Below are 144,179 nucleotides of genomic sequence, written 5' to 3'. Positions count from 1 at the left end.
GACCAGGCCTGTGGCAGTTAAATGACTTGTTAAATTAAATCTGTCAGCACTTAGCTACAAACACATAGGTAGGTGTTATTCAGGAGCCAGCAATCGGCAGTTACAATGTGTTTTTAAGACTGTTTTTGTACTTTTTTACTCTATGGACACAGATTCACACCGTAAAATGCAAGTTTACACAAGGGATCAGATGCTTACACTCAGATCAGTGGGTCTGCAAGCTGCCACTGTACTGTTTCTACCTGGAGAAGTGCGGCGCCTTTATCGTGGCTGCAGAGCAGGAGCTAAGATGAAAGCTCAAAGGTAAGAGGAGTGTTGGACGTACAAGCCCTTTATTTCTTTGTGGTGTCAGAGAATGTGAAGTCACTTGGCAACATCCAGATGTGCAGGCTAAATTAACCTGTGACGTCATCTGGACCTGGCACTCTGGAGCCTTCCTGCTCATCACTGAAGATTTCACTCATGTGACACTGGACGGTCACTCCTCTGCCTCCACTGGGCAGATCTGATCATAACTTACAATACAAAGCCACTGTGGCGAGACAACCCTCCACCACCCGCTCTTTCAGAATGTGGTCTCCTGAAGCTGAGGCTCTGAGAGGCTGTTTGGAGTCCACTGAATGGGCAGTATTACAGGAAAGCTGGGGTGAAGATATTGAGGGGCTCAGAGGCTCATGGATTGTATTTTAGAATACATTAACTTCTCTCCAGATGGAGTTGTACCCACAAAAACAGTACAGTGTTGCTTCCCCAGCAAAATGTCTTGGATCACAAGTGATGTCAGAGGGATTTTGAATGCCAAGAAAAGGGCGTTTAGAGACTGTGACCAGGTGAAGCTGAAGTAGGTACAGCAGGAACTGAAGGTTAGTCTCGCTTGAGAATCCTACAGTAGGATTCTGGAGCAGGAGTTGGAGCAAAAAAACATCAGGGAGGTGTGGGATGGTATGAAGATACACACACACACACACACATTTCCTGCAGACTGATCATAACCTTAACCATAGGCTCTATTTGCCATAACCTAATCCTAACCTTAATCTCTTAAACCGATATCTGAACTTTAAACCATGTTGTTGATCTAAAAATAAAGGATTTACGTCATGGGACCTGATTTAATCCTCCTAAGAGAGAAAATATCTGCAAGTCCCAATAAAAAAGAAATATTTGGCTTTTGTCTGCTCTAATCTGTGCCACATGCAGACCATTGTTTTATATGTCGGACATTGTAAATGTTTATATTGATCTAAAATGACCAGTGCGTTGACATGATGTCACTGTACACATGGTTTCACTGCTTTTTCATCAGTGTGCTCTGGAGAACTCTGCTGTGCCCTCAGGTCCTGCACATGTTTCATGTGTTTCACTGAAAAAGCATTTTAGAGTTTCCAGAGCAGCTTCTGAACTATTTGTGAAAACAAAATCAGAATCACATCCAGGCACAGGGACAAGAAAAATATTTACAATTTCATTTAGATAAAACAACGTTCTTTTAATTATGTAATTTGCTCATATTTTAGTAGCAGGTGTGTTTCTGATTTTAGAATCATTAGGGGAAAAAAATACATTAAAATAATAAAAATAAATATGTATATATTCAGTTAAAACCCTAATCTTAATTAAGCCCTTCCACAAGTACACACTGAGTGAGTGTAGTTATTATAGCGTCACCAAATAAACTTAGTTTAATAAATACCAAATAAAAAATGCAATAAGCAGTGTGAGGCATAAATGAAGTAGGCCTAAATGAGGCAAAACAGAAGAGCCCTCGTCTTCGATAGTTTCTCCTGCTGAGCCTCGGGGGCCGGGCATTATCACACATCCACATGTTTTTTGTGGCTCGTGGGGCCCTGTGAGTGTTGGAGATTAAGCCCATTCTATCCCATAATAATCGCATTAGGGCTTTGGACACAAAGGGTAATGCACATCACTGTACTGACTTTAAATACTGCACTCAAGATTTAGTACTTCAAAGTACACAGAGTGGGGGTCAGGGGTCCAGTGCATTCAGGGTAAAGTATTATGTTATAATATTGTTTTTGTATCCAGTGTAAAAGCAGGACGAGGTTACTTTGGTTTACCAGTTTCTAGGACTAAAGTTCATATCTGAAAGGACTCTCTTTGGTCTGAGTTCTTGTCCCAGCTCCTGCAGCCTGCAGAGTTTAACCAGTGCTAGTGCAGCCTCTGCAGCTCAGTTGGTGAATTCTGGATTCCATATACAGAGAATGAGGAAACATGTATGTGTCATTTATATCCAGGTTAAAGCTCTGTCAGCTCAGGAGCACATCTTACATCCCACACCTGTAAGTTAAAGATCTTTTGACTCTAAATGGTATTCTCTCCTCACATATTTGCTCTAATCTTCCATAGGCCTAATGAGATGAGCAGCTGTGGGTGTGTGCGGTGTTCTGGGGTCAGGCGTGGGCCATGTTCACAGGTTTAAGTCAAGCAGAAGACACAGGGGCGAGTCATTCATCAGAGCACATTACCATTACAGAGACAGCAAACCGTTTTACATTTACAGTGTTTTTATTTTGAAAAATGTGTCTGCATTATTTCTGAACCCTGTGTTTGATTTGAAATAAGAAGCGTTAGACAGAGCAGATGGTGGAGGTGCAAACAGACATTCTGTGAGCACTCAGCCCTGAAACACTGATAATGCAGGATTACTCAAACATGCAGGAATCAATAGAAATACAAGTCAGAGTAAACTATGGTCAGGGGAAACCATTCACTGATTCAAATATGTCTCATATATGTCATGATCAGGCCTTAATAGTTGTTCTTTGGTGTTACTTAACACTGTCAAGTCAAAGTGTGTGTATATGTGTGTACGTGTGTATATATAACCAGTGTTGGGAAGGTGACTTTTAAAATATATTCCCCTACAGATTATAGATTACATACCCTAAAATGTAGTTTGTAACGTAATCCATTAAATTACTTAAAGTGAGTAATGTAATCTGAATACTTTGGATTACTTGATTTGCTGTAGAGAAGCAAAGACGAGGAAATCTTCACATAAGATGTTTTGTCTGCTAAAAGAAAATAAAAAGCCCAAACTTTACTTAACCGTATTAAAAAATATTATTGATAGAAGACGAGGAGACACGGTCCACGCGGCATGGTTTCGTCCTAATAAATCCTGTTTTAGACCTGGTTTTAGTCCTGGTTTAGATCTAGTTTAGACCTGGTTTCGACCTGGTTTAGTCCTGGTTTAGACCTGGTTTAGATCTAGTTTAGACCTGGTTTCGACCTGGTTTAGACCTGGTTTTAGTACTGGTTTAGACCTGGTTTAGACCTGGTTTAGACCTGGTTTAGACCTGGTTTAGATCTAGTTTAGACCTGGTTTTAGACCTGGTTTAGACCTGGGTTCAGTCCTGGGTCAATCCTGAATTAGTCCTGGTTTAGACTTGGTTAAAAACAAAAAAAGGAAAAAAAAGGATATAGTCCAAAATGTGAAAACAGGAAAATACGACCCTGTAATCCCATTTATTTCAACAAAGTAACTGTAATCCAGTTACCACTCATGGAAACAGTAACTGTAACTGAATACAGTTACTCATAATTTGTACTCTGATTACGTAACTCCGGTACATGTAATCTGTTACTCCCCAACACTGTGTATAACATAGATTTTTTTAATGACAGTTATTTTCTAATATAACTTGTGTAATGCTTTAATAAATAAATACTATTATTTTGTGTTGCAAATTACAATGAATACAATAAATCTAGTTTAAAATTGTAACATTTTTGTTGTACCAATGAGGCCCAGAGGAACAGTTCTTGTACCAGTGGGGCAGAGGAGCAGTTCTTTCATGTAAAATTATTTCTGTCTGGAGATTAAAAGAAAAACATCCTGAACTTGAGAAGAATCACGTCTTCATGGTCCCCTATGTCACATCATGTCACATCATGTCACATCACGTCACATTATGTCACATATCCAAATATCACATTTTTGCGGCCTTCTTATCCATGGGCACAGTCTCACACAAACTGGGTTAATTTTATTCCTATCGATTACAGTGAAGTCTCAATTCGATTTCATCTAACATATTTTCAGATAAGAAATGTCTGCTTCCTGCTAATGTGCTCTAATTTCAGCGTGGTATATGTGAGAAGAAATGTCTTTGGAAACGTAAAGGTGTAAACTTTTCTCGTCGATGGTAGAAACTCTTCAGATTTATTCAGTTGTCAGTGTTGGGGAGTAACAGATTGATTATGTAATCCCGGTACATTTAGAGTACAAATTATGAGTAACTGTATTTAATTACAGTTACTGTTTCAATGAGTGGTAATTAGATTACAGTTACTTTATTGAAATAAATGGATTACAGGGCAGTATTTTCCTGTTTTCACATTTTGGGCTAAACCAGGATTAAACCAGGACTAAAACCAAGACTAAACAATATGACACTAACAGTAGGTGGACACAATTTCAGGCAGCAGTGATCTCATATAGAAATCATTTCTCTATTAATAATATTTTTATATGCTTAAGTAAAGACTGGGCTTTTTATTTTCTTTTAGCAGATAAAACAAAACATCTTATGTTCAGATTTCCTGGTCTTTGCTTCTCTGCAACAAACAGTTGCTTATTCATGGAGACTTGGGCTCAACAGACAATTTGAAGACAACAAACAAGAATTTTCAGGATGTGGTTGTTACATTCATGTCGTTTTAAAAAGCATAACAATATCAAGTAATCCAAAGTATTCAGATTACGTTACTCACTTTAAGTAATGTAATGGATTATGTTACAAACTACATTTTGGGGTATGTAATCTGTAATCTGCAGGGGAATACATTTTAAAAGTCACCTTCCCAACACTGTCAGTTGTCTTCATTGCTTAAATGTATCTCAAAATCATGCAAACTGCAGCTGTAAATGTACTGCCTGTTTTTTCTAGTCCCTATAGCTGCACTAGTGGTACAACAGTAAAATAGGTTTAATAAATATGACTTTCATTTACGGACAACATTACTGCACATTGTATCTGAAGTATTATGAAATCTACAAAATGATTTACACATGTACAGTATAAAGGCTGTCCAGAGAGTGCGCTTTTATAGAGACATTTGCGTTTGGACAGGACCAAGAGAAAGATTACTGGAGCGTACGAGCCATCAGGGACTAAACACAGAAGTGAAGATACGAGGACAAATAAACACACTGATAATCCAATTTCCCACAAATCCACTTTTTATGGGACCTGATTTCATAACAGATGAATGTGTCATGGATTAAATATAGAAAGTGAACCATTGCCATTAGAGCAGTTACACGTAGAAACATCGTATTTAGCATTTACTCATTTCAGTAAAATATAATTAACATTTTTATTTAAGGTCTGGTTAAACTATAGCCCAGTTTCTTCTGTTTTTTTTTTTTTTTTTTTTATGAAATCTATACTTCAGGACATGTTAGAATGTAGTTTCCTCCTCAAAAACAGACCTGGAGTTGTGTTTTGTTTCATTCACACATGTTTGAGTAACTCTTTATTATTAGTCTGTCTACATTGCTCCACCTTGTGATGTCATTTAGTGGTAGTTTTCAGTTTAACAGATCCGTTTATGTTAGTCAGTGTTGGGAAGGTGACTTTTAAAATGTATTCCCCTTCAGATTACAGATTACATACCCCAAAATGTAGTTTGTAACATAATCCATTAAATTACTTAAAGTGAGTAACGTAATCTGAATACTTTGGATTACTTGGTTTGCTGTAGAGAAGCAAAGACGAGGAAATCTTCACGTAAGATGTTTTGTTTGCTAAAAGTCAACGAAAAGCTCAGACTTTACTTAACTGTAGTAAAAATATTATTGATAGAAGAGGAGGAGACACGGTCCGGGCAGCATGATTTAGTCCTGTTAAATCCTGTTTTAAACCTGGTTTAGACCTGGTTTAGACCTGGTTTAGACCTGGTTTTAGACCTGGTTTTAAACCTGGTTTAGACCTGGTTTAGAACTGGTTTGGACCTGGGTTTGGACCTGGGTTTGGACCTGGTTTGGACCTGGTTTTTAGACCTGGTTTAGACCTGGTTTAGTGTCCGGCAATGAGTGGAATTACCAAACAAAACAAAACAAAAAAAAAAAAGGGAATAACCCAAAATGTGAAAACAGGAAAATCCCGCCGTGTAATCCATTTATTTCAACCAAGTAACTGTGATCTAATTACCACTCACTGAAACAGTAACTGTAACCCAATACAGTTACTCATAATTTGTACTCTGATTACATAACTCCGGTACATGTAATCTGTTACTCCCAACACTGATGTTAGTTCCGTAGAGACTAGCAATTCCCGGTCTGAAATCATCAAAATCTCGTCGGTGTAAATGTATAGAGTATGGTGAAAAAACACAGTGGAGCACTTCCTGTGTTACCACATGACATCACAAGGTGGAACTGAATGTATTCAGTTTGAGAGAAGAACTCAGCAGGATTTGTGTGTTAAACATGTGTGAAACAAAGCTCCAGGTCTGTTTGTGAGGAGGAAGCTACATTAGAACAGAGATCAGAAAATATAGGCTCTTTAATATAAACTCATCTTTAGCCTTTCCAATTTCTGCCACCAAAATATTCTTATTTTTATTCCAAAATATGACAATAAACTGTCCTCAGAGATACTAAATGAAAACACACACAAACATTTATGATCCATTGTCCCATTTTTCTATAGCACTCTTCCACCTTCAAGGCACTCACCCATTCACACACCAGTGTACACACACACACTGGGGGCCAGGTGGGTTAAGTGTCTTGCCCAAGGACACAGCAACAGCATTCATCTGTGGGAGCTGGAATCAAACCAGTCAACCTACCGGGTTGGGCCAGTGGATCTGACCGCTCAACCAATATACATACACACATACACACTCACGCACACACACACACGCACGCACACACACGCACGCACACACACACACACACATGCATGCACACACGCACACGCACGCAGACACGGACACACACACACACACACACACACACACACACATGCATGCACACACGCACGCACACACACACACACACACACGCACACACACACATGCATGCACACACGCACACGCACGCAGACACGGACACATACTCACACACAAACACACACATACACACACACACACACACCCATACACATACACAAGCACATATGCACGCACACACACACACATACACAAGCACACACACAGGCACACACACACGCACACACACACACACACACATACACACAGATACACTCACACACACACCGCATTCAAACAGGACTCTGTTAGAGCTATAAGATTGTATTAAATCAGGGGTCTCCAACCTTTTTCCTCCAGTGAACTACTTTTACAAAACACAAATCCCAGAGAGCTACTAGTTTTACCAGTCACTCAAATGTTTGTATATATACAAGCCACAGCGAGCAGTACAGAAGTGTAGTTAAAAGCCTATAGGCGAGTTTCATTGTTGACAAAAGCGCGCATTGCATGCTGGGAATTATTTTGGTCGGCGGCATTAAACAGTAATTCAACATGACGGACGGAGCGAGAAAGCGCGTAAAGGGTATTGATCCCGGTTATTTATCCACTCTAACGGCAGAGGACCCAAGACCATTTGACCAGAAATTGGTCATAAGCATCAATGGAGCCAAATCACCCTTTTCAACCCCGACAAAAGGTGGACCAAACCAAATTTCTGGTCAGAATCGCCAACTACCTGGACAAATATTCACTTCTACAATATCCACAGTGACTTGGTGGAAACTCCTGGGCCATTCAGAGCAGAAAAGATGAAAACCCCCAAGAGTCTCGATGTGTTGTTGAACTTGTTGGAGTCCACGGTTTGTTAGGATCTTCTACGTTTGCTCTGCGGATGTTTGAAAGTCATTTAATTCACCGTTAGCGGTTCTTTTCACTCAGAATACGAAAAAGACATTTTCCTTCTTCCGTGCTTCTATTTGTGCATCTGATAATGCAGCAGGAATTTACCATTATTGGGGAGAAATACGCGAGGTTACGCACTGTGTTTGACCGCTATCCTGTTTCTTGCCTCTGACCAAAATATTTCCCAGCATGCAACGCGGGCTTTTAATAACAATGACGTCAGCTGAAACTCGCCTATAAATCATAAACCATTATCCATTTGTTAGGGTACACAGTTAGGCTTCAAAATGAAACATGTACAATGGTAATAGACATTTACATTTTACTTATTCAGCACAAGACGTGTCATTCCAAATTCCATTGGTGAGTTACTTGGAAGGGGGTGGAGAGCTGCTGGTAGCTCCCGAGCTACAGGTTGGAGATCCCTGCATTAAATTGTGATAATTAACGACCCACTGCCACTCACCAAACTGTTTTAATAATAAGGTGGAAGAAAAAGCACAAATAATACTCTATATATGGCCACGGCTTGTACGATTATGTTATTAAAGATCTCTAAATATCCTCCTGTGTACTTTCCTTATATGTAGGTAGACAGCTCCAACTTTGCATTTGAAGGGATTCTTATAATTAATGTATGGCCCAAAAGATTTAAGTGCACTCCTTTATTTCTACAACGATTCATCCTGAGCGTTTTCCACATACTCAACCACATTGTTCCACGTTATTTAAAGAAACCGTCTGCCATTTATTTGTCCAAGTGCCGAGAGCTGACAAGTGTGCTTAATTCTTCACACCGTCTTCAGACTTTCCACACTCCCTCAAAAGAATGGAAGAGTTCTTATTAGAGGCACACTGTATCTCATTCTTACTTTAAAAGGTGAAAAACAGAACTAATCCTTTTTAAAGAGGTGCATTTGAATTCATGTTGTTATTGTTTTGAAAATCGAATATTTGCTGAAAACAAAATATTAAAATGTTTTATAAGTTCCACTTTCGTTTGTGACAGTCTTCCCTCCTTTTGCTCTCCATGTTAAGTCACTCCCCCTTCAGAGTGCTCTCACAAGACACTCACTCACACAGCAAACTACTGCACATCGCATCAGGTTTGTCAAGTTGCTGTGTACAGTTTTGTATCATGCTTTTGTATATTTATGGAGAATTGTCGTGTGGGAGCGTGGGGGACGTGGGGGACGTGGGCTTGTGGGCGGAGCCTGGGACAGAATCTTACAGCTAACCTTAAGGAGAGTTTGAGTTAGCCTGATTCATCAGCCGGTTTAACTTCATGGAAACTGTGTGACCTCGCAGCATTAGGATTCGTTCGCTTGATGGTAGGCGGGTACTTATTCAAAATATCGCTGTTATTTGGTCGTGACGTATGTAATGCACCAAATCCTGTAGGAAGAAGAGCAATAGCATCCTTCCCCTTGATAAAATTCAACAAACATTCTCTTTGTTCAGGCTTTACCCTCACACTCTCCTCGGGGTCAAATTTTTTTCCCTTCCCACTCTTTTGGGAATGTATTTTCTAGCCAGGCAAGAAAAAATGTTTTTCTTCTGGTGTACATGACCCCGAGGAGAGCGTGAGGGTTAAATCCTCGATCTCGGGAATCGTTGTCAACACAGAATGTCTGTCTTCGTCTACATCCATCTCAACGCTTTGTTTACTGTTGTGCTGTTCCACAAAAGGGACCCAGACAGACACTTGGCTTCCCCGCTCACAGCTGATTAACCAATGCGCTGTCTACAACTTCCGGGGTTCTTGCAAACCGTCTAATGTATTCTGATTCCTGACCTAGTCGCTGGAGAGAAATGAAATTGAGCAGAGGTAGGTGGCACCAGCCTATGATGTTTGCTTTGATTAGGACCCAGGGGAGATCGCTAGATTACTCAGACATGCATGGAAGACACCTAAAACCCTCTTCGGAGATGTTTTTGATGAGGGAAAAACATTGGAACACGGGAGAAAGCATAAAACTGCGTCATAAGTGCATAATACCAATTGCAGAGGTGAAAAGTTATTCCCCACTTACCTTATGTATTCTGAACATGATCATTATTCAGTGCAAAGAGTTCAAACAAACTTTTGTCATGGTGTGCACTACCTGATTTTCGGAGACTAAATGCTTTCTCATCAGATGCAGACAGCACACAGCACACTTATTCGATCTGCTAATAAAACATACCTACACTGAGGCAAGACACATTGTGCTCAAACCCTTCAGGGCTGCATTGTCAGCTTAGTATGCTGATTATTTTGTGTTGTTGTAATGGTTTGGTGTTTGCAGATTCCCTCACGGGCGTAGAATAAAAGAAGTGACAATCACGTTCGTGTGAAAATTCCCAGAGGAGAAAAGGGTCTTGTGACATTTCCGAGTTCAAAACGGCATGAAGGAAACAGCATGGGTCAGTGCTGGAGCGAGGTATAATGGAAAACATGCCCATTGCACAATACAATCAACTCAAAGGTAATTGACCCATTACTGTGTCAATTTGAATCAGAATTAAATCTATTGATCAAGATTTGTTTTCAAGTTGTGAAGACTGAGTTTCCGTGCAAAGAGATCTTCATTTGGTTATCATTAAAGAGCCTGTATTACGCTATTTTCTGATTTCAGTTATAATGTCGTTTTCTCATCCAAAACATACCTGGAGCTGTGTTTTGTTTCATTCACACATGTTTAACACACAGACCCTGCACACTGTTCCTTCAAACAGAAAACACTCTGCTCCACCTTGTGATGTCATGTGGTAATACAGGAAGTGCTCCACTGTGTTTTTAAACTCCACACACCTTCACTAGAATCATTTGGATGATTTCAGACCTGGAATTACCGATCTCTGCAGAGCTAAAAGTAAAAGGAGCTGTTTGTGATGAGGTAACAACATTCTAACATGACTGAAAGTTCATGTGTAATCTCAGACCCTCAAATCAAACTCGTCCCCACAACAAACTGACCACAATTTAATGCTGTGCTTGATAAAATATACAGTTAGATGCAAAACATTTTCACATGTACATTTTCTCCCAACTGCTTGTCTCCAGGCTGATGTCTTGAGTGTTCCAGACTCTTCTTCTGTACACGGCACATAACCCATATGGAGAAAAACTGGAAAAAAATATAAGAATTTACCAGTGTCTTTGTAGTAAATCTTTATATAATGTTAATATGTGTCATGTGTGTTTTACCCCTGAAAGTGTCCCCCTTTTGTATTTTTCTCATACAACTTTTATTATGAAAAACTAGAAATGATAAAGTGAACATTTTGCATGACATTTACAGGTAATGTGCATGATAAACTACATTTTCTTTGTATGTTCCATGTAATGTTTGTATTCTTTAATTATATGTTGCAGAAAAAACAATCAGAGTCTGAAGGGGGATTTGAAGTTGAGGCATGTGAAAAAAACATAAGGGTATAGCTGCTTTTTGGAATATTACAAGTCAACATAGAACTTTGTAATAATTAGGATTTTGCAGAGTAAATATATTTTTACAGCCTGATGTATGTTCACTGTGAGATCAGTGGAAGATGTTTTTTAAGGTTGTAATGCAAGATTTACATTACTGTGTTTACCCCCATACTGCCTAACATACACACACACACACACACACACACTGTGGTCATTTTCTTTCTCACTCTCTCTCACACACAACACAGCAATCAAGTTAAGGAAACAATCATCATTTCACTTGTTTTTCTATGAAATAAATGACCTTTGTCCAACACTTGTGAGGAGATTGTGTGTGGGATTAGTGTCATATTCAGCTCTTGCAGGTTACAAAGTTTTATATGTTTCATGCTGCACATATTTACCAAAGATCTTGTAAGTGTTTTCACTGTCATATACAAATCTTTTAGGATTCATATGAAACATGTTAAAATGGTGTATGATTTATCTCTACCTTTTCCATATGGGACACTACACACTCATGTTGGCTTTCCATACGTTAACACTCATTTGCACACTCTGACCACCGGGGGCGCACTGAGACAAATGGAAGGATAAACAGCCCAAATCCAAAGTAAGTCCCTGGGGTCAGGTTGTGAACAGGTGGGGCCCTTCAGAGCCTTCAGTCTACTCACTGCTTGTGTCCACAGCACTACAGCCTTTGTTTAGATGACTCCAGAGTTATTACACTGTGCGTTCATTTCCAAGAATCCTTCTTTATTTCACGTGAGCGTGGGCCTATACATTTGTTTGAATATACATTTCTTCATCATACCAAAATAAGCAGCTAGAGCAGGCTGGTTATTTGATCAGCAAACTGTGCACATGCGTGAAGCCATAATTGTTCTCTGTGACTAATTATGATCTGTAACTTTTTTGGGGGTTGGTCATTCCACAGTTGCACAGTATTGTAATAAAACTGTAGTAAAAACTACTTTGAAAAACATGCTTTCTTACAGTGAGTAGGATCACCTCTCCACAGATCTCACCTGTAACTTGGCCTGGTGGTGTCACCTGCATGTCCCCAAGGAGTACATATGTTATACTGTAGAACATTCCAGGCAAAATTCCATGGAGATCAACAGGTGAGTATATGGTACAGAGGAGGACAGTGAGTATATTTTGTTCCTGTAATTGAGTTTATTTTGGACATGTTTGTACTTTTTGTGTAAATTCCAGCACTGTTGCATTGTTCAAGTTAAAACTGTGTCTGAGGCTCTTCATTTGAACGTCCTGCTGTTTGAAAATGCTGCTTTAAATCTTTTATGTAGAGGCTTTTCGCAGGAGACAGAGTCTGAGTGAACGAGAGCTGCTGTGAGTCTAATGTGGATCACTGTGAGGGGCCAGTGTGAAGCAGGGGCCCATCCAAACACTGTGTATAATGAAGCAGGCTGCAACCAAACACTGAGTGTGTACACATGCACATCAGTATCCCGGTTATGATCCATATCCCGGTTCTGTCAGTATTCGGGTTAGCGTGTTTACATGCGCACTGAGAAACTGGGACACTCATATCCGCGTGTACATGATCAAATGGAGTATCCCGGTTTCTTGATATAATCTTACAAAATGCGCAATTGCAAAAATTTACTTAAATCAATTTCATAAACCAGGAAAAATACAAACCGTGAGCTCCTTTAGCATAAGAAGCTAAGGAGCTACGAGATCTCCCACAATCCACTGCACACATCAAACCAACAGATTCTTCATGAAAATCTTCTGCATAAATAAACTCAACTTTACAACATATAAACCAGAACCACTGTAGAGCCACATCAGTCTGTTTGATCAGATCATTCAGCTCTGATCACATTTGTTTACGTTTTACAGAAACGAAACTTAAAACCGCATCGCTAATTAGCATAAACTGTTAGCGGTGATAAAAACAGCTGCTCCTTGTGCCGCTGATGCGATTCAGCTTCTTTTGGACTAAATGACACGACTCAGTGGATTATGTGTGTTCTTTAAGTGACAGAAGAGGTGCTGATGATGGTGAGTCTGTTCTGTGTGTGTGTTGTGTAGGAGATAGTTCATGTTTTAACTTTTCAGTGATCACACGAGTGCAGGTCAGACGAGTGCAGGTTTAGCGCAGCATTTATGTTGGTCAATTTATTTATGTCGCTACTGTTTTGGTGAAAATACTGGAAAGTGTCTTTTGGACTCATGCACAGTCAACTTTATGTTGCAGTAACCAGGATACTGTGTTTACATACCACAAGTATCCCGGTTACTATCGGAATAAACCAGCTACAGTAACCCGGTTTCTAATAACCAGGTTACTGTCATAACCGGAATACTGAAACCGGGGTACTTTGTATACATGCACCATCATGAAACCGGGATACTCAAAAAACCCGATCATAACCGAGTTATTGATGTGCATTTATACACACTCAGTGTGTATAATGAAGCAGGCTGCATCCAAACACTGTGTATGCTGAAGCTGTGTAATGTGTAATTGATTGGATTGAGTTTCCATCTTGCTCCACTGTTTGTGAATCCCATTGTTGATTTACTCCCCAACTTGATATTTGACAGACTTTGAGATGAAGTAATGAAATGCACCAAACTATTTATGCACATGTCCTCTCTACTAAATTATGTATAAAATAAATAATACAACTTATTTCAAAATGGAATCTTGCCTCAGTGTTATCAAGAACGGCCTGTGTGACCTTTTGAGTTATTTTCTGGGCGTTGATTGGTTAATAATTGGTTAATAATTGAGCTATTTTATTTACTTTCTAGACCATCATCACTCCATCTTTCCAAATGAGTCAAAGAAATAATGGAAATAATAAATAATAAAGTAAAAGTGGTGGAGCCTAGACAGAGAGCAGACTATTTCTGTCCAAACCATAGCTCAAAACCAGGATAGGAGTCGGTAGGAGCAGCAGGTAGATTAATTGCCTGTTCTGAGCTACATGACTGTATATAAAGTACACAATAGTCTAATTTGATCCTGGCAAAGAGTTCAAATGATGACTTTACCACGAAGCAAAGTTTCAGAAGCCCACGTGAGTCCACTTCCCAGACCTGTGTTACACTGAACTTGTTTATTTTATGTCCACAGCTACTGGTCTTTTCTCATTGGCTCGTTGAACACTACAGTCCCTCGGAGTGGACACTCTGTGTGATTCTGTGCTTTTCAGCTCTCCTGATTGAGCTGCACTTTTTCCCAGACGTGATGACGATGAGAAACAAAGCTAATCTTTTCCAGATGTTTGAAATCTGTGACCCTCATTTACAACATGAGGCGCTTTCCTTCTATAGAAGAGACCCAAACAAAAGCCAGTATGTGATTACAGCGCCATAGGTTTAGACAGCTGAGAAAGAACTGTACAGTCCTCAAACCCACACACACATTCATCTGTGTAACTGCCCAGCAATGTGATAACAAGACTATTGTATTTTAGAACTGTCTATTGTTATTTTAAAAGTATATATTTTTCATTTAAAGGAACTGTATGCAGTTTTAAAAATCACAAAATCACAACTGACGATGTTGCTTTAACCCGCACAGAGGACACATGCATGCTTTTTTCATTCTCAATATATGGGCAGCATGTACAGTGCTGCTGCTGTAGAGACATAGCCTTATTCATCAGCCAGTTTCGCTTCGTGGAAACTGTCTGACCTCACAGCATTAGAATTAATTCGCTCGACAGTAGGTGGGTCCTTTTTATCATTTAACCAATCGCTGCTATTTGGTTGTGGCGCTTCCCCTTGATAAAATTCACAAAACATTTTCTTTGTTCCAGCTTTAAGTCTTCAATCAATGCCAACACAGAATGCCCATCTGCTATTTGGTCATGATGTATGTAATGCGCTGCTAACGGAGTTGACTGGTATATTAAGCTTTTCCCAAATCCCGTAGGAAGAAGGACAATAATGTTTTTCCCCTTAATAAAATTCACCAAATATTCTTTTTGTTCTGGCTTTAAATCCTCAATGTCGGGAATTGTTGCCAACACAGAATGTATGGTTCTTTGCTGGTGCCCGAACTCACATTTCCAGGGTTTTTGCAAACAGTCTAGTGTATTTTGAACCATCTAGTGTATTCTGATTCCTGACCTAGTCTCTGGAGAGAAATGAAATTGAGCAGAGGCACTAGGTGGCACCAGCCTTACGAGTAGAGACATGCTTCATGAGTCAGTTTTGCTTGACAAATAAAATGATCTGCCAATGGCACAATACTTTTTGTACTTAAAATGCAAAAATATATCTTGCTACACGTAAAATATGATAAACGTAAAGTTTTTGCACTTTGAATTTGAAACAAACTCCAATGTTGCTTGAATTAAGAAATGCAAGATACTTTGACCTGTCAAGTTGAATTGACACAAATAAAGCAAAATGTTTCAAAGTCATTTTAATTTAGCTAGATATGTTTTTTTTTTGTTTTTGTTTTTTTTTTGCAGTTCATTCAGATCAGAGAGACACGTTTTAGCTTGAGCATTGAAACTGGCGACCCACAGTTTAGAGTCATGTGAGATTCTGCTTTCTGATTGGATTATTATATTATACATTAAATTATTACATCACCAACTTAAACCTATTTTAATTAAGAATTCGTTGGCATTCAAATTGTTATCAGTAAATGCTTGATTTGATTTGAACACGTCTCATATCTGGGGACACAGGTCATGTTTATGGAATTTAAAATCTACGTTGATGTCTTATCTTTAAATACACATGAGCAAGAAGACGCTGACTCTTGAATGTTATCGTTATTATTATTATTATTGAGTTTATTATATTGACAGTATTGCATGGATAAGTATTTGCTGGAGCTTTACTTGAGGTTGCGCATGGCTTGTTTGGACAGTTTGGATTAAAAGTGATCTAATCTTGAAACCAAAATGTAGCCTTAATATAAAGGTTTAAGCAGCACAAAACATGAAGTGAAGTATTTAAAGCGTCAGTGTGTACGATTTCCCTACAGATACAAATGTTCAAATCAAATACAGCTTTTACTGGGAAATGTAATGCTCATTTATTCTTCAAAACAGTGGACACAAAGAGCCAAGTCATTTATGTTATAAACTGGTATTTTAGCTCAAATGATCCAGTTTCAGTGTTAATATCCAGTTGGAAATAAACAGAGCTGGATCTTCCTGTACACAGACTCAGCAAAAAGTGGAGTGTTAAATTTCAATCTCGCAGAATCAATCATTGAACATTTTCTCAAGGTTTATACGAGTCCAATCTGTTCTAGAGTTAATTGAACATTTTTGGAAATGTTAAGTAAGTCAAGTAAGACTGGACCAAAGTTCCTGTTTAACCTCAAATCCAGAGTTATATTAACATTTTGAGAGTAAACGGATAACACTTTGTAGGGTTATCCTGATTTAGCTAAACAACAAACATAGGTGTTTTATTTTAACACTTTATTTTAGTTATTTTAACCCTCTCAGGCTCAAATTAAATTTTAGTAACAGGAAAAAATCTGATATTTGGGGGAAATGATCATATGGGGTAGTAATATACAATCCTGACTTTTTTTTTTTTTGAGAGACCTTCACATCCAATGAGTTCTGAGATGTTTCAGATTTGCAACATTGGTCTGGTGTGGTAAATTAACACTGAAGACTGAAAATGATATGAACACTAACTTTATGTGTATTAGGGATGGGCATTCGATGAAATTTTCTTAATTCATCGTCGGAAGAATTAACGATCGATTATCGATTAATCATTAACGTTTTTATATTAAAATGATCATCATTATTATTACTATCTGCACTACTAATCTGCATAAATAAATTTAACTTTACGACATATAAACCGTAACCACTCTAGAGCCACATCAGCCCATTTGACATTATAATGTGTTTAATTCAGTTTTGTTCAACTCTCACAGAAACAAAACTTAAAACCACATCACTAATTTGCATAAACTAAGTGAAGATAAAACTACAGCTCTTGTGTCGTGGATGCAGTCAATTTCTGTTGGATTAAAAGACATGACTCAGTGGAATACAGGTTAGTGTGACCAGATTTGAATACAGGTTAGTGTGACCAGATTTGCGTTTGTCAAAACCAGAACACCGTACGGGGGGAGGGAGGTGGGGACTCGTCATCGACTCTCACCTGGCAAAACTTTTTCCCACTGGACACCGAAACATATGTGCTGCTTTGTACACTGTGCACATGGACTCACACTTGTCCCGAAAAGCAGAAAGCGTGGAATTTCTTGTACAAATCATCATTGCCCTTCAGTACGTTGCTGCTTGCTCTTTCTGAGTGCAAAGAGACACATGTACAGACCCCTGTTTGGTCACGCTATGCACAGCAACCTACATTCGGTTTGTCGATTAAAATTAACGTAATCGATGAAATTCTAAATGATCAATTATCGATTAATCGACTAATCATGCCCATCCCTAATGTGTATACCACTTTTCATAACAATGAAAACATAAAGCACAGTGCAACAGCTTTACAGTGGCAGAACAACATCAGTTTTCATGTGGTTCTCCAAGAAACAATTTTTATCCTTTGTAAAGCACAAAAGTACTTTGCACTTCTGGCCGTTTGTGTGTAGCCATTCTTGCACAGTCTGCATCGTCCACGTTTATCAGCATGGATGGGAAAAAGGCTCCTGAGTAAAAAAGGCTCATCAAATATGGATTTGGTGTAAGTAGGTAATTGGCATTTAGCTGTTCTGCAACGCCTGCCTGGAGAGGGCTAAGATGAATTTATTCAAACTGGTCTTCTCTGGCGGGAGTGTGAAGTGGTGGGTGGGAGAAGCCAATTAACACTAAGGGAAGTTAAATTAACTTCAACCATATCAACTCTGGCAAATAACCCCAACTCCCCCAACCCCCATTTAACCTTCAAATAGTTAAAATTACACTTAACAATAACAACAAAATGTAGCCCTCCAGATTTTGCTGTGTACAGAATACTCCCAAGTCCTGATCTACACGTAGTTACGGGGCTAGCGGTTTGCTCCTCAGCGTAAATATAATTTTCTGATTGGTTAAATGTGTTTGTACAATAAGGGACGCTGCTCTTGACCCCTCCTTCCTCTTCCTCCTCCTTCTTCCTCTTCCTCCTCCTCCCTCCTCCTCTTTATGTTCTAATGTTGAAAACTGAAAACACTCTGTTCTACCTTGTGATGTCATGTGGCAGAGGCGGGGACTTCCAGGTCGGGACTTGGACTCGAGTCAGACTTGAGTCACTATTTTTAGGACTTGAGACTTGACTTGATAAAATGGACTAACCCATATGGAAAAGGTAGAGACAAATCATTCATTCACCATTTTAACATGTTTCATATGAATCCTAAAAGATTTGTATTTGACAGTGAAAACACTTACAAGATCTTTGGTAAATATGTGCAGCATGAAACATATAAAACTTTGTAACCTGCAAGAGCTGAATATGACACTAATCCCACACACAATCTCCTCACAAGTGTTGGACAAAGGTCATTTATTTCATAGAAAAACAAGTGAAATGATGATGGTTTCTTTGAACTTGATTACTGTGTTGTGTGTGAGAGTGAGAAAGAAAATTATCACAGTGTGTGTGTGTGTGTGTGTGTCTGTGTGGGTGTGTGTGTGGGGATGTGTGTGTGCAGAGGTGCATGTGTGTGTGCGTGTGGGGGTGTGTCTGTGTGTGGTGTGTGTGTGCATGTGTTTGTGTGTTTGCAACATATAATTAAAGAATACAAACATTACATGGAACATACAAAGACAATGTAGTTTATACCTGTAAATGTCATGCAAAATGTTCACTTTATCTTTACTAGTTTTTCATAATATACTTGTATGAGAAAAATACAAAAGGGGGGACACTTTCAGGAGGAAACCACACATGACACATATTAACCTAATTTACTACAAAGACACTGGTAAATTTGGGCAAGTTATTTAAAACTTAATGCATTATTTATTACTTATTACTGTCATTTCAAAGTAATTCGTTACATTACAATATTACTGCATTTAAAATGTAAGGCATTACATTACTATTGCATTACTTTAAGTTACTCTCACCAAAGATAACTGCGAAAAAGCTGAACTTTTGAGCCGTATATGGACTGAACCAGGACTAAACAAGTCTAAACCAGACTAAAACCAGAGCTGAACCAGGACTAAACCAGGACTATAACAGACTAACCTCAGACTGATTCCAGGACTGAAGAGGAGGACTAAACCAGAACTGAACTAGGACTAAACAGGACTCACTGTCAGGATGGGCTCGAAGGTGACGCAGGAGAAAGGAGCGGCTTTGCTCCGCACCTCATGGAGGTAAGAGCGGCTGTTGCCCGATCGCTCTTTATGGACAGACACCCTGCTGCTCACTCACGGTCCTGATTTCAGCAACTATTTGCGGGTACAAGACCCGGTGCAAAACTCTGCTACAGCGCGTAACTTCTACCTTCCTTCAACGTGTCCAGAAGTCCAACTTTTTGTGCGATGGTTTGCATCGTCCTCTGTCTTTTGGGTGTGAGCGCAGGAGACTTTGTCGGTGCAGAACATTTCGTCGATGTGTGGATTTTGTCGGAGAGAAAACTTGCAGACATACAGCACTTCAGAATCACACTGCTAGAGATTGAACATTTATTTAAATTTGGCAGCTGAACACATTCTGTACTGTACTGTACAGTAGACAGGAGTCCTCAGCCGATCAGGACACAGCGGGAGGAACGCAATACGTGTTCATACACTAAAACAAAAGGCATGCAAAATTGCACAAACATTTTTTTCTAAAAATCAGCGAACAGCGAGACTGCGAAAAGTGAATCGCGTTAGAGCGAGGGACGACTGTAAGCCAGGTCTAAACAGAAGTGACCCAGCTCTAAACCAGGTCTAAACAGCGTAGAGTTCTGGGTCGGTCCTTTCACCCGCGGTTAACTGAAGGTCTATCCGGCCGCGTCTCCGGCGTTTCACCACTGCTGATTTCACGGTGATTTTAGCGAATTTCTATGAAGAAAAACCCACCACTTCAATCCAGGTTAAAAAAGCATTGTAACGCGTTACTCACATTTGTACCGAGTCAAATATTACAATTTTTCCCCTGTAATGCACATTACTGATTACAGCAAAAATCAACGCATTACTGTAATACATTACTTTTATAATACATTACTCCAACACTGCTGGTAAATTCTTTTTTTTTTTTTCCTTTTTTTTTCCATATGGGAAGACTCGATTAGACTTGAGAAGACTTGATGCTTCCCCTAAAAGCATGGTTTTAGAAAATACTTTTCTCTTTACAGTTGACAAATGTGGTGCTGAATTTTACAGGAACAAACTGGAACATCCTACTTCTGTTTGGTACTTTGGATGGAACTGAAGTACTGTGATGTGGTATCCTCAAATGTACTACAGTAATATACAGTACAATACAGAAAAACAGAGGGAACTACAGAAAACATGATCCTTCCATTTCAGTGCAGACTACAAGACAAAATAACTGCATTTTTAAATCTGAATTCTTTCTATTCTAACCATAATGATTCACGCCAAAATCTTGTCAAGACATTTAAAAAGAAGAAAATACTCATCTATAAATATACCATGACTTTTTAAGTACAATTTAGTTTAAAATTCATATAAATTTTCATAAAAATCTAAGCTATATTTGGTACTTTGGTTTAAAGACTTGAAATGACTTGAAGTTCAAAACAGACGACTTGGACTTGACTTGGACTTATGACCCAGTGACTCGAGACTCGACTTGAATTTGCCTGGATTTCACTTGGGACCTGACTCGGGCTTGAGATCAAAAACTTGAGACTTACATGAGACTTACTCACGTGGTAATAGAGACTCTACTGTGTTTTTAAACTCCGTGCACCTTCACTAGAATCATTTAGATGATTTCAGACCTGGAATTACAGATCTCTACTCAATTAAAGGTAAAAAGTAGCTGTTAACTTGAAAACTGCCACTGCATTTTGAGCTTTGGAGATGTAGACGGACTAATAATAAAGAGTTACTCAAACATGTGTGAATGAAACAAAACACAAATCCAGGTTTGTTTTTGATGTACAATGTTCCCTCGTTTATCGTGGGGGTTACGTTCTAAAAATAACCCGTGATAAGTGAAATCCAGGAAGTAGTCAACTTTATATTTTACAATTATTAAATCTGTTTTAAGTCTGTAAAACCCCTCAGCACACACTGTATACACTTTTCTCACACAGGACAGTTACAAACCTTTTTACATCTTTCTTAAAACTTATTGCTGCTGTCGTCCTTTTGTTATTTTCCTCCTTCTTTATGTAACGAACCGAACATTCATTTATTCCACAATGGAGCCTACAGCTCAGAGTCCTACACGGGTCCATTTTTGAGACCCGCACCCGCGCAGTACAACACAGCATCCATCCGTTAACCCGAGAATATATCAAACTTTTGAGCTGCCAATGTCACTGACTGAACCAAGACTAAACCAGGACTGAAGAGGAGGACTAATCCAGGACTGAACTAGGACTAAAACAGGACTCAATCAGGACTAAACCAGAACTGAAACAGAACTCACTGTCGGGACGGGCTCGTAGGTGACCGCAGGAGAAAAGACCGACGCAGAGCTCCTCACCTCACTGAGGTAAATGCGCCAATTGCCCGATTGCGCAGCACTTCAGAATCACACTGCTAGAGATCGAACGTGTAAGGCAGCTGACATTCTGTACTGTACAGGAGTCACGGTTGATTGACAATGGTCTGTCCTGTTACCTGCCATTAAGCCAATCCTGCCTCACCTCCTGCCTCCTCCCCCTTATTTAAGGAAATTGCCTGCACCTGATTGGGGCTGCTGGCCTTGGTGGCCAATCTGCCTGTTTGTGTTTGTGTTCTTGTGTGTAGTTCTGTAGTTATGTTCTGTTTTGTGCCTTCTTTTATTTGGTCACTCGATTCTGTTTGTGGGTTTACATCAGTGGTGCTCAATACGTCGATCTCGATCTACCAGTCGATTGCCAAGGTCATGTGGGTAGATCACCGTGTCTCGTCTCGGACTCACGTTTGGACTCGGTCTTGTCTCTCACTCAACAAGTGTGATCATATTTCATTACGGCCGCTGCTGTTGGTAATAAACTTGTAGCGGGTGCAGGAGCATGTGGGGCGTCTCAGTGCAGCCTGTGCGCTCATTCTCATCTACATAACAGACCTACTGCCACATTTGGCTGAAGTTTGTCTAACAAAAGTGCACAAATGCATCTGTGTTTGTCACGATGTGCGTTTGGTTTGGTAAATGTGCAGAGGCTGGTAAATATCACTGCAAAACCAGAAAAGAATGTAACTCCAGTTTGGAACTTTAAAAAACAGGTTTAAAAATCTTCCTTCACTTTTTCCACAGTTTTGTGTAAAGTGCCAGAGGAAGTTCTCTTAAAGAAGAGGTTCTCAAACTGTGGGTGAGGGTCCAAAAAAGGAGCACAGAGTGTTTCAGTGCAGTTTGTTTGGCTTTGTATTAGGTAGATCATTCTGACTTGGTCATTTTGTAAGTAGCTCGCATGCTGAAAAAGTGTGAACACCCCCGGTTTACATGGTTTCATTTGGGGGAAATTGTGTTTTAGTTTGTGCGTTTGCCTTAGTTTAACCTCTCGTTTTGTGTAAGCCTGCGTGACCCTTTTGTGGCACAAAACCCAGTTTATTCTGTTGTTCCATTTCTTAGTTTAGGTTATTTTCTGTATGTTTTAGTCTTTTGTTAATTTACCTTTTTCATTCCTGTTAATTAAACATTATTTAATTTATTCCATTTTTCCATCTTGGTTATTTTTGTTACTTCCCTCACCCCCAAACAAGCTGGGTTGTAACAAGTCCCTCCAAAATTGCATTAAAAAAAAATCAGCGAGACAGTGAAAGGTGAACAGTGATATAGCGATGGACGACTGTAATAGCAACATTTTGACATGGCTTAAAGCTCACAAGAGTCAAATGTGCATAATCCAGGGCCTCTTTGCTTGCCAACATTAATACATGATCTTATACGTAACGTGGGTTTTAAATAGAGTGGATCCATCCAGAAATCTTATTAGAAATCTTGGCATGTTTCTTTCATCACTCGGAGCAGCCGTCAAATTGAAATAGCAGCTCTGTAACACGTGCTCAGACAGTGTTTACATGTTACACGAGGACTGAACCCGAGCGGCTTTTCCACACTCACTGAATGAAAGATCCTGTTCAAACTGAGAGCATGAGTCTGTGTGCGCTACAAAAACAAACCCGCTGCACACCGACTTTTCACAGCCCAAAACCTCTCCTGGCTCTCCCTCCACAAACCCAGCTCTACTTTGGCAGTATGTTACCGTGACGACAGAAGCAGATATTTACTGGTGTGACAAGAATTTAAGTCTCCCTTTTTGTCATGATGAAATATAAGAGATTTTCCACAATGTGCAGCTCGTAATAACAGACTAACGATGAGGGGGGTGTGCGTACAGTGATATATGCGTTTCTGTTCAGGGAGTATTGACAGTGAGGGGTCATATAGGTCAAATAAATAAAGTTATATTCAAATGTATGTTTTTTTTCTTACATGATTAAGGAAGACTACACTTACGTAATATGGCTTTGAGAGCTTTAAACCATCTTGGAAGATTACAGGTTTGGAAAAATGTGGTGACAAATCTAAATACAAAGTCAACATCAGTGGTGGAAGAAGTACTTGATTTTGATACTTAACTGAAACTAGGGGTGTCAAATTATCACGTTAATTGCGATTAATTAATTACAGTCATATTTAGCGCGTTATGTTTTTTAATCGTGTTAATCTCATTTTTAATCTCTAACTTTACTGTTTCTGTGTGCGAGTTGCTTTATTATAAAATCTGTTTTTATGTGTTGTTAGGACACAGTCCCGCACTGTGCAGTCCTGCTCCGCTCGCTCCCGCAAAGAATTGTAATTTTCATTCCCGTTTTCGCCGCATCTGTGATAAACCTGTATGATCTCTGAAAACATCGTGACACAGACACAGAACAGACTCACCTTCAGTATCAACATCCCTCTGTCACAGAAAGAACATCTATATAGGCGAGTTTCAGCTGACGTCATTGTTATTAAAAGCCCGCGTTGCATGCTGGGAAATATTTTGGTCGGAGGCAAGAAACACGGTAGCGGTCAAACACAGTGCGTAACCTCGCATATTTATCCACGATAATGGTAAATTCCTGCTGCATTATCGGATGCACAAATAGAACTCTTTTCTGCTGTGAATGGCCCAGGAGTTTCCACCAAGTCATTGTGGATATCACCCAAGTGAATATTTGTCCAGGTAGTTGGCGATTCTGACCAGAAATTTGGTTTGGTCCACCTTTTGTCGGGGTTGAAAAGGGTGATTTGGCTCCATCGATGCTTATGACCAATTTCTGGTCAAATGGTCTTGGGTCCTCTGCCGTTAGAGTGGATAAAATAACCGGGATCAATACCCTTTACGTGTTTTCTCGCTCCGTCCGTCATGTTGAATTAGTGTTTCTTGCCGCCAACCAAAATAATTCCCAGCATGCAATGCACGCTTTTGTCAACAATGAAACTCGCCTGTTCCACTGAGTCGTGTCCTTTAGTAGAAGCTGAGCCGCATCTGCGCACCAGAGAATTTATTTTATTTTTTTCCCTTTGCTTAGTTTATGCAAATTAGCCATGTGGTTTTAAGTTTGTTTTCTGTGAGACTTGCACAAAACTGCATTAAACACATGATAACATCAAATGGTCTGATGTGGCTCTAAAGTGTTTATGTTTATATGTTGTAAAGTTTATTTATGCAGATTAGTAATAATAATAATGATAGTTATATAAAATGTTAATGATAGTATGAAAATAATGTAATAATGAATTCAAATGAAAATACCTCAAAAGTTGAAGCTTTTCTCAGCAATTTTTAGGTGAGATTAAAAAAGAGATTAATTAGATTAATTAATTACAGATCATAATTAATTCATCTCTCAATTTTTTTAATCGCATGACAGCACTAAGTGAAAGTACAGATACCAGAGCAAAAACATATTTATTTATTTTGTAAATGTGGATCACCAGAGAACTATGAAAATCCTCCGCAGAGAGCAGTGAGAAAACACAATATTAACACACCAGTGAAACCGAACAGAAAACTCAGGCAATTACTCGTCCACCCAAAAGATAAAATAGAACCGGAGCATAAATGTAACGTCATACACGAAATACCCTGAATGTCCTGCACTAAAACACACATCGGGGAAACAAGGAGGGCATCCAGCACACAAAAAAAGGAACAAAGAACAGAATGCGAGAAGGAAACAGCAAAGGCGAAACACGAGCAACAAAACAGAAAACAGAACAGGAACAACTCAAATCGGGAATTTCTGACCGCTGTAAAAGAGAGAAGCACAAGAGAGCAAACATCACTGGGACAGAGGAAAACAAACATCATTGCTGGATTAAAGAACCAATCGACATACAGAAACATGCCCAAAGGACGATAAACCAGGACGAGGGGCTTTTTTACTCTCACACACCTGGGATACTGTCCTGAGGAAGTGGGACTGCAGGTGGCGCTGTCGTCCTGCCTCCACCGGTAGGAAGACAGCACCAAAACCTGTTTAAATCAACTGAGAGAAACGTCACAGCAACATCACGTGACCACTCTGAGGAAGAGAGCTAGTGAGCAGTGGAAACTGTCATGTATGAAAAACAAACCCTAGCTCTGATAAAAGAACCTAATAACATAAACTATGAAAATCTGTACAACATTTGTTCATTGTTTCTCAAAATAAAAGCCAACTGAGCTTGGATGAATGTTTCTTTATGATTTTGGACTGTTCATATTTGAAAGACTGGATTTTCATTGAAGCCAGGTTGTTCTTTTTGACTGGTTGTTGGCGTGTGAAAAAACAAACAAAGCAAAAAAGACATTTAAAAGGAGTTCAAAAGCTATAGAGACATTATTTATTATAAATGTTATTATTTTATATTATGCTTGTTCTGCAAAACTATTATTAAACATTTATTTGAATAAGAAAAGTTTTAACATTACATATCTTGAAATCTTTAGTTTGGCCCACAAATGTTGGCCCTCTGTGAATTTGAGTTTGACACGTCTGCTTTAAAGGCCTTCTGTTACACAACATGGACTCTTGTGAGCTTTAAGTCATGTTAGAATGTTTGTACCTCCTCAAAAACATAGGCTACCAGGAATTGTGTTTTGTTTCATTCCCACATGTTTGAGTAACTCTTGATTATTAATCTGTCCACATCTGCAGATCTCACAAAGCTCTGTTCCACCTTGTGATGTCATGTATTGGTAGTTTTCAAGTGAACAGCTCTTTTTGCTTTTAGTTCAGTACAGAGATTCCAGGGTTGAAATGATCCAAAATCTTATGAAGGTGTATGGCATTTAAGAATACTGTGGAGCTCTTCCTGTATTACTACATGACATCACAAGGTGTCTTATCACAAGGCTGTAATATTGTGAAAAATTCCATAGGACACATTTTAACTTCTTGGGTTCTTTTTAAAGACAATGCAGTAGAGTGTGTTTACCTTGCTCTTCAGAACTGTCCCCGGTGTTGTTGGTGACGTGTCGTATATCAGCTGTCGTTACTTCCTGTGGGCGTGGTCAGCTGTTGTTACTTCCTGTGGGCGTGGTCAGCCTGATGGACCTGCAGGTCGCTCAGACTGACCACGCCTCCCGTCGCCCGGTGTTCTGTGGAGGAGGGTGTCCCAGGTGTGTGAAAGGAGGAACGCTCCGTCATCACGGTTAATTCTGTCCGTGCCTCGTTTCCTGATTTCACTGTCCTCCTTGATCCAGCGTTTGAATTTGTTGTTTTCTGATCCAATGACCTGAGCCCCGTCCCGATCCAGAATGTGGTTTTTCCTTTTACAGTGTCTGATATGGTGGATTTTAGGTTTTCCTGTTCTGCTTTATCTTTTTGTGTTCTGGTGAAACATGTCAACAAGGTAAACACACTTTACTGCATTGTCTTTAAAAAGAACCCAAGAAGTTAAAGTATATAAGAAGACAAAATGAACATCTTTGGCTCCATAGGACACATTTAAGGATCTGCTTATTTCCATTATATTACACTTTATTAAACTCCTGTTTCACAATGGGAAATACAGTAATAGTAACACCTGAATTAGTTTAAAACATAATTTGAAGGCACATAATATACATGTGTGTGTGCACAGTGTGACTTGTATACGGTGACCAGATTTTCTAAAATCAAAACTAGGACAAGGAGTGGGTGGTAATAGGAATGGGCATTTGATTATATTTTCTTAATCAATCATGGGGAGAATGAACAAATTAATTCTCGATTAACGAGTATTATCGGTTTTTGATTAATCATTAACATTAAACATATTACACATTAACATTAACATCAACTTTACAACATATAAACCATAATGACTCTAGAGCCACATCAGCAACACATCTGTTTGACATTATAATGTGTTTAATTCAGCTTTGTCACATTTGTTTATGTTTTACACAAACAAAACTTAAAACCACATGACTCATTTGCATAAACTATAAAGCGCTGAAAAACAAAACAAAAAAAAACAGCTCTGATGTGCACTGATGCAGTTGAGCTTCTGTCGGACTAAAAGACATGACTCAGTGGAATATGGGTGTTCTCTCTGTGACAGACGATGTTGATGATGATGATGATGGTGAGTGTGTTCTGTGTGTGTGTCGCGTTGGAGATGGTTCATGTTTTCAGAGATCAGACGGAGGGAATGAAATATGCAGCACTTTTTGGGCAATAAATCCAAACAGTGATAACTCTTGGTTCTCACTTCCATATCCTTAACAAACTGGTTTGAATATTTGCTTCATATAGTTTTCTACCATATGGTACAAGATTAGGTTGAAAAACCTCTTACTTTTTGACTCATGAGATTTTTTATTAAGAAAGGTCATGGTAACGGAGGGAAAAGTAACAGAGGGAAAATTGTTCAAGCAAGTAGAAGGTGCATGATTTTGTATAATTTGTCAGCCTTTTTCTTCTGAAACTTTAATATTACTTCAAAATGAAAGGAAACTATTTCTATAAAATATGTCAGTCCTTCCAAGCAAATTTTTATCATTTTAAATACATTTTTTTTTTTCTTTTAATCCTGTCCCTTCATCAACAGTTCAAAGATGGAATAACACAAGATATGATGAAATACATCCATTTATTGACATGATTTTCAGGTCTTTGAAATTTGGGGAATAATTTTTGTTCCATGTTTCATACATGGTCTGTTTAAAACATATGGAACTTTAGAACCAAAAATGGTACAGAAAAAAGGTCAACAGTTTCATAAACTAGAGTACATATGTATCTGTTTTTGAATTTTTGGCCTTTCTGTATACTTCTGCTTGACTGGGCCCAATAATAAAATTGTGAACTGAGTGCATAATGAAAGAAAGCTGTTGTGCTCTCAGCCCATTCATGACTAACATGTCAGTCAATATAGTTGTATTTTCTTTGTGTTTTTGTCATTTTTAAGCAGCTTTTCTGTATTTTATCTAAACAAATGACAATTTATGCCTCTCTTTACTGTTGGCAGGGATCATGTCTTGTATAAAACTGGGACAAATAAATGTTTTTGTTTAAATTGGCTGGGACAGGGGGCACAGGGCTCAAAACTGGGGCTGTCTCGGGTAAACAGGGACGTCTGGTCATCCTAAACTTTTGTGAATGCCGATCTTGTAATGAAATGATAGTGAGTTTGTTCTTTCAACATCTGTGAGCCTCTGGGAGCTGCCCTTTGTCCATGTTTAATCCATTCTTTATCTCTTTGTTTACATGAAGAAGCATTTGGCCCAGTGGCTCACAGGACCCCCAACCCTAACGCTAATGATAACGCTAAGTCATTCAGGACTAAAATAGCACTACAGAAAACGGCTGTAAGATTAGAGGCTATAATTCAAAGTCTTTACCTCCAGGAGCTCTCTAGGCAACACATGTACACTAAACAGTACGAGACACAGCCATATGAAAGTCGTTATCTCCTACAGTCACATGAGCGGGTGAACAAAGAGCAGTGACTGGAGTAAAATGTCAACTATTGATGGAGACGGAACAATAAATAATATAAATAAGTATGCAGGTGAAGTATGGAGACCAGTGGATCTTAAACTTCTGTCATCAAGTTCCATCCAACTTAATATTTGGCTTTCCAAGTATTAGAACTAAAACTTTAAGTTACTGTATTTTTCAGACTATAAGTCACACTTTTTTATGGTTTGGGTGTTTCCTGCGACTTATAATCTAGTGAAACTTATATGTAAAAATTTTCATACTGACAGCTGCAAGAGGCTCTAGTCTTGTGTGTCAGTATCTCTTACTACTATTGTGTACCACTGTCACTTCACTCTACTGCACATGTCTCCTGCAGAAAGAGCCTCTGTTCTGTCTGTATCATGTCAGTCGATCGCACCATTACTTCTGCACCACTGAACATTTAACATTTAAACAAACTTATAAAGACGACTGAGAAGACTGAACACAAATGCCGCCAAAAAAGAAAATCATATTTTGCAGATTACAAACTGCAAGTTGTGAAATCTGCAGCTAAAAATGGTAATCGTGCAGCAGAAAGAAAGTTTGGAGTGAGAGAGAAACTTGTGACACCGGGAGGATGCACCATGAAACTTTCCTGAAGTCACTGGATGGATGGACAAAGCCTGGACGTCACTGACACTGAAACCATCCTGTCGGGATTTAGAAAGACTGGAACTGATTCTAAATTCTAACTGGCACTGATGCTGAGTCTGATGACAGCTACACAGAAGAGGAAGCGGCGCTCTGTTTACCTCCGAAGGTCACTGAGTTGCTCAGAAGTGACACCGAGGAAGAAGAATTCAATGGATTTAGTGATTTGGAGTGAGATAATAATAAATAATATAACTTACCTTTCAAGATGAAATGTCAGTTCTGGTCTCTGATTTTATAAAATACATTTCTTTCAAAAAGTGTGACTTATAGTCTGGTGCAACTTATAGTCAGAAAAATATGATAGTCTTAAAATAGTCTACAATGAGACTACACTGGGTATAAATTGAGACTAAACCCTGGATAAGATAGTCCTAGATGATGACTCTAGAGTCTAGAAGTCAAAGGAGGTCAAAAACATGAATAGATTTGGCTCTAAATAAAACAAATAGTCAAACTGCAGAGACAATATAGATTTATGACTTTATCCTAGTACGCCAACAGAAGTCTTCATCAAGCCTTTGTCGTTGTTTAATAAGATGTGTCAGTTGGATTTCCCTTATAACACAGGTGGGTTTCAATCCCAGCATTCACTACAACTGTGCCCTTGAGCAAGGCACTTCAAGTGATTTGCCTGCGTGGGTGTGTGATTGGTGGAAATTAACTGCTTTAATTGTGTTTCCTTCAGAACTTTAGCAGTAATGAGGCCCACAGTGACAAAAACTTTCAGGCCTTTGAGCTCCTTTAAATATGCATGGATTTTTGTGAAACTTTGCAAATCTCCCTTTTTATTAAAAGCTAAATATCTAAGGCAGGGGTGTTCAAACTTTTTTCATCAAGGGCCACAAATCTAAACACAGATGAAACCGAGGGCCGTAGTCTGGAGCTCAACACAGTGAATAATTGAAATATGTGCATGTTTAACACGTTAGAATGAGCCTTTATTCATGCTAAGATCCTTAAACCCACACACTAAATATTAAATATTAGCTTTGTCAAAGTAGATTTTCAATAATTTGCAGTAAAAAAGGTCATTTTTAATTGATGCAAGGTAATTTCGGCCAATTCACCTGGAAGTCTGAGGGCCAAGAATAATTTGCCGTAACAGGCCGTAGTTTGGACATGCCTTATCTAAGGGGTCAGAGAGAGAATTTTCTTAAACTTTTATTTATATATTTTTTTTTCATTGTATAAGGACCACCCTAATGTACAGAGAGCTACATCAATGACACTAATAGATTACCCAAAGCACCCATCATTCACCAACATTTGCTATTTCTGGTACAGTGATACCTGTTCACTGTTCACTTGGCTTCTTGTGGTCGTGTATATTCAGTGCAATATTTTCTCCTAATCACTTCCAGCTCTGCTCCATACATACAGCACAGTGACAGATTGAGGTCGTGTTTGGAGCAGTGTGCGATTTCAGAGTTTCCAATACCATATTTGCAATCCATCTTTTTACGCTGCTTTCAGTGCCAATAAATTAAACATGGGGCTTGCAATACACACAACATGCAGCAGGTGGTGGGTCTGTGCGCGGCTAATGGCTAATCCTCCCCCGCCGACACATGTTTAAATCCACATATGCTGGGAAACAGACTGATTGCGTGAATGTTTCGAGTTACACGAAGGCAAAAATAACTATTCCTAGAAATAAAGGAAACTTGGGGTCACGATATTCCGCGGAGGGAGATTTACTGTATAGCGGTCAGATGTACGACTATCTTTGAACGCATCCTCGTACAGTGACTGCGGCTGTGTCTCATCAGGGCTCTGGACAGGGCAGATGGGAAGAAAACATCTGGCAAACATTGTGTTATTTCATCACGCACATTATCAAGCCAAATATTTGTAACAGCCTCACACTTTTAAGGCCAAACAATGCAAGTTATGAAACATTCTTTGAGATGATAAACTTTTAAGTATGTGTTTTGGGAAAAATATATTATTGGTTAGTTGTCAGTTAACAAATTCAGCATAATAAAAAATCATTTTATTTTACAGTTTTTAGATCTAAACCATGCTCGCAGACAGTGTACAGTGAGTCTGTGGTTGCCTTAGCTGTGTTTGGCTCTTGTGGCCAAATATAGCCAAATATATATTTGGAGATTTTGAGTAACTGATCCAGCTTGTGCAGTTCAGAGAATAGAATTTAAGGATTGTGTGGTTTGAACTGTTCATTTTCCCTTCATCCATAGTGACCCTGTTTGGTGTTTACTCTGAAATGCTGCAGATATTTTACACCAATGCAAAGGACTTTCTACACCAAATATGGCAGAAGACGTTCTGCTCTCATAAAATGACACAGCAAACAGAGAGAGGCTTAGGAGAGGACTTCCTGTTGTGTTCCACAATTTAACTGGCGCCCCCTGGAGGCTGCTGTGATGCTGCACACAGAGGAGGGACACTTTTGTCCTCAGGGCTGTTTCTCCCCTCACACTGCTCTGACAGTGGATCTGATGACTCGACCTGAAGAGCTGCACTGACACTTTTGTGTGGAGCTTTTCTATTATTACTGCAATTTACTGTTCACTGTGCTAAAACTGTTCCTAAGAGACAAATAAAGCACTATTGACTGGCGATTGTGTACTTGTATACTTGTGTACTTGCGTACTTGTGTACTTGTGTACTGTACTTTTGAGCTGCAGTCTGCTCCTTAGTTTAGTTCATTTGCTTATTTGTCAGAGACACTGCACACACAAACATTGACCTGCACAAAGAGGTCATATATTTGTGCCAGGTAACAGCAAAATTGCTCATTTCTATTTTTCATTCCCTGTACAGGCGATGTCATAAATGGGGCACGTGATAATCCTCTCATGATCTCCTCTTCAGAGTCACGTGATGTCACTGTGATGTGTCTGCTCAGCATAATAAAAGGCAATGGAAGTGACACAGTCCAAAATTCATTTATGGAAAGCTCATAGTCTTGGAAAGCTCAAGACGTCATTATTTTTTCAAACATACATAAATTCATTCTGATCATAAACACATGTTCCCCCAGATCCACGCTCATGAATAATAAGTACAAATACATCCCAAAAGACTTACATTTCTCTGCTCAAAAACTCACAGAACGTTCACAGAGTCCAGCCTGATCCTGTCTGAGGACAGAATTGGGAGACAAACCCACAGATTGAATCAGGACTTTATCTCCAGCTCAGGAAAGGCCAGACTCTTGGCAGAGTCCTCCTCAGAGCGAAGCCTCAGCACTCTCAATGAGATAACACAAGATAACAGCACAAATGAGCTTCAAATGAGAGCTTTGTGCTCACGGGTTATTTGAAGTTAACAGCCACATTTCTCAGAAAGCTACACGATTGTACAAGATAGAGTGAGTGAGGGCTTATACTTCAGTCCGAATGTGGACTTTGTTTGGGCCTGTTCCAGTCCTGGTTCAGTCCAGGTCTTAAAGATGCACTGTGGAGCTTTCTGTTGGAGGGTCCATCCAATAAGGTATCCATACTTTGCAGATGATGTTATCAACATTCCCCTTTTTAACAATGTTTGGTAATGTGCGCTTCTCCATGGTATATTTATATATATATTCTGCTGCCAAGAGTACTTTTCAATATATTTTACAAAATTATTTTGTTACAGCTACAGTTCATTTACCCTTTATTTTTTATATCGTATTGAATTGATTTTAAATATATTGTATTGAACCAAAAGTGCGCTGTATCGAGATATGTATCGTATCATGGCCTATGTATCGAGGTGTGTATCGTATTGGCAACTTCTGAATGATATTCAGCCCTAATTGTTGCCATGTTAGTCTATAGTGTTACCTTTCTGGGTCCATCCTGTGCGAGTCTCCAAAGGTATGCTATTTCTTTTATCTGGAGATGTTTCACAGTATGGCATTACTCGTCTATTTCTATCAAAACCAGGTGACGCCAGCAGACTGGTCACAGGTCAGATCTGTGGAGAGGCAACATGGAAATGTGTTCTCTGCATTCAAACAGTCTTATCTATCTGGAGTTAAACCCGTCAGGAGAAGTGGGGAGCCGCAGAACCCAGGGGCCCATCGCACATCCTGAGGCTTGGTCAGGACTGCCTGTGGAGAATTAGCTCATTGTGTATATTTAGGTTGACATTGGAAACCTAAAGGAAGTTTACTCAAACACAGGGAGAACATGCAAACTCCACACACTAAAGTGATTTTATACATGTAAAGTAACATTAAAAGGAAATATGACAAATGTGGTTCTTTTGCATTTTCCACTTTTTAACTTTAGGTCAAGGACAAACCTCTCCTTTTAAAGCGACAGTCCGGAATTTTAGACATAGGACCTCATTTCCTAGTGAGCCAGAGTGTTGGAGACGTGTGGAGACACTTTTTGAAATCTTCCATCCAGTCCTTGTATTTGCAGAGGTCACTGGTGCTAGACTAGTGCATGTCAATGACCATAGTTCTCCTGCCACTAAAACACCCACTCCACAAAACACCCGAAACTAATCTTTTATTACACCAGACTCTCCATGTGAATGTCTGTGTTGATAGAATAACTGTAGAAGTAAATCTAACCTTGCATTTGAAGGATTTCTGTCGGAGCAGCAGCAGTGAGTTGTACTTGTTGATAGAAAGCTCGGCAGCAGCGGACTGATATCACCTATAGCAGGGGTCAGCAACCCGCGGCTCCAGAGTCGCATGCGGCTCTTTAGCACTCCCCTAGTGGCTCCCTGGAGCTTTTTCAAAAATGAGTGAAAATGGAAAAGGAATGATTTTTTTGGTTGTTGTTTTAATCTGGTTTCTTTAGGGGTAAAACCCTCGTTCATCTCTGGTCATGGATCTGATCCATCAGCTGTGTGCAAATGCAAACACATGAAAAGTGTTTCAGCAGAACAAATAGATGAGCTGAAGCAGGGGGTGGTGTCCGGTGCCTCCACCTGAGAAATGCTTTCCCCGAAACCCCCCCCCCCCAAAAAAAACATGTGCACAGACGGACGCTCAGAACAACATATAACGAACCAAACAGGATTCATGCTTCTGTCCGGACGCTTTGTACCCCCTCGAAACCAGCCGCGGTCGAGCGCGGAGGACCGGAGCAGCCCGCCCAGACCTGTGGTCCACGGCGCATTCTCGCTTTTCCCGCACGGAACCAGTGCACAGATGACTGCACTGAAGCACTCGGCACCAGTTCTTTGCGTGCTGGTCTTGCTTGCCCCCGTCTGGAACCAGCACATGGACGACGAAGCCTCCGGACAATCTGACCAACACTGGACCCCCAGACCTGTCTCAAGGAACTGCGCTGACTGCTCCTGTGTGTTTGGCGCTGCTGCCCGAGCTCAGAGCTTCTGCTCCGGGCTGATGTGCGGTGAGTTGCGTACAAAGTTCTACATGCTGCTGTTTTATGAATGCTCCTAAGCATGATCAGAAGAAATGCAATTGCTGCTATGAATACTCCTTTAGTCTTCTCCTAAAACTCCGTTTATCTCAGTTTACACGCAAACGTGAAACTGCAGTTTTCCAAAATCTCCACTCTAGCCAGAGTTTTTAGAAAGATTCATTTTCAGAGGCGAATTCGCCGTTTGCGTGTAAACGATGTGAACAAACGAAGGGAAATGTCTCAGTTTTTAAAAATACCCATGTACGTGTAAACTGGGCCTAAATGACAAAGGAATAAACACTAACCACCTGATTTCAGTGGCTACAGACGGCGCACCGAGTATGAGAGGGTCACAAAAGGGGTTTGTGTAATCATTAATGCTCATTTTGTATTTGTAGCCTACTTAGTCATTTTAGTAGTAATCTTATATAGCTAATATACTGACAGCCTATGTTGCCTTCATATTAGGCTTATATAAGGTTTTAAATTTTTTGCGGCTCCAGGCAGGTATGGTTTTTGTTTTTTTTGGGCCAATATGGCTCTTTGAACATTTTGGGTTGCCGACCCCTGACCTATAGCACCTATCTTACTGGCAAAGTCAAATTCTGTTGCTGCTAAGAAAATAGTCCCTCAACATGCAGTGAGTCACGTGATGCAAGATTAGTTTTATTTCAAACATTATTCTATCATTATTCAAATCAGAGCCTCTTCTTCATCTCTAATGAGCTAAAGGAGCTGTCAACTTGAACACGGCCTCTTCATGACATCACAAGGTGGAACAGAGCATGAAGTTGAACTTTGGAGATGTAGACAGATTCATAATGAATGGCTACTCAAACATGTGCGAATGAAACAAAACACAACTCCAGGTCTGTTTTTGAGGAGGAAACAACATTCTAACATGTCTTGGGTCCGCCACCTGCTTGTTTTCGTGGAGATGTTATTTCTATGTCAAAATGTATCCACAGGCATTAAACATATGTATCTGTATGGAAACAAGCAAGTGGCACCTCAATATCAAGTTCCAGGTGTGGGGTCTCATGTATAAAACCGTACGTGGCTCTGACTGAAAGAGTATGTGCATGGAGGAAAGTCTTTACAAACCTGTACATTCATAAAAGCCTCTGTCTCCCTAAACATGAGCTGATGATGACACAGAGATCTCAGGGGCTCAGGGGGAGACACTGCAGCAGATGTTTCACTTCACATGCATCATGTGCACACAGCTTAGGGGTATGATGAACGTTCCCTCATCAGATGCATGTTTGAGTAATTTAGTGATCTCTCCTGGACCCTATTGAAACCCTCCTTACTGTTAGCAGTAAGATTCTGTCCAAAGCTCGGCCCACAAGCCTACATCATCCATGCTCCTACATGACAGTTCTCCATAATTATACAAAACATGACACAAAACTGTACACAACAACATGACAAACCTGTTTGGATGTGTAATAGCAAGATACACACTGACTGTGTGGTGATAGAGCTCTGAAGGGGTGGTGAATTTGCGCGGGGAGGAGAGGGAGGGGAGATTAGAGCATCAAAAACAAAATTGTTAATAATGCAATACAAAGGTCATTCTATTATCTAAATAATTGCGTCCTTTGTGATTTGATAATTGTTCCAAATTGTGATTTCAAATTGTTGTTGGTGGCCGAGGGAAAACTTCATTGGAGGAGAGTCACTGCTGATGAAGAAGAGACAAAACCCCAGAACAAAGTGTGACTCACGATGCTGAAGATCAGGGTGTTTGTGGACTAAAACAACCAGGTAACTTATGCCTGTACTCATGGAGAGTCTTGACTGTATGAAACCTGTGCTCTTACTGGTTTTCATCACAAATTTTTGCAAATGCAAAATGGACAACATGGAGCTTTGAGCCATGTTATAATTGTGTAAGCGACAGCACACAGTGCCCGTTTGAGGGAACGTCAGCTCCCATGGTAACGTGTGAAGCAAAAAGTGCAGCAAAAAGTGTGTGCCTAATTCCTCATTGTCCAGGTTCCATCGGAAAAGAAAATTGAATTCTGTCAACTTTTGTCAACTGGAAGAAAGTTTAATGAAAAAGTGAACAGAATTCAATTTTCTTTTGTAACCCTGGTAATGCCATACTTTCCACGTCAACTCAAAGAGGCAATTTGAGCCAAAAATGATCGGAACATTTTTGGTTAAGATCTGTAAAAGACATTTCATGGAGTTTGGCGCTGTGGAGAGGGAGACACTTACCTGACAAGTTGAGAATGATATCTCTGTAGTTTTTACACAGATGGACCCTCCACCGAGCCTTCACTCAGATCCAAACATGACTGTGCAATCACAACTGTTTATTTTAGTGGCACATCTGAAACAAAGGAGCTCATTGGTCACCAATCATTTTGACCAAAATCATATTTCTCATACCTCAGATAAACAGAGTTTACCTTTCTGCAAAAATCTGCCATAAGCAGACATATTTGTTTTGATATGGACAGCCCATGTGGGTCTGATTGGCTAATCCACCTGTCAATCACACTCATGTGAGCTCTGAATGCAGTATCCCACACAAAACACACACAAATGAAACACCACAGGCACACACTGAAGAAACAACATGATGAAAAATAAATAAATGAAACATTCTTGCACATAGTCCCTTTAAAACCCAGCTGGTTGTAGCTGTCACATTTGATTTGTTTAAAAAAGTATTTATGTTTGTGCTGGGACCTAGTGTCTGTGTTTTTCACTTCCTCCTCTGACTCCTGCCTCCTGGAGCCCACAAATACAGAAGTCATTATTAGTTGCTACCATCTCGCACTAGGTGTGTTATATACAGTATAATTGAGTGTGTCCAGTACAGTAGAGCCCTGTACAAACATGCCCTCTCACACAGACCCCCAGACAGTCACTGGTGGCTGGTTATATGTCCACAGCCCCACACACTGTGGAAACATCAGCCTTTAGATTGAAGTCATTTCTTTGCTTTAACTCTTCACTCACTCTGGTTTTCTATGAAAATGACTCATGTACTAGTGACTATTGACACACACTCAGTGTTGGAGAAGAGGGCTGGAGGTGCATGGCCTACACAAAGTCATGAGTTACTCCCTAATCGCATCACATTTTGGGAGGAGGAAGAGCGTGGAATACATGGAACTAAAACGTAATGAGCCTGTATGACTAAACCAGGCTCAAGAGAAACTACTCTGGAACAAATAAGGATATTTCAGCAAATGATGAGCAAAATTTTCTCTATAGCAACTATGGGCTACAGGTGGATACAGGTTCAATTTTTCAGTGTTGAGAAAATTGGGATTGAAGTGGGAGTGAACATGTAACTAAAGCAGAACTAGACCAGGACTAAACCAGGACCAAAACAGGACCAACCCAAATCTACATTAGGACATAAACTGAGCCCAACCCAGGACATGTGAGGACACCTTTTATACATACTGTAGTATATAGTGTAATAGCTTTTGGTATTCAGCAATTCTCTTTTTTGTCTTAGAATAACAAAAAAGCAATAAACTAGAAGCAGGACTAAATTAAGACATGAACAGTCACTGATCCTGTCCTTTACATTTGAATGAGTTTATCTGGGCAACTGAGATATTATGAGTTTACCTGACAATTGTTAAATACATTTCCTGTGTATGTAATATACAAGGAGCAGGAGGGATGGCACTGTCAGGCAAATTATGAACCCCTTTTGAATCAATACAGTTTATTTAAGTCACAAACATTTTAAACAGGATGTCAACGATGTCCCATATTTGGGCCAGCTGCTGTTTTTCAGCACATTAATGTCGTCATCGGAGACATCGTTTGTGGCAAAGTTCATTAAAACAAGTGAGTTAAGGCCACTGTGTATATTTTTAGCTTCAGATAAGACGGGCTCTTAGGAAGTGGATGTAGAAATATCCCTTTCCTCTGATTGTCTCGGATTGTGTTCCCTCTGACCCCGAAATGCATACAAGCTTATATACCAGGACAAAGAGGCTTCAGACTCTTAAAGGTGGACTATGGAACATTTGTCATTGGTCTGCCACTTTCCCTATATCGAGATGTTATTGTTTTGCCTGGAATATTCCACAGTACAGCATTAAAACTGTATACTTCCATCCAGACCTTCAGATAACACCACCAGACCCCTGCACAGATCTGTGGAGGGGCGAGCCCGTTTAAAGTGTGCAGGAATGTTTTTCAAGGTATTTTGGGGCAGTATGTACAAATGCAAGATTGTTAAGTTTAATGCCATACTGTGGAACATTCCAAACAAAGCACTAACATCTTCATGACCACAAGCGGGGTGCAGATCTTCCAACAATAAAGTGACATAACGCACAAAGGGCCAATATTACACTACTTTTAAAATCTGTTTTCTAATGTAGTTTCTTCATCACAAACAGACGTGGAGTTGTGTTTTGTTTCATTCACACATGCTTAACACACAAACCCTGCACATTTAGGCTGAGTTCTTCTCTGAAACAGAAAACACTCAGTTCCACCTTGTGATGTCATGTGGTAATACAGGAAGTGCTCCACTGTGTTTAAAAACACTCCATACATCTTCACTAGAATCATTTGGATGATTTCAACCAGAGAATTGTGAATCTTTACTCAATCAAAGGTAAAAAGACCCGTTAACTGAAAAAGTACCAATACGTGACATCACAAGGTTGGAAAAGAGCATTTTGAGCTATGGAGATGTAGACTAATAATAAAGGGTTACTTAAAGGGATAGTTCAGGATTATAAATCTTTTATCAATGTCTGTATGTCATCCCCGTGAGCAGTGTCGTGCATCCACACTGACTTACCACACAAAGGGATAGTTTGGGATTTTTGACATAAATCTGTATGTCATCCCGTGACAGTGTCGTGCATCAACACTGACTTACCCCCGACAGCGTCCGGTGAGCCGAGATACTGGTCGTTTTCAGTGCTGACGAAAGTAGTCCGGCAAGTTGGCTGGGGACAGTAAAATAAAGTGTTTTTCTTCTCAAAACAATATGTGTTCAAAAGAGTGATACATTTGCATCACAAAACCATCAACCTCAAAAAAGTCAGTAAACTACGGAACCGCACCACTTGATAATTGTCGAAGAATTACGATGACCGTAGTACAGAGCCTCACAGAGTAAAAACCTGGCGTTCGTGTTTACCAGGAATTCGCAACCTTAAATACTCCAAGAGCCATTTGGAGCGTCTCCCACAGAAAAGAAAACACCTGGAGATGCAAAACCCTTTTGACTCTAAAATGAGGAGAACAGTGCAAATATTTATTTATTTTTTTAACCTCGCTCTGTATAAAAGACTAAAGTGTGTTGCATTTATGAAATCATTGAAATGCTCCAGAGAATATTTGTCCATTCATATATACGGACTGTGTGTATGATCTGCAAACTTATAATCTCTGAAAAATTTCACATGAACCATCTCCAACGTGATAGAAACACAGAAGAGACTCACCATCAGGAGCACATCCTCTGTCACAGAAAGAGCACTGTCAGCTTCTCCTGGAGGTGGCCTGAAAAGAGTATTAAAAGACAGTCTCGGAGAGTTAAAGTAGTTCACAGACATGTCTCTTTATTTATGCTCACACAGGTACAGGTCTCTGATTCAAGTAGATTCACACAGCATCTCTCCATGTCACCCCCCTTAGTGCAGCAGAGTAGGTAGCTTTATACTCGACCATCTCCTCAAAATATTGACTGACTGTATAGTCCATCATAACATGTCCCAACTTCATTGACGCTTTAAAGTTCAGACATTGACATCTCTTTATGACACATGTAAAGGAACATTGAACCCTTTCTATATTGCATGGTGAATTAACATGAATGAAACATTAAAAACATGGAGAATGATTCCCACCACACTCATATTCCACTGAGTCGTGTCCTTTAGTCCGACAGAAGCTGAACAGCATCAGCAGCACAAGGAGCGGAGCTGTTTTTTCAGTGCATATAGTCAGTGTTGGGGAGTAACAGATTACATGTACTGGAGTTATGTAATCAGAGTACAAATTATGAGTAACCTGTATTCAGGTTACAGTTACTGTTTCAGTGAGTGGTAATTGAATTACAGTTACTTTGTTAAAATAAATGGATTACACTGTGGTATTTTCCTGTTTTCCTGTTTTCACATTTTGGGCTACATCCCTCTTTTTTCTTTTTTTCCACTCATTGCCAGAAACTAAACCAGGTCTAAACTAGATCTAAACTAGACCTAAACCAGGTCTAAACCAGGACTAAACCAGGACTGAACCAGGACTAAACCAGGACTAAACCAGGACTAAAACAGAATTTAAGAGGGTTTAATAGGACTAAAGCAGGACTAAAGCAGGACTAAACCAGGTCTAAACCAGGTCTAAAACCAGGTCTAAACCAGTACTAAACCAGGACTAAAACAGGATTTAACAGGTCTAAACAGGATAACAGGACAAAACAGGATTTAACAGGACTAACAGGACTAAACCATGACTAAACCAGGACTAAAACAGGATTTAACAGGACTGAACCAGGACTAAACCATGACTAAACCAGGACTAAAACAGGATTTAACAGGGTTTAACAGGAGTAAAGCAGGACTAAACCAGAACTAAACTAGAACTAAACCAGAACTAAACCAGGACTAAATCATGCGGCGTGGACATGTCTACTCCTCTTCTATCAATAATATTTTTAATTTGGTTCAGTAAAGTCTGGGCTTTTTATTTTCTTTTAACAGACAAAACATCTTATTGATTGATTGCATTTATATAGCGCCTTTCAAGATCCCCAAAGCACTTTACAGTTCATTGTTCAGTCACTCCACACTCAGTGGTGGTAAGATACTATTGTAGCCACAGCTGCCCTGGGGCAGACTGATGGAAGATAGGCTGCCAATCTGTGCCATCGGCCCCTCCGACCACCACCATCACTCACACACACACATCACTTTCATACCAGGCGAAGGTGGGTGAAGTGTCTTGCCTAAGGACACAACGACAGTTTTTGCCACTGGCGCCCTACTGTGGCACCTGGAATTCCTAGCGGTCTCCCATCCAAGTACTACCCAGGCCCAGCCCGCTGAGCTTCTGAGATCTGACGGGATCAGGCTTTGACAAGCCGGTATGGCCATTTTATGTTACGATATCCTCGTCTTTGCTTCTCTACAGAAAACCAAGTAATCCAAAGTATTCAGATTACATTACTCACCTTAAGTAAATTAATGGATTACATTACAAACTACATTTTGGTGTGTGTAATCTGTAATCTGTAGAGGGATACATTTTAAAAGTAACCTTCCCATCACTGCTTATAGTTTATGCAAATGAGTCATGTGGTTTTAAGTTCCGTTTCTGTAAAATGTAAAGAAATGTGCACAAAGCTGCATTAAACACATTATTACTCAATGTATATTTAAATGTGGATATTTGAGTCCATTTGAGATCGTGGACGCCTGGGCTAAGGGATCAGAGTCAAGCGTCGTCCATTTGTACCGCTTAATGCGCCTTATAATCCGATACGCTTTAAGATTGAAAATAGATGACAGAATTCAACATTATTGATATTGCACCTTATAATCCAAAAAATACAGTATACAGGACCTTTAAGTTCTGGTTCACTTCCGGTTCAGTTCTGGATGAGTCTTTGTTTAGGTTCAGATCACATTTGCTCTTGGTAATCACTGTTTGTCTTGGATTATTTACTAAATGGCCCATTCTGTATTGATCCCATGGGTTTAGTCCAGTTTTAGACCTGCGTTTGTCTTGATTTGGGCTCATTTTGCTGTAATAAAGATGGCGCTTTGGAAGATAATACAGAGGTTGTTGTGAAAGTTTGAGAATTGCTGCCCACCCTCGAGACACAAGACGCTCTGGGAAGATATGAGCCTGACCAATACATTAATGTCACTTAATTGAACTTTAATATGATCACGGGAAGTCAGGCACGCACTCCCTCCCTGCAGATACTACACAGACCACAGCCAACGTGAGAATTTGTAAAAGATCCTAAAAATAAACATTTGAGCGGGTAATTTTTCTCTCTGGGACAAACCAAAGCAGACTTATTTTTGGTCCAATATTGTGGATCATGACTTGAATAAAATGTCCTCCCTTGAGTCTTGTTTTTAATATAAACACATTTCACAACTTTACAGGGACCACGCTCTGCTCTGTCCGGACTGTTCAGTTACAGACGTGATTATTCAGATCACTAAAAATAAATACTAAAAATAATCACCACAATTTTAGAAACCGAAAAATGTCATTTTGATTCTGTCAATAGGTCACAAATGTTCATGTAAATGTAAATGTGAAGCAATTTTTATCCCATAAACCAGTTTGATTTAATGAAATCATATTCTGTTTCACTTTCTTGGTCAGCAGAGTAAGCAATGTTAAAAGGACAGTCCGGAATTTTAGACATAGGGCGTCATTTTCTGGTGATCCAGAGTGTTGGAGACGTGTGGAGACACTTTTTGAAATATTCCATCCAGTCCTTGTATTTGCAGAGGTCACTGGTGCTAGACTAGTGCATGTCAATGGTCATAGTTCTCCTGCCACTAAAAACAGTCTTACCCACTCCACAAAACACCCGAAACAAATCTATTATTACACCAGACTGTCCATGTGAATGTCTGTGTCGATAGAATAATTGTAGAAGTAAAAGTAACCTTGCATTTGAAGGATTTCTGTCAGAGCAGCAGCAGTGAAAGCTCGGCAGCGGTGGACTGATATCACCGAGCACCTGTCATACCGGCAAAGTTAAATTCCACTGCTCAGAAAGAACAAAAATGTGGCTGTTTGCTGCAGGTGTTCCAATCAATAGGAGCAAGTAGAGGGTGCTCTTGGAAAAAGGATCAAAACTCAAACACAACAGATTCCAGACACTCCAAACAAGTAGAAAAAGTTAACACATTGCACGAGGAAAAATATAGTTAAAAGGCCTTTATTTGAATGGCCAAAGCCAACATGTTTTGACCTTAACTGGTCTTCATCAGGGCTTAATTAAAACAGAGCATGGGCGTGGCCTTCAAGTAGAACACATCAACCAATAGCAGGCTGGAGTCGATTGGAGGCAGACAAAACAGGTGCATGGTACAGGCAAAAAATAAATAAATACATACATACATACATACATACATACATACATACATTAAAAAAATAATTAAATAAATAATTACATAAACAAAAAACATTATCATTACCAATGAATGTGGAGTGGGTAAGAGTGGGTTTTTAGTGGCAGTGTAACTATGGTCATTGACATGCACTAGTCTAGCACCAGTGACCTCTGCAAATACAAGGACTGGATGGAAGATTTCAAAAAAGTGTCTCCACACGTCTCCAACACTCTGGCTCACTAGGAAATGAGGCCCTTTGTCCAAAATTCCAGACAGTCCCTTTAAGGAAATCTGACGGGTTAGAGTCATTTCTACATCGCTAACGTCATTATATTTAAGATTTTCGAAGAAATCTTGTCTGTTTATAATTTGACTTGGTGGATGGCACATGACGTATGTTGATACTTTGGCTTTAAGGTTCTGCCAATACCAATACCAGGACAGAGACTGAAAATGTTATTTATTTCCTTTAAACACAAATGATGAATGGTAAAAATGACCCAAATGTGCTTTGTAACAGTTATTTACAGAACAGCTTTGAAAAAACTCAAGTTCAATATTATGTGTAGAATCCCTCAATGGTCCAGGTAAAATCCAAGGAAAAGGAGGAATTCAATTTGTCAACTGGACAAATGTTTTATTTAGGTTGAAAACGTTTCTCAGCTCATTCAAGCTGTTTCTTCAGTTGTGGTCAGACGCTGGTGGACATTGCCTTGTATCTGTCTGCAGGGAGGAGCTAACTACACTGAAACTAACACACACACTTTGTTACAGTTTCTGTTTGTTAGCTCAGCCTATTCAGCTGCCCTGAGTGAGGGGACATATTAGCAGAATCATTCAGGCTCATAATGAACGTTTTCACACCTCTGGCCCTGACCTGGCTCTCCCTGTTGTTCTCTTTCCTTCAGGTTTGAGGATGGAGTTGTGAAGAGGAGACAGATGATGTCTGCAGCTCCATTTCTGTTCAAGGAATAGTTGTGTTTCCTATCAAAAATAGCCCTTTTGACTCCCCTCTTAAACCAGCTCTTTTCTCTGGCTAAGATCTGTACCTCACTGTCCTCAAAGGAGTGGACCTCAGTCTGCCGTACATCTCCATCTAAAAACCATGGGGCACTCCTTTGAGGACAGTAACGTACAGATCTTAGCCAGAGAAAAGAATTGGTTTGAGAGGGGAGTTAAAGAGGCTATTTTTGTTAGTTTTTTCTTGAACAAAAATGGAGGCCTCAGACATCATCTGTCTCCCATCTACAACTCCATCCTTAAACCTGAAACAAAGAGAACAACAGGGATAGCACCAGGTCACACCAGGTGTAAAAAAACCCATTATGAGCCTGAATGATTCTGCTAATATGTCCCCTCACTCAGGGCAGATGATTAGGCTGAGCTACAAACAGAAACTGTAAACAAGTGTGTCTGTTAGTTTCAGAGTAGTTTCAGTGTAGTTAGCTCTTCCCTACAGGCAGATATAAGGAAGTGTCCACCGGTGTCTCACCAGAAATGAAGAAGAAGCTTAGATGAGCTGAAAAATGTTTACAACCTAAATAAACGTTTGTCCAATTGACAAATTTAATTTCTCCTTTGTCAAAATTCAGTATTACTTTGATTTGGGCCAACATTGTCCACTAAATCGTCTTATTACACCAATTTATTGACCAAAATTGGAAAATCGACAGTACCGATATCTTGAGACTGATATTTTCACTATCTCCACACCCCTGCTAATGACCATAATTTTACCAAAGGTCAAACTGTAACTTACACAGTAGTTATGATTAGACAAACACAAATGGATGAATGGAGAGAATTTGGGTTTTTGTGACATTGAGCATTCTGCTACTTCATGTTTTTTGTACTTTTCTTTTTTCACAAACTGCCACTTAACTGATGTAAAAGTGATTTAGCGCAGCTCCTACTGCACCAAACCACACAGAAACGATTACTAAAGGGTAGAAGTATGACTCGGCTACATGTTCTGTCCTTTTAGGTTCTAGCTTACTACAGTACTAAAGTACTACAGAGAAGACCTTAGGATGGATCATGAAGGACAAACATGACCACGGCTGAATCGAATCACCCTGAAAAGTATCACCAGAACAAAACCAAACAGTGTGGACAGAGCTCCTTGTACTGCTATTGTGTGTAAACGAACAACATCATTGTCTGACTCATACTGGTGTGGAGGTGATAAGAGCGGGCGAGGGCACAGGATGCAAACAAGATTAGAAGTTATAGAAAATGACTCTCAATACTGAATGCCAGTCTGAACTTTGAGCAGGAGCTGCTAAAGGAGATTTCAACAGTACAACTGTGGACCTTTCCTAGATAGTTTTAGAATGATCTCTTTTTTTTTTTTAGTGTTTGTGCAGTTCTACTGTTTCATGCTTTTGTTTATAAAACATAAAATGGTCGTCCTGGAGCATGGGTGACGCAGGCTTGTGGGCTGAGCTCTGGTCAGAACACTAGTGCTAACCACTGCTGGAAGAAGCACTCACTTTGTTACTTAAGTAAGAGTACAGATATTAGAGCGAAGAAATATATAGAGTAAAAGTATCACATGCAAAAAGTACCAGTTTAAAAATGTACTTAAAGAGTAAAAAGTAAAAGTAATTTGTGATTTTAATAAAGATTTGTCATGAATTTTGTTCAACAGAAATAATCAAATTGATAGTTTTTTAATTGCTGTTTTTATTTATATATTTTTGTTTGCTCAAACTGTTAATGTGTTCAAAACAAACTGGTCTCAGTCTATATTCTATGTATTAAGGACTTTTCAGTCCTGTTCAAAAATGCAGTGGAGTAGAAAGTACAGATAAATGCCCTCAAATATGATGAAATTAAAACAAAAAGTATCCACTTTAAAATGTGAACAGTAAAGTACAGGTACTTAAAATGTATAGTAAGTACAGTATAGTACAGTACAGTACTTAGCTACTTTTACTTTGCTACATTCCACTACTGCTGCTGCTGACCAAAAGGAGGGTTTGAAAAGGGCGAGAGAGAGAACACTAGATTAATATTCCAACATGTGTGGATGACATCTAAAACCTCTTCAGGCATGCTTTTTGATGAGGGAACAAAGGATGGTGAATGAAGCTCCAAAAAATTGATTTAGCAGAATAGCCCCTCACCTTTATCTTTTTCAGTAGTTTGCATCAGTATGATCCAAAAGCTCATGTCGTGTCACCCTTCTAAAAATAACTGACCCACTGACACAGAGGTCTTTTTAATCATATTTTATAGCTCATGTATTTTATGAGTTAAGTCTGCAGCCGTGCTCCGCTCATTTATTTGTGTTTGCTGCTCGTCTGTGGCTTCACAGAAAGGAAGTTCCAGGTAATTTGAAATGTACTGGGGCTGATGTGGATTCAGCTGAAGTCTGGTTTTATGAAAGCACAAATCAAAGCTGGAAAATGATTTGTTTTAATAATCATAATAATAATCATACACTTTATTTATATAGCGCTTTTCTAAACACTCTAAGACTCTGCACAAAGAATACAATAAAAAACAAGGTAATCAGACAAAATACAGGCATAAATTATTAAAACAGGTCAAACATTCAGAGTGGTTCTAAATAGTTGGGGTGAAGAGTTCAGTGCAGTCTCTGAATGGGTATTTTAGTCTTTTGAGAATTTATTTATTTATTTATGTAAAACAAGGACAGTGCACAAAAACATTAAACACAGAGAGAAGATGTTCTGTGCCAGAATTTAGCTCCTTTAGTTCCTTTCCATATGCAGTCCTCAGACAGGCACAAAATACATTAAAGAAACTATTTACATTAGAGCAAGAACATTTCATCATTAGTTTCATCATTGTGTGAGGGGAGGATGGAGCGTGAAATTGACAGGTGGATTGGTGCAGAGTCGGCAGTGATGCAGTCGCTGTATCAGACAGTTTTGGTGAAGAGGAGATGATTTACCTTCAATCTAAGTTCCTCCCCTCAACTATGGTCATGAGCTCTGGGTAATGACTGAAAGGACGAGATCGTGGATATAAGCGGCTGAAACGAGCATCCTCTGCAGAGTGTCTGGACGCTTCCTTAGAAATAGGGTGAGGAGCTCAGTCACACAGGAAGAGCTCAGACTAGAGCCGCTGCTCCTCCACGTGGAGAGGAGCAGCTCAGGAGACTCGGGCATCTGTTCTAGACATGTTCCACCGGAAGGAGACCCCGGGGAAGACCCAGGACACACTGGAGGGAGTATCTCTCTGGGCTGGCCTGGGAATGCCTTGGGGTCCCTCTGGAGGAGCTGTAGGAAGTGTCTGGAGTGAAAAAAGCCCCAGCCCTTGATAAAGCAGAAGAAAATGGATGAATGGATGACATTTTACCATTAACCGTGTCCAATTCATCATGAAACATTTAAAACAATCAAAATTCATTCTGCAATACAAGATTGCAACATTCAGATTCATCATTATCCTTTAAAATGTACATTTACCAAATTCATCAGTATTATCATCAGCATTATTATCATAAAATACAAATCATCAACAACATGACCATCAAGACAAATGTCATTAGTCAAACACAACACATTTACGTCTACACAATACATCTACAGAACAATCAGGCACAATGTAAAAACGTTTAAAGAGCCTAATGTTGACGCACTGCTGCTCTGAAGACATCATTTTAGCCCATGAGACAAAGTGTGGGAGTTAGTTCCAGTTTTAAGTTTATCTGGAAGCGTGTTCCAGTTTTTTGCTGCTGTCTATGAGAAAGCCGAGTGTCCCATGATGAGAATTTACAGATGAGCAAGAAATTCTGGTCATTTGCTCTGATCTGAACTGGAAGAAGCCTCTTAAAAGAAGGAGAGCAGCTCTGTGGAGAATTCTATGGAGCAGCCAAATCACAAAATCAAAGTCAAAGTCAAAGTTTAACAGGTCGTATCTGTTCAGAATGTTACAATAATGATGAGTTAATGTTTTTTAATTAAAATTTTTGAGGGCTTGTTTAAACAGAGCCTCAACTGATTTTTTTTTTTTTTTTTTTCTGAGACCAACAGATTAAGCAATAATGTAAATGAGAAAAAATCACGGCATGAAGAAAAGCCTTTGATGCCTGAGTGTTTAGGGAGTTTTGAATATGTCTGACTTTACTTAGATGTTTAATTTTATCAAAGGATAGGGCCGAATCCAAATAATTAACATCAATACATTTTGTACTTTTGCATAGATGTTTACAGAAATAAGTGTAATACAGGAAATGAATAGTGAATAAGTAATTATTTGAAATATGAGTCTGTTTTCAACTTTTATTCTGAGACATATAACTGGATTGAGTGAATGAAAGACGAACAGATTTTGAGCTTTTATTCACATGTTTGTGCTAATCAAATGTCCCCTTGAATGCAGACTTTCTGGATATCCTGACTGCCACAGTGGGCTTCCTGAATATGGACGCTCGCTTTCTTCACACAATAAAGTAGGCTTGGTTGGCTCTATTACCGGTAATTGTATCTCAAATCAAATATCAAATAATCAAATAAGCTGGCACTGGCATTTCCAAACCCCAAAGACATAGAATGAACTTCTCATTTGGATGGAAATGGACATTTGGATTCATGTTATAAACCAATAAACAGAAGTCAACACAAGTTTTAAAATGTTCCCACTGGCACAATAAATAGTTTTTTGCTTGGCTGTTATGTTTTACTTGCTTTTATTTATGGCTAATTTGCAAGAAAAGCCGTTCCAGCATCATACATAGGAAATTGTCTCTTTGTGTTCAGCAGTGTCTCATATAGTGATGTTTATTTATTTTCACAGATGCAGGGGCAGGATGTATAGGATTAGAGTGAGTTTAGTTTAGGTTCATGTCAGGGTTATTCATGTTATTTTTAATTGTTAAGGTTGAGTTATGGCCACAGGAAAAGACAAATTCATCCCATGTTTTTGTTTTGACTTGTGGAAGGGCTAAAAACCACCATTAACAAAAACACTTCTGTTAATGCAGCCACAGCATGTACACACTGCAACACGACTAATTGGTTTGGGTACAATGTATGCAGCAAATAGCATGTCTCTAGAGTCCCCCTTGACTCTGTATTTGCACATAGCTCTATGGAAATGCCACAGCACAGTAATTGCCTGTTGTCATCTCAGTACAGACCAGAAGGGAACCGCTTTTCACAATAGAGACAAACCATGCCCAAGCCATTAGCCTGTAATTGCATGTGTGAAGGCTGTTGTAAAGACACGAGCACTGCCCTACACGTGCATTCTCTGAAGCCATAGGCTGCAGGCTGGTGATGGAGGAGGTGTGTGTTTGGAAGGAGGCTCTAAGGACAGGGGATCCTCTGAGACAGTGAACTGTTTGCTACTTTCCTGTGAATGTTGGTTATCTGTTACCAGTGTTGGGAAGTTACTTTAACCAAGTAGTGTTTGCTTGTTACTCATTACTTCTTTAAAAAGTAATCCCTTATTTTACTTAGTTACCCCCTATGGAAAGTAACTTTTTGCATTACTCGTTACTTCATCATCACATCATGACGTGATGTGTTATTTCTTTGCCTTCACTATTCCTCAGTATGGAATTAAACATCTGTCTCCATGATGACGGGATTTTAGGATTTTAGCATATATTACTTACTGAGAGCAGGGTCACTTAATGCACAGATCTGACCTGTAAATTCACCTAGTAGCATCACTTACTTGACTCTAGCATTTCCACGGAGATGAGCAGATGACATTTCACCAGAAATGTTTTGCCTTGCACCTTTATTAAGCAATACAACACGTGTAAATAGGGACGTGTGCTGGACCCCGGACCCTCCACCAAAAAGACACATAGTGTCAATGAATGTTGTAAAGAATAAAATTGTATAAAATAGGTAAATACTGACATTAGAATTTTCATTTCCATTAAACACTGCTGTAAAACAGGATCAGATCGTCTATTTACCATAAGGTGACCGTGTCTAGGTCACACAAAAAGTACCGAGCTGAGATCAGTGTTTTGACAAAGGAAATATCGCCATCGCGTGGTAGTTTTGAGTTATTACACGTCCAGCTTTCTCAACCATTTCTTGTAAACCAACCTTGTGACCACCTACAAGGCTTTCTATTGGCCAAAACACACATCATTCACCCAGATACGCATTCTGATTGGCTGTTGAAAACACCAACAACCAGCAAGTCTTTGTGAAGGATTTAGAGCGCTTAGCTTTAGCTATGTGAATGTGTATGGCGTGAATTGGACAATCAACAGGTTAGTGATTGAGTTTACGCATTCTGCCAGAATATTGCAAGAAGATACACATACATGCGCAGATGTTAATACACAAATTGCGCTTTATGTGTTCGGGTTTCGAGTAGCATAAGCTCTTCATCTTTGCTAATTAGCGTCCACGTACAGATGACAGTTTTTTCACTGAATGGCTGACGAATGAAGAGTCGTGCATCTGGTTTCTGTCACGTCTCTTCTCAGTCGTGTCTATATAAGCTCACAGTCTAGCTAAAATAATTTAAATGTGGCGGTTTGTGTGATTTTGTAATGACGCCGTGGGAGGCGCAGCGTGGAGCCAACTCTACGTCCTGTTACTAGGCAACCGCACATAGCGCGTGATATTCCTGCGCTTTTCCTCCGGAGCTCGTTCACTTGATTTCATCTCCAGGTGATTATTGTACTTTCAAATGCACATTGGCATTTGTCTTAATCGCAGCTCACGACAGAAACTGTTGATGGGAAATAAATGAGCATCTTAAGGTAACGTTATATTGCGCCCAGCCAACAAATACCCATAGAAAGAGCAAAATGTGTTCGGATCATGCTGCTAATGTGATCTGCGACTGTTTACATGGGACAGGTTTGAGAAAATGAGATGCTATTTTGTGTCTTCTTGGGCTATCTACCTGCTAACACAAATCGAAACCTAAAAAGGACATCACATGCTCTGGTTTACCGAGTCTCCACTGCCCTCAAATGACGTTTTAACCAGATCAAAGGTGACCTTAGCTTCACTAATAAGAGTCTTCATACCATGTTTTCGATTTCAATATGGATGTAAGATCATTCTGAACGCAAACCATGCTTTCTCCTTGTCACGGTTTTATGCCCTGTTTACTAATCCGATGTTCACGTCTTCTCTTAGGTAAATATCTGAATGGCAGGTAGTGACGCTGCGAAGGCGATGTTGTGCTCTCGAGTACAATGAAGAAAATATTCAACTTTGCCAAGAAGAAGAAGTCATCAACAGGGACCCCCGACAATGGCAGCGTGCTCTCTGTCGGATACGAACTGAAAGACAAGGACCTGGGGAAAGTGCACAAGGCGGCATCTGTGGGAGACTTGGCCAAATTAAAACAACTAGCGACCAAACAAAAAAATGACCTTAATCAGCTGGATAAGGAAAACAGGTACTGAGTGTAGAAGCAGAATTATGAGCTGATCAAATGTTTCCTACAGTATAGTGCCAGTCAAATACAGTGTGAGGGAGCTTATCTGTATGTGTAGAACACTGGGCTGCGCCAACTGCTAAGTGTGAAAACTACCAAGTCAACATTTGACACCTGTCCTGTCCTTATGTTGCATGGTCAGATCCAGTTACTGCTCACAGTAGACCATTGTCTTAAGCAAATGGTATGAATACAGAACACAGAAGATGTGTGGTAATAACACTGTAATAATAATAATAATACAACTAGTCTTGTAGTTCTCTCTTAAATGTATTCAAATAAATATGCATCAGATCTGAAAAAAACAAAGGTTTATGATAAATACATGTAATGACTGTAAATCTACTATAAAAGTACTATTTTGTCGAATATGTTTCACAGCTCATCCAGAACTGAAAAAGCAGCAGTATTCAATCAAAAAACTTTTGTCCTGTTGACAGAATTGAATTTCTCTTTGCCATGGCTCCTACCTGGACAACTCTCATGAATGTCATTTGCTTAGTGTTTTTTTCTCTCTCCTTTCAGAACTGCACTTCATATTGCCTGTGCTGCTGGACATGTTGAAGTGGTACAGTTCCTTGTTGAAAGTAAAGCCAAGCTTAACCTATGTGACAATCAAATTAGATCCGCCTTAATGAAGGTAATCCCCTATATATATATACTGTACTCATCATTATGCGCACATACTTTCATATTCATCATGTAAAAACCTTGTTTCTGATTGTTACATAAACACAATGTAGTTTCTTGATTGTTCTTTTCATATTTTTTCTTCCCTTTGTTTTTTGTTGTTGTTGTTCTTAGGCAGTGCAGGGGCAGCATGAGAGCTGTATAAACATCCTCCTGGAGAATCATGCTGACCCAAACCTGGTAGACATCAATGGTAACACAGCACTGCATCTGGCAGCCAGCATCCCCTCTGTGTCCACTGCAGGACTGCTCCTGGAGCATGAAGCCAACATAAATGCCCCAAACAAGGTACTGTTCTTTTAAACTGTGATACTGAAGTTAGAACCGGGAGGGTTCAATGTAAAGCTTGACCACACTTTTCAGGAGGGCCTCACACCTTTGACTGTGGCTGTCCGAGAAGATCATAATGAGATGGCAGAGTTTCTTCTAAAAGAAGGCGCAGATGTCAACGCTACTGATGACAATAAAAGGTCAGTAGCCGTTTGTTTATTCACTCATTTTATTGCTCCATTCACAAAATTATATTTAATTTAAAATGAATGTGCAGGTCACCATTGATGATGGCTGCTGGAAATGGCCAGTATGACATGCTTCAGCTGCTTTTACGTTACGAATGCAGATATCACACAAAAGGATGACAGAGGATGGTCTGCTGATGACTACGCTATAAATAATGGTCACCATGCGTAAGACCTTCTATCTAATTCTTTCCTCCCATTCCCATTTTTAATGATGATATAACTTTAACATAACATATTTTATGTTTTGGTAGTTGTTCTCATCTCATCGATAATCATGCTACTCAAAAAAGTGATGGGACGTCTTTATTACATCAAGACCAAGGCAAAAGTAAGAAAAAATTGTCTGGAGCCTCCCAACGTGCCGAGGCGAGCTTCTCTCTGGGTGGACCAGCCATCGACAAAGACGGTAAAGATCATTGAGAAATTATCAAAATGAAACCATGTGGATGAGGCTCAGGTAGTGATGTTTTTTATTGACATTATCTACTGTATTTATTCCTCATGCAATACCACTGACTGGATCTAGAACAAGGAGAAAATCAAGCAGGGGGAGGTATTGCTTTGCTTAGCTATAGTTTAGTAACACAATGTTAAATGCAATTTCTTGCCGTGGCTAATGATTTCCCCAAATGTGAGTGCCATGATGAAGCTGTGTGAATACTGATGTGTTGGGTTTGAGTATTGCGGCTGTGTCAGTCTGCCAGAGCTTTTCAGAATGATAGTGTAGAAAGATTTAATGGAAATTATTTGGACTAATGGTTTTTGCTTTTGCAGATTTTGAGGACATCTCCCAATCAGAGTCTGTGAGTCGGTGAGTAGTAAATTATAATAGTCGAGAGATTCTTAATGGGGGTCATCATGGCTGCCATAATTATGCATATTTCTACATTTTCTTTGTAGATTTATATTTCACTCCATAGACCATATAGCAGTTCTTTATGCAATCAGTGTATTTTTCTCTTATCCATTGATTGAACATGCTTTACTTTCTTTAGTGTTTCCAAAAGTGGTGCTGATGATTGGCCCTCTTCAGATAATGATGACGAATCTCCCATGATTCAAAAGGTCTGTTTTGATCATTGGGTATTGGGCTGTGTACTACAGTTTTATATCTGCCTTAACCGCATCTTTGTTTTTGTATATTTTCTTCAGAAACCCAAGAAATTCAACCTAAGACAAATGTTTGCATCCAAAGCAGGAGGAGGTACTTGACACATCACATCATTTAATATACTAAAGCAAGTATGCAGTGTTGGATTATGGTAGAAACAAAAACAGATCACACACACATTGTTATCATTATACACAAAGTAGGACAAATACTGTATACAAATAAATGTGTGGAACTGCACAGAATACCAGGTGCTTTTTTTAGCTGTGTTTGAAAGAGTTTGTAAGAGATCAACAGGGTAGTAAGGAACTTCCAACACAGTGAAGACATTGCATGTCCTTTTAGTCTTTTTACCATAGTCCAATGTAACACTGACTTTTGTCAAATCCTGGTAGGACCTGTATCATAGACTGTAGAATTGGTGATTCTTGAGATTGGGAAAGCGAGTCCTCTCTGAAACACAGCAGTTTGTAAAAAACGTAATCACAATATCATAATTGGCATACTTACAAAGTTAAATCTGAGGGATGTTCTTCGGGAAGGCTCAGAGAGTGCATCTGCTCAAAAAACTTTGAAAAAACTTACGTGAATAAAATTGCATTTGATTGAATTAAAAGACTTTAAATACTCAAAAATGCATTAGGTGAACTTGTGAAATCTCAGTGTGAGATTAAAGAAAATGTTTTACTATATATGTATGGCATATTGTACTTGGGCTGCAAAATGTATCACAGTCAAATTGTAATTCCTTTGTTATACAGTATTTACGTATCAAATCACAAATACTGCCATTATTTGGGGGATTAAAGTTCCACAAAATAACCTCTTGTATGGAATTATATTGTGTTAATTTAGCTAGCAGTTTAAATTTAAATTTTCTCTCAAATGTTACTGTGAATTTTACACATGCACTGTGTACTGAATCTGGTTGCGAAATCATAAATTGCAGATCTAACACATTTTGCAATTAAGGCAAAATTGTGCAGTTCAAATTTACAGTTGTGTACAAATGTAAAATTTAAACTTGTAAAATGAATACTACAGTAATTTCCTTATGGAATAGTGTATAAATGGTGCCGCATATGTTTGTGTACTTTACTTTTTCTAGTTTTGTAGTAGTTCTGTAATTCCCTTTTTGTCCCTGTAGCCTCGGCGCAGCTTGACACTTCTCTTAGTGGTGTAGAGTCTGAGCCCGAGCCTGAGCTAGTCCCCCAGACCGCTCCACCTCTCCCCAAGGCCTTACCCTCCACCAGCGCCCCATCCAACCCAGTAGACCCCCACCCAGAGACGCTCCCTTTCAAGCCCCCACGGATGAGCTCCACCCCTCTGTCCAGCTACAACAAGGTAACATGTGTTTTCTTTCTAAAGCTTGTCTTCTATCTTTTTCCGAAGCGTTTAAACTAACAGGAAGTAGAGCTAAAAAGGAGAAAGGTGCCATGTCTGAGCAACCTTCGTGCAGTAAAGCAGCAATGGAGGACAGCTCAGATGAGGAAGAGGAGGAGAACGAGGATGACGATGAAGAAAGTGACGAGGATGAGGAGAGCGAGGAAGACGAGAGCGAGGAAGACGAGAGCGAGGAGGAGAGAGAGGAAGCGGCGTCTACTTCCAGAAATATCCAACATCTTTTTCAGTTCGATTCTCCTAAATCTGTACATACCGCAGACAATCAAAATGAAACTACAAACACTAGCCAAACTTCGAAGGGCAAAAATGAAACTACAGAAACTACTGCTAACATTCAAAGTGAAGAGTTTGACCAACCACATGAGAGTGAGGAAGATGACGAAGATCAGTCTAGTGCAAACAATGACCTTTTAATTGGTTCAGACAGCCAAAATAAAACTGAAATAATAAAAAATCCGGAAAATAGTCCAACTTCAAGTAGTCAAGTAAAAGATAAATCTACTGAAAATATTACCAACTTACAAAATAAAGAGTTTGATTTACTAAAAGACGTGTCGAACTCTCCACAACCAGTCAGACTAGACGTGAAAGAAGACTGCATTGTATCGGCTATTAGGGTAGAGTCTAAGTTTTCCGATGAAGAGGACAGCGTTGGGGCTAAAGCTTGCGTTGAAAATCCACCGAAAAGTGCAGTTAGGCCAGGGAACGAAGAGTCTGATTGGGACAGTCTTTCTGAGGATGAGGATGCCATACCAAGAAAACGCAAGTCCTCATGGGGTTCATCAATAGACAGCGAACCAGAATTACCCGCTGACAAACAACCAAACGATACACAAGAGAGAAGTCATTTAAAAGAGATTACACCACCAGTAGAAGGAGAAGCAACAATGTCAAAAGATGTAGCGGTAGAATTAGCAGCATCTCCCAAGAGCGCAACGAAGCCAGCTGAGTCAGAGTCCGATTGGGATTCGCTCTCAGAAGATGCATCCTCTAAAGATAATTCTGAGAAAAATCACGCAAGTATTCATCAAGAGTGTAGCAGCCAAAATAAAGACATGAGTAAAGATGAAGTAAAAGCAGAAACGTCTTCACAAATGGTTGAGTTGGATTCAAATAAAAAGAACGATTGTGATAGTGAAAGTAGTTGGAGTGATCATGAAGAAAACTTACCAGACACAAACAAGGTCCATCCCACAAATATTGAAACCAGCGAAGATTCAGACAGCCACGATGAAAAAATGGAGTATGATTTTGCGACGGCAACGGCCAAAAGACCAGATGAGGGAGATACACGAGATGCAGCCAGATTGCTTTCCTATGTTCCTTTAGAGGGAGGCGTGGATAATGCTGTTTCAAGCCTCAAATCTGAAGAAAAAGACTGTGACCTGTTTTCTGATGAAGCCCTACCACAAACAGATGTAGATGATGTGGATGTTGATTCACTTGATGGCAGTTTCAATCATGACCACACTAAAGAGAAGAAAACTAAACAATTCAGTCCTAAGGTAACTTTTAATATAGATTAGGGAGTCCAAGTCAAGTTATTGTAGTTATTAGTTCCTGTTTGCTGCCGTTTACTGTTCTGCAGTAGTGTAGTTGGAGTTGTGTTTTGTTTCATTCACTCAATTCTTCAAACACTCTGTTCTACCTTGTGAGGTCAATGGCAATACAGGAAGTGCTCCTGTTGTGTTTTCAAACTTTCACTAGAATCATTTGGACAATTTCAGTGCTGGAATTGCCAGTCTCTACTGAACAAAAAGTAAAAGGACGTGTTAACTTGAAAACTGCCACTTCATGACATCTAAAGGTGAAACAGCATTTTGAGCTTTAGAGATGAAGACAGACAAAAAGGGTTACTCAAACGTGTCAATGAAACAAAACCTAACTCTTTGTATGTTTATGATGAATTAATATTTTAACATGGTTTAAATATGTGTCTTGAACATAATCTGTTACATGAATTTGTGAAATAGCTATAAATGGTAAAAAATCTTAAAACTCCTTTGTTACTTGGTATTTTTGATGTTAATTTGATGGACTGAACTTAAACTAATAAAAGCACAAATCTACCTGCAGAAAGAAATCTCAACTGATGATGACAGTCAAACTGAAGACTTGGAGGAACAGGGTGAAGAGGAGGAGTCTGAGGAAGAGGAGGAGGAGCCTGAGGAGAGTGACCACTCCCACGACGCAGCTTCCACCATCCCTGAGACGGACACCTCCAAAGACAAAAAGAGAGGTATTCATTTACATTACAACTAGTGTACCTGCACTTAACTTTTGAAGGGTTTCCCATATTCTAGTATATATCAACAAACTGAACTTTATGTGTGAAAACTGTAAAACTGAATCTAAAAGAAATAGTTTCCACAGGATAGAATTATATTTTTCTTAATAATTAAATATATACATTAATTATATTTATATTATTTTATAATATATTATATTATTTAATATTATTTATTTATGTTTTAGTTTTTAAGATCTTGAATGTATTGAATTGTAAGAGTTTTATTGCTCAGTCTGTTGGTCTTCATGGAGATGGTTATATAAATGCCATACCATGGAATCTTCACGGCAAAGCAATAACATCTCTATGAAGGCGAGCAGATGGCAGACTGTCAAGGAAAAATGTCACTTGTGCCTTTTACATGATGTGTTTTGCCATTCACTCACCATAAAAAAAAGAATACTTAATGGATTAGAACTGGGGACTAAGGAACTTGACAGTTATACCTAAATACAGGGAACTTAATAATGTTGACTTACTGTTTTATTAGAAAGAGTTATGAGGTGCTAGTAACAGTAACATGTAAATATTATAGGCAGTTATCATTTAATCTAATGTATCTTGTATTTTTTGTTTTAGATTTCATGTCTGAGTTGGGTCTTAAAAAAGATGAACCAGTGCAGGACTCTTTGGACTCTGAGGTACAGTCTTACACTTTACATTCTTGAAATTTGTCAAATGAATTCTTAAGTTGAATGTTTCCTTTTCTCTGTAGTCTGACTTGGATGATGTCAATTTACTCCATGAAAAGAAAGAAAACAAAACCGTAAATCAAGAGGAAGCACCCACAGGCAAAGAAAATGAAGACGAAAGTGAGTCATTTATACATCTCTCTGTCTATACTTGTTTTAGACTAATTCAGCCATTTCAGGCCCCATTTCATGCTGCAGTTTCCTGTGACCTGCAGACAACTTTGTGGAACATTTGAAACATTTGTTACAACAACTTTATTCTATTTTAAGCCTCTGTTTCCTTCTGTATTGTCAGAAGAAGAATTAACTTTACATAACGTTGCATCTCTCTTGTAGACTTTTTTTATATCCCTTCATTTTTAAGAAGGGAGGGGAGCGGGAGGATGGCTTTACTAGACTCTCGGAGGAGTGTAGACAGGCCCAGAGGCAGCCAGGGAGAGGGTACGAGTGCTTGTTCTACCTCATGAATCAAAGGAACAGCATGCTCCCATTATTCTCAGCTTTGTTTGTCCCATTGTCGTCACGAGAACACTATGCATGGCATGCCCGGTGTAATGCGTACAACATATTTACTGTCATGGCAACCATCGTGCAAACATGCATTAGAGCAGAGGGGTCATAGATTTTGCTTGGATAAAATAGGACCGTCTTAAAGGTACACTATGTTACTTATCTGGTGGAGGGTCTGTGTCCTGGTTATGTCAATGGAAATGTTACTGCTTTGACTCCACAACATGGAATTAAACTTAAACATCTCCACTGAGACGAGCTGGGGACGCCACAAGCCCGTGTTGTGTGTGGGGAGGCAAAATACCTCAAATACCTACAGTTGAATAAATGCAAGATTGACAAGTTTAATGCCATACTGTGGATTATTCTTGGCATATCATTAACATGGATTAACATGGATTATGGAGACAACCCGAGGGCAGACTATCCATCAGTTCCATAGTGTGCCAGTATTTGTGATACTGACATAATAATCTTGAACATCTCACTGTGTGTCAGTGAAAGCTGATTTCATTCTACTTTAGACCATACAAGCTTGACCACGCTCTAACCACACTGTCACAGTGCTTATTAACCATGGAACGCACTGCATGTGAATGTTGTTGGCAGCATTTTGGGCCCAGTCATCTGCAAGTGGACGACAGAAAGCAGTGTATATAAATGTATGCAAAAATAATCTTTGTCTTCTCTTGTAGTTAACAGCAGTGAAGTAACTCATGATCAAGACAAAGAGGATCAAGGGGAAAGTTTACCTAAAGAGGCAAGTTATTGTTTCAAATAAAAAAAATGTACAAAAGATTCAAGAAAATCTAAGATTTGCATTATTTTAGACCGAAAAGGCAAAATGGGAACCACTTTTAAACAAACTGGATGGCGTTCCAGACCAAAAGACAGGTTTTTTTTCAGCATCCTTTTTCATTTAGTCTTCCATTTATACATTTATTTTTATACATATTGGCTATCTTTCTTTTTCAGACTTAATGGAAGAACTGGGATTAGGAGACGCAGATGATCTTGCAGGTGAAAATAACACGAAAGTACAATAAATAAACTGCATCTACATTCAGCTAATCAAGGCATTATGGTACCATTTTATTATAACTGCTCCTTATTAGCCTTAAAGAGCCCATATTACGCAATTTTCAAATCTGTATTAATTCCTCATCACAAACATATCTGGATTTGTTTTGCTTCATTCACACATGTTTAACACACAAGCTATAGGCTGACTTCTCACACATCTTCACTAGAATCATTTGGATGATTTCAGCTCTGGAATTACCAATCTCTATTGAACTAAAGGTAAAAGGTTAACTTGAAAACGACCACTATATGACATCACAAGGAGCTTTTGAGATGTAGACAGACTAATAATAAAGAGTTGTAACAAAACACAACTCCGGGTCTGTTTTTGAGGAGGGAACAACATTCTAACAGCTCACAAGAGGCAGCTCTGTGTAATATGGTTCCTTTAATAAAGCAGTAAAAAGATGATGTAGCTTGTTTACTGCTTAATTAATACCCTAATTTAATAATAATAATAATAATAAATTAGTTGTTACTAAGGCTGAATCATTCTTACTTGCTTATTATGAATATTTTCTTATAATGAAGTAATTTTTTTTATGCTTTATAATAGGTACACTTTAATTAACATTGGTAAAGTGTTAACCGTGTTACTATATATAGGTATATAGGACAAAGGTAAAGTTGTAATATTTTTCTGATCTTCAGATGCCTCCGACTGGGACTCGGCCAGCACCACCAGTAAACACACTCTTCCTGGAGGGCGCAGGATGCCTTCTCCTGGTATCGAGGAGTTCCCAGAATCCCCTGAACCTCCAAAGACGGCGGAGGTCCCTAAAGCTGCTCCACCAGTCACTCCTCAGAGAAGCTTCAACTCCAGATCAGCTAGCACGGCCTCTCCAAGCGCCCCCCACCCACTGCCACGGGCCAGGAAGATCACCCCCTCCAAATCTGACAGCCAAGATGGTGAAGTCCAGTTTTTTTTTGTATTTTGAACCAGAAATAAACAAAGATGTACTATTTTGTATTGAAAATGACTGTCGAGTATTGGAATTGAGTTTGAATTATTGTATCACCAAAAAAATTGTAACCCAGTGATATTAAAATTTCCAAGTTTTTTCCATGGTTTGAATTGGCAATCAAAAGCTGCAATTATATGGACTCACCTCTCCGATAACTTTTACAAACAACAAAATATCATCTGTAATCACCCAGTCATCCAGGTTGATCCCATCGCACATGAAGGTTAAATTATGTCAACTGGATGAAGACGCCACTTGGGTGAAATGTGTCCTGTTGACATAATTTAACCTTCTTCTGCCTTGTTTTATTAAGTAACACAAACTAATCCTGATGTTTAGGCCTGCAGCCTTCTGAAAACTTCTAATACTTAAGCTGTTCATTCAGTCTCAATTTAAATCTTCTTTCTTTACTGTAGGCTCTGCGTATGCAGATGGAAAAACTTGAATCACATTCATTCATTCTTATTTGTTTTTTGTTTTTTTGTTTGTCTTCAGAGTCAGACTGGGACTCCGACCGGCAAAGTGACAATCACATGATGGAGACAGTTTATCAGGAGGCCTTAGATCAAGCAGGTGAAATTGCTTCTAATTAAATAAATACAGTTACCAGTAGGTTGAATTTATATAATGTTCTTTAACACTACCTTTTTGAATCAGATTCCCCAGAGCCAAATGCAGCAAGAACTGAGTGTCCTGAAGAGACTGTGGAGCAGGAGGAGGAGGAGCCTGTGGTGAGGGGGAAATATATTTGATTATAATATTGTTCTAGTAACACTATTTTAGGGTACGCTTATTAACATCTAACTACCTGCTAATTAGCATAGTTGTAGATGGTTAATTTGTCACTGTATTTTCTGGACTATAAGTCTCATCAGCCAAAAAATGCGCAATGAAGAAGAAAAAAAAACATATAAGTCACACCGGACTATAAGTCGCACTTTTTGGGGAAATGTATTTGGTAAAATCAGAGACGAGGAATGGACATTTCATCTTGAAAGGCAAGTTCTAGTAATAACAATAGAAGAGAGAACAACAGGCTGAATAGGCGTTAATATGTTAATGTTACATATTAACAGTTATTTAGATCATTATAGCATAAACAACAGAACATAAGTTTACCAAACTCACGATCTCACTCCAAATCACTAAATCCATTGAATTCTTCATCCTCGATGTCACTTCTGCATGACCTCCAGAGACAAACCATAGATCCATGATGTAAACAGAGCGCCGCTTCTTCTTCTGTGTCGCTGTCGTCAGACTCAGCATCAGTTCCAGTTAGAATTATTCCGGCCTTTCTGAATCCCGACAGTTTGGTTTTGATCATCATTGAAGTTCAGGCTTTGTCGATTCATCCACTGACTTCCAGGAAAGTTTAATGGCGCACCGGCTGGTTGCAGTGCTCACAAGTTTCTCGCTCACTCCAAACTTTCTTTCTGCTGCTCGATGACTGTTTTCGGCTACATATTTCACTATTTGCAGTGAGACAGTGGCTATTTCTACAGGAGGCAGGCGCAGTAGAGTTTGAAGTGACAGTGGTACAGGAGTAAAAGTAGTACTAGATACTGACACACAAGCCTAGAGCGCCCTCTCGTGGCTGTTGGTCTGGAAATTTTAATATATAAGTCACACTGGAGTATAAGTCGCAGGACCACCCAAACCATGAAAAAAGGGCGACTTATAGTCCGAAAAATATGGTAATTAGTATTTATTCAACCCTTATTAATGTCTAGTCCCCAGTAACCTTATTCTGCTATTACTTAGACATTTACAAACACTTTCCTATTAATACACTCCTTATTACTGATTATTAGTTTGATACTAGGCCATTTTTGTCCATGAATTAGGATTCTAATAAGCTTTTGGCAATAAGCGTGTTGTTAAGCGCTAATAGCACAAGAAATGTAGTTTTTACTTATTTGCACTTAATACATTTAGCTCATTCTTATGTAATAAAACACTGTATTAGGTGTTAATAGAGTCTAACTAACCATGAATTAAGTCATTAAGGTCTGAATATGCTCCTCATTCTAAAGTGATGTTTTGATCATAACTAAGAAATTATGAATTTAACACAAATTGAAATAAATATGGTCCCTCTTCTAAACTGGTCTCTACTTCATGCTTAATTGTAACATGCATATTAATATTTCATATATGAATAGGTAGTTGTAAATAAAATAAATATGAATAATTACATTGTTTTCAAGTATATTCTTGTCTAGGTCACCTTTACCTCTAACAAATGAATTATAATATGCCTATTTGAATATATTTATTTGTTCTAAATAAGATAAATGTTTTAAATGAAATAAATTATACTTTAATAAAAGCATAATACATGGATTAAGGGTGAAGAAGAGAGCGCTTTAGAATAGGGACCATATTTATTTCAATTTGTGTTAAACTCGTCATTTCTTAGTTACGATCAAAACATCACTTTAGAATGAGGAACATATTCAGAGCTTAATGACTTAACACATGGTTAGTTGGACTCTATTAACACCTAATAGAGAGTGTTTTGTTACATAAGAGTAAGCTAAATTTATTAAGTGCAAATAAGTAAAAACTACATGTCTTTTGCTACTAGTTCTTAACAACACACTTATTACCAAATCAACAACAACACGCTTATTACCGAATCCTAATTCATGGACAAAAATGGCCTAGTATCATATTAATAAGCAGTAACAAGGAGTGTATTAATAGACATTTATAAACACTTTCCTAACTAATAGCAGAATAAGCTTATGGGAATTAGACATTAATAAGGGCTGAATAAATACCAATTAATTAATATTTGTAGTACATATTCATAATTATTAATTATTGTAATATTTTACTGACATACATACGTTCATTTCTGGGCATTGCATCTTGCACGGTTAAGTATTTTAAACTCAACCTCTTTGCCCTTAGTCCACCCTACTAATGTGACATCTTTGCTAAGGAATCTAACTTTAAACAATAGGCAGACTTTTTTGTCCAAATCTGAATTAAATTAACTTAACTGAAATAACTGCACTGGTGTTAACATACATTAACATGCATGCCTGTTACGTTTTCATTTACCCTCAGCTTGTGCATATTTTTGTCTGTTTTTGTTCGCCCCATCCCCACCAAGGAAAGAGACGCTGGTGCAGTAGCTGTAGGAGAGCTAGATGTAGACCCCCCGCACCCCTCCTCCGCCCAGCCCGGCTTCGACAGCGACGACAATTATACTTTGAGTGACCAAGATTATTACGAAGACCGCGAAGAAACTACTGACTCCGCACCTTGGGAAAAGCGCTATGAAAAACTCTGGGTAGATGTTGAAAAAAGAGAAGTTAAAACCACATATAAAAGTGTCACGGCAGAATTAAAGGCAAGATTTGGAGAGCTTTTTAAATCTAGACGTAGTGGAACAGACGATGACGAGGAGGAAGAAGAAGAAGAAGAAGAAGAAAAGGAGAAGTATGAACCAGCACCAGAGACATCCAGTGACGAAGATGAGGGAGATGTTGTAGTTAGGCCCATAGCAAGAGCACGACAAACTAGTCGACTTTTAACTATACCAGAGCAAAGAGAGTCAGGCTTAGAGGACTCAGAATCGGCTGATAACTCAGTGTGTGAACAAGTCTCGAACAACTCCAGGTATGAGCAAGGTGACCCAGAAGAGGATGATGAGAAAGGGGAGGCCAGTTCACCATCGCCGCGACCTAGAAAAATCACAACTGCTAGTGAAGGTAGCAGCTTTGCACAACTAGTCCCCCAGGATTTCACAGAAGAGAATCAGGCCAGGACAGCTTCACCATCTCCTACAGAAGATGGTGCTGTTTCTCCAGAAGATTATAGGCCTTCATCACCACCACTATTACAAGACAATGCCCCAAAAGCAGATTTAAATGTGAACGACGAAGCTGAAATATAAAACGAGATGAAGAGTTTGAAGATGTGTCCAAACAAAGCAGTAGTAGTAGTAGTTGTAATAGCAGAATCACGGAGAACAGAGTAGTTTCTCCACCCCATTTAGAAGCAACAGTTGCAACTACTTCTGTTGCAAATGAACAAGAGGAATATCAGACTTCATTAACAAGCTTAAAAGAAGCTATTAAACTGGATCACTCACCTGACATGGACACTTTTAGCCAAGATGAAGATGTTAGTTCAGAAGGTGCAGAATCCTCAAAGAACAACTTACCACCTCCTCTTGAAGTTACTGACAATAGTGATTTTATAAAAGCCGCTAAACTAGACTTAAATTTGGACAAACCACCTACACTTGATGATCTAGAAACATCTGAGAAAAAAGAAAAAGAGCTTGAGATGTTATCCAATGAAAATCCGTTAAAAATGTCACCGCCTTCAATAGAAGCTTCAAATGCGACTTTGACAACTGAACCTGACTTGGAACTGGAGCCCAACTTGTTAAAAGACTGTTTGAAATCATTTGATGAAGCTGATGACACTAATGTGAATTTGGAGGAAGAAAACTCGGACTTTGTCGAGCCCCAAGCCCCTCTCACCCAGAGCCGAGGGTCTGTGTCCCGGACAGCGGTGTCTGACGAAGAGCTGGAGGAGGACATGGAGAGGTTTAAACAGGAGGTAGGGATGCTCAAGGTTGTCTTCAGGGATTTGGAGAGAGAAAAGGCCCAACTTCAAAAAGAGGTAGAGGATGGTCCGACAACTTCTCGTGTAGTCCTTCTTTATAGAGTTCCCTTTCTGTCACTTTACTAGAGTTAGCAAGTCCGTCTCTTGAGATGTTTGTTGTGCTGTTTTGTGTGCTTTGACCATAGGGCTGCTCCATATTGTATAGCTCATGATATACAATGTATATCTTGATATACCGTTGTTTGGTTTGCGGCCAAAATTAAAATAGAATTAGGTTATAATGAACATTGCATCTGATTTTCATGTAGTGTAATGCATTTAATTGCTATTGTTAATGCTTTTTCAAGCTGTTGTGTTGGAAATGGGTTTCATAAGCTCCAGCTCTGTGAAGCATGAAATAATGAATGTATTTTAGTATTATGTATGTATTTAAAGTAAGTTAGCACCATTATCTTTTCAGCTGTGATAGGATTTTTGTTGCATGAAGTGTAGCATTTTGCATGTAACTTTGTGTGAACACTTCAGCCTTCTTTTTTTTTTTTTTATAAAAGAAGTGCCTTGGCTTTAGTTATTCTCATTAATTCTTTGTGTTATTTCATTGGTTTGTTGTGTTTTAATTCTAAGATGTGCGTTTAAAGAAATTTATTGTTCTTGTTGGAGCTGTAGTTGACATTGAAAAAGGCTTTTTTTTCTTTTTTAAACAGCCTAACTACCCTGTGTAAATGACTAATACAGCTATAGATGTTGCAGTGCACATATCTTGCTTCTGTTTAATTAACTCAAAATACTTCACCCCATGAAGTAACCGCTGGAAGGTGTTAGGTCTCCATCGGCACGAGCCATACTAAATTATGAATGACAAAGTGTACAACTACATGCTCCAAAACGCATCTTAAGAAGCCGGCCTGGGCTTTTCCATGTGGAGATTAATTTCTTCATCGGGATCATGAAACACCTGCTCTTCTTATTGCAGGCACGCAAAAACATCACCATAGAGACGGCAGCGGAGGAGCAGCGTCTGTCCACATCCCAAGAGCAAAGTCCCACTCAAAATGTGGGATCTGGGAAACCTGAGCCTGGAAGAGGATTCAGGGAAGAGTTGACAGAGCAGACACCTCCACAAGAACACAAGCCTGTGGCCAGTAAACGGTAGGCATTTGACTTTGGCTTTATTTTGTTCACTTTCAACTTTTCTGCCTGCAACTTGCTCTGTAACACATTTCCTCAATGGGATTATAGTCAGCTCTTTACTGCTGTTTATTCAGAACCAAATGTATTTTTTCTCTGATATAAGCAGTACAGATAGATCTCCTGTTATTGTTTAGCTCATCATCAGTTCCAAAGAGCTATTGTCTACGGGCCCAACAACAGTATGTATTGATCTGATGGAGGTTAGAACCATCAACTTTTGGGTTGGGTGAGCATTAACCACAGAGGCAACATTTTAAACTCCCATCAACTAATGACTCGGGGCCCCTCTTCAGACCATATGACTCTTTTTGCTGTTACATGTTAAGTAAAGTCACTTACCATCAGGTTTATTCTTCCTCTTAGCACCAACGGAGCCCCAGCCCAGTCCTTCTGTCCCCAGATGCACCGCAGCAGGAGACAGCACCCTCAGGACGCTCAGGAGCCCAGAGCACAGGGCTTTAGACATGTTAATGGAAACCCTCTCTCTGTGTTTGACGATAGCTCTTTAAGTGACGTGTCCGAGGATGAAGGAAGGTATAAATGCAGTATACGCCGCTCCTTACCTCTACTGCTACTAACCCTTAAATGTTATGATTCAAAACATTATAGTATGGCATGAAATTTCTTTTTTTTAAATTTTGAATCAGAACTAAATTAATTACATCCAATGGGAGGCTACAGGGGTGCACATTTCTCTTCTGTCCAGCATGTTAGTTGCTGCATGGTTCATACTAAACTTTGGTAAGACTTTAAAAGGATCACACACGGTTAAGCACTAGTTAAACTTTTAAACTATAAAAGCTTTGCTATATATGGGTATAAAATTATGAACACTGTGTGATGCCTTTGTGAAATGTAAATATATCGAATAAATAATCTCTGTTGAATCAGGTCTTGCTTATAGTTACAGTGCATTTTATTTTTAGACTTCAAGAGCTTAATTGTGTGTGATAATTATAAAGTGCTACCTAGAATTTTCCAAACTAAATATACTGCATTATACCAATATGACACTTCAAACTTACCTGGTTTAAAATTATTTACGGTCTATAACTGCATTTTCTGTTTTTTCTCTTCCATTTAAACCAGAATGCCAAAACAAGTTCAGAAAAATGAGGTAAAACATTATTATTGCTTTCGATGTATTTAGAATACAGTTTTGATGTTATCTGTGTGGTGTTTTCAGCATTCTGAGGAGGTGGAGATGGCGGAGGACTTTGATGATCTGACTCAGTCCTCGGACACGGCCACGGACGACCTGGACTCTCCGTCAGCAGGATACAGACACGCCGCTCTGCTGGTGGACAAGCTCGACTCCACCTCTCTGGGTAACACATTTGTCCTTAAACATTTAAAGCAGCACAACCCTAATTTTACTCATACATAAAACACTGTTGCCACTTCATATCTTACCGTGACACTTCACTTTATACCTGACCACCAAGTAAGAATGACGACATTGATTTTGACAGTGAACTTAACCACTACACTCATGCTTTTACCTGCATTCATATTTGTTAACTTGTATTTTTAGCGTACCTTGAATTTTTCTGAATTTACAGTCCTTGCTCTTTGTAGTTTAGCAGTTTAGCATATTATTTAGCTTCATTTAGTTAAGTTTTAGTGTGTTTTTAGTGATTAGTTTGATAAATATAGTGTTGAATTGTCCTCTTTAAAGTAAGTAAGACATTTAATGATTATGACTCCATCTTAAAAGAGCAATATTACTATGGAGAAAAAGAAGGTTTTGGATTGCCCAACAAAAAATGTTAAATACAACCATATACAACCTGTTTGTATGTTTTATCTTGTAGACTCCAGAAACATGGTGAAGCTACAGAACATTTTCCACGAGTACGAGCGCACCATTCAGAAGCTGAAGAGCCGCCACAGTTACCTGTCCGACAAAGTGAACCAGCTGGAGATGGAGAGAGTGGACATGAAAAACTCACTGGAGGAAATCAAAGAAGTCAAGTCCACCCTGGAGCGCAACCAGCTCGAACTACAGACCGAAGTCACTAACCTCAAGTAAGACATGCCTACTACAGTTAAACCATTATTTGGAGGATAACTGTTTAGTTTGTTTGCTAAAAACAAACAATAACCCACCAGTCAGCACAATTAGTTGATTGTTTTTCGTGATAAAACGTCTTTGTATGTCTGTAGTCTGGATAACAGTTAACATTGATCAGAATTGTTAATTTTGTCCATTATTTCTATAGTTCATAGAAATCTTTATTATGTTTAGTCATTGCATCCCAAAATATAACCCATTTTCATAATATTGGTTAATTTTACAGTTTCATTTATTTTGTATTATGTAGTATTGAAACATGACTGCTGTAAATTCCCTGTGTAACTGCTAGGTCAGTAATGGTTTAGTTAGTTCAGGTGTTCCTAGGGGTCCTTGGCAGCAACATGATAACTCTTTTACTGGTACCATGATAACACTGTTACTTCTGGCCTTACTGCTGTAGCTTCAGATCATTACTTTAACCTTTAACCTATCTAAGTCTGTGTCTATGAGAGAGGTGGGTTTGTAAATATTCATTTACTTGTTTCTTCAATTGTTATTTAATATTTTGATGCTAATTAACTTGATTAACGTGATACATTTACATATTTTGTGTGATTGCTGATGTAAACTCAGTAAACAGTTATTCATAGGCTGATTTATGTGTGTGTAATTTCTGTTAGTATTATGATTTAAATGTGCGTAGAGATAACCTGATGAAATGATAGACAAATGAAAAGATACAAGAAAGGGCATTAAAGCTCCACAAATACATACAGTTGTTTTAATTTACTCTCTGACCGGAGTATTGTTTAGATGAAGTGTTCGAGTACACAATCTACTGTCCTAAATATTTACAATAATGACAATAGTCTAGTTCACAGGTGTCAAACATAAGGCCCGGGGGCCAGATCCAGCCCTCCGAGACCTTTAATGTGGCCCTTGGGTGATTTTCTACAAAAATATTTTAATTATATTTTCTTTTAAAATATTGGTAATTTTCTGCGGTGCTTAACATCACAACGTCTCCAGTGTCTCTGTACGTGGCCCCTCCCACCAGAGCAGCACAAATGAAGACTTGTCTCTTTCCAAAAGCTCTTAAAGGACGATCGTTTTGACTGTTGACCGTGACACCCTCATCAGAAAAATGTCCAACATGACAAAACCGAGTGCAGGATTTTCCACGAAAAACTGACTTATTCCTGTTTGCATACAAGTTAATGTTAAAACATTGTGTTGAAATTGACTTTTTCTTAAAGTTTCAGGTTGTTCATAATATTATAATATTATAATAAGAAAGAGTTCATCAATTAAAAAAGATTTCTGTAATAGATTTGTGTTTCTCTGCACAAATATTTGAACTTATTGTTATTTTTGGGGTTTATATGACATGAGTTTTCTGATCCGGCCCCTTTGGGATCAAAGTAGGTTGGATACTGCCCCGGACCAAAATGAGTTTGACACCCCAGGTCTAGTTGGTTGAGACACTGAGACACAAGGCACTGTTTGATTTTTGATTTTTGATTTTTTGATATCAGTATGTTAACCCACTTTCTGGTACCGATACACTTTAACTTCTGTGAATGAATGTGTTGTGACTGGTGGTGGGCAGACAGGGTTTCAGTGGTGACGCGATACCACAGAGTGCTGCTGTAAATGAAACTATACTAGTGTTCTTGTACACTTGTAAAGTCAGTTTCTATAAATTGATTCCATTGTCATTTTGATTGCAGATTTCAGCTGAAGCAAGAGCAGGAGAACCGCCGTAATGCCACAATGATGTACAACACCACTAAAGACAAGCTCAAGAGGACAGAAGAGCAGCAACAACTGGAGGTCCAAGAAAAACAAAAGGTGGAACTCACTCTGAGAAACCTGGAGCTGGAAATGAGGACTCTGGTCAACAACATGAAGCAGGCAAGTCATATTAGTATATTGGGCGTGTTCTGAATGTAGGTCTGTAGTGTAATGTTCAGAAGTTACCAACGCACAGACTAGTAAACACAGCCAAAACTGTTTTAAGCCTGTCTGAAAACTCACAAAAGTTTCAGTAGCCTGTGATCAACTGAAAAACTGTTGGCTAATACTAACTGGATTACAGCTGTGACTTTATTTGAGAGGGACTTAACAGTGCAAATCAACACACCTGTTCTAGTTCCAACTAAGACAATTCTTTATGGTCAGATTGTGTTCAAACGAAGCTCAGAATAAAGTCTAACAAAGACAGAGCAGTGCTTACAATCGGTATCACATTCCAGGAAGTGTTGATGAATTCAGGTGCAATGTATAAAGTTTTATTATAATTACAACCTAAAGCAGCTTAAAGCAGCTCTGCTTGTACAAGTGTCTCCATGGCCGAGCACCAAAGTCCATCTGTGACATGTTAGTGTCATATGAACCATCTCACACTCTGAGGAGCTCAGGGACCTGCCTCCTGCTGGTGCCCAGAGTCACGACTAAACAAGGAGAGTCAGAGTTTCAGGTTCATGCAGCTAAAACCTGGAACAGTCTGAACATGTGAGACAGACTCTTCTGTGACGCTGTTTAAATCCAGACTCAAAACATTTCTGTTTAACTGTGCATATAACTCAAAGGTTTTCATTCCACACTCTTCTCTCCAATTTACAATCTTTTTAAATTTTAATCTTCATGATTATTTATGTTTTAATTTGTTTTTATTATGATTTTAATGTATTTCTTATTCTGTAAAGCACTTTGAATTACTTTGTGTACGAATTGTGCTATACAAATAAACTTGCCTTGCCTTGCCTTACAACCTAATTAGTTATAATAAAGTGTTGCCGTGTAGTTTGACTTGGTTTAATGGTGGATAATATGTGCTTCTGTAGCTCGAGGAGGACCACAGTGAGACTCAGAGGCTGCTGGCTCAAGAGCGCAGTGCACGGGCTCTTCAGGAAAACCTCCTCAATGGACATTTGCGAAAACAACAGGAGATCGAGGCGGAGAACAAACGGAATATTAGCAAAAGCAATGAGGTACTAACTCTTTAAAAATAAATCTATAAGAATTCTGCGAGATTAAGAGCAATCAGATCAGTTGCAATTTGAATGGATGCAGCTGACAACTGACAACACCTTCGCTTTGTAAATTAAATACTGTAGTAATTTTCTGGATGCTTTTAAAATGTGAAATCACAAATCTTATCTTTTATCAGAAAAATCATAACAATAAGCAATAACAAGTAACAAAATCCAAATATAAAACTTGAGTAAAATGTATTTTGGTCCAGGCTTTGTCTCAGCTCACAGAGGCCAGTGACCGGGAGAGAGAGCTCCTACAGCAGACGTCCTCACTCCAGGAGCAGATCAGCATCCTGAGAGCAGACCTAGAGCGCTCTCAGGCCAACAGCAGCCTGAAGGAGAGCCATCTTCTGGAGGAGAATGAGACCCTCAAAGAGCAGCTAGAAGATTCCCGCAGAGAGGTGAAAGCAAACAGTGAAGCCCTCACCCAAACAGTGTTCAACTGTAATAACCAGCTCACAACACTGAAGTCTGAACTGGCCATCACGACAAACCGCTTTGAAAATGAGAAGCAGGCTCGAGAAACATTGGAGAAGGAGGTGGAATCAACTCGTACTCGTCTGACTGGGGCCGTGCAGGAGGCCGAGCGGTGCATGGCAGCCACCGCAGACACTGAAAAGGCTCTGCTCAGAGAGAAGGAGGAGAGCCAGAGGCTGAAGGACAGACTCACAGGTCAGTACTGACAGTCTGTACTATTTCATTTGTTTAGGTCTTTATTTAGATTAATCTGAAAAATCCTGTTTCTAGCGGAGGGTGCCAGTCACCGTGAGGCCGTGAGCACTCTAACTCAGAAGCTGTCCAAAGCAGAGGCCCAGGCCAACAGTCTGGAGAACGAGGTGCACAGAGTCACGCTGCAGCTCACAGAGAAGGGGCTGCTGCTGGACGTTCTGCAGAAGGAGAAGGACGCTCTGGGGGCAAAGGTCAAAGATCTGGACAAGGCTCTTCAGACTCAGAAAGAATTAGCCACAAAAACAGGAGCACGCCATGAGGCGACACAGGAGCGTCTGGCCCAAGCCCAGAGTGAAGGCATGTTACTACGACAACAGCTGGAGGAGGCTAATAACAAAGGAGACGCCAAAGAGAAGGCTGTGACCCACGCACAGGAGCGCTTCAGTGACATGTTGTCCAAGCTGCGCTCTGACTGTGAGGAGAGGGTCCAGCTGGTGGAGGAGAGGAACAAGGAGCTGGCCAGTAAGGCTGCAGACCTCAGAGACCAGGTCTACAAGCTAGAGGAGGAGAAGAACGACAGAGAGGTCATCTGTACTACTTTCTCAGAAAGACAAGTCTATAAATTCTCTCATTTGTCAAGAGGGTAAATATTTAATTTGTGACAACATTTTCCCACAGACAAATCTGCGGCAGCTGCAGCAGGAGCTGGCTGACTCTCTGAAGAAACTATCCATGAGCGAAGCCTCTCTGGAGGTCAACACTCGTTACCGTAACGACCTGGAGGAGGAGAAGGCCCGGATCCTCAGAGACTCAGACAGACTCAGAGAAAAGGTACCAGGAGGAGGCTATTATACAGTACATAGTAAATGACTTGTGATTCATGGACTGTGTCTGCTGCAGCTGGCTGAGAGTGAGGACCAGTACGTGCAGGCTGAAAAGCGCTACAACTCTCTGAAGAGCAACTTTGATGATGCGGAGAAGGAACTCGCTATAACAGCTCAGAGACTCCAGGAGGCGCTGTCTGCTTCAGCTGCTTCTGCTGCCACCATCAAACAACTGGAGGAGGCTGTTCAGAGGTACAACAGCAGCCTTTGGTTATGATCCATCTGTGAAGGTAAGCGGGTGAACATTATTTTGATCTTGTACTTCTTCAGGTTGGAGATTGAAAATGCAAAGCTGGAGGCAGCGGCAAAACAACAGTCAAATAAAATTGAAGCTCTACAAAAAGGGGCTCAGGAGGCGGCCTTGGTGAGAGCTGAGTACTTTGTAATAAATGCATGTAATTGCTCAGAGAGGATAATAAGATACAAGAATCTGTTTTAAAATGAGTCCATGTTGGATGTTAAGGCATCTGGTCTTTTTCTAGCTGTCTGACTGGTCTCCTGAGGATGGGGTTGGTATTGTAAAGTAGGATTAGCTTTGTGTGGACTTGCCCTCTTCCTTGCATTTTATTAAAAAAAAAAAAAAATGTGTCTAAAAATCAAATGCTTCCTGGGCCTCTGGGTTCTCTGTGTCTCTGTCTAAAGCTGAAGTAGAAAAAAACAGGTGGATGTAGGGTGTTTTCTCTCTTGTCCAGTCACACTTTTCTTCCTGGTTTTTGAGACACTGTTCTTTATGAGTCAAAGATGCTCGGTGCATGCTGCGATACAATAATAAAATGGATGAGGACCAATCGTGCCCTTTCCATATTCCTGTAGGTCAGGGGTCATTTGGAGGAGTTGGTCACAAACCTCCAAAGCAGTAAGATGTCTTTGGAAGACCAACTCAGTAGAGAGGTTTGTGTGTTTTTTCTTCACTTTCTTTAAATGTCTCTTTTTACACCAGCTTTTCTAGTGTTTTGTGTTGTTTCATAATTTCCCTTTTCACTTTTAAATGTTGGTATTCCATTTGATTTTTAAGCACGATGTGTAATTTCATTCAAGACTTTAAGTTGTATTTGAGAACTGTAATGATTAGATTTGTAATGAGTATGTTTTCTGTAGGTGCAGAGGCAGAGCATGTTGTCACACACAGCCCAGGACTCCCAGGCCTTATGGGAGCAGGAAGTGAAGAGTCGCTCCAAGCTGGGCCTTCGGTTGTCAGAGCTGGAGAAGGAAAAAGGAGAGCTCACCTCACAGGTAAGGAGACAGAAAAAAAATTGGGTCAATTGTTGAAACCTTCTAATGTTTTGTCTTTATTTTGTATTTTGTTGTCACATTCTGATCAATTATATGGATAACAGAAGTCAGAGAACATGTAGTAACTTCCAGCTGTGTCCCCACAATCTATGTACTCATCAATTTCATAGTGTAGGAATTTTGGCTTTATGCATGAATAACCACACTACCCTTTTTAATTAATTATATGTATATTTGTCAACTCCTATAAACTTGTTCCAGATTGAAATAGAGAAGAAAAAAGTAAAGAAAATTTCAGAGCAGAAAAAAGCAGCGGATGCTCGTCTTGACCAAGAGATCAGCAGGAACTCAGATCTGCAGAAAGAAATGTACAGGTGAGCCGACCCCTGACTGACTGTGACACTGGAGTGGAATATTCTCTTGTCACCACTAAATGTTATAGATGTATTTTATTACTATTAGATGTATTTTAGTACTTCTGTGTATTCTATTAAACTATCTGTGTATGCGTAGGCTGCGTACATTATTGAAAACAGCCAAGAAGAAAATGCGTGACCAGGACATGGGAGCAGAGTTTAATTCTCCCATGAACAGTCTGAGGATGGAGATGAGCCGACTCAACCAGGACCCTCGGAAGGTTTGTACTTGTTTGTCTGTTTTTTCAACTGTTTGCTGGGAGATGTTAAAGCGGTCTTGGGTTTTTAGAAGAGGAGCAGGGCAATTGTAGTTCACATTGTAAATTAAAACTGGATTTCATTTTCCACTTGTTTGTCTTTTGTGTGTTCCCATTTTAAATGGCTCCTATATCCCATTCTTAGGGGTCCCTGTAGTGGACTTCCACAAACATGCTCTGAAATGCAATTGTTTTATGAGTTTAACAGTTAAGATTTCTCTCAAATGTTAATATTCCCACGATGGGTTTAAACTGTGCACTTTGAACTACTATTTAAACATTGCTTGGCTCTATATTATCCCTTTGCTTAGAACATAATTAGTGTTCTTTTATTTTTTACATTTTCTATCAACTCTTTTTTGCAGTCCTTTGACAAATAGTGTACTTGTTATACTAATTTTGCAAACAACAATTAGTATTCTTATTGTATTGTCCTTTTTTTCTTCATATCAGGCGGATGATCTCCAGGTGCAGCTGGACAGGGAGAGTCTGCGCCGCAGTCAGCTGGAGAAGGAGAACAGCGACCTGCGGGAGGAGCTAGCGAGCCTGAAACACTCAGGGCAGAACAGGCAGAGGACAGAGGAGGAGCTGCAGGAGCTCAGGCGACAGATAGAGGGCGCACAAAGGGAGCAGAGTCAGGCTGAGGAGAGAGCCAGACATGAACTGCAGCACAAACTGGAGCAGGTCAACCTCTTCCTGCAGGTACAACACTGATGATGTCATGTCCTGTATACAACAAGGCCTGGGGTTTAACAGGAGGTATTTTAGTGGACAAATAGAGAAGTAGGGGTGGACAACGGGCCACTGCAATTAATCAGATTCTAATCCAATTGTGATCAAAATAGAACTGTATTTTTGCTTTTTGTTTTATCCATCAAGATCCAACTGTTGCAAATAGTCAATGATCAGCTTAGGTCTTTAAATTGAAATCAGCCAATTCAGAAGAGCATGTGATTTGGAGAGAAGTTTAGATTTGGGGGAAATAAATATAAAGTCTAAATATTTGCATCCAGTTCTACATAGTCATGAAGAGATTCCATATTTATCCCTGTGTGTCTCTCAGACACAGGCGGCCTCTCAGGAAGCTCTGGACCAGATCAAAGCGGCCAATCAGGCGTCAGTGCAGAGTCAGCTGGAGCAGAGGATCAGGGAGCTGGAGGCAGAAGTGTCCCGGGCGCGCTCCACTCAACAGGACAGCCTGAGCCTGAGAGAGAGCACCCGCTCAGAGCTGGACAGGTACAGGGGCATGTACGCAGAGGAGCTCCGCCTGCGCAAGTCTCTGGCTGCCAAACTAGAAAGGTGATGATAAAACAACTGATACAAATGATACATTGTTTTGATTCTCTATTTGTGCTAGTAGGTTTATCATTTAAAATTATAAAGCTGCTGTGCCCCAGGTTCATTTAAGGTGCACTGCAACATTTCTGGTGGGAGTTTAGCCTGGAATGGACTCTTAACATTTTTTAAATGTGTTATTGCTCCAGAATACTTTGAGAAACATGCATTCTTACTGTGAGCACTCCTGCCTATCCACAGGTCTGACCTGTAACTTGGCCTAGTGGTGCCATCTGTTTGTATTCATCCCGATAAATAAGTCAAATGAAATGTTAAAATACTAATATGAAATGTTTCCTACTGTGTGTACCTTTGCAGCTCACTGTGCTCTTGTCTTTCCTTCAGGGCCAACACTCGTCTGTCAGACGCCAAATCAAAGTTACTGAGTGAACGCAGCAAGTCCCTGATCTCTGGTTCTCTGGTGAACAGCTCTGCTCTCGGGGGCTCTCTGGGTTCATCTCCTGGGCCCCTGGGACTGGACCGGAGTCTGGGTCTGTCTCTGCTCAGTCCCGTGAGCCCGGGACACAGCAGAGGGGTGGAGGACTATCTCGCCAAGGTCTGACCACCACTCACACACTACAACAGTATGAAAGGTGTATCTGGATCCACTGACATGCCCATTGTATCATAGTCCATAGTATTTTGTCATGTGTTTGGTGGCATTCACTTAGGACAGCAAAAGGGCATTTTCATAACCTATTTTAATAGAATTTTGTCTGGAATGTTCCACAGTATGACATCAAACGTATCTGTATACATGATGATACAGGGCCATGTTTAAAAATGTCTGTAATTGAATACGGATATGTTTAATGCTTTACTATGGAAACTTTCTGGCAAACCAATAATGTCTCCATGGAAACAAGCACCACCTGATAAATATCATTGTGCAGTTTCAATAATGATGATAATAATAATACAGGGTGTCCAAAGTATTTGACATAATTTCGCAAGCAATTTTGGCATTTCTTGTTGAAATAACCTCAAATTGGAATCTGCTCGCACACAGATGTGATCCTTTAACCCTGCATAATCAGCCTTCCTCTTTACATTTTTGGTATCAAGTCCAAATTTGTTTGCCAGTTGGTGAAGTTTTTCCAAATGTTGCATTGAAGGCTACACAGTCTTAGGTGAGTGTGTGCCGCAGATTCCAAGAGCAAAATGACTTTACTTTGAGAGTGAACAGCTCAACCTAAAAGGAACAAAAATAAAACATTAAATATAAAATCTTGATCTGTTTCTGTACATTCTGTGAAGATTTGAAGTTATTTCAACAAGTTTTACCAAAATTATTGTCAAAATGATGTAATTTTTTGGGACACTCTGTACATTCAGCTTGTATAGCAGCATGTCTTTAGATTACATTATTCATTCACTTCACGCCTGGTAAAGTTAAGCCTCTTCTGGAGCCACAGCTGCCCTGGGGTAGACTTTTTAAAGCAAGGCTGCTGATCTCAGACCCTGGTCAATCACATGCACGCCACTTTCATACATATGTACACTCACAATGTGAATGAAGTGTGTTGCCTGAGGACACAACAGCAGAGCTAGGATAAAGTTATTCAGCCTCTGTCTCGCACCATTACTAATACACAACCAAAATACTGTATGGAAATGTAGAAATGTGGCATCACGCACAATAGTAAAAGTAGTAGGTCTGTTTTTTCTTAGAATCTGTCCTTGGTGTGTCTTCTTGGTTCATCAGTTCTGCCTCTTGTCTTGTCTGTCCATTAAGCCTCGACTCTCTATAACTTGAGTCTTCTGTGTTTCACTCTTGTAGCTTTTAGCTCAAAAGTCTGTCTCTCACCTCTCCTCTCTTCAGCCAGACTCCTAACAGGTGTGTAGACTCTAGCTCTGTATCCAGCCGCCTGTTCTCACTCAGTCATGACTTTCCCTGTTCCATGAGTAGTGCTGCTTAGAGAAATGTATTTATCTGGACTAAATTATAAAAGGAAACTTAAACACCTACAGTTGGAGGTGGGCAATATGCTGACAGTAATATCACAAATTTCTCACAATGTATATAACTTAATACATCACTGCGGTTGGTTCAATCCACCTGTCTCTTCCTCAGAGTACTGCAGAGACTAACCAGTAGCAGGTGTGAGTGGGAAATAGTTACTCTCTTAAATAGAGCTGTATTCAAGAGACAAACATCACAGGAATTAGATCTCAATTCAGTTTTGTATCTCCCAGCCCTACCTACAATACACATACAACACTAAATATGATTTGTCCTCGGTAGAAAATATAAAACACAATCAGAATAATGTGAAGGTAAATGTTTTAAATCATCACAAATGAGGACAGAAACAATGACAAATTAGCTCCATTTGTTACTACATTGTACTGCATTTCATCCTGAGGCGCTGTAGAAGACCTGCTGTTAGTGGCTTGTTTGGCTCCACCCTCATTGCACCTTTTGAGTTTTATTTTGACTGATTCCTGCATGTTTGAGAAATCCTGCATTGTTCTGCATTTGCATCTATCATCTGTCTCTGTCCATAGCTTAGTAGCTTCTAGCATTTTCTCAAAAAATGTTGACGTCAGATCATACACAAGGAAAAAACACATTATAATAAAAATCAAGGCAAGGCAGGTTTATTTGTATAGTGCAGTTCATACACAAAGTAATGCAAAGTGCTTTAGAGAATAAGAAATGCATTAAAATCACAATACAGACAAATCAAAACATAAATAATCATCATAAAATTTAAAAAAGAAAGAGACATAAATGAGAGAGAAGAGAAATCGTTCAGTCATCTGCAGCTGAACAGAACTGTCTGGATTTAAACAGAGTCAGAGCAGAGGTTTGTCTCACATGTTCAGACTCTTCCAGGTTTTAGCTGCATGAATCTGAAACTCTGACTCCTCGTGTTTAGTCATAACTCTGGGCACCAGCAGGAGGCCAGCCCCTGAGCTCCTCAGAGTGCACATGGTTCATATGGCACTAACATGTCACAGATCAACATGTCAACTCAGTATCTTACTATGGTGAAATGAGGGGCATTTCCAAAGTCAATGGACCCGTTTCTATTATTTAAAAATCTACTGTATAATACTGTATTTTTCGAACTATAACAGGTTAGCCGCTTAAAAGTCTTAAAAAGGTTTTAAATTTCATGTTCCTAAATTAAGGCCTTAAAAGGTCTTAAATTATATTGCCCACATCTTATTTTTTTCACAAACGTCTTAAGTTTAATTTGCCTATTTTTTTGTAAACTCAACTGGGCTGCAGTGCAATGTTAAATGGAGGGAGGAAAAACAACAACGTGAAATAATGTAACATGAATGAACGTCTAATTTGGAGTATGTGCAAACAATACTTTGGTTTTTGGCACCGGCGGCAATGAGTAAACAATCAGTTCCATCTACACTGCCCAAGACACACAACTCTGGTCAGATCTGCTCACATACATCACCACCAAACATCACCACCAAGCCACAATACAATTCCACACACTTTTGCCTCACCATATGCACGCAGATTTCCTCCTGAAAACACTCGTCTAAACGCGTAATAAAAAGCCAAGACGCGACGCCATTTTTGTGTCTTCTATTAGGGCCGTCATCATATAAACATAGCCTTAGATTCTAGATATAGTACCGTAGTTGGTTGGTCATTATTAGAATTGGATCTGTTGATTTTCACCTGCATAATGGGTATGATGTTGGTCTTAATTTTCATTTAAGTGGTCTTAAAAAGGTCTTTAAAAAGTCTGAAATTTGGGGTAGTCAGACCCGGGGATACCCTGTATAAGGTGCACTGTATTATAAGGAACAATATCAATAATGTTGAATTCTCTCGTCTATTTTTATTCATAAGATGCATCAGATTATAAGACACATTAAGCAAAACAAACGGACGAGAGTTGAGATTATGAAAGTGAATGTGGGTGGATCATTTAAGTTTTTTTTTTTTTATTTCCTACACCGAGGACTCAAATATACACTGAGTAATAATGTGTTTAATCCATCTTTTCCATGTTTGTTTACGTTTTACAGAAACAAAACTTAAAACCACATGACTCATTTGCACAAATTATAAGCGCTGAAAAAAACAGCTCGCTCCTCCTCGCTTATGCGGTTCAGCTTCTGTCTGATTAAAGGACACGACTTATTCCGTGAGGCTCTTGACTACAGTAGTCGTAATGCTCCGTAAATCTTTGTAGCTTACCAAAGTCGTACTAAAACATTTTGACACATTTTTGAGCGCCGTGTACCACATAAAATCGGTTCGAGGTCAGTAAACAAAACCAAACTGAATACATAAGGTGCACTGTCGCTTTTTGAGAAAATTAAAGGATTTTAAGTGTGCCTTATAGTCTGAAAAATATGGTAATTCTGTTTTTACACAAAAATGGAGTGCATGCATGTTTCCCCTGCATTTTGTCAGCCATGAAATCCAGTTACATCTCGTGTGTTTTGGGTTTTGTTCATTGCACTTTTCTTCTTATATAATAATAATAATATATAATAATATGTAGTACTTGTGCTACTTGTGTTACAGATGCGAAGTGAGTTGGATAGAAACATATCAAAGGAGTTAAGAAGTGGTGAGTAATCAAAGCTACACTGTGTATTTTTATTCTTTATTATCAGTAGTGATGTTGTGATGGAGAGTAGGCGAGATTCTGTTCCAGAAACAAATAAATGTGACTTTTAATAACATTTTTACAGATTTTACAACATTGGCTGATGGACCTTATCAGCCAAAAAACTCTAGCCCTAATAATTAAATAAAATAATGATGTATGTGTGTGATACTTTAGACTACGTAAATCGTGCTCTCTAGAAGGTCTGTGGGTAGTTTTTATTTGTATTTCTGTGTAACTGTGAATCAAATAAATATTGGAATCATTATAAAAATGGACTGTGTTGTGTGTTCAGCCACTGCAGAGTTGGAGGTGGCGTCGGCGCGTCTCTCTCCGGTCGGATCCGCCACTCTGGACCCCGTGACCCGAGCCACGCAGGACTATCTGACCGTGCTCAAGAAGAACTACAACATCTGAGCTCAAAGGTCACAGGTCACAGGTCACCGCTAAACGCACACCGCTCACGAACACGATCTGCTTCTGAGAGTTCATCTTTATATTGGAAAAAGTAAAGCTATAACAAAAGCACAAAACAGTTATTTTTAAAGCTATTTTCGCTGCAGCTAACAAAGGCTTCTACTATATTTTTGCTATTTCAGCTTGTCTCATACTGCAGTCACTGTTGCCTCTGTCAAATGTACTGAAATATGACTGATCTATGGGGAATTAACTCAAATTTACAAAGAAAGGGCAGTCCATCTTGGAAAAAACTACCATATTTTTCGGCCTATAAGTCGCTTCAGAGTACAAGTTGCACCAGCCAAAAAATGTGTAAGGAAGAAGAAAAAAACATGCTCCAGACTGTAAGTCGCACTTTTTGGGGGAAATTTATTTTTATAAAATCAGAGACCAGGAACTGACATTTCCTGTTGAAAGTCAAGTTCTAGTAATAACAATAGAAGAGAGAACAACAGACTGTTAACGTCACATATGAACAGTTCTTCAGATAAATATAACATAAACAACAGAACAGAACAAGTTTACCAAACTCTCCATCTCACTCCAAATCACTAAATCCATTCAATTCTTCATCCTCAGTGTCACTCTGTGACCTCTGGAGGTAAACGGAGCGCCACTTCCTCTTCTGTGTCGCTGTCGTCAGACTCAGCATCAGTTCCAGTTAGAATTATTCGGGCCTTTCTGAATCCCGACAGGATGGTTTCAGTGTCACTGAAGTTCAGACTTTGTCCATCCATCCAGTGACTTCAGGAAAGTTTCATGGTGCATCCTCCCGGTGTCAGTTTCTCTCTCACTCCAAACTTTCTTTCTGCTGCTCGATTATCGTTTTCAGCTGCAGATTTCATGACTTGCAGTTTGTAATCTGCAAAATCTGATTTTGTTTTTGGGGGCATTTGTGTTCAGTCTTCTCAGTCGTCTTTATAAGTTTGTTTAAATGTTAAATTGTTCAGTGGTGCAGAAGTAATGGTGCGATCAACTGACATGATACAGACAGGACAGAGGCTCTTTCTGCAGGAGACATGCGCAGTAGAGTGAAGTGACACTGGTACAGAATAGTCGTAAGAGATACTGACACACAAGACTAGAACTTCTCACCGCTTCAATGTGAAAGTTTGAGTATATAAGTCACACCCGAGTATAAGAAGCAGAATCACCCAAACCATGAAAAATAGTGCGACTTATAGTCCAAAAAATACAAAAATATGGTACTCTTTATGTGCAAATTAGTTCTTGCTGGTTCATCTTGCTGTTCAGTAATTGATGGTAGTACTCTTGGATCGTCCTTATGACAAAATGATTTAATCCTGCTTTTTGTCAGCTGCTTTGTCATCTTAAAGTTTTGATTTCTTCGTGCTTTTTTCAATTTTCAACTTTTTTTGTAGCTTGAGAGGCTCAAACTCTAAAATATGTTTTGTAAAGTCCAAGAATCACATGAACGCAGCATGTCATTGTCTGTCGGCTTAAGATCAGCGTGGCATTTGTTACCACAAGATTGGAGGGATGACAAAAAAGATCACCATTTTATTTTATTAAAACAATATACATTTTAATTTAATATTAATTACCTTTAAATAATCAACAGCTAACATAGAAATGTGTTTAAATGTCTTTCTCTTAAGTTTGACGTCTGCTCTTAACCACTTTTACTGCTTTTACTGGCAGAGGATTGGCTCTTGATTAAAAATGACTCAAGCTGATCACTGACCATTAGAAATAACTGAACCTCAAACTCGATTGAACTTTAGTGAATTCTGCAGGTCTATAATATTATATCCTGTACACTAATATTACGTCCTAAACACTTAGATTACAGCCAAAGATCTGCTCCATGTTAAACGCCACTATATATCAGCATTTGTATGTTTTTAAGTTGCTTTAACGACAGAAGAGGAAGTAGCCGTACGCACATTGCACTTAACCACTCAGGAGTAAAGGGCACGATTTATATGATTTTAGTACTGCAATTTTATCGAGTACTTTTAGACCGTCAAAGTATTGTTTTTGTATAATCTGAGATATTGAGATATTGCGGTAACGTCCAGGTCTGAGGTTTGAATTTGTAAATATTTGGTTTGTTATTCCATTTGAATAAGTATTGCTGGCATTATTTCACTCGATCATAAGCCATGAAGTGTCCCATGGTACGTGCCATTGACTGGTGCAATAGACTGAGATGAGAGTATTGTGTGTAATGTTATTTATTTGTTGTTTTGTTTTTTATAAATGTGATATACTTGAAGCGGACGAGCTGGAGACTCTCCGGCCATTCAACAGGGTGACTACATAGGCTACGGAACACTACCAGCATTTTACTGTTGTGGAAAGACGATAGGAAACACTTATGACGCCTGTACAGTGCAGAAGATTTACAATTGTAAATAAAATTGTAGAAAACCCTGGACTTGGTTTTGTGTTTGAAGTGAATTGTTCTTAAAGATTGGTTGAAAGAAGCATAAGAACACAGTGACAGTCTGAATCGGGATCAGACTGTTCAGATTAATCACAATCAAATTAAAATTGCAAGTTTGAATCCATGCAGTTGGCAAATCCCAAAATACCATCATTTTCTCCACCAACAACAAAATCTCCAGTTTTATTTCCCATAAAAACCTGTTAACTCTGTAGTTTAGATTTGTACAAACATGTCCTGAAATGTGATATTTCCTGTTCATATTTCAGTATTTTGGTCAATTCTTTTGGACATTTAAAATCTGAACTATTTGACCTGTCAGATATTATTTGTTAATTAATATGCCTGGAGAATTACTGTACAACATTTTAATCACATCCATTGAGCGAACATACATACATGCATACATGCATGTACACGTATGTATGCATGTATGCATGCATAGAATTTTGTCAAATTATATATTACCAAGTTTAAAAATGAGATACTACAAAGAGTATTATACTACAATTACACAAATCACTACACAGCAAACTCTGGGTTGATATGAATCCAATCTGTTCTAGAGTTAATTTAACATTTTTGGAAATGTTCATTAAGGACCAAAGTTCCTGTTTAACCCTAAAATCCAGAGTTATATTAACATTTTGAGAGTAAATGGGTAACACTTTGTAGGGTTATACTGATTTAGCTAAACAACACACAAAAGTGTTTCATTTTTACACTTTATTTCAGTTAATTTAACATTTTGGAGAGTAGTAACTGCACCCTGTAAAGTGTAAGTTAAGGTACACTGTAAAAAAAAAAAAAAAACAGTTGCATGTAAAGCCTTTATTTCCATTGTAAAAGATGAAATTCTGTACAAAACTGGTTCAAACTGGTCTTCTCTGGCAGGAGTTTGAAGTGGTGAGTGAGACACATTAACACTAAGGGAAGTTGAATTAACTTCAGCCACATAAACTCTGGCAAATAACCCCAACTTAAACCTCCTTAAACCCTTAACTTTCAAATTGTTAAAATAACACTTGTTGAAAAAAAACAATAAATATTTTACAAATATTTTCAACTGAAATTTTAACCCTCTATTTATTATTTCATTTGTGGTGCTTAGCTTATTTTTATAGAGTTAATTTGAGTTGATGGTTGATCTGATTTAATGAATGAATAAAAAATGATACTGTTTTCAAATTTCCAACAAAAAAACACAAGCAAAGTGATGTATAAATGTATAAACGGACACTTCAACAATAAGCACGTAAAATCATAAATCTTTTATGCATTGACCTCGTTGTAGATCCTTATATGGGCCCGTCCCTTTTTTCTTCTCAAATAAAACCTGCCTCGGTGTGTCTGTATCTTAACCCATATCTCATTATCGTGTTTTGATGTCTTCGTGTCTTCACTCACTTTTCCAAACAGAGAAATCACACGCGCTTTAGCTTGTATTTCTAATGGCCTTTCTTCTGTGTCTCAGCTCCCTTTGATCCGTCTCCTCCTCATCACAACCAAATCTTAGATATTCAAATTGCGTTGCTTTATTTTTGTTTTCTGACAGACTTGACTATTAGCTGTTTTATTATTCCCCATATATATATTTTTATTCTAATAAACGAGGATTCTGGCGGCACACGCGCGGCTTGTTTTGATTGAGGAGGTTACAACTGTTGTCAGAGCAGTTTAGTGACACGAGAAGAAAAGCGCTGTTATTTTGAAAGCAGTGGTAAAACAATCATGGCTCATCACGGCTGTTTAAATGCCTGTCCAATATGATAGAACTAGGACTAAACAAGTGGAAGATATGCACAGGCTTTACATACAACAAGGATCCTCACTTCTGTACCATGTTCACGCTTCATCTTCTGTGCGATGGTAAATATTCACTCCTCTGTCCAAAGATGCAACTGTAAAGGTGCACTCTAGCAGTGGAATTGAACCAGCAACCTATGCACTTGTGGGTGAACACTTTACCTACTAAGCCAAAACAAACAAACAAAAAAACCCGACAATTTGTTTTCTTTCACATATGTTGCTGAGTTCTCAGTGTTTGGGAGTAACAGATTACATGTACCAGAGTTATGTAATCAGAGTACAAATTATGAGTAACTGTATTCGGTTACAGTTACTGTTTCAGTGAGTGGTAATTGGATTACAGTTACTTTGTTGAAATACATGGATTACATGGCGGTATTTTCCTGTTTTCACATTTTGGGCTATATCCCCCTTTTTTTTTTTTTTTTTTTTTATTCCACTCATTGCCAGGAAACTAAACCAGGACTAAATCAGGATTGAACCAGGACTGAACCCAGGTCTAAACCAGGACTAAACCAGGTCTAAATTAGATCTAAACTGGGGCTAAAACCAGGTCTAAACTAGATCTAAACCAGGTCTAAACTAGATCTAAACCAGGTCTAAACTAGATCTAAACCAGGTCTAAAACAGGACTAAAACAAGATTTAACTGGACTAAACCATGCCGCGTGGACCGTGTCTCCTCCTCTTCTATCAATAATATGTTTAATTTGGTTAAGGAAAGTCTGGGCTTTTTATTTTCTTTTAGCAGATAAAACATCTTATGTGAAGATTTCCTCGTCTTTGCTTCTCTACAGCAAATCAAGTAATCCAAAGTATTCAGATTACGTTACTCGCTTTAAGTAATTTAATGGATTACGTTACAAACTACATTTTGGGGTATGTAATCTGTAATCTGTAGAGGAATATATTTTAAAAGTAACCTTCCCAACACTGTGAGTTCTATGTTTTCATCCATCCATCCATTTTCTTCCACATATCTGAGGCCGGGTCGCGGGGGCATCAGTCTAACCAGGGACTTTCACACTTCCTTCACCCTGGACACTTCTCCAGCTCCTTCGAGGGGACCCTGACACGTTTCCAGACAAGCCCAGAGACATAGTCCCTCCAGTGTGTCCGGGGCCTCCTCCCGGTGAGAAATGCCCAGAACACCTCCTGAGGGAGATGTCCAGGAGGCAGCCGGAACAGATGGTCAAGCCACCTCAACTGCTCCTCTCGACGTGGAGGAGCAGTGGCTCTACTCCGAGCTCCTAACGTGTGACTGAACTCTCTAAGGGAGCGCCCAGCCACCCTGCGGAGGAAACTGGCCGCTTTTAAATGAGTTCATCTTCTGTGCGATAGTAAATATTCACTCCTCTGTCCAAAGATACAACTGTAAATGTGCTGTCTAGCAGTGGAATTGAACCAGCAACCAGCATTTGTGGGTGTACACTTTACCCACTAAGCCACTGTTTCCCAAAGACTGGGTTATGACCCTCAGGTGGGTCGCAAGAGATTTTTTGGGGGGTCATCTTGTCTTGATCTGCATTTAGATCTGCAATATACAGTTGTACATGGATCTGTGATCTTATCGTCATATTCTCTTTTCACTACTACATATCTGTATGAATTGTGATTTTGTGTTTCACAAAAATGAAGCCAAAGCACAAAAACAGAGTGAATGCTGCTCCTGATCTTCTGCTGCGTCTCCTCCTGCAGCCGGACTGAACACACTACAAAAACACACACCTACCTCAACAGAAATGTTCAAATGTTAAGACATCTTTTTTTTGTGTAATTTAATCTTAATTTGATTGTAATTATTTTATTGACTATTTTGTTCCAGTATTGCTGGTTCAGTTGAAAGTTGAAAAGAAAAAGAAATGTTCTACATTTATAGTCCAAATAGGCCACTTCTGGATCCTTTTATTGCTGCTTCAGTGACTTCACTGACTTCAGTGTTTTTCATTGTTTCAAACTTGAGTAATACTAACTGTTCAGAGACACGATCACTCAGTCAACAATAAAATATCCTCATTAATGTTCAAAAATGATCAAATCCACCAAAAAAAAAAGTCTGGGAAACACTGCACTGAGCCACTCTGTGTAAAAAAAAAAAAAAAAATGTTTTCTTTCACATATGTTGTTAAGTTCTATGTTTTCTTGACTGTCCCTATTTGCTGCATACATTTATAGTGCGTCGTACAAATTGTGCAGGACAAGTGGTACAAACCTATATTTATTTGTTGGTGCTGATATGTCCGTGCAGTAAATGAGCCGTCAGTGCAGCTTCATGTCACGCTTAAATCTAAACATGTTTGAATAACACGCTTAAATTCAATTCTCTCTTCACCTGACAGCGCGTTTTATTTTTGGCTGTTCACTCTGCCTCGTCTGCAGGGACTTCTAAGGAAAGCGGCGTTCAGTCTCGGAGATAAAGAGGAAATAAAGCTGCTTTCATGTTGTTTTATATGACAAAGAATAAAACGAGCGGAGGAGGAGATGACAGCGTTGTAGTGTGCGCCGCAGAAAGGGCCAAAAAGTCAAAGCAACAATCTCACAACAGAGACCTGAGCGTGTGAGGCTCCAGAGGTCAATGTCTTTACATGAAAACGAAAGGCTTTATCAAGAAGGAAAACAGGGAGAATTATCAATAAAAACATGAAACAAATGTGAATGTTCCTGTAGCTGTTTACAATGTGCACTGAACAGAAGCCTACTTTTAATCACATATTGTCATTTTATTGTAGATGTGATTTAACTTTTTTAACATTTTTATGAAAATACAATCAATAAGTCAATAGAAAACATATGGCTCCTGCCCCCGTTTGGGAGTTTAACATCATCACATTCTAGAAAACCAACACTGTGCACGTTTTAAACTATTTAAACAACACTTGCGTGAAGTCGGCCCCCATCAAATGCCAACCTACACAAAAACTATGTCAATCATTTGTGCTTCGTTTGTGCTGCAAAAAATTTTGTTTGTGCTGTTTTAGTTTTTGAGATATTAATGATTCTTTTATAGGTCAATTTAGGGTCAGCAGCCCCCAGGAAACTTCAAAATGCTCTAAAACGCCCAAAATGAAGTCAATTGTTTGTACTTCATTTGTGCTGCAAAAACTTTCATTTGTGCAGTTCTTTTTCTTAAGATATTATCAGTTTTATTTTCAGCGATGACGTCATCCAGCCCCTCAAAATGTTAAATATCACTCAAAACCGCAGAAAATTATACGATATGTTTGTATTTTCTTTGTGTTGTTTTGTGCTGTGACTGTTTTCATTTGTGCAAGTATTTCTAAAATTATTATTTTTGTGAAAAATTATATGAGGTCATTTTCCTTTCAGCTGATGGCAGCGGCTTTAACAAAACTAAACAAAACTAGTGAAGAGAAACGACCTGAGGCTGTGGAAAAGTCTGTATCTCTGTCTTTAGTAATTTGCTTTTGATTCATATTTTATATAAAAATACAGACTTTTCCACTTTGCCTCAGATCATTTCTCTTCACTAGTTTTGTGGAGTTTGCTGCCGTCAGCTGACTGGAAATAAAAGATTTCCGCAAAAATAATAATAATTAATTTTAGAAATAAACTTGCACAAATGAAAACAGTCACAGCACAAACAAAATACAAATGTTTCATATAATATTCTGCTGTTTTGAGGCTATTTAACATTTTGAGGGGCTGGATGATTTAACCTGATTGATCATCCGGTTTCGGTTTCTTAGGCATTAGGATTCGTTCGCTCGATGGTAGACGGGTACTTTTTTATTTAACCAATCACTATTTGGTCATGACGTATGTAATGGACCGAATCCCGTAGGAAGAAGGACAATCACGTCTTTCACCAAACATTCTCTTTGTTTCGGCTTTAAATCCTCGATCTCAGGAATCGTTGCCAACACGTCTTGTCTTCGTCTACATCCATCTCGACTCTTTGTTTACTGTTGTGCTGTTCCACAAAAGGGACTCAGACAAATGCCACGAGTTTGACGTCATGGCGTCACAGCTCACAGCTGATTGGCCAGTGTGCGGTCTACAACTTCTGAGGTTCTTGCAAACTGTCTACTGTATTCTGATTCCTGAGTTAGTCGCTGGAGAGAAATGAAATTGAGAGGAGGCTCTAGGTGGCACCTGAAAATCAAACTGCTAATATCTTAACAACCAGAATCACACAAACTAAACTTTTTGCAGCACAAACAAAGCACAAATGAATGACTCCATTTTGTGTCATTTTGTTTCATTTTGAAGTTTCCTGGGGGCTGCTGACCCTAATTTGACCTATAAAAGAATCATTAATATCTCAAAAACTAAAGTAGCACAAACAAAACACAAACGAATGACTCGATTTTGAGCATTTTAGAGCATTTTGAAGCGTCCTGAAGGCTGCTGACCCCAATTTAACCTATGAAAGAATTGTTAATATCCCAAAAATTAAAACAGCACAAACTAAACTTTTTGCTGCACAAAACAGCACGAACGACTGACAGTTTCTGTGTAGGTTTGTGTTTGATCGGTGCGACTTCACAGAGGTTTAAACAACTTTCTTGTGTTCAGTATGCGGCCGTGTCCCTCTCAGCTCCTGTGGCATATCTGGCAGCACTCGAGGCAGAACTCCAGACACTCTATGGGCTCACAACAGGACTGGACCAGGACCGAGTGACAGTGGGTGTGACAGCTCAGCTCCTCCACCGGGGGGCCCTGTCCGGAGCAGCAGCAGTGAACGCAGCCCTCCCCGCAACCCAGACACAGAGAGGAGAGTCCCGAAGAACACAGCTCCAGCAGGCCGACGAGCAGAGCCGAGCAGTGACAGAAGAGACACGACAGCAGCAGGTCAAAACACACATCTGAGGACAGGGACAGAGACAAACGTGTCAATCACTGCGTCTCAGACAACATCACAACATTCTGGAGGTCAATATTATTTCTTACAGATGGGGACAGTCAATTCAGTGTTGCTCAACTACAGAGTTTTGTTGGGTCTAGTTAATAATAGAAATAATCAGGTCCCATATTTGAGAATTCATCTTTCTGATATTTCTTGGTAAAGTACAATATAATTCATATGAAAACTGGCTCTTATCCTCATCTGGAAACATGACATCACATTCTACAATCTGAAAACCACCAATATGTTTTAAGGAGGATCATATATTTCACAATTTATTATGATTTTAATTTTACATCAGACACTATTATCTCCAGCTTCATGGACTGTGTTCATGTGACACTGCAGCATTAAAGAGCTCTCTGTGTGTTTCAGCTTCCTGTTATAGGCAACATTTTATGGAGTCAAATAGTTCAAAGAACACTTTTAAAACATCAACCAAAAAAGTATAAATCAAAATACCAAATGAAACAAATTAAAAATAATAATACTAAAATAGAATATATAAGATTGCAAGTAAATTATTTGTGTAATTGTGTAAAATCTCCATCTTTGTCTTTCTCGGTCGTGTTTAGTGCAGTTTTCTTTGGTCTCCTCATTGGACGTTTTGGTGCAGTTTTGGTGGGCGGGGTTTTCATGGGTGCATTCCCATTGGCTCATTTATGTTTGACGGACAGCTGAGCTTGGAGCTCCTGAAGCTGTTGTGACGTTTCCTGTTGAAGTTTTGGTGCTCAGAGCTTTTCTATTATTCAGCATTCTCTGGTGGATGGTTCTTCTGGAACAACATTAATCTGTACAGTGGAAGTCCTGGACAAACTTGTTAGTTTTAGTCGCCAGGACTTCAGCAGGAAACGTCTGGAGCCCCATGCTCAGCTGTCCGTCAACCATAAATGAGCCAATGGGAATTCACCCATGGAAATCCCACTGACCTGTCACATTTGTGCCAAAACTGAGAAAGAAGCGGAATAAAAATAAAATGTTTCCAAAGAGGCAAAGACAGAAATTTTACACAATTACACAAATCTTTTTTTTTTTTTTTTTTTTACTTTTTAGTTTGGTTTGATTTGTTTTATTTGGTATTTTGATTCAGACTTTTTTGCTTGATGTTTTAAAAGCGTCTTTAAACTATTTGACTTCAAATTGATTCCATACATTTTGAGGACTGTTCATTGTTCAAAGATCGGGCAGTTGCAGCATTAAAGGGCCTGTGCCCATTTTTCCCATATATGTGAGTAAAACTTGTATTACCCCAGCACAACCCATGGCTAGTTTTATATGGAGCAGGAGGGCAGGGTTCAGGTTGTTCCACAGTATGGCATTATTAACTTATCCATCACCTTGGAGATAAGCAGGTGACACAACACAACCAGGTTACAGGTCAGATCTGAGAAGAGGCAATCCTGAGTATAGTGAGCAGCGTTTGACGTAAGATGCACCGGATTATAAGGAGCATTAAGCAAAAAAAAAGAACGACACTTGATACTGGTCCATGATCCATCAGCAGATCGTGGTGTAACTCGCCTGGCGTTTCCTCTCTGTCTTGGTGAATGTGTTTTATGAATGTGAAAGTGGGTGGATCATTTAAGTAATAATGTGATAATAATAATTAGAGTAATAATGTGTTTAATGCAGCTTTGACACATTTGTTTACGTTTTACAGTAACTAAAGTTAAAACCACATGACTCATTTGCATAAAGTATAAGCTCTGAAAAAACAGCTCCCTCTTTGTGCGCAGATGCAGTTTATCTTCTGTCGGATTTGCTTCACAAGGCCCCTGACTATGGTTGCAGTAATGCTCCGACAATCCAACAAGAGGTGCGGCTTCGTAGTTTACCAAAGTCATACTAAAACATTTTGACAGATTTTTGAGCGCCGTGTACCACTTAAAATCAGTTCGAGGTCTGTAAACACAACCAGACTGAATACATGAGGCGCACCGGAGAATTTCAGTTTAGAATTTAGAATTTATTTATTTGGAGGATAAGCCCCTTGAGATGTCTTGCCATCTCATTTTCGAGGGGGTCCTCACAACAACAAAAGACAGATACAGTAGGGCACACAGTAGGATAAATACATTTTTAAAAGCATGAAAACAACAAAATCAACACAACCACAAACACACACTCACACACACTTGACTGTCTGACATATAATAAAACAAGTTTGAGGGGAAAAAAAACAAAAAAAACAGAGTTCAAAGATGATCAGAACAAGATGAACAACAAAAATTCAACAAAATGATCAAAAACAATTACATGGGTTATGCAAATATTGAACCAGAGCATTTTTAAACAAAGTTAATGTATGAATCGATGAAGGAAGATTGTTCCAATCAGAAGGAGCTTTATATTTAAATGAGTGTTTTCCTGTTTGTTTTTTGACTCTTGGGACAACAAAAAATATCTGATCTGTGTGATGTAAACTGTAAGAGGATCTGAATGGAATTAAAATTAAATTAAAGGATTTTAAGTGCGCCTTATAGTCCGAAAAATATGGTACGTAGGTTAAACGCCGTGCAGTAGATGTTCTGACCTGGTTTATGTCTAATATCTCTAATCACTGGGCCTGTCCACATTAAACAAAACTGCGACCTGGTTTAACATCTCCTGGAATCAAACTAATGACCTTTAAGTTGGGAGCCTATGCCCCTGATCCACTGCCGACCGACTTCACTAGAGCTCGCTCCTGCCGCCTCCCTCCTGCCGAGCTTCCCACTAACACAAATACACCTGTGCTGCTACTGTTGCAAGTCTACAACGCCGTCAGAACTCTTCAAACACCGGATTAACAACATGATTAACCCTCAATTAATCTCTCATGTGTTTATTTGTTGTGCCAAAAGTTTCCAGAGCTTTGTAGTCATGATCAAATATGAGCGTGTTTACTTAATCACGGCTCGTTCGTTCCTTGGGGAGAGGAAAAAGGCCAATGATCAACACATCTATGCACTAAACTGTCAGCTGATAATTGTACCAAATTAGCCGCACATCAGATTGCATATATTAACCCCGGTGCTGCGCTAAAGTACATGTTTTACAATTGTTATCGTTGCATTGTTTTTCCGGCTTTGGTTTTTCATCCTTGTATGAGGCAGAGGAGTGTGAGAGCTCATGCAAATCGAGCTGTTTTATCCTGTTTACTCAAAGGAAGTAAATGAAGGAAATGGCACTATCCCCTGGGGAGTGGGGTCCGGTGTGTTCGGTGATCCACCCCCCGGTGCACATAACGTATGCTAATGTCTTTGTGCTAGATGAAAACAGCTTATTATTATTATATGATGCTTCTGTATTGATTTAATGCCTCACTTCAGGGAGAACAACACGGGTACAGTGGTAAACAACGAGTGGCCCTCACACTTTGATAAAACTAGAACAAAGTGCACATTCAAAGTCTCACACAGACAAACTTTACAAAGACTAATTTGGTCAAAACAAGATTCACTTCAACTTGTATTTGTTAAGTTTTTATTTGGTCCAATTTTCAACATTTTCCTGCCTCCAGCACTGAGCAGGAGGCCAGGGCAGAACTCTACAAGAATTCAACTGTTCAAATACACATGTTTTGTTTTGTTTATGGTTAATATGTCTGTAATTACTGGGCCTATCCACATTAAACCTAAACTCATAAAGTTCAACTTTATCTCTGTCAGTACAAGTGAACAAAAGTGCAATTATTTTTCACAATAGCTTCAGAGAGTGATGCCATTATTCAACACCAAAGACACTGGGAGGATTTTCAAAAGAGCTGAGTTTGTGGGAACAAACCCTAACAAATAATAATGACTGTTCAGAGCTGTAAACAACTGCAGGAGCATCAACAAGAACCCTGATCATTTCAGACATGTTTATACAGCTCGAAACTACAGGTACAAGAGTTTTCTACAAAAATACAGCATATTTTGCTCTTTGCAGACGACATTCTGTTCATATTTAAGTAAGTAATTTAATAATATATAATAATTTTATTATCTAATCCAGGGGTGTCAATCATATGGCCCAGGGGCAGGATCCGGCCCTCCGAGACCTTTAATCTGGCCCTCGTCTGATTTTCTACTAAAATATTTGAATTATATTTCTATAAAAATTAAATTATATATTATATATATATATATATATATATATATATATATATATATATATATATATATTATATATATATATATATATATAATTTATTTATTTATTTATTTTATTTTCTGCGGTGCTGAGCAGAGCAGCGTCTCCAGTGTCTCTGTACGTGGCCCCTCCCACCAGAGCAGCACAAATGAAGACTTGTCTCTTTCCAAACGCTCTTAAAGGACGATCGTTTTGACTGTTGACCGTGACACCCTCATCAGAAAAATGTCCAACATGAGAAAAGTGGAGCCGAGTGCAGGATTTTCAAAGAAAAAATTGACTTATTCCAATTTACATACAAGTTCATATTAAAACATTGTTTTGAAATACAATTTTCCTTAAAGTTTCAGGTTGTTCATAATATTATATTTTATTAAAGAAAGAGTTCATCAGTTAAAAAAGATTTCTGTAATAGATTTGTGTTTCTCTGCACAAATATTTGAACTTAGTGTTATTTTTGGGGTTTATATGACATGAGTTTTCTGATCCGGCCTCTTTGGGATCAAAGTAGGTTGGATACAGGCTCCCGGACTAAAATGAGTTTGACACTCCTGATTTAATCTATTAAATTACTGCCTTTGCAATTTGATAATTGTGGCAACTCAAATTTTAATTCAGTTGCGATGTATTGTGCAGTCTTATGGCAAGCTGTCTTACTCTATATGTTCCAAATACACCTGCTCATACACACCCACACAGGCCCATATATATACACTATATATACACACATACACCCAGATCTCTGCTGTGTCCCTGGTCTTTATTTTTACCTCCTGAAGTGAATGCAGTGCCCAGTGTGTGTGTGTGTGTGTGTGTGCGTGTGTGTGTGTGTGTGTGTGTGTGTGTGTGTGTGTGTGTGTGTGAGCGTGTTTGTGTGTGTGTGTGTGTGTGTGTGTGTGTGTGTGTGTGTGTGTGTGTGTGTGTGTGTGTGTGTGTGTGTGTGTGTGTGTGTGTGTGTGTGTGTGTGTGTGTGTGTGTGTGTGTGTGTGTGTGTGTGTGTGTGTGTGTGTGTGTGTGTGTGTGACACGGTGGTGAGGTGAGTGAGCCGAACACTGTCCCACAGGTTTAATAATAGTTGACATGTTTCCTCGTCTCAGTGGGACCAGGCTTTTTTGACGAGGTTCTGTGAGTCTCACCCTGAACTGAATAAGAGCTGCAGAGTCATTTGAATTAAACCTGGACAATATTTCACAGTATTTAGACTCTTCACTGTTCTCATGTCAAAGTCACATACCAAACAAAAAGGGAAAAGGAATCGTTGTATGTAGCCAATGTTTTTGACCAAATGTTACGGATTTATTTTTTTTTTTATGTGTATTTTGATCAAATAAAATGATGATTGCAGATGATAAAATAGCCATAATTTTAGATTAAATGAAACTATAAATACAGCGGTAGCCAGATCTTCACTAAACAACATAACAGCCTAGATATTGTGTGGAGGGAAGTGGGATTCAAGGTGAGTTTTCTCTGACCTCTGGCTTTACAGACTTCAGTGAGTTGCATACCTCTGTTAGTATTGGCAGCAGGTTGGTTCAGATGGGCTGTGCTGTCTGCTTTGCTGCGACTCTTCTTGCTGTTTTTGCTGTGGACAGACACACTAGAGCCGCCTGCTCCCCTCAGGTGTTTGTGCTCTGGGATCTGCAGCCCGCACTGGGGACAGCTCGGTCTGCTTTTGGACTGGGACTGGGAGCTCTGGTGTTTTTGGGGTTCCTTTACAGTGACCGCAGAGTGAACCGGGACAGCAGCAGGGAGAGGCTGGGCTAAAGGAGAACACAAGACCAGACAAGAGTGTGAGGAAGAAAAGGGATCTGAAATGCCTCCAAGTCATTAAACGCTTAACATACATACTGTATTTTCCACATTATAGGGCGCACTTATAAGCCTTTAATTTCATCAAAAAATGACTGCACGCCTTATAATCCAGAGCACCTTCTATATGAATTTATTCATGTGTCTTTAGTAAACTACAAGGCCGCACCACTTGCACCATTACGGCTCCTGTAGTCACGAGCATCGCAGACACTGTTGGGCAAGTTACTTTAAAATATTTAATGTTTTATTTATGACTTTTTACTGTCATTTCAAAGTAATTAGTTACATTACAATATTACTGCATTTAAAATGTAAGGCATTACACGACTATTGCAGCACTTTCAAGTTACTCTCACCAAAATAACTGTGAAGATGCTGAACTTTTGTGCCGTATATGGACTAAACCAGGACTAAACCAGGACTAAACCAGGACTAAACCAGGACTGACCAGGACAAAACCAGGACTAAACCAGGACTAAACTAGGACTAAACCAGAGCTGAACCAGGACTAACCCAGGCCTAAACCAGGTCTAAACCAGGACCAAACCAGGACTAATCTTGGACTAGAACTTGGAATCTAGGACCGCCCCTGAGAGAACCACGAGTCCATGGAACAGGATGTCTGCAAGGCATCGCCCAGTGGAACGCAGAGTTCTGTGTCGGTCCTTTCGCTCACGGTTACTTGACGATCTATGCGGGCGCGTCTTGAGCCTTTCACCTTTGTTGATATCGCGGTAATGTTAGTGAATTTGTATGAAGAAAAGCCCACCACTTCAATCCATGTTAAAAATGCACTGTAATGCACATTACTGACATTTGTACCGAGTCAAATGTTACTATTTTTTTCCATGCATTACAGCAAAAAGCAACGCATTACAGTAATTTGTTACAAATTTTTATAACGCGTTACTCCCAACACTGATTGTGGAGTAATACATACTGTGATTCCTTTTAATATCAAAATGCACCTGTCAAGAGACATGCTGCAAGCTGTGTGGGAGCAGTGGATTGAGAGAAGGAGAACACACATTCACCAAGACAGAGAGACAGCGCCGAGCCACTTACACCACGATCTGCCAACAGATCGAGGACGCCTGGACTAAGGATCAGTATCAACTGTGGTCCGAGCTTTCACCAAGACCAGAATCATCACTGAACTGAACTCCAGGGAACAGTAACCACACTGACTCGGATCATGACGAGAGGGATGTGGACGTGCTGGACGCCGGAATCACCCAACTGTTTGAACAATTATGACTTATTGTGAATACTCTAACAATTTAGCGTCTCAAACAGTATTTTTTTTACACGTTACAATTGAACAAAGTTGAGAGTTATTGTGAACACATTAAATAGTCCGGTGTGGTTTATATGTGAAAAAAGTTTGAAAATAGACCATTCAGTGACAGTGCATCTTATAATCCAGAGCCCCTATAGTGTGGAAAATACGGTAACCATAAGCCTGCAGTGTCTCGGAAAAATAGGCTAGTGATTTTAATTCTGGTTGACAGTTTGTTAAAAAATATACATTCATATTATTTTTTTAATTGTATAGATCACAACAGTCAGGACAGGTCAGAATTCTACGGTGCAGTTGACTGTTCATGGATCTGTCCAGTTGCAGATTATTCGACTTGTTTATGGTGAATATTTCTGTATTTACTGGGCCTATCCCATAGAACCATGGCCGACTCAAAACAAAGTTCAGTGCACCACTTTGCTTGGGGTTCTCTCTCTGAAGTCCAAAATTAGTCCTGGTTTAGACCTGGTTTAGTCCTGACCCACCTGTGTGTAATTACTACCCGCTGGTAATACGCAAAATGCATTCATACGCTGTAAAAAAAAAAAAAAAAAAAGCACGCAAAATTGCACACACAAAAAAATCCGTGAAACAGCGAGACCGCGAAAGGTGAACTGTGATATAGTGAGGGACGATTGTATTGCAGTTATTTGTAACATTTGCTTTTTCATATCATATTTGCTCACATTAATTATCTTAACCACAAGTTACAATTACACCAGCCCTCTGCAGAAAACAGTACTGCCCCACGGAACAGTTGTAATGTTGTAATGATAATTCTAAAAGCCCGTGGGATACATGGTTCAACATTGTGCTTTCTCAACTCACTTGTGGGTTATAAATGTTGTTGCTTTTTTCAAGCATGGTTTTGCTACAAATGGGTTGGGGACACAGGGGACACAGAGGACTGTCCTGGGTAAATAGTGTCGTCTGGTCACTCTATCTCAGCCCCCCTGTGAGGAGGTGTTGTCTCTGTGCAGCAGTCATCACACGGGACTCACAGCTGATGAGGTCAGGGTCGATGGCATTTCCTCCACAATCAGGGACTGGCTCAGGAAGTCGCTCGGACTTTAACCTCAGACTGCCTTCAGAAGCAAAAAGAAATATGAGCTCACAATCATACACAGGCCATTTACACTCTAGGCCACGTAAAGCATGTTTGTACGACTGAACAGCTGCAATCTGAAGTGGTGCAATCATCAAATTATCAAAACAAAGACTGAAATTATTTGGGTAACTGAATGTCCTCAACCAACAAAATATCCTGTCATCATATGGAAATGTTATCGTCATGTTTAGCCCTCTACATGCATGTTATAAATTGGGCTTTTCAAATGTGAACTGTAAATTGAAACCTGATTTTAAAACATTAATCATCAATCTAATTAAAAGTTTCCCAAAAATGATGCTGCCCTAATGTTGCACTTTATGCACACACGACACACTCCAGACAGTCATTCAGACTGTACATGGAAATGCAAACATAAAATAAATAATAAAATCACATTTTAAGTTGATTTTTTACAACTCTAGTTATTTTTTACTAATACAGCACTGCACATGCATTTATACTCAGTACCAAAAGAAAGTAAAGGACAAAATATATAAAGTGTATTCTGTGTTTCCAACAGGTTTTCTATTCATTTTATTCAGTGTTTTGGTGGATACTGTGTACATGTCACTCTTATTCTACTGCCTCCATTAATAAAAAAGCTCTAGTTATTATGACAATATGAAGCACAAAATGCGTCAGAGCATAAATAAATAATAAATAAAACAACAATAAGAGTGTAATATAAAACTTGCCTTCAGTTTTGTCGATGTGTGCCTTCAGTCCATTGGTGGGGATGTGTCGTCCTGGGACCATCTCTAACTCTCATTTTGGCTCATGTTGTATAGTCATGTGTGTTTCAGTAGTTCCTCTGTCCCACTGCCCCGGGACCGTCCACAATACAGAGGCCAGGAAACCTCCACCCAAAACTCCTGAGTCACCGCCTGCTGACTGCGAACTGGACATGGCTGTTGTGTGTTTGATGATCAAAATACCTCCTCCTCCTCCTCCTCCTCTCTCCTGGTCCCTGTGTTGGCTGTTCAAAGTGTGATAAGGGCCGCTGCCCTGGAGCGCCCTGTTTTGTGTCTCTAACACACCACAGACACATGTCACATCTGTGTGTGAGGACACAGTAATGTATGCAGCTTTACACAAACACTTATTAGAGGAAATGAATATGACGGAGGTTTACGGGACATCACAGCACGCTGCAGACCAGTGTACAGAATAAAATAACTCATGATACTCGAGGCTCTTTACAGAGAATTCTTCATTCACTCCATATATGATGGTGAGATACTGTAGTCACAGCTGCCCTGGGGCAGACTGAAGGCTGCCGATCTGACTAGTCTCAACCCTCACACACCACATTCATACTTGACAACGTGGGTGAAGTGTCTTGTCTAAGGACACAACAACAGTTTCCACTAGACCCTGCTGCCTCACTGTGGCACTCGGTTTTCAGACTGTAGAATGTGGTGATGTCAGACTCCTGGATGGGGCAGGAGTCTGTGTTCTCTATACACTGTATTACATTTACCATGAAATATCCAGAGGGTAAATTCACAAATGTTGACTGTGATCTGTGAGATCACTGATCTGTCAGTGACTAAACCCCAGAACTCACTGTATTAAAACAAAAAACTGCATTTTAACAATATTCACCTGTATGAAATATTATTGGACTATAGAATGTTGTGATGTCGTCTGAAATGCAGCTATTCCCCACACACCCCACACAAAATATGGTTTTATATTCAACTGTAATTGTAAATCTATCACATAATAATAATAATAATAATAATAATAATAATAATAATAATAATAATAATGCATCAGTTTTATATATAATTTTATAGACACTCAAAGGCACTTTACAGATCATTAGTTATTTGCTCCACAGCTCCTATTCTAAGCACAACTGCCTTGGAGCAGACTGAGAGAAGTGAGGCTGCCAATCTGCACCATTGGCCCTTCTGATCTCCACCATCACACACGCACACACACACACACACACACACACACAAACACACACACACAGACATGCACATACACACACACACACACACACACCACTACTGACCAGACCCAGCCTGCTGAGCTTCAGAGATCTGATGGGATCAGGCTTTAAAAAGCCGATATAGAACATGTTTATACAAATATAGTGATTAGCATTTATCTTTTATCGATGTATTTCACATGAGCAGGAAGATCCTTTGGAATCTTACTTCATAGGATAATTGTGGTCATTATGTTCCACACATTACATTAGCTCTTCTCTCTTCCAGTGGTCTCTCATCGAGGTTTAGAAGAGTTTGAATCCAGGACTATTTGAACCAAGCCTCCCAGGTGAGAGGTGAGGTGAACATTTGACATAAAAAAGCAAAACAAAACACATACGCAGTAACTGTAATAATTGTTAATTGCTGATCATTCTTCTGCAATTCTTTAGGCCCTGGGATTATTCAAAGCATTAAATGACACTGAGTGTGCTCTTTATTTTCTATAGTGCTCGTTCTGTTTGGTGTGTGGTACAGACAGGAGGCTTGGTGCTTTAACACACTGTTGACTGTCAAAATATCCAGATGAAAAAAACAACATGTCCGCCTCATAGTGAGTACACTTCACTTCAAAGCGGCGCAGAAGTGACAGCGCTGAAGCTGTGGAGCTCGGAGATAACTCCAGTCGATAAACAAGACAATCAGCGGAAGGCGTCATAATGGTGTGACGGCCAATCAAAGCGCTCCCCCCGAGCCAAAGCTAAAGTCCTTATCAGGCACGACAATTACTGACATTAGTCAAAACAAGCATCGAGGAGCCAGCACTTTGTTCTGCGTTTGAGAGAGAAGCCCCAGTAACAGCTCCACTTTGGGCTGTGTGTCAGAGCCAGCGCAGGTGCCACCACATGTGTTGTTTTTTTTTTTTGTTTTTTTTTAACAGGAGTACAGTTTTATTTAGTGTGGGAGATATGGACAAAAAGAATAATATATAATACATTTTATTTATAGCTCTATATACAAATGCATTAAAAACAAGTCATATATTTGGAGTATCCCAATAAGGCAAAGCAATTTTATGTAAATATACAGTAGCAGAATGTACAAAAACATGTCTTTAAAAGTATTAGGTTTAAGTATCAGACACTGGCTGTGGTTACACAAACTCTCAAAATCAAATTATTATCTGATTTATTAGGTTAAAAGAATATTGAAATGTCATGCCAAATCATCTCTGATTGTGATCATTTGCATGTCATTTAAATCATCTTAAAGGTCCAGAAATCAGACAATAATCAGATTTTGATGTGAACGTGACTGCGGACAAATTTGTAATGACCGTAATGACTGAATTACTCACAAAACTTAAGACTTATCACTTTATCCTTCATTGGGAAATTTACAACATACTTTTATTTCTCAGTTTTCATTGCAATTGCTCTTTTTGTAGCATTAATAATTATATTCAAATGTGGAATATTTTCAGAACTACATTGACAATATTATTATTTCAATAATCAATTACATATAGTTTAGGAAAGGCCACATGGGGGTTAAATCACAGTGTAGATTTGCAGATGGTTAACTGCAATAATTTACTACAACAAACTACAAGCTACAAATATCCACACTACTGTCTCTTAGATGCTTGTGAAATAGACCAATGTGAAAGATGTAACTGTGTGGACATTATTTGGTGACAATGGTCATTGTATCAAATCATATTTTCCAGACCCACTGCTGTGTCTTTTAAAACAATGTCCTTCCTTTTCCTTGTGCAAATAGATGGAATAATAATAATAGTAGAGATGAGTTCAGTGGTTTATTTGAGTCACTGCATTGTCCCACATGGAAACAGGAACGGCACGTGCCTGTTACAAAAATATAAAAACATGAGCTCTTGGTCTTTTAGCTGTAGTGGAAACGTTTTGTGTAATGTGTAGAGTTGTGTCGGATCAAGTCACTGTATTATTTTGCAGTGAGTCTCTTAAATAATGTACAAAAAGAGCGCATTTTAGCTGAGATTCACTTCATAAATATAGAAGTAGTGTAGTGTGATATGTGTGTGGACACTGTAAACCTGAACGATCAGAGTAATTAAATTAAGTTGTGTATACTCAAAGTTTTAGAAATAGTCCTACTAACTTAATCATGTCAAGTTGCTGTAACATGTTCTTTTTGAGTAATTTTAACTCTTTTTTTTATTTTTTATTAAAGTGAACTAATGTGGATATAAGTGAGATTAACTTAAAAACATAGATGAGGTACAACTTAGTAGAATGAAGTAATTAACAAAATAATATGTAATGTGTGTTTAATGTACTATGTCTATACTATAATGTATGTATGTATTACTGAACTGTATACATATTATATAATATTGATTAGACTAGTAAACCTCCTGATTTTCACATCCCTGAGTTTAAATCCCCCTTCTAGGGTGTGTATGATCTAATATATGTATAATGTGTTTATATGTATAATGTCATGTGTTTATAGTATAATGTATGTATACTATAATGTGTTTATAGTAGAATATATGTATACTATGATGTATGATTGACTGTGTGTAGTTTACATTCAGTTGGGGAGCTCCACTGGTAAATCCCCTGACATTCACATGAGGGACCTGGGTTCTAATCCCCCTCCTACAGTGTGTATAATGTGTGTATATTATGATGTGTCTATTTGTAGTCTATAATGTGTGTAGATATCAGAGGTGGGACTTGCAAGTCGTGACTTGGACTCAAGTCAAACTTGAGTCACTATTTTTAGGACTTGAGACTTGACTTGATAAAATGGACTAAAAGTCCCAAGGACTCAACTTGGACTTGCAGGTCAATGACTTGGGACTTGACACGGACTTGAGACCTGTGACTTGAGAAGCGCTTTTAAATCTGACTTCGTTCTATTCTGATTCACTCTAAGATCTTCTCAAGACATTTAAAAAGGAAAAATTTGCATTTCTACAACTCTTATATAAATACATGTAGTTAATATGATGAAGTGAGATTCAGGAGCAGGACCACGCCTCAGCCGCCCTCTCCTCTCACCAGCGAACCACAACTCACCTCCACCACACCTCGAATTTCCCAGAAGCCTATATGTAGCAGCCTTTCCCATCATCCCAGTTTGTCTGGGCTAACTGGACCCCACCCTCCCATCCCCAATTTTGTCTTTCAATCATAAGACCCCTGCAAGGGGGGTCCTGTTCTGGCTGGGCCAATTGAAGATTGAGACGGAGTCCCCACCTAAAGTCTCAACCCAGCCATCTCTGCCCCGCCTCGTACATTATCAATAAACTTCTTCACACTATGTCGTTGTTGGTGTGGTCCTAGCTAATGAATTATATAAATATACTAAGACTTTATAAGTACAATTGAGTTTAAAATTCATACAAATTACAAAAAATAAAGCTACATTTGGTACTTTAAAGACTTGAAATGACTTGAAGCTCAAAACAGACGACTTGGACTTGACTTGGACTTATGGGCCAGTGACTCGAGACTCAAATTGAACGTGCCTGTATTTGACTTGGGACTTGACTCGGACTTGAGGTCAAAGACTCGAGACTTACTTGAGACTTGCAAAACGACGACTTGGTCCCACCTCTAGATACAACTGGATGTACTGGACTGTGTGAACAAAATCATGAACTACATACAAACTGAAAATGTAATTATTCCAGTGGTCTGAAAACTAACTGCAAATATCTGAGTTAAGCTAAATGAGCACTTTTAATTCAGCTGTTATCAAAAGGTACAAGTATCAAGTCCAACCTTTAAAGTTCTAGAAAATTGTGACTTTTAAGTTCATCAGCTTAATATAAATGAGGCAATTGATTTCCTCATTTTTGTTGAGTTCTGGTAACTTATTTGGATTTACAGTGTATGAACCAATTCACTCTATGATTTAACTGACAATAAAACTTATAGACCACTACAAATTAGTGAGTATTTTGCGACATTTATTTATGCCATTTATTATGAGTAAACGAGTAACAGATTTACAATGAACAAATTCACTTTCTGGCATATTTTATCTACACAGAGATGTAAAACACTATTTGTTTATTAAAGCTGGGGTCGCTGAATTTCAAACTGTGAAAGGCGAATTCTCAACTTTTTTCCAATATTGATATTAGGGAACAAACTACATTTGCAATAAAGGTTTGGGACCCCAGATTTAACTAAGTAAAAACACAGAGAAACGTGATTTTAAAATGATGAAACACAGTAATTGTTCATAAAATAATAAAAAAAATAATTGTAAACATTTTCTTGGATCCATATGATGACACAGACAGGACACTGTAGGACACCATGGACTAAACACTTCCATACAATAATGACCACAGTGAACAAAAGATATATGGCTTTTCTCTCTACACAATACATTTCATTTAGATGCACATTTTTATGAAACTGATGTAGCCTTAACTTGGAACATATAATATTTAAACATAAAACAATACAAAAAACACTTTGACTATAAGCGGTGTTAGAACATGTGCTTGTTACAGCTCAGCCTTTGTGAACTCGAAATCTAAACTTAAATCATTCAAGGTCAACAAAGGGGTCATCGATGTCAGTAGTTTTGAAATGCATTTCTGACAACAGCGAATCTTGATCTGTGGAGTTGAGTGTCCTGGAAAGAACATATTGCCATTAGAAGAGAGGCCAAGAAGATGATTTGGTTTATTGATGACTGATACTGAGGCTCAAGTGGAGGAGTTCAAGTATCTCAGGGTCTTGTTCATGAGTGAGGGGAGGATGGAGCATGGGATTGACAGGTGGATCGGTGCAGTGTCTTCAGTGCTGTGGTGATTTTATCGGACTGTTGTGGTGAAGAGGGAGCTGAGCTGAAAAACAAAGCTCTCGATTTACTGGTCAATCTATGTTCCTCCCCTCACCTATGGTCATGAGCTCTGGGTAATGACTGAAAGGACAAGATCGTGGATACAAGCGGCCAAAGTGGGTTTCCTCCGCAGGGTGGCTGGGTGCTCCCTCAGAGATAGGGTGAGGAGGTCAGTCACATGGGATGAGCTCGGAGTAGAGCCGCTGCTCCTCCACATTGAGAGGAGCAGTTAAGGTGGCTCAGGCATCTGATCCGGATGCCTCCTGGACGCCTCTATCGGGAGATGTTCTGGGCATGTCCCACTGGGAGGAGGCCCCGGGGAAGACCCAGGACACGCTGGAGGGACTATGTCTCTGGGCTGGCCTGGGAACACCTCAGGATCCCCCCGAAGGAGCTGGAGGAAGTGTCTGGGGTGAAGGTAGTCTGGGAGTCTCTGCTTAGACTGCTGCTCCTGCAACCCGGCCCCAGATAAGTGGAAGAAAATGGACCGGTGATAACTGATAATTATTTATGTTCTTGTTTGTTTATGTTTAAATTATACTTACTATACTGTTTATGTGCTTATGTTTGTTTATTAACACATCACGTCACAAAATTGTGTTAAATTCCAGTATCACCAAAACTGCATGGTGCTACACAACAAACAATATTATACCTCATAATAGATCATTCACTTTAATTATCTACACATTAATTAGCCTTAATAAAGCACGAACAAAGATTTATTTCATAATGAACAAATAGTTAATTAAGAATAATTGAGGCTTAATAAACCACTTAATGAGTATTTTACTCACTCTTGAACTTGTGCAGTGGTGTTTGTTTTCTCCAGTGTGTTTCCTATTTTTCTGTCGAGGAATCCATTTTTCAGTCTTGCAACTTCAGCCAGCGCAGTCTGAAAACAATTCAGTCATAACATTCAGATTTAGACATACAAAGTTTGTCTAAATCTAAGAGACATTAGTGTATTCACAGACATGTTTTTATGATATTATTAAGTAAAAGTAGACCTCACTTGTAAGCTGCTGGTCAGTGGAGCACCAAATCCACTTTTAGTCACTGATCCACTCCTGCAAAGTCAATCAAATAAACAGACACTTATGAACAATTACATTTATGTGAGATAATCCAATCTTGACAAATTAAAATAATATTGTCTTTAATACTCTCCATTAACTGGATTTCTGAACTACTACTGGATAATACAGTTTAATGGATGTATTAAACAACTATCAGCTGAATTCTACATTTAAATCAAATAAATCTCCATCATTGCAATGCCTTTGTTCAGATTGTTCAGCTCTGACATTAAGTTGATCCTAGTATATGTTTACCCAGTGATCTTCTGGGACCTCCTCCTCTGGTACTCCACCTCATCCACAGTCCACACGGCTCCTTTCACATTCTCCACACGAACAAAACACTTGTGCAGGCTCAGGTTGTGTCGCACGGCGTTCTCAAACAGGCAACAGGAAATCAAACAATACATCCCAGCAGGAGTGACAATACTGACCAAAATCAACATCTCCTTTTTTATTATCTCAGTGAATATTTAGACTATACTTATGATATGTCAGTCCATCACAATCGTGGTAAAACATCTCGGTAAATGTCATGGTTTAGGTTCAAGTTAAATAGTGAATGGACTGTGAAATTAACCACGAGTACAGAAAATCACTTATTTGAAGAATCACTCTGTAAGTAAGACTTTATCCCAGTCTTTATCTTCAGTCATTATTTTTACTGTATAGATGATCATTCAAAACAGCAAATGTGATTATTAAATATTTTATATATAAAGCATGGTGGTGCAGTACCTTCCAAGTGGCAGCGTTGCGTCTGAAATAAGCAAACGTTCGAGTGAACCAGTTGTAAATCTCATTGAGGGTGAGCTGCATGTCTGCTGCCTCCATGATGGCCTAAAGGCACAAGGTCAAAGCAAGGACATTGTTTAAGATAACCAGTTGAAGAGCACTGTGTAAGAGTACTGTCATTTACAAAGAGTACTGCATGCAGAATACTTTTCTGTTGAGTTGCATTATATTACAGTCCCTGACAAAAGTCTTGTCGCTTATCCATTTTGTAGAAACAAAAGCTTATAACCTGACTTTAAATTAATCGATTGGTTTTAGAAATGTCTCATCTGAAAGCTAAAACCCTCCCAAATTATGCTCAATAAACTAAAATAAATTTGCTTCACTGAAGAAATATCGATCATTTAATGAACACAGAAAGGTCAGATTTTGGCAAGACAAAAGTTTTGTCGCCTACAGAAAATTGAACAAATAATTTACTTCAAATACAAAAATATGTTGCATAACGTCAGTGAATGAAGTAGTGGTGCTGTGAGATCCATATTTAATATCTTGTATGACTTCCATGAGCTTGAAGGACGCATCCATGCGGTTCGACAATGATTCATACAATTTGTTGATGAAGTCATCAGGAATAGCAAAGAAAGCGTCTTACAGCCTCCCAGAGTTCATCAATATTCTTTGGTTTTGTCTTCCATGCTTCCTCTTTCATTCTACCCCAGACCTGCTCAATGATGTTCATGTCTGGTGACTGGGCTGGCCAGTCCTGGACCACCTTGATCTTCTTCACCTTGAGAAACTTTGATGTAGAGATAGAAGTATGTGATGGAGCACCATCCTGCTGCAAAATTTGACCCCTTTTATGGTTGGGAATGTAAGAGGAGCTAATACTTCTTGATATTTTAGGTTATTGATATTTGCCTTCCACCCTGCAAATGTCTCGCACAGCCCCAGACTGGATGGAACCCAGACCAGGATTTTTCCACCCTAACCAAACTTAACTGTTTTCTGGGTGAATCTTGGATCCATGTGGCTCCAGTAGGTCTCCTGCAATATTTGCGGCGGCTGTGATGTAATTCAACCGAGGATTCATCTGAGAAATCCACCTTCTGCCACTTTTCCAGTGTCCATCCTTTTAGCAGGCTGTGGGCCTTGGCAAATGCCACACGGTTTTTTTAATTGCCTTTTGTTTAGTGCTGGTTTCTGTGCACTGATTCGACCATGGAGGCCATTTCGAGACAGAATTCTACAAACTGTTGTGGTTGACACAGGGACTTGAGGTGACCAGGCCTGGTGGAGTCTGCTGCAGTGGAAAAGGGGCCTTTGGATTTTTGAATCAACAAACGGTCCTCCCGAGCAGTTGTCTTGCGGCGTTTCTGCTGGACCTGGGCTTGTCAAAAAACATTTCCAGTCATTTCAGATCTTTTTCTTATTCTTTGTACTTGAAGCTGAGACACATTGAAGGTGTCACCACCTCAGCAGTGGATCTGGTCTTCAGCCTCTTGATAATTAAAGCTTTGGTCTCAGGGTGGATCTTAGGCATGTTGTCAGAGGTCAAGTTGCAGTTGATTTGAAGGTCTGGTGTGCTGGGCTTCTTTTTATACACACCCACTAACTGATTGATCAGTAACTGATCACAGGTGAGGCTGTAATCTAGGATTGGTGCATCATATATGACAAGACGACAAGACTTTTGTCTTGCCAAAATCTGACCTTTCTATGTTCATTTAATGATCAATCTTTCCTCAGTGAAGCAAATTTATTTTAGTATATTGAGCATAATTTGGGAGGGTTTTAGCTTTCATATGAGACATTTCTAAAACCAATCGATTAATTTAAAGTCAGGTGATAAGCTTTTGTTTCTACAAAATGGATAAGCGACAAGACTTTTGTCAGGGACTGTACAGTGTAAAATTGTAGCATTCATCAGGTGTATGTTAAAGTGTTTGTTACCTGTCGGATGAGTGTGGCGTAGGTGAAAGGAGGTCTTATGTCTGTGTTCTTGTAAAGTTCATATTCTTTCTCTGAGGAAGACAAAGATGCAGAGCGCCAACTGTTATGACCCAGCTCTGAACAGGGATATAAAAGGAAAAATAACAAATATAGTCTAAAATATTTACACAAATCTATTTAAAAAATAGACCCTAAAGAAAGAAACCAAAAGTGTGTGTGTTCATTTATGCAAATATGAGCTGCTGCAATGATTGAAATATGGAAATAATCAAGTATGATCCTAAGCATGACTAATCAGAATCAAACATATAGTAAAACATGTAGAACATATCTGAAAAGAACAACTGAGATCATGTATAAATATTATTTTCAGCCTGACCTGATGACAGAGAGTAGACCAGGGGGTGTTGTCGTACTGCTCCAGTGGAGGGGGGGTCAGGGGCCTCCTCCTCACTGCTCTCAGACTGGACTCTTTCAGATTGGAGCCTTTCAGACTGAATCCTCTCAGACTGGACTCTCTCAGGGTCCAGAGTGTGTGCAGAGTCCAGACTGACTGAGGTGAACTTCTGAGTGAGAAGCACAGATCCAACCTGAAGCATAAGACACATCATCCTAAACATGAACAAAGCTCTGGATCATCTTCAGTGTCTGAGTGTACATGCACATATAACTGAATATATAATGATTATTTCTTCACTTTAAACTAAGAATATTTAAATGACATGCATATTGTAAAACCTGATGTGAGGTACATTACATTTGAATAAACGTATGATTCCAAATTGTTACCAACTTTTGACAAGAAGTTAAAATTAACTTTTGCTCAAGAAATATTTGTTTTATTTAAGTATTTTTATGTAAGTAAGTTTGGCCAACTGTTTCTTTAATGGAATCAAAATAAAATTAAAAATCTTAACAGACAGTATCTATCTCTATGCACAAGGTGAAACCACCAGGCCACAGAAAATCTGTGCAGACACGAGCCAGCTCATTAATATTAATAATGCATGTCTTTAAAGGTATTTTTTGCAGTAAAAATGCAGGTATACGGATAAAATATAGATATGTTCAATGCCATATTGCGGAACATTTCCAGCAAACCAATATAACACTGGAATAATCAGGTGGCAGACAGTTATATAGTACTGTATAGGGCACCTTTAATTTTCTTTCCTGTTCATTTTTGTTTAGTTTTTGTTTTGCTTTTGTCTGCTACAATAATAATCTGACTGTTACTATGACAACACGTATTAGACAACAAAATTAACACATTAACAAAGAGTTTAAGGGCAGCAGCCACAGCAGACAGAAGCGACAGACTGGAACAAAACGATTGGATCCACTGCTCAAACACAGCCCTCTGAAATCACCGGAGGAAGAAGACAATTACGGATAATTAAAGGGTNTTCATTCTACCCCAGACATGCTCAATGATGTTCATGTCTGGTGACTGGGCTGGCCAGTCCTGGACCACCTTGATCTTCTTCGCCTTGAGAAACTTTGATGTAGAGATAGAAGTATGTGATGGAGCACCATCCTGCTGCAAAATTTGACCCCTTTTATGGTTGGGAATGTAAGAGGAGCTAATACTTCTTGATATTTTAGGTTATTGATATTTGCCTTCCACCCTGCAAATGTCTCGCACAGCCCCAGACTGGATGGAACCCAGACCAGGATTTTTCCACCGCCAAACTTAACTGTTTTCTGGGTGAATCTTGGATCCATGTGGCTCCAGTAGGTCTCCTGCAATATTTGCGGCGGCTGTGATGTAATTCAACCGAGGATTCATCTGAGAAATCCACCTTCTGCCACTTTTCCAGTGTCCATCCTTTTAGCAGGCTGTGGGCCTTGGCAAATGCCACACGGTTTTTTAATTGCCTTTTGTTTAGTGCTGGTTTCTGTGCACTGATTTCGACCATGGAGGCCATTTCGAGACAGAATTCTACAAACTGTTGTGGTTGACACAGGGACTTGAGGTGACCAGGCCTGGTGGAGTCTGCTGCAGTGGAAAAGGGGCCTTGGATTTTTCGAATCAACAAACGGTCCTCCTCCCGAGCAGTTGTCTTGCAGTTTCTGCTGGACCTGGGCTTGTCAAAAACATTCTCCAGTCATTTCAGATCTTTTTCTTATTCTTTGTACTTGAAGCTGAGACACATTGAAGGTGTCACCACCTCAGCAGTGGATCTGGTCTTCAGCCTCTTGATAATTAAAGCTTTGGTCTCAGGGTGGATCTTAGGCATGTTGTCAGAGGTCAAGTTGCAGTTGATGTGAAGGTCTGGTGTGCCTGGGCTTCTTTTTTCATACACACCCACTAACTGATCGATCAGTAACTGATCACAGGTGAGGCTGTAATCTAGGATTGGTGCATCATATGACAAGACGACAAGACTTTTGTCTTGCCAAAATCTGACCTTTCTATGTTCATTTAATGATCAATCTTTCCTCAGTGAAGCAAATTTATTTTAGTATATTGAGCATAATTTGGGAGGGTTTTAGCTTTCATATGAGACATTTCTAAAACCAATCGATTAATTTAAAGTCAGGTGATAAGCTTTTGTTTCTACAAAATGGATAAGCGACAAGACTTTTGTCAGGGGACTGTATAGTGTAAAATTGTAGCATTCATCAGGTGTATGTAAAAGTGTTTGTTACCTGTCGGATGAGTGTGGCGTAGGTGAAAGGAGGTCTTATGTCTGTGTTCTTGTAAAGTTCATATTCTTTCTCTGAGGAAGACAAAGATGCAGAGTGCCAACTGTTATGACCCAGCTCTGAACAGGGATATAAAAGGAAAAATAACAAATATAGTCTAAAATATTTACACAAATCTATTTAAAAAATAGACCCTAAAGAAAGAAACCAAAAGTGTGTGTGTTCATTTATGCAAATATGAGCTGCTGCAATGATTGAAATATGGAAATAATCAAGTATGATCCTAAGCATGACTAATCAGAATCAAACATATAGTAAAACATGTAGAACATATCTGAAAAGAACAACTGAGATCATGTATAAATATTATTTTCAGCCTGACCTGATGACAGAGAGTAGACCAGGGGGTGTTGTCGTACTGCTCCAGTGGAGGGGGGGTCAGGGGCCTCCTCCTCACTGCTCTCAGACTGGACTCTTTCAGATTGGAGCCTTTCAGACTGAATCCTCTCAGACTGGACTCTCTCAGGGTCCAGAGTGTGTGCAGAGTCCAGACTGACTGAGGTGAACTTCTGAGTGAGAAGCACAGATCCAACCTGAAGCATAAGACACATCATCCTAAACATGAACAAAGCTCTGGATCATCTTCAGTGTCTGAGTGTACATGCACATATAACTGAATATATAATGATTATTTCTTCACTTTAAACAATAATCCTTTAAATGATGCATATTGTAAAATCCTGATGACTGAGTGTATACATACATTGAGATCCAACCTGAAGTATGACAATCCTAAAATGAACAAAGCTCTGGATCATCTTCAGTGTCTGAGTTTACTGCACATATAACTGAATATATAAACTTTGACAAGAATACATTAATTGTAATTAACTGTTTGCTGATGTGAGGTACATTACATTTGAATAAACGTATGATTCCAAATTGTTACCAACTTTTGACAAGAAGTTAAAATTAACTTTTGCTCAATGTTTGTTTTATTTAAGTATTTTTATGTAAGTAAGTTTGGCCAACTGTTTCTTTAATGGAATCAAAATAAAATAAAAAATCTTAACAGACAGTATCTATCTCTATGCACAAGGTGAAACCACCAGGCCACAGAAAATCTGTGCAGACACGAGCCAGCTCATTAATAATAATGCATGTCTTTAAAGGTATTTTTTGCAGTAAAAATGCAGGTATACGGATAAAATATAGATATGTTCAATGCCATATTGCGGAACATTTCCAGCAAACCAATATAACACTGGAATAATCAGGTGGCAGACAGTTATATAGTACTGTATAGGGCACCTTTAATTTTCTTTCCTGTTCATTTTTGTTTAGTTTTTGTTTTGCTTTTGTCTGCTACAATAATAATCTGACTGTTACTATGACAACACGTATTAGACAACAAAATTAACACATTAACAAAGAGTTTAAGGGCAGCAGCCACAGCAGACAGAAGCGACAGACTGGAACAAAACGATTGGATCCACTGCTCAAACACAGCCCTCTGAAATCACCGGAGGAAGAAGACAATTACGGATAATTAAAGGGTGAAATTGTTTTGGAGTGTTGTGATTACGGAGCAGTATTTGTGATATTAACAGCTGATTAGTTTGTATGTTAAACCGAGCGTGTCTCAGGCGCTAAACATAATGGAGCCATCGGACACAGCGGCACACACCTGGAGCTGGACACAAAGGAAGAAAAGAGTTTGGTTACCACTGAATATGAAAGTCTTTATCATGAGTTTGACATAGTTCCTTATATTTGCACTGCACATGACAAGCTCGATCTGCATCTCAGTGTATCATACTATCATTATTCATTCTCCAAAGATTTTATTGTGGTGGTGTGCTACTTTTGTAGAGGATGCATGACTTTTTAAAGGCAAAAACAAACCTGATTGCATTTTAGAGCTGCAAAAACATGTTAATCGTGTAGTCTGGATGTGTGGGGAACTTCACAGAACTGTAGAAGCAGCTTGTGAAACATTCGATTATAAACCTTTTGTCCAGTTGACAGAATTGAATTTCTCCTTTGCTATACATCTATTTATGAAAGCATATTGATGATAGAAGATTTTTGCGTTGGATGAGAAGCAGTTTCCAGAGACAGAGAGAGAACTATGTGGAGACTATAGAGTTGGAGAAGGGACAAAGAGGGCAGACATAACACTTCATTCTGTAACATGTTCTTCACTCATCATGGTTCAAAATCACATCCAGGCCATGCCAGAGTCAACTTCACTGATGAAAAGTGAAACCAAAACAAGACAATTTCTGGCCCTGACTTCGTATAGTTTTCCCTCACAGCTCTGTGCGGGGCTCATTTCACGGCTCATTTGTCTTTGTCCTTTCTTTGTCTCAGTCTTTACCTGTGCAGTCAGAGGGTCAGTGGGTCTGTCCAGTGGAGCAGGAGAAGCCTCTAGAGAAGGTAAACGCAGGTGAGACATCATGGCCTGGAGACGCTTCTTCTCCTTACAGAGCTGTGCACAACAATCCACACACGGCGTCAACACACAGGAAAAAATCTGTCCGCTAGTGTTACATAGATAAACTTACATTACTTGTTTGTATTTTTTTTTTTTTTTTCTTGGCATGACAAAACTACACTTATGATTTTATATTCTTAATCATTATAAAGAATTTTCTATCAATGTAATAAGCATTTAAATAAAATCTAGTCACAAATAGAAGCATCGTCTGGCTGCAGAGCTCCTCGATCTCCACTGGTACAAAGTAGGGATGGGCATTCGATGAAATTTCATTAATCGATCATCGGGAGAATTAACGATCGATTATTGATTCATCATTAATGTTTTTACGTTAAAATGATCATGATTATTATAACTACTAATTTGCATAAATAAATTGAACTTTTTTTTTAAAACTCAACATATAAAGTATAACCACTCTAGAGCCACATCAGCCCGTTTGACATTATCATGTGTTTGATGCAGATTTGTGCAAGTCTCACGGAAACAAAACTTAAAACCACATGGCTAATTTGCATAAACTAAGTGAAGAAAAAAGCAGCTCTTGTGACTCAGTGGAATACAGGTTAGTGTGACCATATTTGTGTTTGTCAAAACCAGGACACCGTACGGGGGGAGGGAGGTGGGGACTCGTCATCGACATTGAGCGACTCTCACCTGGCAAAACTTTTTCACGTTTTTCGGTGTCCTGGTGCTTTGAGGTCCCTGGCACCCCCACTGGACACCGAAACATATGTGCTGATTTGTACACTGTGCACATGGTCTCACACTTGTTTCAACTGGGACGGAAAGCAGGGAATTTCTTGTGCAAGTCATCGTTAAATGGGCATTTGCGCTTCGGCAAGTTGCAGGCTGACCGACTGTTTGTGTCTGCTCGCTCCTTCTGAGTGCAGAGAGAGCTACAAAAGACGCTCAGTTTAATGGCCCAATGAAAGATAATGAAAACCTCAACATTTGCATCACTTTATGAAAAAAAAAAAAAACCTGGACGGGGAAAAATGGATGTTTGGTCACCCTACACTACGCACAGCGACCTACATTCAGTTTGTTGATTAAAAATGAACATAATCGACGAAATTCTTAATGATCAGTTATCAATTAATGACTAATCATGCCCATCCCTAGTACGAAGTTTCACAACCAAACCCAAACCTCAGTCAACCATGTTACTGTCATAAATCAATGCATGTGTGTTATGAAGCGTTTTGTACTCGACCCTGGACGTGATGTAGTTGAGCTTTTTGCAGAGCTCTGTATAGCGGCTGCAGCCAGACTCTGTTGAATAGGATGCTTCTCTTACCTGGACTTGGAGCTGCTGCACCACCTGCCTCTGGACTCTGCACTGAGCTGTGGTTTTGTCGTCCAGACTGTGCTCACTGTCCATGTGTCTGAAAGGTGCACAGATTATGATCACTTTGAAATTATAGAGAATCATTATTAGTATTGTCCCACAACTTAAAATAATGTAAGTGTAGAAAATGGATCATAATGCAGCAGTAATTACAGGATGCGAGGTGCATGGACTTGGATTTCCACCTAATGTCACCACGAACTTGAAGAAATTAGTCTCTGCTCTGAAGGGGTTGATGGTGTAAATATTATAACATGATTAAAGGGCAAACAGATCTGGAGTTGTGTTTTATTTCATTCTTAAACATGTGTATGTTTAACACACAAACCCTGCACATTTAGGCAGAGTTCAAACAAAAAACACTGTTCCACCTTGTGATGTCATGTGGTAATACAGAAGTGCTTCACTGTGTTTTTAAACTCCATACACCTTCACTACAATCATCTGAATCATTTCAGCCCTGGAATTTTCAGTATCTACAGAATCAAAGGTAGATGCTAATTTAACTTAAAACTATTGCTTCATGACATCACAAGGTGGAACAGAGCATTTTGAGCTTTGGAGATGTAGACAGACTAATAATAAAAGAATACTCAAACATGTGAATGAAACAAAACACAACTCAGGTCTGTTTTTGAGGATGAAACAGCACTGTTGTTTTTGTTTTTCTTTTTATAATCCCTGTATGAAAATTGTCCTTTGCATTTCACCCGTCCTTTCAGGAGCAGTGGGCAGCACATGGGCCCTCAGGGACCCAGCTTCATGATCTTGTTGCTAGGCTTGGTCAGGATTGCCTTAGCTGCAGGACTGAATCTATGCTGCATGTTTTGAGATGATGGTGGAAACTGGTAGCCTGATTCATCAACCAGTTTCACTTTGTAGAAGAATTAGAATTCGTTCGCTCAACGGTAGGCGAGTACTTTTTATCATTTAACCAATCGCGATGTATGTAATGTGCCGCTAACAGGGCTAACTGGTATATTAAGCTTTTCCCAAATCTTGTATGAAGAAGGACAATAACGTCTTTCCCCTTGATAAAAATCACTAAACATTCTCTTTGTTCAGTCTTTAAATCCTGGATCTCGGAATCGTTGACAACACAGAATGTCTGGCTCTTTGGTGATTGGCTTTTGCCCGAACTTGCTCTCCTGGGTTTTTGCAAACCGTCTAGTGTATTCTGATTCCTGACCTAGTCGCTGGAGAGAAATGTAACTGAGCGGAGGCACTAGGTGGCACCAGCCTGACTAGCGTGTCCGGAGGAAACCCACCCAGATACGGTGAGAACATGCAAAGTCCACACAGAACAGCCCAGGTGACCCGGGGATTGAACCTGGAATCTTTTTCTTTCTTACTCTACATCGTCATATACAAACCACCTCAGCACTGTCAAAGTTTTATTGATGATTTTACTGAGATGCTTTCAGTTGTTTGCACAGACTTTGATGGTTTAGTCATTACAGATGATTTTAATGTACATGTGGATAATGTGTGTGACAAAAATGCCAAAGAGCTTAGTGTTGTCCTTGAAACTTTTGGTCTGACTCAGCATGTCAGTGAGCCCACTCACAACAGAGGACACACTCTGGACTTTGAGGAGCACGAAGCTCAAGCACCGTGTCCACAGCAGCTGAACATTACTGAGTGTACACTGCAGTGTAGAACAATGAGCTTATGCTGTCGCTTTTGTTTAGGTGTTCATGTGGAAATTGTCAGTGGATGCGGGGTGCAGGAGGGGTGGAGGCAGTGGAGTGGGGGAGGGGGACGGGTGGGAAGCGCTTTCTGCTACGTCAAATATGTCATAGGTGTATCTGCCGCGTCATCGTTGTAACAGCTTTAGTTCGTTGTCACGTGGGAGGGTGGCAGAAATACACTGCAATTTGTTAAAAAAAACAATCTAAAAAACACTTACATACATCATATACATGGCCCACACATCACTCTTAGAAGGTAGAAAGCTCTGAAAAGTTGATTTTGCATGAGATGGGCCCTTTAAACCAAATTGGCAATCAATGGCCTTAATTTTTCCTTCATTGAAACACATAAACAGTTCATACGAGTAAGAGCGTACATTACACTGTCAGCACACGCTCCCGTTCTGTGTTGAGACTTACTTGATGAATTGGCTGAAGTCGACACAGACCGCATCACAGCCGGGCCACGCACACACACCATGACTGAAGAGTGTGTGTGTGCAGTCTGCTTTAACAACACTAAAAACACAAATGAAACTAGCATCACCCAAAAGTAATAATCAAACACGACACAGATTTTGGGAAACTAATGACTTGTGATTTGGGGACATGTAGTTTTTTAGTTTAAAGGGTGAAACAAACAAGAGCACAGAATTCCCAGTGGGACATGAGGCTCTACAAAGAACAGTGTGAGTGAAAACATGTCTTTGATGTTTCCCAAAAATACAGAATATTTTGGGTTTCATTTCAGGCTCAGTGTATTTTAACAGTGTACCTTTTTGGATCAGGAGGTAGAGACTTGTGCTCACTGCCCTGTTTCTCTGCTGGGACGTTATCGATGTCTTTAACTTCTGTTATTCCGCTCAGGAGCTCTTTCCAAATCAGCTGAAATTCTGCAACAATAAAAATGTGTTTATTCTTTTTCATTTCAATATTGTGTAGTCTTACTTTTATATTGCACACAACTACACTATTTATCGTATTTTCCGGGCTATTAGTCACTCTGGATTATAAGACGCACTAAATGGTCTATTTTCGAACTTTTTTTTTTACAAATACATCGGACTTTAAAGGAAACACAACAGTTGGATGGGTCAGTGGGACTTTGTTTGGCGCATTTACGGTGACTAGGGTGACCATATTTCCGTTTGTGAAAACCCGGGTGGGTCAGGACTAAACCAGGTCTAAATCAGGACTAATCTTGGACTTAAGAGAGAGAACCCGAGCAGTTTGTCCGCAAAGCGCGATCGGGCAATTGCCGCATTTACCTCCGTGAGGTGCGGAGCTCTCCATCGGTCCTTTCTCCTGCTGTCACCTCCGAGCCCATCCCAACAGTGAGTTCTGTTTCAGTTCTGGTTTAGTCCTGGTTTACTCCTGTTTTAGTCCTAGTTCAGTCCTGGAATTAGTCCTAGGTTAGTCCTGGGTTAGTCTTAGTTGAGTCCATGGCGTAGGCAGCACAAAGTTTGATATAATCTCAGGTTAACGGGCAGGTGCGGTGCTGTATTGCGGGTCTCCAAAAATGGAGCGGTGCAGGACTCTGCACTGTAGGCTCCATTACGGAATAAATGAATCTTCAGTTCGTTACATAAAGAAGGAGAAAAATAACAAAAGGACGACAGCAGCAATAAGTTTTAAGAAAGATGTAAAAAGGTTTGTAACTGTCCTGTCTGAAAAAAGTGTGTGCTGAGGGGTTTTACAGACTTAAAACAGATAGAATAACTGTAAAATATAAAGTTGACTACTTTGCAGATTAAACCTATCGCAGGTTATTTTTAGAACGTAACCCCAGCAATAAACTAGAAACCACTGTACTCTCACTTCGTAACCTGTGCACATGGCCTCCCACTTGTCCCGACCGGGATAGAAAACAATGTGCATTTGTGCTTCAGCATGTTACAAACTGACCGACTGTTTGTGTCTGTAACTCAGAAGGAGTGAGCAGAGAGCTACGAGAGCCGCTCAATTTAATGGCCCAATGAAAGGAAATGAAAACACGGACATTTCCATCACTTAAAAAAAAAAAAGACCCGGACGCCCAGGACAGGACGCAAAATACGGACATGTCCAGGGAAAAACGGACGGTGACTCTGGGCTTTGTTCAGTTGTGGCGTGTAGGGAGGGTGCTGTCTGGGGCCGCTGGATTGTCGGTGTGTTCGCAGTGACTCAGTTGTTCAGTTGTGTCTAGAAGTGGCACATTGCGCCTGCTTTTTCGGTTTGTTCCTCTGTTCCGTTCCTCGTCTGCGTGGAGTGATGAGTGTGTCTGTGGGTGTGTTTCGCTGTGCGGTCGCTGTCTGCTCCGTGTGTGTTTGTGTGTTCTGTGAGTGGTGTGGCTTTGTAGTTTACTGAAGTCGTGCTGGGACACCCGAGTGGATTCATGTATAGGGCGCTCTGGATTGTGGGGCGCGCATTCGTTTTTTGATGGTGTTGGAGACTTAAGAGTGCGCCCTATGGTACGGAAAATATGGTTAGTTTGTAGTTAGTTAGTGTTAGTAAAATGTGTTTTGTCCCAGTGCAGATGTATTAAGGTCAAAATAAAGCCGCTATGTGCTGACTGCATCGAATAATGTGTTTTTATCAGCCATGTGCCACTGTGGCCTCTGAAAATTGTCAAACTCGCTTCAGTAAATAATAATTTCAAAAAATGATGATTATTTTTGTATTATTTTTTTAAAATCTGGTATAACTTGCTAAACAAAATGCCACGTACATTCTTCATTTTTCATTCAAGGTCCCAAATAAGGCTTTAAAAATCACCTTTGGACACATTAACACTTATACTGTACTTTTATGTTGTATTTTAGGTTTAAAATGAGATTGTGCATCTATCGCTGTCTCAGTCAATGAACTTTTTATTTGTTGGAGCATTAGAAAGAGTGGAGACCTGGAGGGAGGCAGGAGGAAGAGGAGGAGGGCACTGGCCTCTGGAGGAGTTGCTGCTGCTGGAGCTGAAGGAGCTGCTGGAAAACCCACTGCTGACAACTGGGAGCCTGAGTCAGAGGCACACAGGGAACAGTAAATAAGTTCAGTCAATGTGAAGTTTATGGTACTGCAACCAGAAGCATGGGGACCTCTGGAAATGCACACAAAAACTGAAACACAACGGTCACTCTACAAATGACACTTCTCTTCACACAAGCTGAGATAAAGCAAATTACAAAATAAACATACTTTATCATTTTACCTCATACATGAACTAAAGTTGCATTGCTTTTATTTTAGAGATGTTTTTTAAATGACATTTTTTGTAAGACAACCACACTTTTTCATTGCTTAGTCATAACAAACTCTTCCCAGTCTGATCAGCTCATCAAAACAAAATTCTTTACTGCTTTTTATAAAGAAATACAATTAATATTATGCAGAATTGAGTTTTGGCCTCCACAATATTTTCTGTTTCTCATGTGGCCCCATGGAAAAAATAATTGCCAGCCCTGACTTACAAAGAAAAAAAAGGGAAAAAAGACTCACATCTTTGAGTTTTTTTCCACTGTGCTGTTTGAGGAGCTGCAGGTGAATCTGTTGTTGTTGCTTTTTGTAAAAGTCTTTCAGATGTTGCTGGAAAAACAGTGTAAAAAGAAAATAGAAACAAGTCTTTAATATAATGAGAGAACAATCAAAAAGTCAGTGAAACATCCAACATTTCTGCGCTGTTTTGTTTCTTTTTACTGCCTGATGCTTGAACCTCAACTAAGACATTTACAGGTGTGATCATGAAGGTCAGAGGTGGATCAGGTCACTTCCTCTTCCTGAGCAGGACTAACGCATGCTTATTTATGGTTGTGGTAACAGTTTTCTTTGCATTAATCTTGTTTTTCCACTCGTAGCATGTCTCCTTCACGCCGGCATTAGGGTGGAGCCTCAGTCCTGCAGCAGCATCTCCACCTCTCCTGTACCAATCAACCGTAATGTTTTGTTTAACCTGTCATAAAAGCTGCCTAATGCTGTTGGAGCCACACCCTGACTGTCTTGTTTTGTTATTAAAGTTACGTGTAGTTGACTTGGAATAATTATAAGAAATATTTTCAGAAAAGTCCTGAGGGCAAATCTGGGGAAAAGTCAGTAAACGTGCTATTTCCCATCATTTGAAAGTGCTGATTCCAAATATTTTGTTTACCAAGCTGGATTTTGAGTTTTAACACTGCTAATTATCATAATTTTTAGCTGCTGAGGGCAAGTACCGTCTCAACTGTTACAAGAAATTTCTAAGAAGAGCATCAGAGTCAAGAGGAGAAGCAAATGATGAGCAGGGAGAATACTGATGTGGTTGATTCATGACTTAAGGAAATCTGCAGCAAATGGACACATTTTGGAACTGAAAGAAGTTTACTCACTACTGCTCACTGCTACCAAAGAAGGTGTTGAAATCTCACATTCATTTCTTTCTCTCGTATATCGACGCTCAAGGAAGACATTGAGCCTCATGTAACTGACGTTTACGAATTCATAAAACTACAAAATGAAGAGATTACAGAGTGGTACAAACAGTGCTTCTGCCAACTGAATTTGTGCATATTCCAGTGTCTAAATTATTGAATTAAAGGAATGGATGCTGAGGATGATGAGTATTTGATACGTGTCTACAGCCCTGACATGGAAGATGATTTTCTGTCAGTGGTGGATGTGGCCCTACAGCTTCACTCACAGTCAGCACACAAAGGCCTTAATACTTCTAAAGAGAATCTAAAAACATACCATATTATCATCATATTACACATCATTATGACTCCTGCACCATTTTAACACTCAAATATGATTTTTGAGATCAGTGCTATTTTGTTTTATTGATTACTTTAGAAATAAATGGAAAAAACAAATTCCATATTAATATGCACATTCATATGTAAATTAGAAGGCTTAGAACTCAAAATCCAGCTTGGTAAACAACATTCAGAATAAGCAACCTCAAATGATGCAAAAAAAAAGGTTTACTAACTTTTCCTCAAATTTGCCCTCAGGACTTCTCTTCTTGTGAAAATAATCCTGATGTGTAGATTTTGTACGTGTTACACAGGTTAACTACACAAATATGCTGAGTTACTTAATCACACTACACTGTGTCATGAAGTTCTCTCCATGTAGAGTCTTTTACCTGTTGTAAGAGCAGAGCCTGTTGTTTGTGCTGGAGCAGAGCCTGGAGTTGGTTTGGAGTGAGGAGCTGCTGCTGTGGAGCCATCATGGCCATCACCAGCTGCACACAGACAAGCAGCAGAACCACACAACTGTTAGGAAGTCTAATAATAAAACACATAAAAATAACACATGGCAAATCCGGTGCATCTCAGCAGGGTCAAATATATGGCATGAATTTTGTTGGAAAAACCTAATGAGATTTTTCATTACACAAGTACAAGAGATACCAAGGAACAGATGATGCCTGCTGCAGATGTGGGAATGACGGGGCTAGTCATTTCCATATTTTTGGGGAATGTGGGGTCATCCAAGAATACTGGTCAGAGATTCATGAACATCTGTAGAATGGCATACTTCCATACCTGACATATTGTATTGAAATTTGGGGCAATAACTACCAAACATTACTTCTTCCCATTTTCAAATTGCAAAAACGTGTAGTGAGAATAGTGCATAAGGTTGGTTACCTGCATCATACAAACGATTTGTTTTTCAAATCAAAATTTTTATTATTTTTTTATTTAGTGAAATTCCACACTGCTTTGCTTTTGCATAAAGCAAACAAAAATATGCTCCCGTTAAATCTCCAAAAACTGTTCAGTACACATGAAGTTCATTATGAATTAAGGGGAAGGGGTAGCTCAGTTGGTAGAGCATTCGCCCACTGATCTGAAGGTCAGCGGTTCACAGGTTGAGTGGTCAGATCCACTGACCCACAGGTTGGCTGGTGTGATTCCAGCTCCCACAGGTGAATGCTGCCGTTGTGTCCTTGGGCAAGACACATAACCCACCTTGCCCGCAGTGTCTGCGTACACTGGTGTGTGAGTGTGTATGTGAATGGGTGAGTGGTTCCTTGTTGTAAAGTGCTTTGAGTGCCTTGAAGGTGGAAAAGCGCCATAGAAAAATGTGACATTTACCATTTACCAAGGGGTCAATTTAAAACAAAAGTGAGAAGCACCAGGAAAAGCCTGTGTGTATCTGACCCCATGTGTGGGGTCAGTCTATGGAATGGGTTGGGAGAAAACCTGAAGCAGTACAAAATGGGAAAAAAACAAAAACAAAACATTTTGGGGTTAAAATTATATTTTGTTTGCATGATATGTAATTTATTTTTGCTATATGTAAATATCTGTTAAGATCTGTGATCAATGTACAGAAGCAACCACATACATTTTGAAAATAGGGGTGGGTTCATATAAGTTTTTCTTCTTCCCACTCCTTTTTGAAAAATGTGCTTTTCTGTTGGTTACAATGTATATGTAGTATATATGATAATTGTTTCTCTCTTGGCACAAACTCGAAATAAAAATGAATCAATCAATCATTTGTGACTTACCACCACTGATTGTGGAGTGACTGAATAATGAACTGTAAAGGGCTTTGGGTATCTTGAAAGGTGCTATATAAATACTATCAATCAATCAAAATGTAAAAACAGGAAAATTCTGCCATGTAATCCATTTATTTTAACAAAGTAACTTTAATCCAGTTACCGCTCATTGAAACAGTAACTGCAACTGAATACAGTTACTCATAATTTGTACTCTGATTACGTAACTCCCTTACATCCGTTACTCCTCAACACTGTGTATATGTTTAAAAATGTAAAAGCAGGAACATGTGATTTCATTTTACACATTGCAAAGTGTAATCTGCTTTTACACATAAAAATAAAATAGGCCTGTTGCCTGATGATGCGTAAGTAAATATTAGAGGAGTTTGAAAGCATTTTAATGGTATCGGATCAACATTGTGATGCTTATTATTTGGTATCATATCAAAGCAAAAATCATCGGTATCACTGGTCTATTTCTTTCAAAAACAGTGAATCTTGATACAGTTACTCGTGCCTTTTTTCAGAAATCACAACATTAAATTCTACAATGTCGTGAACACAATCTATACCCTTATATAAGTGAAAATAAACACAACAACAGACAATAGACGAGGCGAGTGTCAGTGTTAAACAGTAATTCACCTCCATGGAAGCGTCTTCAGTCCAATTACCAAAGTGTTGAACGTTTGGAGAACATCATTAGAGCAGATGTGTGGTGACCCTGAGCTGGAGCTGACCACATAATTAGGAACACAATTACATGCATGTTGTGGCTCTAATAGAAGTGTATGCGTATTAATAAAGCCAAACACGCCCGGAATAATAATTCTACTTTAGCTAAATAACACTGGGATTTACCGTCTTTGTGCAGATGTTCTTTACAGATGCACGCAAACACACAGATACAACAAATTTTACAGGAATATTTACTACAAAGTTTTTTTTTGTGTTTTTTTTTTATCTTGAAATTATGTCAAAAATTGCAACCAAATATATTACAATAAGCGCGACCTTGTTTGGATTTCTGTTTCAACCAATACTGACATATACAATTTTTGTATCATTGTTGTAGCGAATAACTATTTTCCAATATCACTATTAATTAGGGGTGCAAAAATATCAAAATATCGATATATTGTATAGTTTAATGTGATTATACAGTATTAATATTGTGGGCTGCTGTATTGATATATCACCAAAAGTATTTTTTTGGTATATTTTACTCAATTATTTTGTTACAGCTACAGTTTTATTGCTTGTTCAGAGGAAGGAAACTCATTTATGTGACACATTTGACATTTTCACTGTTTTGTTGATTAAAATGTTTGTGTTTCATATGAACTTTGCACAAGAAGTGATTTAACAAAGACTTTTTAGTATCACAGCCATGATTTAGACTTTAGTTTAGTTTTTATTGAACTGTATAAAATAGATTTGAAATATATTGACTCGAATTGAAAGCTCACTATATCTAGATATGTATCGTACCATGGCCTATGTATCGAGGTATATATGGTATCAGCAACTTCTGAATGATACCCAGCCCAACTATCAATATATTTATTTTTAAATGATGTCAAGCTCCACATAGGGGAATAGATCTGTATTTAATGTGTTCATTTTGATGTCATTTAAGGAGTTGTTTTATGTGAACACTGATTTGTGGCTCTCATCTATTGTAAGTGTTTAAACAAACCTCTGGACTGATTGAGTTTTGGATTAGATTTTTGATTGAGTGCAATATTTAAATACAGTGCAATATTTAATAAAGTGCAATATTTAATAAAGTGCAATATTTAAATACAGTGCAGTGAGTTTTTTGTCGTCTTGTGTGTCACAGCCTTTTTTTATGTTTTGCATCAGTACTACAGACCTATTTATTTAATCTATCTTTTATTTATTCTTATTGTCTTATTCTTATTTTTTCTTATTCTCTGTGTATAGTGTGGATTGTTCATAACGTATTATGTATATTGACAGTAAAAGACATTTTATTCTATTCTATTGGTCACAGAAGTGAAAATAGAACCAGTTTAGCACTTCAGTGAAAAACGGGGAAATGCTGCTCTCAAGTGTCAAGACTTGTAAGTAGTAAAACAAACAAGTAATAAAGATGTTCCTTCAGTAAATGGTCATTATTTTAAATGTAATGTTCTAAATATATATATCTCTATACATGGGACTTTTTAAAATGAGCCAATATTAAGGCAAAATATTTTAGTATCACTTAGTTCTGTGGTAATTGTATCTATTTCTCTTTCTTTATCCATATTGAATTACACGATTCCATATGGATAGACAAAGAAAATTCAGTATTCTGCAGCAGCTACATTGAAACAAACACGACACAGCATCCATCCTCTTCCATTCATCAGGTAGAGACGTAAAGAGAAGCTTGAATAAAGGACTCCCCTGTCTGCCCCCCTTTAATTTAATATAATATATGATTTAATATAAAAATACAACTTCACTTCTTATTCTAGAGAAATAATTTGGATTGATTCAGTTTCTATGTAAATCTAAAAAATGTTGTGATTTTCTGAAGGCTTTAAACATAACCTGTAATCGTCTTATGCACAGTGGTGTTTCTGGCCTGTGTGGCTTTGTCAACCGTCATGACCCGTTTATTGTATTCTAGTTTTTATGATTATATTGTGACATGTGTAATCACAATTATCCATTAACCAAGTAATAATCATTTCAGGTTTGTCTTTAGAAAATCCAGCTCGAGACATCAAAAACATCATTAGCTGCTCACTCCAAAGATTTCTGTCCAAACCTTTTTAACACATATTTCTGAAAAGCCACTGACATAACACTATCTCCATTATCCTGCCTCACAAATACGCAGATAACCATTTATGTTATGATTAAATGCAAAACGACATTACACTGGAGAGGCTGGTCTTTTATCAAACCTGAGAAAACCTGCCTCTGCTCTCTGCCGTCTTCATTTGAAATACTTTTGGAGTTTTTTTTCTTTTGGTTTGGAAAAGTTTCATATCAGGAGCTGTTATTGTGCTTTTTACGTTGAAAATCACACTCTAGGATTCAGTGGCGTTCTGACATTGACACTTCATTATAGACACTGAGAAATACCACAAATGTATACTAGTACTATGCTCGAAAGAGGAGATACTAGGTCCATCCACAGTTGTAATGTAATGTAGAAATATGGTATAGCAGTAATTAGTTTGTTTTTACTAATTATTGTAGTTAGTCCCAAAGGTCAGTGGGTCAACTCCAACTAACGCTCAATACTGTTCCACTAACATTCAAAGATTATAACTTTTAGGACATGTAATCATCTTTAATATATTTGAAACTAACCTATGTTTGATTTTGGATACATGCATACTGTTGTTGTGCTCTTGGGCCAGATATTTTGCCCACCTTGCCTATTTAAATGTGGTGCGTGACAAGAATAAAATATGTTGGTTTAGATCAGGGGTGTCAAACTCAAATTCACAAAGGGCCAAAATTAAAAACTGGGACTAAGTCATGGGCCAAACTAAATACTTATAGAAAAATGTCAACAACATCTGCATGTTTTCTCTTCTTTCGAGATATGTAATGATAAACCTTTTCTTATTAAAATAAAAGTTTAATAATAGTTTTGCTTAAACATTGAATCCAGAACAAACTAAATATAAAATAATAACAACATTTGAAATAAATAATGTCTCCATAGTCTATCTGTGTGCGGCAGGCAGCTCTTATACATATTTGATAGGATCTCACCGGTCAAATATAATAATATCATGGGCCAAATTTGGTCCCCGGGCCTGAGATTGACATGTCTGGTTTAGACGCTCAGTCAGTTTTTGGCATTCAGATTCTTGTCCCATTTTCACAACTTTGATGACTGTGACTATTGTTGGAGCTTGTCTTGAACCATTTCCCCTTTGGATGATGGGTAAAGTTGTACTGTCTGTTTCTAGTCAGTGCTACAGCTCGACTGACCCAAACACCCCCGTACAACAACATCGAGCTGTTTGACTGTGTGCTCCATAATGAGACTGTTTGGGACAATTATTTATGCAAAGCCAAAAGTTCTAGTGAGTAAGAACAGACTTTTTGAACAGACTTTTTTTTTATATATATATATATAATTTTTCACACATTTTTAAACTTTTATTAATTTATTTATTTTTTGAATTACACCACTAATTGAAACCACAATTAAAATTTGTTGGCTTTACTTTCAGTGCTGCCTTTGTAATAATGTAGAAATACATTTTAATATGAAAAAAAACAAAAAAAACATTAACATTATTTTACTATATGAAATTAAAAACTTGTTCTGTGTATTATTATTATTATTTTTTATTTTTTTATCTCAATCTAAAATGTGTCTCAGATGAAGTGCAGCGGGAGTCACTGAACCATTATAAATATAATAGCAGATCATAGTCAGCTGTTGCAGAGATAACAACAGAAAATTCTATTCTGTCAACTGGACAAAAACTTTGAATGATATTAGCCATTAAGAAAAAATGAACCATAAACCAACTACATTCAGCAAATTCTGCCATAAATCCCCATGAAGCTTCCCTACATCTACATTTTAAAAGAAATATGTTGTTAGAATTTAGAATAAAACATTTGTTATTATTTTGAGTAGTAAATTAAATTTCTGCACTTGGAACGAGACATGATCTTTATTATTATTATTATTATTATTATTATTATTATTATTATTATTATTATTATTATTATTATTATCATGTCTCATGGGATTTCTCTCTTGGTCCACAACTATTTTAGTCAAACTGCAGAATAGAATCAAGCTAAATCCTTAATTCAGTCCATTTGAAGTTCAAGTTTCGAGTTGTGTGTGTTTGTTGTGTGTTTGTTGTGTGTATTGGTGTGGCCCCAGAGCAGCTCACCTGTCTGTGCTGGAGGCTGTGCCAGTGGTGAGCGCTGGTTTCTCGGCAGGACGCCCCATTAGGCGAGCTCTCGTTGGCCCTGGTGTCTGAGTGAGAGAGGAGCGAGCTGACGGAGCTTTGACGAGCGGTGGAGGGGCTGAGGGGCGACTCCGGCATCGCACTCTCACTCTAACCAACATGTACAGCACACACACACACACACACACAGATTTATTTAGACTTTTACATAAATCATTAAACAAAAGTGGAAATCAGGATGCAAATGATTTCTCTATATTACAGGCGAGGGCATCTTGAAAATCTTGTGGTGTCAGTAAGTGAATGAATTTAACAATGGGAAATATCCATAAACAAACAAATTTAAAGTGTAACAATAAACTGCTAATATGTGAAGCTTTTTTGTTCCCTTTTTAAAGCAGAACTTATTTTTACAAGCTACATTTGAAATCAGAAACACAAATAATATTATTAAAATGATAACACAATATAAATCAAAATCTAAATATCAAAATACTTAAAATATTCAGCCAAAAAGAATAATAAATTACACTTTTCCTTATCAACAAGTACAGATCAATTTGTGCATGCTTCAAACAATTCATAAACTTGTCTGAAAGTCGTCCACATGCATTCACTTTAGATTATTAACACTAATTGTAATAGTAATAGTAATAGTAATTTGAGCGTTTCTTACCTGTCTCGTTGTTGGGCTGTGTTGTGTATTGTGAGCAGAGCTGAAGTGTGTGTCTCTGTGTGGAGTGAGACTCAGATCTGAGAGATTCTTCTTTTACCTGAGGAGGAGGAGGAGCCTCTGTCACTCCACGGCACAGTCACAACACATCCCCCATTTCCTAAGACTTTAATCGTCACACTCTTCAGAAATCTCAAGCGTTGTCACATCGTATTTATATTGTAACCCCGAAAGTCTGTCCGGTCAAATGCTCGAGCCTGTTCTTATTTAGGTTGTGTCTCTGGGCCTTATGCTTGAATCTGAGCTTTGTGAGTGGTTGGTGATGATCGGAGAGGCCATCGGCTCATAACGTCAGTCATGTGTCTATCAATTTGCCCCGTGGCAGCTGTAGTTACTGAAACTTGCCATCATCACGTTTGACTAGTGCAATGAATTGTTCTCTATTTGGAGCAGTATATATCCACATTTCACAGATTTAACTTGAACTGTTCGGTCTTTGTGCATTTATTTCTACATGATTTTTTGGGTTGTGTCTGAGACTTTATTTAGCATTGCTGTGTCTAAGAACAACAACTGTCATAGCAGAATCAAAGTGCTATTTACGGTTCTGTCTTCAGTCTTATTTATCCTCCAAAACAAACAAAAGGATAAGTGCTTGTGATAAAGGCTGTAACCCAGATTATAGAGATTTAGCACAAGCAGAAATAGAGCAACTTTATTTTAGAGCGACTTTGTAGAGGCATGTCAGCGTGCGGAGAGTTAGTTTCAAATGATCTGCAACAGAATATTATTTATGAAGATTTGTTTTGTTTTTGTTATGACTAATAGGATAGTCTCAGTGGACCTCCAGTATGTCCTGTCCACAGTCTCAAGAAGAGGACCAGGCTCTTCAAGTGATTCACAAAATATATTTAGATCCTTGGTGATAAGTAACATGAAGCTCACTCTGTCAAAGAATCAAACCCGGGAAATTTTTACTGTGACACTGAAGTGTTAACCACTCTGCCACTGTGCACAACTGAATAAAGTGAATTAGTGTATGCAAAGGTCATTCACTCTGTAGCTTTGGTGGCATTTAAAGTCTGTCAATACAAACAAGTGATATTTAAAAAAGTAATTATTATTCTCATTTCATCTTGACATAGAGTAGATCTGCCGATGCTCTGATTGGATCATTTATAGCATGTGAACTGTGTGTGAGTCTGTGTCCTGTCAGGAGTAAGTGTGCTGTAAACTCACATGGACATACTGTGTCTCTGTATGTCTATTTATAAAACAGTAAATGGTGTTGTTTTGACAGGTTTTGGTGGGATGTGAGTTCTCATGAGGGTCTCTGCCAGTCCGAATGTGCAGCTACACTATAGCACCCGACTATAGAGCTACAGACCAAACTTTGAGTCCATTTGTCTCATCATATTTACAAGAAAAGCCATTTGAATTTATTTTGCTTCAAATTGTATTTCTCAAATTGCATAAATATTATAATATAATTTGTATATTTATTTGGCTGCTAAAAGTGACATTTTTTTGGAGGATTGCATATAATTCCATTTTGATCCCTGCCAATTTAAAACTTAAATTTGTACTTTGTTTTTGTAATTGTTGGTGTTTATTTCTTTTGAAACTAGAAATGCTGTTGTGCTTCATATGCCCCTCTAATTAGACTGGTCTTACATAATAAGCTACACTGTCCATCTGTCCTAAGTGTCCTCTTGGGATTTTTAGTGACAGGTTGCCTCTTGTTGAAGGTCAAAGTTCAAACTGTTGTGTCCTGTTCCAGTGAGGACCCACGGGTGCTCTGCAGATCCCATTAAACAGGTGCCTCTGTCTACAGACTGTAACTCAATCCCTCTTTGTTCCAGCAGGGGGTATTGTGGAACTGAACAAAAGGCTGGAATTAAAATCAATAATAAAAACCTTTTCTTGGCTTCTTTCTATACTGCAGAAATCTAGAGAATCATTTCAATAATGATTAAAATCTAAATATCTACAATTTATGTATTTATGGATCAATTTATTCAAGATCAGATAGAGACAATGTTGTGAATCTCTTCAAATTCAAGTCACTTAAAATGTCTGAACCTCTACATACTCACATTTTCATTTGGAGATTATTTGTTTGACTGGCTCAGGTTTAAATTGTTTTACTATAACATTATGTAACCATACTGTCTTTATGTATTTATATTTTTGTATTGATTTAAATTTCCACCTAACCAGACTGTGTTATCAGTTCAAAATATAAACTTGACCTATTTGTGTATTGGCTAAAACACAAAATTCTCTGTGACTTGTTAAGTGAAGAAGAAATGCCTCGTCACATTCTGCCGTCCTCATCTGTGGAGCTGCACGTCTTATGTGAACGTCTGTGGTCCCAAAGTGACGAAATATAAATAACATGTGTGGATCTCATGCTCCCGATATTTATAATGACCTCTGAGCAGATCAGTGCCGCACGCCCGTCTCCTTCAAGCTGCTGCTGCTGCTTTGAATGGAATGTTTCATAGTAAGGCCTTAAACGAATTGATCTCCATGGAGACAAGGAGGTAACACCACCACGTCAAACTACAGTTCAGATCTGTGGAGAGGCAAGCCTGCTTACTGAAAAATGTTTGTATTTCAAGGTTGAGAAATATAAACTCCTGAAATAATGCAGGATAGATGCAGTTAATGCTTTATTGTGGAACATTCCAGGCAAAGTATTAACTCCATGGAGAAGAGGAGTTCATCTGTGCTGATGAGGAAAATGTCTAAGATCAATCAATCAACAACTTTATTAATCCCAAAGGACATTTCAGTTTGCACATCCCTGGTTGTGCACAGTCCATAATGAAATACATACAACACACGGCATATGTTCAAACCTCAGCAGGTGAATTTATAACTTATTGCTTCTAAAACCAGTGGAGATATTCTACTGTTGTAGTACTCGAGACCGGCCTCAAGACCGCATTTATACGATCTTGGTCGTGTCTCAAACTTGAGCGCCTTTGGTCTCAATCTTATCTTGGTCGTATCTTGGTCGTGATGGTGCTTGGTCTCAGTCTTGTCTCGGTCATGTCTTGGTCTTCTTGGCGCTCAGTCTCGGTCATGTCTCGGTCTTGATGGTGCTTGGTCTTGGTTTTTTCTCTGTCTTGATGGGGCTTGGACTCTGTCTTGTCTCGATCTTGAAGGCGTTTGGCCTCGGTCTTGTCTTGGTCTTAATGGTACTTGGTCTTGGCCTTTTCTCGGTCTTGATGGTTCTTGACCTTGGTCTTGTCTCAGTCTTGTCTCGGTCTTGATGGCACTTGGTCTCTGTCTTGTCTTGGTCTTGATGGTGCTTGGCCTTGGTCTTGTCTCAGTCTTGATGGTGCTTGGCCTTGGTCTTGTCTCAGTCTTGATGGTGGTTGGCCTTGGTCTTGTCTTGGTCTTGATGGTGCTTGGCCTTGGTCTTGTCTCAGTCTTGATGGTGCTTGGCCTTGGTCTTGTCTCAGTCTTGTCTTGGTCTTGATGGTGCTTGGCCTTGGGCTTTTCTCAGTCTTGATGGTGCTTGGCCTTGGTCTTGTCTCGGTCTTAACGGTGCTCGGTCTTTTCTCAGTCTTAATGGTGCTTGGTCTCAGTCTTTTCTCGGACTCGAGGTCTGACACTCGATCTGTGATCATATGTCATTACGGCCAGTAAATCTGCATAGGCTGCTAAATATCAATACAAAACCAGAAGAGAATGTAACTGTGAAAGTTATGAACTCAAAAATAACACTTGATTCGCATTAAAGTTGTTTTCTGTGTGCAAATGGAAATGGGATTAAAGAAGGAGTTCTAAAACTGTGGGTGTGGGTCCAAAAAGGGGATGTTTAAGTGCAGTACAGTTTGCTTGGCCTATTTTAAGAATAAATGAACCAGATAAAATGGAGATAGATTTATATAAAAACATTGATATATATGTGCCAAAATACAAATAAATGTAGGAAATGACAAAAATGGTCTTGATTTGGTCTTGATGGGCCATGGTCTCAGTCTTTTCTCGGTCTTGGCCTTTCAAAGTCTTGGTCTTGTCTCGGTCTGGACCCTCCGAGGTCTTGGTCTTGTCTTAGTCTCGGGACCCTGTGGTCTTGGACTGGTCTTGGTCTCTATTAGTGCGGTCTTGACTACAACACTAAATAATCAATCACAAATTGGCAGTTGAAATGACTTTAAACTAAAAGATTAATATGACAAGTTTGTGGAACCAGTGTCTGATGAAAAATATGAAGTTCAGTATTTGTGAATTTGGTTATTGCATTCAGTTTCAGTTCAGTTCCAGTTTCTAGATGCCCCTGGCCTCCGTTTGAAATTATAACAGCAAATTCTAAAATGCCGTAAACTCAACCTATTGTCCCACTTTTTTGGCCTGAAGTGAAAGGAGGAGGAGGAGTGACGGGGCATGATCTTTTCTGGCCCTGATCTGAGAAGGGACTATGCATAGCTGGAGTCCCTTCCCTCCTATTTTTAGTCCTGCCCCTTGCAACAATGTCATCTGTAACCCTACTCCATCTGTTAAGTCATTCCCAGCATGTTGAAAGTCAGTTGCCAGAGACAGACGCTATCCCAAGTTCCAGCCAAGCTCACAACCCAGAGAGGAGCGCCCGAATGGAGTTTGTGGGAAGTGGAGGCTCCGGGCTCTTGGTGGTCCCTGGTCCAAATTATCTTGAAGCAGATTCGGACAATGAGGATGAAGAGGTTGTGATTGGAATACGACCGAAATCTTCTCCCCAACCTAGAAGAAAAACCTCAGTAAGCGAAGACGAATCAGATATTTCAGAACCTCCATCGTTGAGTGGATCTCGTAGAGTGTCGTTCGCAGACACAGTGGGTTTGAGTTTGGTGCAAGTGAAGGAGTTTGACAAATGGGATATCCCTCAACTCCCCGACTATTTGGACAGCACGAATAACGCCGAAGATGAATATTTTATCTCACCTTTCAACTTCCCACTATCACTGCCTGTAGAGGAGATTATTGCAAAAGTTCTGGATCAAAAAGTTGAACTAGAAAGCATTGAGTTACTCCCCGGGACCACTATTTTGAAAGGGGTAATCCGCGTCCTTAACATCTCCTTCACAAAAGCAGTTTACGTGCGCACCTCTCTGGACAACTGGGTCAGCCACTTCGACTTGCTCTGTGAATACATCCCCGGATCAGGCGATGGGCATTCGGACAGTTTTTCATTCAAGCTGACGTTAATGCCTCCGTTCGCAGAGCTGGGGGCCAGAGTCGACTTCTGTCTGCGATACGAGACTCCAAGCGGGACATTTTGGGCCAATAATAGAAATAGGAACTACGTGTTGTTTTGTTATAAAAGGAAGAAAGAAGTTCAGGATAAGCCACAAAAGGAACATCTGAACAAGAAGAGCTGCCTCAAGACTGTCAGGTGAGAACAATGAATCATGCTTGAACCGGGTTTTAAATTGTGGCTTTAATTGCTTTTGTGCTGGTGTGACAATTTGGAAAGGTGAATGCACTGTAACAGGCTGGGTTCAACTGAAATAATATACTGCTCATATACTTTAACACTGAGCTGGAGGGCAGGTCAGAAATCTATGGAAGTAGCAGTTTAAAAGACAAAATCTTAGTTTATTTTTAATATCTTTGTAATTACTCGGCCTATCCACATGAAAGAAAAACTGACACAAGTTGTTGTTTTATGGAGATAGGCACAGTAATGACATAAATAAGACATAAACAAAACTGTATTTTGTCAGTTTAATCAACTTCTGCTCAGATTTAAACAGTGATCAGTTTAAATGTTGTGAACCCAGCCTGTTCGAGTTTCAGTTGGCACTGACTGCAACTGTGTGAACTGTGTGTGTGTTTGTACGTGTGTGTGCAATGTGTCTTAATATATGTGTACATCTGGTGTCTACAACACACTGTAGTTTGTTATGAGTGGATTAAGATGCTCTGAAACATTGGACATCATCAAATTACAAAAACATCAGCAACCGGTTAAGTTGCTGTTCATGGCTTTTTCCTTTTTTCTTGGAGGCCATTTTGAGTTTTGACCTTTCAAAAAATGGATATTTACTTTTGAGAACTCCTAATAAGACCAATGCACACATTAAGACAACTGTCTTATTATCAGCTTCTCTAAAAAAACAAATGAATAAAATATTCTTCACTCGTTTTCATTTTAAAGGTGCATTATGTAACTTGTCTCCATGAAGATGGAGATTTTTTTTTTAATGTTCCACATTAAACTTCTGTATAAACTGCATTCATTCAAATGTAGTTTTTGCTACAAATGTACTTGTTGGTGTCTTCATGGATATACTGAATCAGATCTGGGCATTGTCCAGCTCCAGGGCCACATGCGGCCCTTTGGTCGACTCTGACCGGCCTGTCTAAGCTCATTTGTAATTACAAAATAAATATAGTTTATCATTTTACATCATGGACTAAAGTTTGCATTGTGTTTATTTTAGAGGTGCTTTTTTAATGAAAAGGCAACCTCACTTTTTCATAACTTTGTCATAACATAAACTCTTCAAAACAATGAAATTTACTGCTTTTTATAAAGAAGTATAATTAATATTATGCATGTAGAACTGAGTTCAGCATTTTGGCTTGGCCCCCACAATATTTTCAGTTTCTCATGTGGCCCCAAGCAAATCCCTACCCCTGTACTAAAGTGTAATGACACTGTGGAACATTCTGGGTACAGCAGTAATATCTCTGCCTGCCAGAACTCCTCACCGGATAATTTACTACACCTTTAAAATGAAGCACTTTAACAAAAAGTAGTTTCTGTAATATTCTGCTCTATTGTATTTTGGTATTTATTCTTTGATAACTCATACTTTGTTTTAATTGGAGTGTTTTGATGACCAGTGCATTTTATTTTTTGCATAACTTAAGCTAAAATGTTTGTATAAATCCCACTCATAACACTCTCACTAATTCACAGTCAGAGCTCCTCCCTGGATGAAAGCATGTCTTTTCCGGAGCGAGAAAACCATGCAGCAGGTGATTCTTTCATTTAAACTGAATGTTATTTTAAAGGCTTCTCAAATGGCACTGCTCATGGATAACATCATGTAAATTCACTTGTGTTCAGATGCGACAATGCAGCCGAAAATCACCACTGAAAGTCAAAGTAGCCCAAGTGACAACAGTCCAGTGAAAAGTGAAGAAGAGGCAAACACATTACAGGTGAGACAATCTGCTGTTTACTACTGTGTATTTGTGTTTTATTCATACAGTGATCTGATATGTGACTTATATAATCAAGTATGTTCAAGTATGACACAAATAGTGAACAGGCTGGGCATTTTTAGGCAGCTTTTGAACTCTTCTCTTATTATAGATGACATAGTTGTTGAGTAGAGTGCAGAGCTGGTCTGACCCTGGTGTACTCATGTCACCGGAGTCCAGTCACATCATGTACTGTACCGACTCAGCATAGCTTCAGTGTGTCACACCAGATTCTGTTCTCTGACTTTTACATCTAATCTCAATCTGAAAATGTTCCAGAATTAATTTATTGTTCTTACACTGTGGTTGTGGTTCAACTTTTAACATTATAGTTCTATTTTTAATTTTTTTATTTTGTCATTATGTTGATTGTGTATTTCTGTGTGTGTGTTTCTCTCACCTTTCCACGGTGGTTGGTCTCTCACCCTCATCCAGCTCACGTCCTCTACCAGAGGCCTGGGAGCTTGAGAGTTCAGTACTGTGCAGTACTGGGAACAGCGCAATATCTTTGCTGTTCCCAGTACTGCACTTTACTGGACTGAGATGTCTGTTGTTTTTCCTGGTATCTGCTGTAGCCGCTCTTCCAGTTTGGGGGTTACAGCCCCGAGTGCTCTGGGCACCACAGGCACCACGGGCACTACTGATGCCGTCACTTTCTAGGTTTTCTCCAGCTCCTCCTTGAGCTCCTGGTATTTTTCTAGTTTCTCATGTTCCTTTTTCCTGACATTACCATCTCTTGGTATTGCGATGTGCACCACCACGGCTCTGCTCTGTTTCTTATCCACCACCACTTTGTCTGGTTGATTCGCCATCACCATCCTATATTTTCTGCATCTTAAATCTGTTAAATCGACACACTTTGCAAAACTAAACTTTGTGAACAAAATGTAACAGTGTTGTAAAATGTGACTGTGGTCTGTCATCTGACTGTCATCAGATTTATAAATGTATCTAATCATCATTCAGCTGTAGCAGAGGGGGCACAGGCTTAACGGGGTCTCTACTAATAGATATTTAATCAAAACACACTCAAGTCTAGCCAAAACAAAGGACAAAGGCAATAAATAGTGGAAACAATTCAATTCTTTATTTAATTAACAGCGATATTTAAAAGTTAATTCTGAACATTTAAAACACAACTTAAAAAATAGAATTTGAGAGAATATATTAACAGCAGGTCAATCTGTGACACAAAACACAGGAGTCATTCCCACAATGCCATTTACCCCCCATCAAACCAACTACACAAAAAAAGGCATTTACCCAGATCGTAGACGAAGGGCGTTCCACATGGGGCTTTGGACGTGAGTGGAGCAGCGACGCAAAGGCAGATGCATTCGTGGAAGTATTACAGTGGGAAATTATAGTCTGACCAGCTGGTTCCACAGTCACTAACTGGAGAATGCTACAACACGTTTAGATGTGTAGTGTGAGGGAGTCAGAAACCTGTAGGACCACTATCACTGCTGTACATATATGTACAATATTACACAATCATTTAGGAAACAAAAAGGCAACATTTTCAAATCTGTGCTTTTTAGAAGTTCATATCTAAACTGTCTCAGACTTGAACTTCAAAAGTGCTTGAATGAAAACTTGGTTTTCACTACAGAAGTCATTTGTTGTGTTGTGTGCTTCTGTTTCTGTAAAAATCTCTTCAGATTGTGATGCACGTGTGTTCTGTTTTGTCCTTTATAACTTTGGTCTGTGGACTTTGGTACGAGTGTGAGATGTGTAAAGAGAGTGTTACACTTGCAATTATTGTGTTTAAGTACAAAAAAAGTGTTTTTTTAGTTTTGATATGACAGTTGCGGCTTGAAAACTGATATGCCAACATGGCAGGAGTATTTGCTCCCTCAGTGGCAAGTTTTGCAATTTGTAGACTGTAAGATATAACCTTAATAAAGTAAGGCACATTTGTTTGTAGAGCACATCGGTGCCAACATAATTCCATGTGCTTTATAGATCAAAAGGCTGTGTTAAAACTATAATCAAAATTATAGTAGGCAAGGCAAGGCAAGGCAAGTTTATTTGTAGAGCACAATTCGTACACAAAGTAATTCAAAGTGCTTTACAGAATAAGAAATACATTAAAATCATAATAAAAACAAATCAAAACATAAATAATCATGAAGATTAAAATAAAAAAAGAGAGACATAAATTGGAGAGAAGAGTGCAGAATGAAAACCTTTCAGTTATTTGCACAGTTAAACAGAAATGTTTTGAGTCTGGATTTAAACAGCGTCACAGAAGAGTCTGTCTCACATGTTCAGACTGTTCCAGGTTTTAGCTGCATGAACCTGAAACTCTGACTCCCCTTGTTTAGTCGTGACTCTGGGCACCAGCAGGAGGCCGGTCCCTGAGCTCCTCAGAGTGTGAGATGGTTCATATGACACTAACATGTCACAGATAGTACAATTATTACCAGCAAATGTCAATAAACATAAATAGGCCTAAACATAATTCTTTCTCTTGCCGCATATACAGCTAAAAAGAGTAGATTTGAGAAAATATTTGTTGATTGTTATGTAATTACCTTGTTTTGTCAAAACCTCAACACATTTGAATGACTTTTTGTCGTTATTGAACAGGTGGAGAACAGAAGAAACCGCAGTCGCCGGAATCGCAGGAAGGCAGCACGTATGGCCCGGGTCAGAGAGCACTTTGCCCAAAAAGCCTTGACAACACAAAACGATGAGACCCAGGAATCTCCAGAAAACCATCTCTCAGCAGCACACGATCAGCATCAATCTTCAGAACAGTCAAATCCTAAAGAAAGTGTTCAATTTGAAGAGGGCACCGCTAATGGTTCACTGTCAAAGGACTCAAGTAGCATGAAACACGAGCGCTTCAATCTGGCTGAGGCGGTAACAAATGATAGTCGTGATGAGAGCAAAGACGTGCCAAAAGTAGCCACTGCACTGCATCAAAATCCTAACAACTTAATCTGCACCATCGAGGAGACCAGTGCGGAGACGACCACTAACTGCAGTCATCCTTCAGGAGAGGGGGATCACAGTAAAAGGCCTGTTTGTGATCCTAGTGGCTTCGCGTTCGGCACTGTGGTCGCGCCACTTTACCAGGAGGTGTCTGGGAGTCAACTCTATAGTGAAATGAAAACAACAATGAAGGAACAGCAAGAGACAGAGGAGAGGAACAGCAGCAATGATAGAACAGAAATAAATGTTTACAAAGAACGTTGTTGCGGTGATGGGAAAGCTGAAAGCACGAAACAAGTTGTTGAGGCTACTTCAAGCAACGATGAAATGCTACAGACTGATAATGACACTGAAAAGAGTTCTACAATTCAAGATTCATTGAAGGTGCAAATAAATACAATTCCAGATGTCTTATTTCCGATTTACGGTTTAAATTGTAATTTGTTGAAGGCGTCTGAGAAGGTCTTGGACTGCAAAAGTGAAATCAGCAACAGTGATATGACTTTGGATCTTCAAAAACACGTCACTAATGAGGCTGTTGATGCTCAGTTGTTAGAAAATGACATCTCCAACAGTTATCTTGACATGAATAGAGAAGACACAGTATTGAAAACCGGAGCACACGAGCCTAGTCCATTAGAATCTGAAAAACAACTTTACCAGAATAGTGATAAAAGTGACACAATTGACCCAAGTATAGAAAATAGTGATACAAATTCAGCTTTACAAGTCAAGCCAAGTAATGAATTTGTATTGTGCCACAAAGAAAATGAATTTAAAAAGGAGTGTTTGCAAAATGAGATAGCAGAGACTAGTGATGGGGTTAGAATTGGGAGAGAATTTGTTGATAACTCATTGGCTATACCATTACAAGATTTCTCTGGAAAATCTGAGGAAATTTTGTCATTTGAACTTTCACAACATGAGGAGCTGCTGGACCACTCTGCTAACATCAGAACATGTGATCCAAATCTAGTTCCTGAAACTTGTGGAATTGTATCACCAAGTAATTTATCTAAAGTATCTCAAGAAAACCTACATTTAAAGCCCCAACTTTCACAGACTGTGCTCGATCCTTCTACCAATCTGTGTAATTCTAAAGATGAAATAAGTCTAGAATTCGAAGATCAGACTAGGGCTCTCTCACCAAAACAAGTCTCCGAAACACCTGCTGATGCTGAACAACTTTTGACCAAAAATGTGCCAGACCAGCCTCCAAATATGAGTAATCTTATCAGAGTTCCAGACAACGAAACCAGTGTCTTAAGAGAAAATACGCAATTGGCCTCTCAGCTTTCTCAAAATGTTGATAGCAAGGGTATCGTTTTTGAAGACCAAAGCGCGGCTGTATCACCAACTCAAACCTTTGTAACTCCTGCAAAGGAAAATGAGTTTTTATTACTTGAACAAAATAAGGGTTTGGTAGACGAGCCCAACAACACCGGTGACTTAACAGGTGATGTAAGTCTTGAAGATGAAGACACTCAAACTCCATCATCAACGTATGAAACCAGTTTATCTGTAGACGAAAACACTACTGATGTTACTGAGGTTATGACGCAAGATAATCAAATTGAAATATTTGAAAAAGGGAATGTGTTGCTTGAACAAAACGAGGATTTGGAAAACAAGTCAAATCCAAAACATAACAACTCAACAACAATTACTGAAAGACAAGAACTGGATGAAAACTTTGAAATTGAAAGTTCGCTGCTAGGAGAAAATAGCTGTGTGCAAGACCTTTTGAGTAACTGTAGTAACTTAATGGATGAAGTATGTGATCACGACGCAGAGTGTGTAATGGTAACATCTACATGTCTTCCCAAATCGTTTGAGGAAAATCTAAATTTGTCTCTTCAACCATCTGAAATCGACAAGCCCGTGCACCCAGGTCCAGGTGAGCTCGAATTAAGTGAAAATCTGTTTGCGATATCACCAAACCTTGCAATATCTGATGGTGAAAGCAAATGTCTACCTATGCAACTTTCTCAAAATGAATGTTTACCCAACTTTAACAATGACCCTATAAATAATAATGCACTGAGCAAAACTGTAGCTTTATTAACAATGCCCGGAATCACATGAAGAAAATCCATCTTCGCCTATTGACGATTTTAAGTGCAATCTTATAAGTTTAGTAGACCAGCCAACAAATGCCGGTGACCTTTTAGGTCAACCTGAACTCATGCCGGATTTAACCAAAACTGTGGCTGTATCAGAAAAAGAAGATGAGAAAAATCTGAACTTAAATACTGAATTAGAAGGCCATGAAATCATATCAAATTCAGAAATTAGTTTTGAAGATAAACTGGAGATGACTACAAATTACGTTGAGACTGAGCAAAAAGAAACAAGCAAACATCATGATGAGGAATTAAGTGAAGCTGTTGAAATGGACAGACAATGGATGGTTGAAAGTGCAGTTGAAAATTCAGGTGACAACTCCAAAACACCCGATAACTGTGACAAAGATGAAACTTCTGAGAATGTAGCGCACTTTGAAATGCTGAAATCTCACATCGAAACAATTGACGCTACTTTGGGAGAAGAAAATAAAACCTGGGAAGTAATGGTTGAGGAGGAGCAAAAAGACATTGAGAACATCATAACAAGTTTGGTAGAAGATGACAAATTGGAACTAGTAGAAATTGTTAGTGCGGGTCACATTGGTGATCAATATGCAACAGAGGAAATCCAAAAGAGAGAAGATGTTTTGGATGAGTTTGAGACCACACAAGACCCACAAGTAAATAATAATGAAACGTATTTTGAACCAGTAGAAGGCGACAAATTGGAGAGTCTAGATTCAAAACTGGACAGTGCAGATGTCTTAGAAAGTGCTGGTGCGACTGAAGACATCTGGACAAAAGGAAACACACTGGATGATCTTGAGAATGTGATAAAGTCTAACGTTGAAATGGAAAGTTTATGCAGTAGTTCTGAAGAAAACATTGGGGAATGTGCAAGTGTAAATGAGAAACTGTTGAATGAATGTACTGAAAGCAAAATAATGGATTCTATGGACAGTTCGCGTGAGTCTGAGAACACAAATGTTGACTATACACGAGAAGTCAAAAT

General features: G+C 39.0%; 4 protein-coding genes and 1 pseudogene across 4 annotated transcripts; 2 read left to right on the top strand and 3 right to left on the bottom strand.

Moving 5' to 3' along the window:
* Positions 1-42,281: 42,281 nt before the first annotated feature.
* Positions 42,282-42,398, bottom strand: LOC129409583 (5S ribosomal RNA; annotated as a pseudogene).
* Positions 42,399-51,654: 9,256 nt separating this feature from the next.
* On the top strand, positions 51,655-85,131 carry si:ch211-272n13.3 (ankyrin repeat domain-containing protein 26). Its single transcript, XM_055155354.1, is given in 43 exon segments — positions 51,655-51,999; positions 52,477-52,741; positions 53,306-53,420; positions 53,585-53,758; positions 53,834-53,940; positions 54,018-54,084; positions 54,086-54,156; positions 54,243-54,397; positions 54,518-54,544; positions 54,766-54,802; positions 54,987-55,056; positions 55,144-55,195; positions 56,250-56,446; positions 58,583-58,745; positions 59,376-59,437; positions 59,512-59,608; positions 60,694-60,758; positions 60,829-60,892; positions 60,974-61,018; positions 61,733-61,990; positions 62,542-62,619; positions 62,704-62,777; positions 67,610-67,785; positions 68,191-68,361; positions 68,917-68,944; positions 69,014-69,155; positions 69,642-69,855; positions 71,575-71,758; positions 72,691-72,837; positions 73,092-73,554; positions 73,630-74,135; positions 74,230-74,382; positions 74,452-74,627; positions 74,706-74,799; positions 74,918-74,944; positions 75,534-75,668; positions 75,930-76,042; positions 76,182-76,305; positions 76,795-77,043; positions 77,405-77,640; positions 78,022-78,232; positions 82,187-82,232; positions 82,567-85,131. Coding segments are annotated over 42 exon segments (5,901 nt in total). The 5' UTR covers positions 51,655-51,999; positions 52,477-52,535; the 3' UTR covers positions 82,689-85,131.
* LOC129409402 (uncharacterized) lies at positions 65,033-66,160 on the top strand. Its single transcript, XM_055155355.1, has one exon. The coding sequence runs from the start codon at positions 65,096-65,098 to the stop codon at positions 65,954-65,956; it is 861 nt and encodes a 286-aa protein (XP_055011330.1). The 5' UTR covers positions 65,033-65,095; the 3' UTR covers positions 65,957-66,160.
* A 6,266-nt stretch (positions 85,132-91,397) lies between the features above and the next one.
* Positions 91,398-101,038, bottom strand: LOC110164311 (myoD family inhibitor domain-containing protein-like). Its single transcript, XM_055155686.1, has 4 exons — positions 100,849-101,038; positions 100,048-100,127; positions 97,440-97,694; positions 91,398-91,774 (listed from the first exon to the last, which is right to left on the bottom strand). The coding sequence occupies exons 1-4, from the start codon at positions 100,911-100,913 to the stop codon at positions 91,503-91,505; spliced, it is 672 nt and encodes a 223-aa protein (XP_055011661.1). The 5' UTR covers positions 100,914-101,038; the 3' UTR covers positions 91,398-91,502.
* A 6,706-nt stretch (positions 101,039-107,744) lies between these two features.
* Positions 107,745-130,420, bottom strand: LOC129409403 (forkhead box protein P4-like). The gene is made up of 15 exons (XM_055155356.1): positions 130,265-130,420; positions 123,999-124,097; positions 122,378-122,464; positions 121,791-121,896; positions 119,685-119,802; positions 117,168-117,255; positions 115,748-115,858; positions 113,750-113,960; positions 113,371-113,486; positions 111,098-111,308; positions 110,719-110,789; positions 108,769-108,870; positions 108,286-108,407; positions 107,967-108,021; positions 107,745-107,846 (listed from the first exon to the last, which is right to left on the bottom strand). Exons 1-15 carry the CDS (start codon positions 130,418-130,420, stop codon positions 107,745-107,747), a joined length of 1,755 nt encoding a protein of 584 aa, XP_055011331.1.
* Between the last annotated feature and the right edge of the window lie 13,759 nt (positions 130,421-144,179).

The sequence above is a fragment of the Boleophthalmus pectinirostris genome, unplaced genomic scaffold (genome assembly GCF_026225935.1).
Source record: "Boleophthalmus pectinirostris isolate CB_2022bp ecotype Guang Dong unplaced genomic scaffold, ASM2622593v1 HiC_scaffold_2, whole genome shotgun sequence".
Lineage (NCBI taxonomy): Eukaryota > Metazoa > Chordata > Actinopteri > Gobiiformes > Gobiidae > Boleophthalmus > Boleophthalmus pectinirostris.
This window is presented reverse-complemented; position numbering and strand designations above follow the sequence as displayed.

What these genes read in the sequence shown, in the direction of transcription:
- LOC129409403 (XM_055155356.1), bottom strand. Translation starts at nt 130,420, where the DNA reads ATGCCGGAGTCGCCCCTCAGCCCCTCCACCGCTCGTCAAAGCTCCGTC. An exon ending in AGGCTCTGCTCTTACAACAG is followed by an intron (nt 122,465 to 123,998) that starts GTAAAAGACTCT and finishes CTGTTTTTCCAG; the next exon opens with CAACATCTGAAAGACTTTTA. An exon ending in CTGACCCTCTGACTGCACAG is followed by an intron (nt 113,961 to 115,747) that starts GTAAAGACTGAG and finishes CTTATGCTTCAG; the next exon opens with GTTGGATCTGTGCTTCTCAC.
- LOC129409402 (XM_055155355.1), top strand. Translation starts at nt 65,096, where the DNA reads ATGCCTGTTACGTTTTCATTTACCCTCAGCTTGTGCATATTTTTGTCT.
- LOC110164311 (XM_055155686.1), bottom strand. Translation starts at nt 100,913, where the DNA reads ATGGTCCCAGGACGACACATCCCCACCAATGGACTGAAGGCACACATC. An exon ending in ATCGACAAAACTGAAGGCAA is followed by an intron (nt 100,128 to 100,848) that starts GTTTTATATTAC and finishes TTCTGAAGGCAG; the next exon opens with TCTGAGGTTAAAGTCCGAGC. An exon ending in CGACCCTGACCTCATCAGCT is followed by an intron (nt 97,695 to 100,047) that starts GTGAGTCCCGTG and finishes GTTCTCCTTTAG; the next exon opens with CCCAGCCTCTCCCTGCTGCT.